The sequence below is a fragment of the Thamnophis elegans genome, chromosome 1 (genome assembly GCF_009769535.1).
Source record: "Thamnophis elegans isolate rThaEle1 chromosome 1, rThaEle1.pri, whole genome shotgun sequence".
Classification (NCBI taxonomy): Eukaryota; Metazoa; Chordata; class Lepidosauria; order Squamata; family Colubridae; genus Thamnophis; species Thamnophis elegans.
Genome location: NC_045541.1, coordinates 129,738,857 through 129,883,035, shown reverse-complemented (window position 1 = coordinate 129,883,035; position 144,179 = coordinate 129,738,857). Strand labels below are relative to the sequence as shown.

The 144,179-nt window shown below is 37.9% G+C and overlaps 1 protein-coding gene across 1 annotated transcript; it reads right to left on the bottom strand.

The window, feature by feature from the left end:
- Positions 1 to 27,822: 27,822 nt before the first annotated feature.
- On the bottom strand, positions 27,823 to 139,309 carry TTC6 (tetratricopeptide repeat domain 6). Its single transcript, XM_032213735.1, has 37 exons — positions 139,036 to 139,309; positions 138,617 to 138,621; positions 138,276 to 138,495; positions 136,721 to 136,769; positions 133,956 to 134,045; positions 131,797 to 131,880; positions 129,987 to 130,070; positions 127,490 to 127,675; positions 125,527 to 125,669; positions 122,442 to 122,651; positions 110,540 to 110,699; positions 109,780 to 109,884; positions 108,987 to 109,085; positions 104,277 to 104,342; positions 101,992 to 102,009; positions 99,603 to 100,093; positions 93,577 to 94,060; positions 92,915 to 93,044; positions 89,338 to 89,513; positions 80,098 to 80,234; positions 78,266 to 78,435; positions 72,977 to 73,097; positions 71,520 to 71,670; positions 70,146 to 70,228; positions 69,133 to 69,209; positions 68,547 to 68,707; positions 63,893 to 64,027; positions 56,498 to 56,647; positions 54,662 to 54,802; positions 54,039 to 54,152; positions 53,603 to 53,722; positions 50,219 to 50,292; positions 48,435 to 48,645; positions 44,197 to 44,349; positions 42,866 to 43,036; positions 28,967 to 29,192; positions 27,823 to 28,413 (listed from the first exon to the last, which is right to left on the bottom strand). Exons 1-37 carry the CDS (start codon positions 139,302 to 139,304, stop codon positions 28,277 to 28,279), a joined length of 5,601 nt encoding a protein of 1,866 aa, XP_032069626.1. The 5' UTR covers positions 139,305 to 139,309; the 3' UTR covers positions 27,823 to 28,276.
- Between the last annotated feature and the right edge of the window lie 4,870 nt (positions 139,310 to 144,179).

Sequence of the window (144,179 nt, the reverse complement as noted above, 5' to 3'; positions counted from 1 at the left end):
AAGAGCAGCAGTTAACTGAACAAAGGAATGAAAGGTTTTCTTCTCTATCATTCGCTCTGTGTTTCTATTTTAAATGGCATTTTAAAAGATAATTTCAAAACTTCAGCTTCCCAGAATTTGTTGTGTAGCTAGAACTAGAAAAACTGGTTTACAGGCTATCGTGCCATCTTACAAGGTTATCAAAATGGTTTTATAGAGAAATAAAGTAGTACATTTATTTTATGGAAGGTTCCCACATTCCCACAAATAAGGAAATCAAGCCATAATACAATTCTTCATTGTTCTGATAAATTATCTCAAGTCAGAACTATGTCATCCCCTCGAGATTTGGACAAATTTTGCATGGAAATTGAAAATAAATAATGCCTGATTTTTTTCCTGCCTTACATAATCCTACCCTCTACTTCCTTCCTATTTCTGGCAATAAAGACAGCCATGAGAAGGACTGAAAATCAGCAGGCAGAATGAGCCACAGCTGCGTCCTCTCTCTACTCCAGGATTTGGAAATTCCAGTCTATGGGGATGGAAAGCCAGTTACATTTTCTATGTGATTCTTTAAAGATATCAAATTTTCTCCACTTAAGAGCTGAGGTGGCGCAGTGGTTAGGGTGCAGTACTGCAGGCCACTTCAGCTGACTGTTATCTGCAGTTCAGTGGTTCAAATCTCACCGGCTCAAGGTTGACTCAGCCTTCCATCCTTTCGAGGTGGGTAAAATGAAGACCCAGACTGTGGGGGCAATGTGCTGACTCTGTAAACCGCTTAGAGAGGGCTGAAAGCCCTATGAAGCGGTATATAAGTCTAACTGCTATTGCTATTGCTAATTTCAAAGGAATTTAAGAAATATTCTCATTAGAAATGAATTGAAATTCTAATTCATATGGTTTGGCTGAATTCAATAATTATTGAATTGATAATTATTGATTTGAATTGATTTTTTAAATCAATATTTAATTAACAATGAATCACAAATCAAATATTCATAATACTTATGAATAATTAAAAGACCACATAGAACATAATGGCAAAAATATGTCCTTTCTAATTTCACATCAAAATATTGATTTCTTGCACCCTTTAGCACCAGACGTTTTACACATCATGAAAGCAACAGCATATTTTTTCCAGTTTATTCAGAAACCAAAAAAAGGACATGTATATTTTAATGAAAATGAGAGAGAAGGAATCCTTGCACTAAATCTGCAGCAATTCGACTGAATAGTCTGCAAAGCATGCACAGTTCTAATACAGCATGTATTGTATTCATGTTTGAATGCAGAGTCTGAAAAAGCTTTTCAGATAATCGCACTCCAATTCTTCAAACTATAAATATCTTCCCTCTTTTCTTCTTTATCTTTAAAGCTAACTGTTATGTTCTGATTTTGAAGGACTAGACTTTCTAAAATATTTAGAGATAGAGTTGAAAGGAGGAAGAAGAAGGGAGGAGCCCTTTAAAAAGATTATAAAATATTTGTGTTTTTAATCCTGTCTATCTTGTACTTTCCTTGCCATAGGCAATGTATAGATTTTCATTTGTTTTTCCCCATAAAACTGTAGCTTTGTCTGAATCCTGTGGATCATCTTCAAGACTACCCATAATTGTTGGAATCTCCCCAAATGTCTTTCTCTGCTGATAAGACTACCTATCAGATTGGAAAGGATAAAACTCAGAAAGTGTATCTATCAGAAGCAAGAGGACTTTCAAGGTGTTCTTTCCTGAAGGTTGACAATGAAAAACAGATGCAGCCTTCTAGATAGTTCACAGGAAACTGCAATTCTTGACTGAAGAACTATTATAGAAACCAGTCTGTATGTTAGTTTGTGCTAGCTGACATTCGTTGCTTAAAGCATTAAAGTCACTTTCAGAAGGGACTGAAGGAGATGATGGAATATGTCATGTGCTTTTTAAAAAGTACCATGTTTCTTCTTCTTAGAAAAGAGGTCTGCAGCGACAGAAATCAATTCTTTTCACAGTAGCATTAGTTGTTTTTTTCATTTTTTTATGAAGCTGGTTTTTCTTTATCTTCTTTATGAAATATCAGTGAATATTGAGATACAGAAAACACTTGTAAGAATTAAAATTTGATATTTATCCTCATTGTGGAATTATCCTTCTTGGACAATATCAGATATGTGTGTATATAATTTGTGTAGTTGGTTGTTTTCAAGTATAGATGAAGAAGGTAAAAATTGTGTTTCACTTGGTACTCCTTTAATCCATTAGAGGAAATTAAAATTTGTACAAATTAGACAATATTTAGTAGAAATAGCTTCTGATCTAGTCTGCTCTCACTTTGGTAAGAATTCTAAAGTTTGAGATTGTATGTCACCTATGTTATTTTAAAAGTTTTTTTTTAAAAAAAAATGGCTCCTCATCTCCCACGCTTTGATTTGGGGTGGATAATAAGCTTCTTATAGTTTTATTAGACAATTCTGATTCCTGGAGTTTCAGAGACATTTCCTTACCAGATTCCTCAACGCCTTTAACACAAGCACAGCTTCTAATGTACTTGAACAGTTCTTAAAAATGTATGGAGATATTCAGAGATCTGTCTTGGAAGTAACCCATGTTGAACTGTATAGCACAAACACCAGCTGTTGGCCATAGGAAATGTGTTATTATATTTTATATTATGTCATAAAATGCTATATAATAAAATGTTTTGTAACATTTGTCAAATTTCAGTTCCATGGGAATGATAAAGCCCAGGTTTTGGCACCTTCTGTAAGGTACTTTACCTTACGATACACTGCTTCGCTAATTTAATAATTGCAGACCTGAGAGTTTTAGTAACATATAGATGAAGATAGAATTAGATGTTTTTGTCTTCTTGACATGCGATGTTGTTGTTTTTTCTTCTGTTATATAGTTTTTATTGCAAAAAGTCATGTAGAATTGTCATGGAAACAGGCAGCTTTACATATCTCATATAAATATATGAACTGCCATTGAAAAAATCCTTTCTTGTGATCCTATCTGAGCATTCTTGATTTGAGCAGAAGTACCACTTCTGAATATATTAAAACTTGGAAAAAGATATGCTTTTAAACAGAATAGCATCTTATCATATTGCTTCGTACATTGAATTTTAGAAACACATACACACTTATGTTGTGCCCAGTGAGCAGTTTTTACAAGAGAGTTATATGATTTACATTGTAACCAGCTGTAATAAGCAGTTTAACTAACCTCCTTCATAAAGGTCAAGCAATGGGACAGGGGATGGAATGGGGGTGGACTCATCAGGAATTGTTCAAGATCTCATAGGTGGAGGGAAGGAAGGAGAGAGGGAGGGAGGGAGGGAGAGAGAGAAAGAGAGAGAGAAAACGCTTGGGGAAAACAAAATAGAAGAGAAAGAGGGGAAAAGAACATTTGGAGTGAGTGGATCATCATAAACATAAGACATGAGCAAGAGCTAAAGGAGGGAAAATCTGGCACCTTGGGCAAAGAAGGTACAATTGGCAGCCGATTCAACTTGGTGTGAAGAGCTGAACGTTCACCTGTAAGGAGATGCTGAGAAGCAATCTGAAGATGAGATCTCAGAAAAGATGTTGGGGCCAGAGGGAGAAAGGAAAAGCGGAGGGAAGATTTATAGTAGCAGTTGTAGGAGGTGTTGGTACAGACAATAAGCTCATTGTAGAAGGGTGCAGGAGGAAAATTATATTGCTAATTGAGTCTTCATTTATTAATGTAACATAAATTTCTTACTGTACCAGTAGATTAACTAAAAGCTGATGTGATGGAATATATGGATGATCTTGGGAAATGAAGAGAAGAGATGCTGTTTAGGAAACAACCTGACAAAAGAGAATGAATCCCCAGTGGCTTAACAGTCAGAGAAAGAAACTTACAAGAACCTGCTTGAATGGATGAAGCAGTTAAAAATGGCCGCAGGACATTTGTACTTTCAGATTTGCAATATTCTGTAAATATAACCTTACGATAAAGTAAAATTACTTCATCTAGTTTATCTGTAAAAAAAATCCTATTTAGAACTGGGATATTCTCTTGTCGTACTAACTGGCTTGGTGGGAGGAAAATGTTTTAGCAGAGGGTAGAAGGCCGACTTGACAAGGATAAATTCTTCAGATCAATGATAGAGATTATTCTTGACAAATCTCTGGAGGATTAATCTCTTGAGTCTAACACTGGTTCCAATGCTACAGATGGAGCTATAGCAACTCTGACTTGGATGGGGATAGGGGAGGAAAACAAGTTAACGCAAAACAAGATTGGGAGATTTCATTCAGAGATTTTTTTTTAATTCCCGCTTCTGTCTGGTTAGTATTAGTTGGGTTTATGCAGTTGACTAACTGTTTATGTTCACATACCACCCCATGCACTAAAGTAACCACACTGACTGGCTTCTCACAACATATTGAGCTACAAAGAATGTAACCTAGGGTTAAAACCACTTGGGAGCTTTTGTCTGATAAATAAATAAATAAATAAATAAATAAATAAATAAATAAATAAATAAATAAATAAATAAATAAATAGATTTAAAGGGGAAGATGTTGCTTTTTCTATGAGAACTCCTCAATGATCATTGAAATTGGTTGTTGCTTAATTTAGACAATAGGGGGAGAAGTACAAGCAATAAAACAAAACTGACTGTGGTCTTCTCCCTGCTCCTCCCCCCCCCCCCCGTCTCCTCCTCATCACACTCAAAGAGTGCTGATAATCAGAAGTGGTATTCAGCAGATTCTGACCATTTCTGGAGAACCGGTAGCAGAAATTTTGAGTAATTCAGAGAACCGGTAAATACCATCTCTGACTGGCCCTGCTTCCATCTATTCTCTGCCTCCCAAATCCCAACTGATCGGGAGGAAATGGGATTTCCCCTGGAGTGGGGAGGAAATGAAGATTTTACAGTATCCTTCCTCTGCCATGCCCACTAAGCCTCCTCCATCAAGTCACACAACGCCCAACAAGCCATACCCACAGAACCGATAGTAAAAAAAATTAACCCCACCACTGATGAGAATATAAGACTTGCTCCTATTTAAGTTTAGGTCCAAAATGACTCCAGGAAATATTTTTGAAATATTTTCTCTCTTTCTTTGCCTGCCTACCATTGTCACTTTAGAAAAAGCTTCATTGGCTAGCAGCCCTAAGCTGCCATAGGAAGAATTCTTTTTTATCACTAGTGTTTGCTACAGCTAAACAATCAGTTCAAATAAGAATCCTAACCTGCTCAGCTGGTTTCCTCAGGAGAAATGCCTTATGAGATACCAAGGACTTTGCTCCAGGAATGGTGAAATGCATTTTTTTCTTCTGTTCTTGAATGAAGTAGCCAATGGGTAGAGATAGATAGATAGCAGAGATAGATTATAGATGATGAGAGATTTAGCCAACACTTTGCCAATGGACCTTTTGGCATCCATGCCTGCCCAGCCTTCTTTCTTCTGCATGAATCCTGCAGCCTAAACAAGACTTTTCTGCTCTCCACAATTACACCTGCAGTTCTAATCCTCTCCTTGCCATGGAAAATGAGGAGAAGATGAAGTTCAACATACATCTATAATATAGAGCAGAGGTTTCAACTAGTTTCGTCACAGCATCGTCAAATGATGTATCGGGACTTTTTCCCCCCTTGGTAAACCAGGCATGGGCGTGGGCCAGTGGTTGGGTTTCAACATTTTTTAGAACCTATTCTGTAGGTGTGGCCTGTTTTGTGGGAGTGGCTCGACGATCATGTGACCAAGTGGGCATGGCCAACTTTGAAAATGTGATGAAACTCACTTAACAACGCTCTTAGCAACTAAAACTTTGGGTGTAATTGTGGTCATAAGTTATCTTTTTCTTTCTTGCTTTCTTTCTTTCTCTCTCTCTTTCCTTCCTTATGTCTCTCTCTCCCTTTTTCTTTCTTTCTTTTTTCTTTCATCTCTCCCACTTTCTTTTTCTTTCTTTTTTTTTCTTTCTTTCTTCCTTTCTTTCTCTTTCTCTCTCTTTCTGTCTCTCTCTGTCTGTCTGTCTCTGTGTGGCTCTTTGTCTTTCTCCCTCCCTCCCTCCCTCCCTCCTTCTGTGTCTCTCTCTGTCATTCTCTCTCTGTGTCTGTCTGTCTGTCTCTGTATCTCCTTCCTCCTCTGTGTGTCTGTGTCTGTCTGTCTCTCAATACTCACTCTCTCTTTCTGTGTGTCTCTCTGTCTGTCTGTCTGTCTCTCTCTTTCTCTCTGTGCCACTCTCTGTCTGTCTGTCTCTGTCTGTTTGTCTGTCTGTCTGTCTCACTCACACAGACACAGACACATACTGTGGTCACCTTGTTGAGTGTTCTAATCACATTTGAAACACCCAACAACTGGCCTGTATTTAAATTTTTTTGCAGCATTCTGCAGTCATAGGACCAAAATGTATGGTTAAAAATACCTGGCAGCGGCGTTTTTCCCTGGGGGGCTCTGCAGAACATCCCAAGACGGATGCCACCACATCTGCCCTCTTTGGGGATAGGTCCTCTTCAGAAGGACGAGGCCCTGCTGGACCCCTCACGTTCCTCGTCTTCCGTCCGTGGCCTCACACTATGGAAAAGATAGGCACACGCATGCCCCACACAATTACAGGCTTGGAGCAGGAAGCCTCTGCACAAGCCCAGGAGAGTGAGAACAAGTTCCAGCCATTACAAAGACTCTGGGATGAGGGACGGACTCTTCGCTATGGGACAGTAAAGCTCCATCTACCAGAGGCAGCAGGACCAAAGCCCTTCTCCCAACTGGCCCTTCCTTCCTCTGAGGTTGAGGGACCTGGCTGCTCCGCTGCCTCTGGCTTCCCTCCGAGAGTCTCCACTCTCTGGGGCTATAATTGTGCAGTGTGTGCGCACATGTTTTCCACGGGGGATCACGGATGGGCTCCTGAGTCACTCCACGCCACAGCCAGAAATCAAGGAATGCAAGGAGGACCATGGAGGCCTTATCCTTCTGAAGAGGACCTATCCCCGAAGAGGGCAGATGTGGTGGCATCAATCTTGGAATGTTCTGTGTAGCCCCCCCCCCCCAGGGAAAAATGCCATGGGGAATTGCTTTTTAACCAGGTGGCTGTCAGAGAGGGCAGCACGCAAGAGAGTGCAACCCATGTGGCTTGTTCAAACAGCAGAAGAAGGAACAGGGGGGGAGGATTCATTGGACAAGTCCATGGCCGCACGCTGCTCTCTCCTCTGACAGCCGCCTCATTTCCAATGAAGGGGGTGGGGAATCCATGCGATTTCCTCCCTCTGCGATTTCCCACCCTCCCTCTGTGTGCACACCAGTGAAAACCTCCTGGAAGGCTTCTGCTGGTGGGCGAGCAGGGGTGGCAGGCCAGGGAAGGGACCATTCCAGTACCGGGCCCCCGGAAGCCCGGTATGGGAAGGCATGTTAAATTCTTTCAACTGGTATGCGTGTATCAGACAGGACTGGCTGAAAACCACCTCTGGCGTGGTCGCAGCCAGGGTATGACACATCTAGCCCAGGGGCCACAACTGGGACAGCCTGATATAGAGTGTAGAGGGGAGACAAAGAAAGACAACTTATAGTTGTCAAAGACGTTCTTATTTGAACGTCTGGCAGGGCACCATTTCTCATTGTATTGGTAAAAAGGGCCTCCATGTTAAGTGTGCATTAAAATGTTACAGTCAGTTGAACAATGTGAATGTTGTACTCCCTTCCTGGAGTCAGTGTACCTTCAAATACACCAGCCTGAGTGAGATTCACTTGTGTACCCAGAGAGCACACCTGAATCTTCAGATGGAGTATATAACCTTGTTAAAATATAGTTTTAATATATTTTCTTTGATTTTCCATTTAAAATGACCAGCAACACATTTGAATTAATAGCAGTCTGCTTGTCCTTATTTATTCTACATGTGCCATCAGATCTGTCACTGAGAAGCCAGTGTCACATGCAGAAAGAAGATATATCCTGAGCAAGTGCAGGAAAGCATCAAGTCTCAGGGACTTAGGCTTAAAGTCCTTGAGGAAAATGGTCACATTTAATAAGCTGAACAGAAAATAAGAAAATTTCTATTAAGAAAATGCAATGTTTTAAAACACAATTCTTCTATTTTCAGGAAATGAAGGCAACTAAATAAAGACAGAAATTAGGCAATACTTTTTATTGGTATAATATTATCTTTCTTTTCGTTTCGTAGATATATAGCCCTTTATAATCTTTTTATGCATTGTTACTCTATACATAAGTTCTACAAAAATTAAAATGACAAGCAACTCTGCTCTTGGATAAAACAGTAAGTCTCCAGGATCTGATGCATTAAATTGCAGGGCACTGAAAGAAGCAAGAATTACACAAACTTCACTAAGATGTCTTCAATGCTGATGTTAGGGGGGGGGAAAGCACCTTTGGGACAACAATGACCTGGATGACTGAGAATCTCTACAGACATCTCTCCCTCAAAGTTAGGTTAACTCCATCCTTGTAAATATTCAACAAGGCCTTCAAGAGCTGGTTGTGTTATCAAACTTTGGGGTCCCAGGGAATCAGCAACATTGGCTTCCCAATTGTGGGTGATATGTAGTTGTTATATTTCTCTCTGTATGTTGAGGCTTGCATGTTTTATTTTTTTTTAATGATTTTTAATGTTTACTAATGATTGCTCATTTTTTGTAATGAATGTTTTATAATGATTGTTTTGATGATGTGATTTTATTTGATAGTTGTATATCTCTTGGAATAACGTCTGGAGAGATGGATAGCTATATAAATTGGACTAATAAATACAGTAAATACCAGGCATTTCTAGAGGTTTCTATCAGTAAAATGCAAAATCTATAGCTGATTCATGCAAAGCATTGTCCACAGGGCTTTGCATGTGAGGAATAGAAAGTACATTTTTGCTTTGAAATAGCACCCTTTGAGGCTAATGCATAAATGGCCTAAATGGCCAGAACAAATATTTTCTAGCAGATTTCAACAATGTTGTGATTGAGTTAGAAGTAAATCATCTGTCAGAAGCATCTGAGATGTTACAGTATTTCACAGGAAAGGAGATACTTTGCTGTCACAATAAGCTCATTTTCTTGTCATGCTTATTTCTTTTGCATGAATCTCAGTGTGAAATCAAACATTATTTCCTTCTGGTTGTCTACTTTAAATCCAATCACCGCTTGAGAATCTCTTGTAAAATATTCATATAGAAATGGGAATCTGTTTACACATGTTTTTTGAATGAATCTTCCTCAGTCTTGTCACTGAACATTAAATAATACATAACTTCTTAGACATAGATTACCCTCTGGATAACAAAACAAAGGAACGTTTGCCTAGTGGAAAGATCACTCGGAGAATGGATACGAGGACAGATATATTATGTACAATAAATCTAGAAGTTAAGTCTCCAAGTTTCCTAAATCCAGTTTCTAATCTATCTCTTTATATTTGTCCTAAAGCACCATAACCGGAAATTTCCAATGAATGAGAATTTTGCCAAATCTTCCAACCAAAAAAATCTTATTTAGGATTGGCATTTGTCCAGAACCCCTCCCAAATGCCACTTTTAATAAAACCTTTTTAAAGATTCCACAAGCACCATACTATCAGAATTAAGGAAGCATTTTACATTTCATAATGAAGGTGGCTCTGGACCAGAGGTGGTATTCATCAGGTTCTGACCAGTTTGGAAGAACCGGTAGCGGAAATTTTGAGTAGTTCGGAGAACCAGTAAATACCACCTCTGACTGGTCCCGCCCCACTAGTCTCTGCCTCCTGAGTCCCAGCTTATCTGGAGGAAATGGAGATTTTACAGTATGCTTCCCCTGCCATGCCCACCAAACCAAGCCCACCAAGCCATCCCACTCCCACCAAGCCATGACCACATAGCCAGTAGTAAAAAAATTTGAATCCCACCACTGATCTGGACTCCTCCCATTTGTCATGCTACTGAAAAACAGGCCTCAGGTTTGGTCTTTAGAAAACTTTTCTAAAGCTCTCTGTTGCTGGTTGACTGGTGTGCTAGCAATTGACTGGTTAGTTTATGGTTTCATGCTGTTAAAAGTTTTAAATCCAGGTTCTATCAGTGTCTAGACCCATACAGTAGCTTGGCCAATTAATACAATTTAATAGAACTCCATTCCTTGCTCCCTTGTGGAGGTCCATTACCTAAAATGTCCCTGTCCCCAAGGAAAGATGTAAATGAATGCAAGACTGAAAACATACCCCAAACTAATCAAAAGGAAAGCTATAGGCATGGATGTCTGCAAGTTGTAGCGAAAGAAAATTAGAATGGTGGCAACAATAATGCAATTAAGGTGACTGGCATGTTGAATTGTTTTCCTATACTCTGTGAGTACCCCTGGCTGTAGGAAAGAAAAGCACAAAAATTGAAACAAGGAAAAGGAATCAGAGAAGTATACAGCTGCGTTTAGCATCTATTAATCCAACAATTATTAAGACAATAATAATGTCTTTATGTGTGCACCTCTAGTTCTTGGCCCATATTCTTCAACTTAGCAATCATCCTTGTATAATATTTCAGGTGTATCTGTCACTGTGATCTTGTCCAGTGAAATAATGTTTTTGCTGCACGATTGTCACACAACTATAGAAATATTAATAATAAGAATAATTTATCACACAAATCCTCGGAGATTGTTTTTTTGCTTCCTGAAAATGTTAATTAAAATGCAGTTATCCTTGATATTCATCTCCTAAATAGTATAGCTTAGTCAATTTGTTTTGAGTTTAAATAATACTGTACTGATGAATAATAGTTTTAAAAACACAAGTATGAACAGAAAAAAGAAACAGCTTTAACCAGCTTATTCTAATGTGATCATTCATGCAACATTTGTTTGCCAATTGGAAAGTTCAGAGTGACATAGAAGCCTTAGAAGCTTTCATTTATTTATCATGTATTTATAAATGCATTCGTTTAGCAAAATACTATTTTATTTATTTATATTTTTTTTAATTTTTATGAAAAAGTAAATGAAAAGAATAGTTGTTCTATTCTCTGAGAAGGAGTTTGGACTAGGTGACTAGTATGGTTCTTTCCAACTGTAATAATTCTATAATGTTCTGAAATATTTAGTCCTAAGATTAAAGTTAAGACAGGAGATGGTCGAAAGTTGTTATGTCTTTAGGTTTCCATGCCCAGAACCTCTAGTCTCAGAGTGATCTATTCTGGCAAAGTACTCTATGTCCTTCTTTTTAGCAGGTTTCTTATGAATTAGCATGAGAGCACCAGCTGTTTAGTAGCAATTCTCTCCAATGGCCTCATGATATGCACTGTTCTTGTATTCCTCTTAACTGTACAACTGTAAAAGCCACAGAAGCACTACTTTCTAAGATCATTAAATGTTGAAAAGAAAGATATTAGTTCCTAATGCCCTGAATAGTTTCGACATGCTCTCTTCGCCTTCTCTCTCAATTACTTCAGTATCTTCTGTTTGTGCTGTTCCTCTGGCAGGAACAGTTTGTTGAGGTCTAATCACAAAACTCTGCACTTTCAAGCAGCTCTAAAGACATGACCCAGAGACCTAGCACAATGCATTAGGATTACAGGTCTACAGCTATTTACTTGGAAGCAGCTAAAGTGGTGTGTGCCCTTTTTCATTTAATTGCCCACAATGCCTCTGATATGCAGTAAAGCCTTGTAGTGAGAAATTTGGGTTGCTCTCTGCTATTGTAAGTGCTAAGTAAACCTATGTCCAGAAACCCACTGGCAGGCACCAAGTGAATGTTATAATTTTTTTTAGTATTAGAATCTTTTATTTGAGCATTTACCCTTTTATCAAGGCTCAGAAACCATGTCTCATTTTGTTTTACTTTAAGATTAGTTGACTGTCTTAGATTTCATTGTCCCAAAGGACTTTAAAGAAGTTTGCACAGGGAAGTATAGTGAGCTAAGATACACACTTTAAGGAAAGATCCAAGGATTCCCCTTAGAGAATTATTCTCAGAAGCTTTAGGAGCCCCAGCAAGGAAGAAGTTTCCTTATATGGAACGATGTGAGGGAAATGAGTGACTGAATAAGAGGTTTGTATTCTATAGGAGAAGTTAATTGCATTGTATATAAACTGTGCAAGATGGGGAGCTTTGTCAGGGTTCCAGAAGTTCCTCAAAGTTCCATTTTATTAGAAATGTCATATTGGCACATATTTCCCCAACCAAATGAAATATACTTATATAATCCCCCCTCCCATTTTCCCACAGCATTGAATGTGGCAGGCCTGAAGGCCCAATGCAAAATATGGCTTCCAGGCCTGACAGGTTTTCTGTTTCATCCACCTAACACCTTGTCATTGCTCTTAGGTAAAGAATAAAAAACTTAATTCATCCAGTTACTTGTTTGTTTGTTTTTAATCCCAGCTCAAAAACAAATTTGGTAAGGAATAAAATATTCCAACATAAGGATCACAACTATTGGCTATGCTGGACTCCCTCAAATGCTGAATGGACAATGAGCTGCAAAGTATTGTTTCAGGAAGAGATAACAGAACTGCAGAAGAAGGTAACTGTGTTCATATGACATATTCAACCATGATTAACAAGGGTTTATGCAGTTAACAAAATATTCTATGAAGCGTGGTGGCCCACTGGTTAGAATGCAGTACTGCAGGCTACTTCTGCTGACAGCCGGCTGCCTGCAATTTGGCAGATCGAATCTCACGAAGCTCAAGATTGACTCAGCCTTCCATCCTTCCAAGGTGGGTAAAACGAGGACCCAAAATTGTTGGGAGCAGTGTGCTGACTCTGTCAACTGCTTAGAGAGGGCTGGAAAGCACTGTGAAGCAGTATATAAGTCTAAGTCCTACTGCTATTGCTATTCTGGGTTTGCATGAACCTTAAGTTTGTATAATAAATACAATTTGTCACATATTGGTATCTAACTATTTTAGCATAATGTGGTAAGAAGGAGAAGGGGAAAAAGAAGAGGAAGAGGAAGGGGAGGGGAAGGAAAGAAGGAAACCCTTTAAATTGGTTTTCCTGTAGATTGGATGCTAGCTACTTCATATACTCTTGGGTTCTTGATGCTCTTTGAATTATTGTTTTCTTGCAGACAATAATTTTAAAAATTATTCAAACAAAGATTATTGTTTTCTGATACTTCATTATAGAATCAGATTAGGTAACATTATTAGTGTAAGAGGGGTCACTGGCTTGCCCTGTTAGCTTTGATAGTGGTACAGCCTCCTCCTTGACAATTCCTTGATTAAAGTTTTGTTTCTTCCTCGGTTGTTTATCGGATGCTGTTTTCTACTTTGCTGCTGGAGGGGTTTGTTCTAGGTTGTTTCTTTCCTTTCCGGACTCTTGGTTGTATTTTTAAATGGTATGTAAGTAGGATTTATTTCTACAGTGCAATCTTAGAAATGTGTTTTAGGATTATACCCAGGCAGTTCAGCTGATAAAATATAACTGCAGACATTTGAAAAAGGACACTCTTTATTTTCCTTTCTTGATGTTCTTCTTATCTCCAGAACTAGGATTCCCATTCTCTTCCAAGTGAAATACAGGCTCATATTTTGGTTCATGACACTATTATGGTTCAACCACACACACACCCATCAACTTTAATGATACTGTTAATAAGGACTCGAAAAGATAAAAACAGAAATGTCTACACACTAGATAAAAACAGAGAAATGGAAGGTGCAGTACAAGATTGAAAATGCATCTGCAGTAGCCTATGCAAGTGAAGAAAAACAAGAGAGAGGGAGAGGCTTATTTTATTTCTATGGATAAGTAATTCCATGGAAGGGTTTATAATCCTGCTAAGCAAACCAATATGTTCCAAGGAACATAAACCATATGAGCGGCTGTCCCCTTAATAGCATAACTTACTTTGTGAGCGGAAAATCTCTCTAAGACTCATGCTGAAGGACAAAAAGTCCACTCAACTGTGATTCAGAGTTGTGCAAGCTATAAACTGCTATTAATGTCAGAGGTATGTGATATATTGACATGGAAAATTGGGACCCTTGTGAAATCAGCACATTGTGACTTACGTCAAGGCTAAATTGATGGCTGTCCAAGTGATAGAATGGTAAGGGAAATTAGATTATTAAAGGCTTATAGCTCAAATATTGGCAATTGCTTCGCATAAATCTCTGAGTTGAGCACATATATCCAGGCACATATAGATATACAGAAAGCATTTCTGAGGCTACGTAACCCTCTTTCAACCTGTTTGTACGCATGCTTGCTTGGAAACAATGCGGCTGTGTTCCTTGGGTTTACTTCCATGAAGGCATTCAACCAATTAATTCAAGAGACCTGCAGCTGAACAGGAGTGTTAAATAGCAATTCCATTCTGTTTCAGTTGCAGTAGACAACAAGAATGATGGTTAAACTTTAATTCAGCATTGGACTAACATATTGGCCATATCTGAGGGCAAAATAATGTAGGAGGTACCGTGTTTCCCCGAAATTACGACATGTCCTGATAATAAGGCCATGCCATATTTTTCCTGTGGGCAAAAATATATGCCCTCCCCTGATAATAAGCCCCCTGGACAACCCCCCCCTCCAGCCAGGCAGAGTGCCACTCACCAACCTAGCGATATCCCAAAGGCGCCAAGCTGCAGGAACTGAGGGGAGGTGGGAAAATTGCTTGCAGCCTTTGGGATACCGCTAGGTTGGTGAGTGGCGCTGTGCCCAGCTGGAGCGGGCGGTTGCCAGGTGGCTGCTCGTGAGGGCAACCCCTCCTTTCCAGCTGGGTAGAGCGCCACTCACCGACCCAGTAATATCCCAAAGGCGCTAAGCCGCATGGCGCTCTGCCTGGTTCGAAAGAGAGGTTGCGCGAGTGCCTGTTCTGCCCCCAGCTCGCATGTCTCCCAGCCTAACCATGCCCTGGCCCAGCTCTCTCTGTAGGGCCAGATCACCACCACCGCCGTGCTGCTGCCACTGCCATGCTCCAAGCATAACCAGCTTCCAAACTCCGGAGATCCGCTGCTGAGTCTTCCAGCAGTGGCCGCTGTGTGAGTACGCTCTATGGTTGTGGGCTGGCTGTTGGAAGATTCTGGTGGGTAATTGTTTGCCACCTTTGGGATAGGGGGGATTGCCGGGCAGCTGCTCGTGAGCATGATCACCTCATGGCGGCTTTGTTGCACTGCTGTGACAGAGCAACACAGCTGTTTGCCCCTAAGACTGTGCCCGGCTCTTCAGGAGCCTGCTCGCAGGAGAGCAGCTACCCAGAAACCCCAAACCAATAACCCCCCCCCCCCGATAATAAGGCCCAAGCAACATTTGGGGAGGTCAAAAGAAAATAAGACCCTGTCTTATTTTCGGGGATACACGGTATTAATAGACTAAGTTGCAACCAGTGCCTTTTTTGCTTCACTTGCTCACCCATTGTACCTGCACCCTGACACAAGCGTTTCCCTCTGTGTGATGATCAGGCTAACCCTAAATTACCTTTGGGTTAGAATGCGATCTTTGAAACAATAATAGCATGAGTTTAATTAGTTGAATTGTCTTTTGATTTTACCCCTTAACAATATTGTCCTTTTGTTTTGTTATTTCCTACTAACCAGCTCCATCTTGATATAGAGGCACACTGAGAAAATTAAAATAATTAGAGGTGGACTGGACTCATTTAGAAATGTTTGGTTACTACAACGTGCAAAGAAGAAATGAAAGTGTTCTGGTTTCAATTATATTCACTCACACATAAAGTTGCTATGGAAATTAGCCGTTTACTCAAGGCCAAGGAGATATCAGTAGACAAGGAATGTAAACCAAAACAGCATTCCAAAGACGTTTGCTGGGATGATTTTGCTTTTAACAGTACATGCTAATGAATAATCAAAATATCTAGTTCAGAGGTCAGAATTTCATAAGCAGAATGCACATGAATGTCACACAAGAGCTGAACATCAGATGATTGTTTCTAAAAGGTCAGAGCTACTTCTTAAATCAAGCTAGAGATGGTTGTGTTTAATCAAAAAAAAATTCCCCTTTTCTTGAGAAGAAGACCCATATAATGTCTTTGCTCTGCTCCTCATTCTACTGGCTGAATGTGAGGACTAAGGGCCTTATCATCTGTTCAGGTACAGTGACAATGTTTTATCAGCCTCAGATGATTTTTGGCTTCATGTTTCTCAAGGCTAAATATCCACAAGTTATGATGGAGCAGCTTCTTTAAATTCTTACTTAGCATCTGAGTCTTGAGTCATAAAAGAAGGACTAAAGGAGATACAGATGTATGGCAAATAGCATAGACTTTTCTTTATTCTGTATTTTCAGCATAACAGAAATAGCCTGACAACTCTAATATCCCCTGCCTCAAGATATGGCCTTGTCATGTGTAGACTATGATTTACACAACTTTATCCCACTGTTTCTACAATGAAAAACAATACCCAGCTGTGAAACATAGAAGAGTGTTGAAAATCAAGACAATCCATCACTATGCTGGCAGTTGTGTTGGTTACTATAAGGGGTCTGTTCTGTTTAGGATTATTACTTAGGAAAGGATAAATAAAGCAGAGGTCAGGTCCTATTGTTGGGCTTCTGAAAAAACTGTGTGCAGGAAATGAAAAACAGAGAGCAAATGGAAGAATAATAAGAATGGTTGAAACTATAAGCAAGCCATTACACTCAGTTTGGGCTAAATTAGTTTTCCCCTTGTGTTGCTTTATGGGAAAAAATAAGGCAGCCTTGTAGTTTTCCTGATATTCTGTCTGATGAGGAGTAACATCCAATTATCTCTTTAATCACATGCAACTGACAATTGGAAAGAAAGTGTCAGATATCACATTTGAATTGCTGGGATGAAGAAGTAAGTAGGCACACAATTATTTTGGTCAATATAAGATGGTAGTGATTCTGAGATCCTCTGGGGTCTTGGAGGCTGATCCTCACTGCTATCAATTATATGCTGACAAAATGGTGCTCATCTACTTGCAAAGCAATTCAAATACATTGTGTCCATTTATTTACATACGTATGAATTTTAACTACAGGTATTTCTCCCCTTGATTTTTTTTTTCATTTTAACATTTGGAAAGAAAGACCTAGGTAAGTATCTGTTTTAGTTTAAATTTAACTTAGCTGTGGAATCTAGAGTGCGTGCCCAGCCTCCATTTACCCAGATTTTGGTAAATCTTGAACACTTTTGGTTGTATCTTATAGAATTTTGGCTATTAATCAGGAAAATAACGTGATTTAATCTATCACACAATTTTAATTAAAAATATTCTGCTTTTACACAATGGCAATGTACATCTTTCAGCGCCCATTTGGGTATGCTGTACACACGGGGAAAAACATATGAAAACATAGAGCTGTTGGTGATACACATCCAGTACATGAAGCAAAACTAGAATATTTGTAGAGATCTAATAGTGGCTTTGCTACCTGAATATGTCATGTACTGTCTTTGCATATGTGAATGGGACAGCTGTGCAAGAGAGTTGCAGTACATTAAAAAGAAATAGCAGGTTCAAAAGAATTTGGTTCCAGGACAAGAAAAACATGGACCATGAACCACATGTTGACCCAATAAAGGTGTTTTTGCTTCCGCTTCACATAAAACCCAAAGTGATGAAAATTTTGTAAAACCAATAAACAAGGAAGGTGAAGGTTTTTGCTCTTTGTGACAGACGTTTTCAAGAATAATTGATGCCAAGATTAAGAAAGGCATTTTGTTGGTCCATGGATCAGGTTAGGCATCAATGACATATTAATTTCATATTTCTCAAGATTCATATGTGATATAGTTATTCTGAAATTATATTTATGTTTGTTTTGAAGGGCTGTATCATAATTACTGAAAGCAAAACTTTTGAAACAAGCTCATAGTACTTCGTTTTTCTGGAGAAGGAAATGAAGAAAGTTGTTAATCCTCTATATCTTTTTTTTTTTTAAAAAAACACTTTAATTTTTTTTTCACACACAAACCCACACAAATTTTAAAGTTTTTTTTTATAGAATTTTACCATTGGAAGGGGCCATTTAGGCCCAACCATATGCTTAAAATTGCCAGCATTCAAATACTGAAAACAGATATCTTGTTCAGTCTTTGCTTGAAGACACTCAAAAATTATTCTCTAGGGAATTGATTCCATTTCAAACTTCTCTTCCTATTTTTCCTAGCATTCAACTGGAAATCACTTTCCTGTAACGAGTTTATGTTTTGATAGTCTGGGAGGATAAGTCATGGCCCAGTTCCCTCAGCTTATTTTCACATGACTCAATTCCTAGTCCCCTGATCAGAACTATTGCCCTTCTTTAAATCAATTATTTCTCTGAATCCCTCTTACTGTAGTGTAATGGCCAGAATGGGACACCATCCTCAAGGGAGCATCTGACAGAATACAGTACAGCTCTCACATTTCGGACAGTTCGCTTGACATCTTCGTCCTAAGTGAAGTGCTTTGCATTTGATTCCATTACATGTCATTCCATTGTTCCTAATAGCTTACAAATATACAGAACAACAGAAGCAATAGAATGTATAAAGTCAGAAGAGCAGATTTTTAAAGGCATTTCTGCAGTAAAAGCACTGTCAAAGCTGGCATTAAAATGCAGCAAGAAAGCTTACTGGTTTTTTTCATCTAGCAAATGTAGAAAAGATTGTCTGCCCATCAAATGAATAACAGCCTTATTAAAATCTGAAACCACTGAGTGGGTCCAAATGGATGAAGATAGTAGTCCTTTGGAAAACTGACTCAGGGCTTCAAATTACATTATAGGCTTTTTTCCTGGAGCATGAAGTAATTTGATAATCTTTGGTCCTCTGGCTACTAACATCTACCTTCCAATTGGCGGGTGTATACTTTTGATTAAAGGAGTCACCGGAACAAAATCAAGTAATCAGAGATATTCTTCTCCATGAGGCATTTGCTATTTCCATTGTATGCAGTACTAACGCTTCTACTACAGTACTGCAATGCATTGTAATTCTCAGTATGTACTTCTCAGGTGTGATTTTAGGATTTATGATCCTGAAAGTTTGTTCAGCTCCCTGGAAAGTTAAAAACTAAATGCCTCTGAGAGGCATGCAAGATTACTTTGAATTAGTAATACCCAAGGACTGTTTATGACAGGTCTAATTAGGGGGGCGGAGGTCATATTTCTAGCTAATTAGAACCAGGCCTCCAAAATGACTTTTATTCCATGGAAATAGCTATGAAGCTTAATTGAAAGAAATTATTTTTGAACATAAACATTCCAACTGTGTGATATTGAGCAATTCTGTGGAGTAAAGAGGAATGCCTAGATGAAGGGTAATCATTCTCCAAATACATTAGCCTTGTAATTTACATCTCCTTAAAGCCAAACAGAGTTCTGTCTTACCTAATGTTCATTGACTCATCTTTCTTCATTTCAGAGTACCGTATTACAGCATTTCTTCATTAGGCAAATTCAAAGTCATAAGTACGCAACTTTCTGAACTCTTCAAAGCTCTTTTGCTGAATAGGTAAATGTATTTTTATTTTTTATACTTAGCTTTGCCTTCCAGTCTCTGAATCAGTTTATAACAAGAATTGAGTTAGCTGTTGCAACTATTACTATGGACGGTGCTGGTTTTAGAAAGGAAATTGTATGTCATAATTTCACTTAACTATGAAATTCTTCAGTTAACAAGAATGCAGATCAATAGAATATTAGAATTTGAGTGCAATTGTGCAGGTTTAGTAAAGTCAGAACTCAGTAACTGTGTTCGCTACTTTTCAGTCATTTCAAAAATATCTCTAAAGTCCAGCTGGTTCAGGATACAGCTGCTGGAATTTTAAATGAGATTAATTTTTGCACTAAGTAATTTCTTTCTCCCTTGCACTAATAATATGTGTCTGCAGAGGTGTGAGGGGCTGGAGGACAAGGATTAAAGACTGAGAGGTTTATTGATCATGATTGTGTGCTCATTCTGAAGAAAACAAATAGTAGGGCAGTTATATGTTACACACACAATATATTGTGCAATTTCATCCTTCGTTTTTCAGGTTTTTTTGTGTTTCAGTACATTTCACTGCTAAAGTTATTTGAATAAAACTTGTGATAAAAAATAAATCCATATGAAAATACAAATGATATTTTTATGCACTGCTGTGATTTACAAGTGAGTGAAGATAGCAGGTGCTAGAGCACAATTGAAACCTTGCCCCCTTTTTAAGATGAAAAAGGGTGGACTTAACTGATCACCATCTTGACTTTTCAGAGCCCAACCCGCTCCTGAATATCTTTGTGTTATCAAGCAGAAACTATGAGATTCTGTGCTCTCACAGTGCTGATTATCACCTTGGAAGCATTTCCTTGCCAAATTAACTAGCCATGTTTCCAGGATTTGGGGGTTGGTGTGATTTTCACTACTATGTATTATTATATGATTATATTATACAGTGGTTTTACACTTGTAGTTGAATGAATTATGGTCTTCATTAATTAAATATTAGCTAGCAGAGAGTTCCTTTGAAAAGGTGATGTGTACATATTTCAGAACTATATAAATATATTTCCCTTTCATTCTATTTTTTTGTTATGAAATGTCATGAGAATAAAACAGGAAGAAAAAGAGAATATGCAGATTAATTGGAGCTATTTAAGAAAGTTGTGGGATTAGAATATTTTAAATAATGGTACTGCAGACTTGAAAGAAAGTTGAAACTAGATAACACCTGCCTTTCCCTGAAAATAATATTGGGTCATATTAATTTTCACTCCAAAAGACACATTAGGGCTTATTTCCAGTTAGGACTTATTTTGGGGAAAACATGATACTAAATGTGTCTGGCTGACTGACTATCTTACTGGGGCTTATCTGGGGGTAGGTCTTATATTACAAGCATCCTGAAAAATCAAGCTAGGGCTTCTTTTTGGTTGGGTCTTATTTTTGGACAAATACGCTATATAATGCATGTTACTATAAAGTCATCAAATAGTTTGAATCATCTTACTTTGTCAACATGGTTGACATCTTGGGAATGTGTACTTCTTTGTTTCAATCACTTATGAAAATGCATAGAGGCATATCAGGTTAGATTGGGTGAGATGTGTAGTATATTAAAATGCCAGTCAAATGTGAGCACACTCACAAGCATACATAGAGATTCATCTGCTGATTTGGAAAACCTTGAAAAACACTTTTCAAAAAAGAACTTCAATCCTAAATTTGTCTGCCTTCCTTCCTGCCTTCCTTTCTAAAATTACTATCTGTGCCAAATTATAAACTGTCTTAGTTCATGTTTTTATTGTTACTATAAAAATGCCATCCTTGAGTCTGAACTCTTTGTACATAAGTGTACAGCTATTTGGTGCATCAAATAATGCATCCATTATACTTCCATTAATACCTTGATTTTGCCCTCTGCTTTAAAAATCCTCTTATATCTGATTATTGACCCAGCTGTAATTTTCCTTTTTGGTGGCCTAATCACAAAGAGAATGTGCTGTATCATAGTTCTAGGAGGTTTTACAAGAAACTGAACTATATGGATTCATTTAAATTAATGTTCAGCTCTTGATCTGGAATGAAATATTCATAGTCCCTCTGGTTAATGATCTGAATCAGAAATGTACCTTTGTCAATGATGGTGTACCATTTGGTAATTTTGAAGTTATCAAAATGTTCAAAGTTAATAAAACTTTATAAAATGTTATCAAAACCATTTTTCTGATTCTTTGGGAAGAATAGATCTGGAGGGACCATCAGTATCCTATTTAATATACAATATTATAAGGATGTTCTGTGTGATGCCTGTTCATTGACACATGACATACCATAGTACTTTACTGTTGTACCTTAGGTTTTCATTTATTCTTTCTTTAACTTCATAGGGATCCCTTGGTAGAGGGGTGGGTCTTACCAGTTTGGAAATCACACTCAGTTTCTCTTCTATTACAATTATTTATACTGCAGTTTGTTTTGCTTTTTTCATATAGCTATAAATGGCTTGCCTCCCTAGCTGTAATAAGAGAAAATATTCTTTTCAACGCCATTCAAAAATAACCAATTATTGAACTTCATAAGTCACAATGTTTTTAAAAGTTGTACCTAATAACTTCCTCAGTAGTTTCAGCAGCACTTCTAGTCTTTTTTTACAGACAAACCCCCAGTATTTTTAATATTTTGAATATTTTATGGGATGTATAATAGGCTGATATAATTAATTTTCATGAAGTTAATTGATAATTCTTTGCAAATAGTAGAATGTTCTGTTTTGTTTAAAGATAATAGAAAACTAAAGTGTTAGCTCTTTTAATTGAAAATTGACATAAAACTTCAGAGGGGGAAAAACATCTTTTTTTGGAATGCTTTGCCATTATTCTAAATCCTGCTGAGTGTAGTTCTTAACACGCTTCACTTACTTGCAGTCACACTGCAAGGTTTGGAGACTATATTTAGCTTGTTTCAATAATTTCAACAAAAATACTTCAACTTACATTTTTACCTGTCATGCCTTCCCTACTTTTTATCTCGTCTTAGGATTTTCAATAACATGGAAAGAAAAGCATATATATATTTCAAATGTTCAAAGACAAATCCAGTATATATTCTCAGTTTGAACTTTTAATCCATTTGTTTAAAGAGACATCTCTTTCAAATACAATTGCTTTTTATCAGTCTTTAATCTGGCCTAGTTATTTCAATGAGTCTCAAATTGGAGGCCAATAGAGACATGAGAAATGTTAAGGAGGCAGAGACTCTGCTGGAAGTACAGGTTATACTTGAGGGAATACTTACTATGAGGCATGCTAGTTTATCTGAGCTGCCTAGCTAAGCTACAAAATCCAGATATTTAAAAGATGCTGCAAAAAAGTTGGTAATTCTAAATTATCAGTTTTTTTAAGTTAAGACAATGTTTTTTAAAAGGTCGAACAGAGCATTTCATAAACATGAAGAAATAAGCTGACAGTCATGTTGCTGCCTGTTAAGAATTCAGATATTAATGAAGACCATATAGAACAGTGTTGCATTCCCCTAAGATTTTTAAAATGTCTTTTCCATTTTTGATGAGACAGTTAACAACTGCTGTTTCAAGAATGGAGCATTAATTATTTCATTTCTTGATATCTTCTGAAATATCATGTTGCTTCTGTTCTTAACAGTTCTTAACAGAGGCCCAACAATTAATGGTGATTTTTTGATAACTTTCTAATTTAATGCTTAATAATAAATCTCAATAAATCTGTGGATAAAGGCCACTGCTTTCCTTTTTAACTTTAACCTCAATGTGTAAGGGCAGACAGAATTCAGCTAGCATTTAGTTTCCTCCCCCTTCCATACATTCTAGCTGCTTCACTTCAGAATGCCTCCCTATTGCATTAATATGTTCTTATTTATGAAAGATCCACCACAGTTGTCATTTTGCAGTTATATATCCACACAACCAAGACTGCTTGGATTTATGGTCAATTACCTTAGCTAGCAGAAAATAGAGTTGTTGATATAACCATCATTCACTTTTTGGAATCCATGTAGACTATAAATCCCTCTAGACTATATTTGTGCCAAGGTGCTTATATATCCTTTGTTTTGTAATGCATATTAAAAAGGCAGGGAGAAATAGCAAAATATATATATTTTATTATGTAAGGTGTGCAGTACAGTTATTTCTGGGTGAATATATTAGCAACAGATATGTAAGTACAAGCAAATGCAGTTATTCCACATCCTTCATTTATTACAGAAATAGAAATTCTATACTGCCATCTACTGGTAGTTATCTGGAAAATTAGGATGATGAACTGCATAAATACACTCCCACCTTACTCCTTTCTAACTAAGCAAGAAAATAAATAAATAGCTGAAGATAAATTAGTATTACAGGTAGTCCTCGACTTGTGATCATAATTGAGCCAAATTTCAGTTGCTAAGTAAGGCAATTGTTAAGTGAGTTTTGCCCCCTTTTATGACCTTTTTTGTCACAGTTGTTCAACGAATCATTGCAGTCATTAAGTGAATATGACTTCTCCATTGAGTTTGCTTATCAGAAGCCAGTTGGGAAGGTTATCATGGTGATCACATGACTCCCCTCCAGGACAGTTCAACTGTCATAATACGTTGCCAGTTGTCAAGGGCCTGAATTTTGATCATGTGACCACAATGGTGTAATGGTCATAAATCTGAGAAAGGGTCATAAGTTACTTTTTTCAATGTTGTAAGTTTGAACTGTCTCTAAATGAATAGTGATAATTGAGGACTACCTATATAGTATTTACCCATATTTCTTCAATATGCAAAAGCAACTTTGATGCGTAAGGGGTTTTTTCAGCTAAGCTACACTATTTATTCCCATTAAGGTATTTGAGGACCAAGAATGATTAGTCAGAGAATTCAGGATCAATGTTGACCATTTGTCAATAGATATACAGTATATTTAAAGCCTTCCCGATTTCAGAGATAGGTAATTTCATATATTGGATTCCCAACAATAAAATATTCTTTCAAATCATTAATAAATAAACACCAATAAGTGTTAAAATATATAAAAATATATATATGACAAACAATAAGATATATGTGGCTTGTACAAAATGGAAGGCAATGACATGTCTAAGGATGTTTCTTAAATATCCTGTTCCTTAGTTTTGATTTTATTTTACTTTACTTTGTGGCTGTCTATCTCCTATAATAATTCTAGGCAGCTCACAATATAAAAAACATGGATAAAAATAAAAGTAATCTACCCTTCCCTCCACCCAGCCAGGTCTGGACAAAACTGCCTCACAGATCAAACTCCTCTCCCCCCCCCCTCCACACACACACCTTAGTACAATGCTTGATGGAAGAGCAAGATCTTCATGGTCCTCTGGAAGACTAAAACTGTAAGGATCCCTTTTAGGACTGGAGTGGCCACTAAGAGGTATGCCTCCAAAGTCAGGTGGCAACATTTAAAGGAGGTACATTTGTGTGAATCCTCATGAAATTGCTAAAATATTATTTATTCTGTTGAAGCAAAAATTGAAAATATTTAGTGTTCTGGTCAAAGGAAACAAGGTTACCCCAGGAGCAGTGGCTGATGCCTTGTTTTGCATCCCAGGTCTGTAGAATTGATGAGATGGAGGTCCATACTGTTATAAAATATGGCAGTGATCTGGATTTAGTTACAAAATATCTGACTTATTGAAGTGCTCAGAGCAATTGTAAGACTCTAGACAGTGCTTCTTGAAACACCAAGATTTTCCCCATGTGACTGGAATAAAATTCTCAAAGTGTTTGTTTTCACCTATGACAATTTTACCCTCTGAAAGTTTTGAGGTTGAAATGTTTTGCACATCCCTAGTAAGAATGACTCGTCATCAGTTCTTTATAAACTACAAACTTCCAAGATAACTCTGTACCTGAAGGGACCCCATTAGCATGTTCTATCCCCACATATTACTGAGAGATGGCAGTAATATGTAAATATTTCTGCTTTTTCTATTATTTTAAAACTAATTTGCCCAATAATGCCTGTTCAGAATGCAAACATTGCAGACTATTTCAAAACTGATCACTCGTTCATTTAATACATAAATAATGTAGTTGTACAAGAGTCATGGCAATATGTTAATAACATTCAAGATATTGTAAGATGCAAAATTCTCCCATAGTTTTCTTAAGGCCCATGAAAGTGCTCCATGACATCATTTCACAATAAATGACAAAGTATTAAAGACCAATTTATTTTAATTGATCAAAATGAATAAAAGCATGCAAGTTACTATTTTAAATTATTTTAACTCACATTTTCCACTGCACAACAAAATACAACACTTTTTTGCATACCAATTATATTTATAGCTTGATTCCATTTACCACACTAAACTATAAGGTTATTTTCTATTGGTAAAATGCTTGAGTAAACCACAATCAAAACATATTTTATGGTTTTATATTATATTGATTAACAATATTGAAAACAAAACATGGCATAATAATAAAACATAATATAAAATAATTTTAAAAGTATGGGGTACAAGAAACCCCCAAGTGGCCTCAAAAGCTCTCAAATACAATCCTTCCATTCCCCCCATCCTCTCAGAAGCCTATCCTTCCATCCCCCCCCCAATCATACAGTTTCAACTGTCACACCCCTATTCTTCATCCCTCCCACCATCACAACTGATAAAGTTTCTTGGACGAAAAGCAAAACATTATCTTCTTCCTCCTCAAAGAAAAAACAGTCCAGTTGCCTTTTGAAAAAGCATCTTTGAGACAGCATAATGTATGATCATGCTTCTATCTTCCCTTTACTGTAGAAAAACTAATTAGCTCACATTAGAGCAATAACAATTAGAATGCCTGGAATCAGAATGACTAGTGCAATAACCTACAGCATCACCAATGGATGACACTTGTTCTCTATTTAAACACCTCAAGTTACAAAAAGTCTACTGCTTCCTGTGACAGTCTCATTGCTGAACAGCTCTTGGCATTAGGAATATTATTCTGGTGTCCAACCAAAAGCTATTTCCCTGTAATTTAAACTTACTGGTTCTTGTTCTATCTTCTAGAACAGTGATGGCGAACCTATGACACGCGTGTCAGTGCTGACACGCGTAGCCATTTGGGGTGACACGCACAGGATTTCATGCGATTCATCCTCGGCTCCTGCACGGCCGCCGAGGATGAAAGAATCTGTGCTGGAGGAACGGGGGGGGCGGACGTGTGATCTCCCCGCCCACACTCACTTACTGTATCGCCGCCGCCTTTCTGAGCGCAGGGGCTGCTGGTAAGGTGTGCATGCCGTGCACACACACGTCATCAGCGCGGCGAGGGAGGACCCGCAGGAGAGGAGTGCGGGAACAGTGCGCACCTCTCTCCAGTCAGGCCGACACAGAGAGTCTACTCCTGGTTAGTTAAAGAATTTGCCCTCCCCCTCACTTATCTCAGTTCACGACAGGGCTGTGGAGTCTGCTGCTTCCAGCTCCACGTCCTCATCAACATGCCGCTCCGGCCCGCCCCCGCTATGAATATTCATATTCTTCGCCCTCGCGTCACTAGGAATATTCATAGCAGGGGCGGGCTGGAGCGGCATGTTGATGAGGACGTGGAGCTGGAAGCAGCAGACTCCACAGCCCTGGTTCACGGCACCCCAAACAAGTTCAATAATATCAAGGGCAACATACGAAATCGACTGATGAACAAAGAAGTTACTAAGCAGGTATGTTAAATAATTTGTTTTTGGTTTATTAAATACAATTATATATTGCAATTATACATTTTTGTAGTTTAAACTATAAATTGCGCAAAATTATGTTTTGTCGAAGTGACACACAACGCGAGTTATGCTCGATTTTTTGCCGATTTTTGACACACCACGCCAAAAAGGTTGCCCATCACTGTTCTAGAACAATTCTTTTCTGCTTACTATGTGGCAACCCATCAGGTACTTGAACACAGCTATCACATCTCTACTTATCCTCTAATTCTTTTTCATTTGTTTTTCCTTCTTATTCTTCTGTAAATCCATTCTAAATTGTAAATGTCCATCCTAATATGTTGTATCCAGAATTTAATGTAATATTTGATGTGCAGACTCACCAAGGCAATATAAAAAAGAATCACTACAATTCATTATACAATTTGTAATAAATTTGGGTTTGGGGGTCAAGAATTTCTTCTGCTGCCAAAATGTCTACATCAGTACTTTCTGCCAGAAGAGAACATTTTTTCCTCACGTCTAAGGTGTTTTGTAGCAATTTCAGTAGTTTCAGAACTTGCTTTCAAATCTATCACAAGAAACAATAGATTCTTAAGCACTCTGTGAATATAAATTGCATCTCTATCCTCTTCCCTTCTAGGCTGAATTAATGTTCAAGGCTTTGTGAGGAGAAGAAAGACTTCAAATTTTCTGCAAGAAGGTGTGTTATCTAGATAGCTTGGTCAGGTTCATAAAAGCAAGTTATTAAATTATTGCATACCTCACAGCTGAGCCCCAAATTCAAATTATTTTAAACTGTGCCTGGACAAGCTTATCTATTCAGACAGAATAAGAAGAAAACCCTAGAGGATGTCTATGAAGGACTAGTCTTGGCAAACATAAAAAAGCTAGATACCTGACAGACCCATGAACCAGACTTTCCAGATATGCAGTTGGTCCAAACAAAATGCAAAATGTGAATTTATATTTTAGCTCTACAGTAACTGTATTGAGAATATTAGGATTTAAACATAGCTGTCTGTAAAAAAACAGAATATAAGTATTAATGTAATAAATAATAATAATAATAATAATACCATTCATTAACAGTATTTTGCTTTATTTAATGCTTCTTGTCAAGTTGTACAAGTAAGTACAGAAATGTACATAATATTTTAAATTGTACTCTGATAAGTACAGAACACTAGTGCAAGCTATCTATAACAGCAGAAAATGTTGTCCAGCTTTAAATAATACTATAAACATTTTAGGGTAATCTTTTCAATTGCTGCTGATTAGCTCTTGGATGCTGATAGCTTTCTTATAATCAGCAATTGCTTCTTTAATTAATCCCATTTTGCCACGAATATCAGCTCTGAGCTTATAAAGCAAGGCATCGTAAGGTTGAATTGAAAGTGCTGTAAAAGGTAACATTTTATTAGGTGATTTCTCAAGAAAACAAAGAATTATATGCTAACATTTCTACTCAAAATACTGCACACATTTCATTTTTGGAATTCTTTAAACATGAATCAATTTATTTCCCTTTGGTTGACTCAATCTAGTAATATGTGAATTCCAATGACTAAAAGTCTAAGCAAGAGGCCTAGCAGTAGCTCTAAAAAGTATGTTTGGATTTTGTAAATCTCTAAGCAGAGACAGTGAAAGGTGGTGGGGCAGGACAATAAATCATCCCATGTGCTCTGATGTATAAAGACCTGCACACTGCAATTTGTTGTAGGATGCAAGGATTTCCCATGCTGAACAGATGGCTAGTGCTGAAAGCTTGAGCAGCACTGATGATCTATTTGTCAAAATGATGGAGACCCTCATGCTAGCATAATTCACCCATCACTCCCACTAGCCCCATCAAGTGATTCGTTATGTCAAACCATCTCATTCTGGATCCTCGCAGTACCCGTTTTAAGTGATGAGTGTGTCAGGAGATGTATATATTTCAGTTATTATTACCTTTAGAAATGTCTTCCTCAGCTTGGTCATATTGCTGTAACATGTTGTAGAGATTTGCCTTGTTAAAATATACTGCTGCAGACAAAGGGGACAAGGAAATTGCCGTCTCAAAATCTGTTTTTGCTTCTTCAAAATTTCTTAAGAGCGTATTTGTAATAGCTCGATTCAGGAAAGCAGATTCATTTTGGGGATCACGTTCTATGGCCTTGTTATAATAGTCATTTGCCTATAAAATTAAATAAAATGTTTTATTTATTTGTTAGTGTTGATTTGTCAGAACAGTAATATCTTGGATAAGATATAGGTAGAATGCTGTCATTTTAACTTGATCTTCAAGAGATCTCCTATAATAGTACTGCAAACCAGGATTGTTAACTTTTTTCCACCAATTATACCATTTGTTCACTCATTTCTTCTGGAGAATTCAGATAAATAACTGTTGCATCCCCACATTTTTTGGTTTCTGATTCTAAATACATTAATTTCTACTGTAATTGAATTGTAGATGCAGAAAAACTACATTGCTGTGAACAAACCATAAAATTATTATCTCATCTCAAAAGAATTATTAGACCTATGAACAGGAATGGGCAGTTTTTGTCTAACGGAATCAATAAATAAAGGAGAATAGTTGTAGCTCAGGGTTGAAATAAGGGGTCCTTGGTGCTCTCTGAGCTTGGTTGTTTTCTTGCAGATGTGTCATTACCCAAAATAGGTATCATCTTCAGTGCTAGTAAGGAATGAAGTTTGCTCTCAATTTATATTTTAAAGGGTTGTCACTGTTGGTGGGAGTGGTTTTGGAGGTTCTTTGGTTGGGCTGTTTACTGTTAGCAGCAGGGGTGGGATTCTATTGGTTCAGACCAGTTCAAGTGAACCAGTAGCACTGCAAAGCGCATGCTCAGCAAACCTGTTATTACACCGGTTGAATCCCACCACTGGTTTACAGCAAAATGTTAGCAGGAAGTGTTAGGAATTCTTTTATTGGGGTACAGGTTGACAACCTTGTTTTCTGTACTGACATAGACAGTTAAGGTTTTAATTGTTTGACACAGATGATTCCAAGAATGATGTCAAGATAAAGTAAGGCATTTTCGTTAGGCCAAACATCAGATACATTATCAATGATAAGTGGTTTGAAGATCTGTTAGTGGAGTCAGAAAAAAATCATCTGGAAAGCATTCAAGATTGTCATTGAGAATTTTCTTGGCAACTACAGAGCTACAAACTACATTCAGCTGGTTGAGACGTTTTACAGCATACAAGACCATGAAGTGCAATACGTCACTGAAAATTCATTTTCTGCATTCATACAAAAATGCATGGGCAACTAAAAAGGTATTATATTGGTATTGCACTGCACTATCAATGTGTAAGCAAATGAAGTATATGCATTATATGAGCTGGGAATAACCAGCTCATAGGTAAACAGGCTAGTTCTCTCATCTTCCCTCCCATTACAGAAATATTAAGTAGAACATTCTTATATTATTTCTTTTTTAATTTTTTTTTAAATTTAAAACAAATACAACATCCTTCTTTACATGCTATAGAAAGTGTATTAGTTGGTTACAAAAAGACTTTCATACATCTCTTCCACAGTCAACAAACATAATTCATATTAAATATTTTAACTCAAATATTCATACATGTCACCATCATCATATCTCCATTTTCATTTGACTATAATTATTTAAGCGTCCTTCATCATAAAATATACCAAAATTTAATACATAGCCACATACTGGCCTTTCAATTACTATTTCTAAAATCTTCCACTAACACTAAATCCTTATGTCCTATTCTAGCTAAACATCCCTAATATTTAATAACAAAGTTTTCTAATCCTCCTTTTCCAAATCACTATTTAAAGTTTACATCCAGTTTCCTTATGTTATACCCATATCTATATCTACGTTGTTATTCTTATCCCTGTTTTATTTGACTATATCCTATATCATAACATTTTCCCCCTAATAATCAAAACTTTAATTGTATGTAACTTAGTTCTTTTTTATTATTATTATTATTATTATTATTATTATTATTATTATTATTATTATTGTACAATTGTATCACAGCGGCCAGTTGTTTCGCCGGATTTGGCATTGGTTACTAGTCGGGCCCCACCCAGGGGCCTAGGACGTCGTAACATATTTTCGTAATATGCGTGCAGATCCAAGCAGTGCGGCTTTTTGCATTTGCCGCAATTTATAATCAGTCTGCACGATTTTTTACAGCAGCTGAGTATGTGATCAACAGTTTCATCAGCTTCTTTGCAAAGTCTGCATTTGGCATCATCAGAGGATTTTTAGATTTTGGCCTTAATGGCATTTGTGCGGATAGCTTGTTCTTGCGCAGCCAGGATTAGTGACTCTGTTTCTTTCTTTAATGTACCTGTTGTTAACCATAACCAAGTTTGTTCACTGTCCACTTTATCTTTTATTTTTTCCAGAAATTGGCCATGCAGTGCTTTGTTCTGCCAACTCTCCATTCTTGATTTTATCACATCTTTTCTGTATTCTTGTTTCGTCTGTTGGGCCTTCAGTAGTTTTTTGTTCTTTACTTCAATTAATAGATCTTCTTGACTTTCTTTTAAATAATCAGCCAGTGCATGTTTTTCTTCTTCAACTGTTTGCTTCACTTGTAATAATCCTCTGCCACCTGATTTTCGGGGCAGGTACAGTCTATCAGTATCACCACGTGGATGTAAACTGTAGTGCATTGTCATTAGTTTCCTTGTTTTTTGGTCCAAAATGTCCAAATCAGCTTGTGTCCAGTTAACTATACCAGCTGAATATCTTATAACTGGTATTGCCCAGGTATTTATGGCCTTGATTGTATTTCTACCATTCAATTTTGATTTCAAAATTTTCCTAACTCTGTTGGTGTACTCTCGCCTGACAATAGTTTTTACTTCTCCATGCTTGATATTATCCAACTGCAGAATGCCTAAGTATTTGTAGGCTTCATTTTCGTTGCATTTAATTAGTTGGCCATTGGGCATTTCAATTCCCTCACATGCAGTGATTTTGCCTCTTTTTATGGATACAGTGGCGCATTTTTCCATGCCAAACTGCATTGAAATATCGGTGCTGAATACTTGGACTGTGTTTGTCAATGATTGGATTTCTATTTCTGACTTTCCATAGAGTTTCAAATCATCCATATATAGTAAATGCGAATTTTTTTTCAGCTTCTTTGGCTGTTTGGTAGCCTAATTTCATTTTTTTTTTTTTTTTTGAAAATATATTTTATTCATTTTTCACATTCCATTTGCAATCACTTATATACAGGGTATTTACTATAAGAAAAGAAAAAAAGCAAAAGGGAATAAAACGAACAAATAAAAAGGAAACACAACTCATCATTCACAACCCCACCTAACCCTTCCATCCTCCATACACCCCATCTACCCCCTCCAACTTTCCTTTCTCCCTCTAACACTCCCCTCCTACTTCCCTTTCCCCTCAAACCTTCCTTCTCCCCTTACTCCCCAGACACCCTCCTTACATTCCCCTTACTCCTTCCTTACTCCTCCCTCTTCTTTCCCTCTACCTCCCTCCTTGGTGTATGCCTTTATTCGAGTGTTGTTTGATCTGATAAAAGTAAAATGAACCAAGGAAAAAATAAAAAAAAATAAAAGAAAAAAAGAACCACCGTATATAAATACATTCTTGTTCTTATTAAGACTATGTTAACACCCCCCCACCCACCCACCCACAAATCCCCATCCCTAATCCTCCCGACTTCCCAGGGCCCACACCTGGCACTACCTTCTGTCTAAAATATCTTGTATACATATGGATTAAAAAATAAAAGTAATATGTCAAAAGAAAGAAAAACAGAAAAAAAAAGAAGAGAGAAAAGAAAAGAGAAAAGAAAAAAAAGAAAAAAAAAGAAACCACTCTTTGTGTTGATCTCAGCCCCCCATCTTTATCTATGCTTAAATAGTATAAATCATTCTATCTATATTTTATTCTCGTCTCTTACTTCTTTGCTATTTACCCCAACCTTCTGTAGACTCTCCCGTTCCTCTTCCTAAACCTCATGATCCCTTCCGATAAAATTTAAGCAACGTGGTTCATGCCACATATTCAAATATGACTTTACAGAAGAGTAATCAAACTTTCCCTTCTAGTAAAATTTAAACAGCGTAAATGATCTTTCTTAACCTCCTTTTCAAACAGTAATTCAAAATAATCTAGTAATTACTAATTCTTAGTAAAATTAAGCAGCGTAGATCAAATATTACTTTACACAGAAATCAATTTCTATCTTAAGATAATTCCAACCGACTTTCTCTTCTAATAGGATTTAAATAACGTAGTTCATTCCACATGCATTTTACCCTCATCCCTTACTTGTCTGATATTTACCACTATCACATTTATGCTAACATTTGTTTAAAATCTAACTCAAAGCAATTTCAACCAACTTTCCCTTCTAATAAAAGTTAAATAGCATGGATCATTCCACATATTCAAATAATACTTTCAGCAAGAGTCAGTTAACCTTCTGTTTTAAAGTAGTCCCTTCTAACAAAGTTTAAGCAACATAAATCATTCCGCATTCTTTTTACACTTATCTTAAGATAATCCCAACCGGCTTTCTGTTCTAATAAGCTTTAAACAACGTAAATCATTCCACATATATTTTACCCTCATCCCTTGCTTGTCTGATGTTTACCACTATCAAATTTATGCTAACGTTAATTTAAAATCTAGCTCAAAGTAGTTTCACCCAGCTTTCCCTTCTAATAAGAATTAGTCCGCTTTTTCTACCGGAGAGAGGTCTCAAACCCCCATTCAGTCCTCAACTTTGGCGAGTATTTTGAAATGTCTAAATTCTCGATCTCCGTTTTTCTGCTTCTCCGAGGGAGGAAGGGCTACCCCCTCCATCTTGCAGCCACATGGCCTGTCGCTTGCCTTCTCCTTCCGCTTGTCTCTCCTCTCTTCCAAGCGAATCAGGAAGTCCCGCCTTCAGAGTCCTACAATAGAAATCTTGAGCCTCCGGAACAGAGTTAAGACGAAATCTTTGATTCTCAAATGTAACCGTGATACCGGCAGGGGCCTCCCATCTGTATCGAATCTGTTGACTCCTAAGCTCCTTAGTTAAAAAGGTGTAGTCCCTTCTTGCTTTCAGCATCTGGAAAGGAATATCTTTGAAGACAATCAGGTCCTGGTCATCAACTCGGAGACTGTTATTATGAAACTTTTGCACAATCGCATTTCTAGATTCTTTTGTAAAGAAATGTATAATTATGTCCCTCGGGAGCTGTCGCTGTTCCGCTATCAATGAGTTCTGGCGATAGATTTTCCGAATCTGCCAATCAAAGTTAAGTCCCGGGCTTCCCACCGCATGGCTGAAGGCTTCAGCAAAGGTCTGTTTCAGATTCTCTTGCTCCTTTTCACGGAATCCTCTGACTCTTATTGCAAATGCCTTCCTATTAAAATTTATCATCATAAGCTGTTCTTCATTGTCTCTAATTTTTTGTTGTAAAATTTGAATATTGGTAGTCAAATTAAAATTAGCCTTCTCCAAACTTTCCAATTTGTTCTCTATTTCAGCAGAGTAATCTGACAGGGCAGACACGGCTGCAAACGTATTCGCCTTCATTTGATTAACTTTAGACTTTAAATCATCATATAGTTCCAATACAAATTCCTTAATTTCTTGTTTAAAGGCATTAAACATTTTAAGGAGATATTCCTGTGTTAAAAATTCTCCAGTAGAGGGCATAGGAGACAAAGGCTGTGGTTCCAGTAAAAATTCTTTAAATTCTTTAAACACATTTGTAGCAAGACGCTTCTTTGACCTGGGTGCCATAATAAATAAACAAGTAAGCAGCGCTTTGCTCCCCTCTATTTCCAAAGAAGAAGAGTTTATTTTGTTAAGGAGCGGTCTGCAGGAAGGTAAAACCGGCTAAGTACATCCACTATCAATCATCCACGGAGAGAAATCGCCATTTTGAAGTCCATTTAGACAAAGAAGTCTCTAAGACAAATGGTGCTGGTATTTAAGATAGTAATAAAAGCATAAATCTCACAGGGGTGGGACCCGCCCATATCAATTCTAGCTTGAAAAAACTTTGTTTTGTCCTGGGGGGGGCTAGCCTGTCTGGGGCTGCCAAAAAAAAAAGGCAGCTGAGAAGAACTGGCTGGAGATAAAAGCTCCGCCCCGGCTGGATCTAATCTCTATCCACAGCCAAAAAAAAAGAAAAAGGCTGTGGCTTACGAATAGACCCTAGCCTACAGAGCTACTCCCTGCCCCTTTCTTAGCCAAAAAGGGGTGCTATCTATGATCTTATTTAGATATACAAACCAGATCTCTGAGGAGCTCGGTGGAGCCCTCCTCGGCAACAGGCCACGCCCCCAGGAAGTCCAATTTCATTTTTTTTAAGATTACTGATAGTGGGATCATTGCGATGATGAAGAGAAGAGGTGAAAGTGAATCACCCTGGAAAATTCCTCGCTTGATATTAACCATTCCGTAGATCTCATTCCCTACTGCCAACTCAGTTCTCCATTGTTTCATCACCTTTTCAGTAAAGGATGTAATATTTTTGCTAATGCCAGTTGTTTCTAAGCATTTTATGATCCAACTATGTGGCAGTGAGTCAAATGCCTTTTTGTAATCAATCCAGACCATATTCAAGTTCGTTTTTCTGTTCTTACAATTTTCTAATATCATTTTATCAATTAGGAGCTGATCTTTTGTGCCCCTGCTCCTTCTTTTGTTGCCTTTTTGCTCTACTGGCAAGATGTTGTTTGTTTCCAAATAATCCATCATGTTATCTGCAATAATGCCTGTGAGTAATTTGAAGGTTGTTGGCAAGCATGTTATTGGTCTGTAGTTTTCAGTTGTTGTTCCTTTAGTTGCATCTTTCTGAATCAAGTATGTTTTTCCAGTTGTCAACCATTCATCAATTTGGCCCTTTTGTAAAATTTCATTCAGTTGTCTAGCCAATATTGCATGTAAACTGGTCATATATTTGAGCCAGAAACCATGTAATTGGTCCTTTCCAGGTGATGTCCAATTCTATACCTTTTTTACTTGATTTTTGACCATCTCAGTTGTTATTTCTAATACTTGCATTTGTTTGTTGCCAATGCTTTTCTCAATGTCATGTATCCACTTGGCTTCCTTATTGTAGTCCTTTGCATTTTCCCACAATTCTTTCCAGAATTCAACTGTGGCCTGTTTTTCTGGTTTTTCACTTTTGGTGTCACCATTCACATTAAGACTTTGATAAAAACGCCGTTGGTCTGATCGAAATTGCTGATTTTGTTTATATTGGATGATTCGTGCCTCATATCTTTCAATTTTTCTAGCTGTTGCTGTTATCTGCTGTTTTACAATCTCTACAGCTTCATTGATGTTTCTTGTATCCAATCTATATCTTCTGATTAGCCGATCTATGATTTTGTTGTTTTTTAAGCCATTGCTCATGCATGTTCTTTAAGTTACTAGCATCTGCCCTTAATTTTTTGATTTTTTGTTCTAAACGGATTTTCCACTTTGGCTTTGATGCTTTTTCTGTTGTGTGACTAGGTACTTTAATTTTAATGCCTAGTTCATTAGTGACTATTACAGCTGCGCTGTACATTAACTGGTTTGTTTCCAAGATGGATCCCGGTTCAATTGTTGAAAACACTGCATTAACCATTTTCATGATAGGGGCCAAAATTTTCTTAGGCACAGTTTTTAGTGATGGTAAACGTTGCCTTTTCTCATTAAGCAGAAAATGCTCCATGATCTTATCCTTCAATTCTTTTTGTTTTTGAGTTAGTTCATCAGTTGGTTCAGTGATAACTGGTTCTAGTGGTGGTGGTGTTATTTCCTCCCCGAGAGCTTCTTCTGGGAGTTCTACTATAATGTCTTTAATTGTATCTTGAATATCAGTTATTTCTGCTTGTGATATTGTTTTTTTGGTTTTGCAATTTGCCTGAATTTCCTCAAGTTCAACTTCACTAAACACTTTATTCCGTATAATAAATCGCCTTTGATCTGCTAGTCGTTGTTCACTAACATTTGAATCTGGATATTGTTCTTTCCATAATTCATACATTCGCTTTAAATAACCTCTTTTTTCTGGCTCTGAGTTGTAGTAACAGGCCATTATGGCACGGTTTTCATCTGCACTATATTTTTGTCATTTTGTTGGCTGGTCCACTTGTAGCCCACTTGTCAACGGATGCCCAGGGACCCCAACATCCACCGCAGCCCTTGTTAACCCGCGCGACGACCGATGCGGTATAAAATTTTTATTCGTTTCTTTCACCATATTGTATGGGTTGGCTGGGTTTTTTATGGGGCCAGTTGCCAACCTGACCCCAACCCTCTTCCTTTCTCATCCAGGCTTGGGACTGGCAATGGCAGAGGAGTTGTTGTTGTTGTTGTTGTTGTTGTTGTTGTTATTATACAATTGTATCACAGCGGCCAGTTGTTTCGCCGGATTTGGCATTGGTTACTAGTCGGGCCCCACCCAGGGGCCTAGGACGTCGTAACGTATTTTCGTAATATGCGTGCAGATCCAAGCAGTGTGGCTTTTTGCATTTGACTGATGGTGATTTTGTCAATTTTTAGCTGTTTTAAATGTAATTCCAGTGCTTTTGGTATAGCACCCAGTGTGCCAATTACCACTGGAATTATCACTGCTGGTTTGTGCCATAGTCGTTGAATTTCGATTTTTAAGTCCTGGTATCTTGCGATTTTTTCATGTTCCTTCTCGGCGACCCTGCTATCACCTGGTATTGCGATGTCTATGATTGTGACCTTATTTTTCTCAACCAGTGTGATGTCTGGTGTATTATGCGCCAGTATTTTGTCCGTTTGTATACGGAAATCCCACAAGATCTTGACCATCTGATTTTCGGTGACTTTTTCAGGCTGATGTTCCCACCAGTTTGTTGCTGGTTTAATATTATAATTTTTGCACAAATTCCAATGGATCATTTGTGCTACTGAATTGTGCCGCAATTTATAATCAGTCTGCGCGATTTGTTTACAGCAGCTGAGGATGTGATCAACAGTTTCATCAGCTTCTTTGCAAAGTCTGCATTTGGCATCATCAGAGGATTTTTCGATTTTGGCCTTAATGGCATTTGTGTGGATAGCTTGTTCTTGCGCAGCCAGGATTAGTGACTCTGTTTCTTTCTTTAATGTACCTGTTGTTAACCATAACCAAGTTTGTTCACTGTCCACTTTATCTTTTATTTTTTCCAGAAATTGGCCATGCAGTGCTTTGTTCTGCCAACTCTCCATTCTTGATTTTATCACATCTTTTTTGTATTCTTGTTTCGTCTGTTGGGCCTTCAGTAGATTTTTGTTCTTTACTTCGATTAATAGATGTTCTTGACTTTCTTTTAAATAATCAGCCAGTGCATGTTTTTCTTCTTCAACTGTTTGCTTCACTTGTAATAATCCTCTGCCACCTGATTTTCGGGGCAGATATAGTCTATCAGTATCACCACGTGGATGTAAACTGTAGTGCATTGTCATTAGTTTCCTGGTTTTTCGGTCCAAAAGGTCTAAATCAGCTTGTGTCCAGTTAACTATACCAGCTGTGTATCTTATAACTGGTATTGCCCAGGTATTTATGGCCTTGATTGTATTTCCACCATTCAATTTAGATTTCAAAATTTTCCTAACTCTGTTGGTGTACTCTCGACTGACAATAGTTTTTACTTCTCCATGCTTGATGTTATCTAATTGCAGAATGCCTAAGTATTTGTAGGCTTCATTTTCTTTGCATTTAATTAATTGGCCATTGGGCATTTCAATTCCCTCACATGCAGTGATTTTGCCTCTTTTTATGGATACAGTGGTGCATTTTTCCATGCCAAACTGCATTGAAATATCGGTGCTGAATACTCGGACTGTGTTTGTCAATGATTGGATTTCTATTTCTGACTTTCCATAGAGTTTCAAATCATCCATATATAGTAAATGCGAAATTTTTTCAGCTTCTTTGGCTGTTTGGTAGCCTAATTTCATTTTTTTAAATATTACTGATAGTGGGATCATTGCGATGATGAAGAGAAGAGGTGAAAGTGAATCACCCTGGAAAATTCCTCGCTTGATATTAACCATTCCGTAGATCTCATTCCCTACTGCCAACTCAGTTCTCCATTGTTTCATCGCCTTCTCAGTAAAGGATGTAATATTTTTGCTAATGCCAGTTGTTTCTAAGCATTTTATGATCCAACTATGTGGCAGTGAGTCAAATGCCTTTTTGTAATCAATCCAGACCATATTCAAGTTCGTTTTTCTGTTCTTACAATTTTCTAATATCATTTTATCAATTAAAAGCTGATCTTTTGTGCCCCTGCTCCTTCTTTTGTTGCCTTTTTGCTCTACTGGCAAGATGTTGTTTCTTTCCAAATAATCCATCAGTTGTTGTTGTTGTTGTTGTTGTTGTTGTTATTATTATTATTATTATTATTAACCTTTATGTATAATCCAAAGGGATTACTAATCTTCCTTACATGGGTACCATTCAATATTCATATCCAATTATACTCATCATAACACTACACATTGTATACATTAGTAACATTATTAGTTATTTAAGCTATATCTATTGTCAATAAATTTCACTAAGTTTAACTAGTTTTAAATTATATTCTTCCATCTATCAACCTGCATCTTTCCAATAGCAAAAGCCTCTCATATCTTCTGCCATTTGTGGTGCCAGTCCTCTAATCATCTTCTTGATCAGCTTTGTATAGACTCCTCTTAGCAACTCCTTGCTTATAAGATCTCTCATATAATCTTGATGCCCTCTTTCTGTTTCCTTACTTAGCTTATCTTTGATTGTCAGCAGTGTTATCAATGCTTTTGCTAATAGAATTTCTCTCTTTAAATCCATAAATTCTTTGCTTTTTTCTCCTTCTGTATCTTGCCCTCTGGAAGAAATTTCCTCTCCATTTAATTCCTCTTCCAGTATTCCATTCTTTCCATTTTCAGAGACAAACCAATCACCATAAATATCAGCAGGTTTAATCTCTATATATTCATTTTCCACTTTGATTTTTTGAGTTTTATCCACCCCATTTTGCATTTGATAGACATCCTCATTTTTTTCATCATATTTTGTTGTTATATGCTCTAAATCTTCCAGTTTTTTCTCTAGTCTTTCATATGTATTTGATAATTTCTGTATTTCTAAAAGTATCTTTTGCAAACTTGAGATTTCTGTTTTCTTTTGAAATTTTGCCATTCTAACAAACACAGCTGCTCTAGCTTGGAAGGTTAATAAAATTAAAACATAGATTCACAAAGAACGTTTGTTTTCACTTTTCTCTGATTAAAAATATACTTCAAAGGGACATCTGTGTGCTTCCCTTCTTATCATTCTCTGTAGTCAAGCAGTGAAACTTTGTAGTGCCAAGTCAGAACAATCAGTGGGGAAAAAAAGTGTTCCATTTTCAATACACAAACTCCAATCCACAAACCCTCCCAGCCTCCGAGCAGCCTCCGAGCAGCAGTAATACCATTGCAAATCTAATTTCTTTTGTATCTTTTTTGTATTTCAAGTTAAAAAAAGAGTCCAATCTTTAAATGAGTTAGGAAAACACCAATAGCAATGAAAGAGGAAAATTTAGTCCATAGGTTACAGAGAACAATAAAAGAAAAAATAAAAGAAAACTTCATCCATCCGTTTCAAAAGGCTTGCATAAATTCCATCCATGAAGATAGTATTTAAAAAGTAAGATAACCACTGTCCAAAACCATTCCAAATTTAATTCCGCCGCTTGATTCTTCTGTTTTCCAATTTAGATTAATTTTAAGTTTTTATAGGCAGTCTCTTTTTAAAACAGTAAAAGTTCCTCACCAGCTGGAAACACTTTCGCTTTCCAAATCCTTCCATTTTGGAGCCACCCCAACTTCATCAGCCTTGGCTGGATTTTTTGTCGCCGGCTTGAAGAACTTCCCTTGCTTCTTTCAGGGACTTTGCAATGTCCCTGAGGTCAGCAAGACATATTCTTCTTGTTCACCGACTCTTCGGGATGGTTTAGGTCCGATTGGACCACCCAGCGGCAAAAGTATTGGCTGCGGTCTCGGAGCATCGAGACCGCACGTCCATATCGTCACAATGTTGGCTCCTTCTCTCCCTTCTTATATTATTTAAATGTTAGTACACAGCCCTATGATCATCTGCCATTTTTAAAATTGAAAATATTGTATACTCTTATTTATGTACTAAATTTATATGGCTTCCCATCTTACAAAAAATATTTTGTGGCATACAACAATTAACAGATCAATACATACATAAAAACAGATAAAAATTAAAATATAAAAAAGGTACGGAAGAGAGTGAATATTAACTACAATGATGGCGATGTCTAAGAATGTTACCAGTCTCCTGGGGCACCCTAGACATTATGACATAGACAGGTCTTGAGGAGTCCTGGAATATTAACAGGGATGGAGCTAACAGTTACCTCATTTCAGAGGGGAGGATTTCCAAAAGGCAGGTGCCACACAGCAAAGAAGGCCTGCCTCCTGGGACTCACCAAGTGTAGTTCCCTAACAGAAGGCAGCATGCCTTCTCTGCCATATCTAAATGGATGGAAAGATGTAATCTGGAAGAGGTGGCCCCTCAGATACTTTTAATCATTTTGAAACCATAGATATTTTAGTCATTGGACATTTTAATATAGTGCAATATTGCTTTTAATGAATCATCCAGTGTGTAGTATAGGAATCTACCCAAGTAAATCCATGACACATATTTTTATTTATTTATCAAATATATATGGCCACCCATCTCACAATAAGTGATTCAGGCTGCTTTTACAACAAGGCTAAACAGATCCTGTTATTTAATACACACTAAACAATTATTAGGGTTGTTCGCACAGTTAGCCAGATATTTAGACTGGATTTAGCACCATCTATTGAGTCCCTCCCAAGGACCTGGAATAGATAGATGTTGTTTAATAATCTTAAAGATATCATTGCAAGATGTAAGCTATTACAAGTAAAGCTGCCTTTTGCTATCACAGTAGTAACCTTAAAAATGAGAACAAACAAAACTAAAAATGAAAAAAAAAATTATGTGAAGAGATGTTAATAATAGTGGAACTACCACAATAGTTCAGCAGTCCCCTGGAGTCCCTAAGCCTATGGCACAACTGTCATTTTAGATTTTAAATTTATTGTACTTGACAAGCAACAACTTGTTTGAAATATGTGCAAAAGTAAACTAGCATTCTCTTTACAACCCACTCAACTACTGTGCAAAAAAGGCAGACCTGTCAAACCTTTTCAGGATTACCTATAATGACTCAGCTGCCAGAAATTTAATTCATTATTACCCTTCTGAGATTTCTGCAAATTATGCATTCAAAATGTCAACATCTTTGATAGTTTTCTACATTTGAAAAATCTTATTGCTTGTTATCTATATATGGCATATTGTCAGTCCCTGGTGTGAGATAGACTCAGATAGATCTTAATTTCCTCTGAATGCCCTTTCCTCTAAAAGTAAACTAAAGTTGCAAAAGTAGGCTGTGAGGTATTCGCCACTTTACAAAGAGTAAAGAACTAATGCAAACAATTTATTGTACTGGATATATTGTAAAAAAGACCAAAAGCCGCAAAGACAAAAAAAATTCAAGTAACTTAGTTAAATTTCCTTGAATTGCTTAGTCTAGGATTACATATTTTCAAAGAATTATTTTCATTTCGTTTACTCACTGAAGGTTATTAATAGATGAGTTGACATTCAAGATTTATTATGTAATATATATTTGAATTTTTTTATTATTATTCACTAATATTTAATAAAGACAAAAATTAGCAATTTGTAGTTATAAATTTAAAAAAGCTTCCCCAAAAGAGATTTTTTAAAAAACCCACAACCATGCCAGCACAGAACCAAATACAAACCTGTGAGAACTGTTTGTTTAAAAAGTAGACATTTGCTGCATTGAAATAGGCTAAAGCATAGTTGGGGTCTTTAGTGATAGCATGCTGATAATCTTGCATAGCACAGTTTAAATATCCCATGAACTGATTAATCACACCTCGATTTGTAAGCAATTCTGCATTAGTGGTTATCTGAAATTCAAACAGATAAGGTTTTAGATTAAAATGTATAAATGATTATAAGATACAGTATATGTATAAAATACATCTTAAACTGGTAGTTGGTTTTAAGCTATGGCCCCAAATATTCCTGCCCAGGAATGATCTATTGAAGAATATTGTTCTCCCTTCTCCCATATCATAATAATGAATTAAAAACAGCAATCTGGATCTTTATTCCCAAAAGCAGGGGAGGAAGGCATTGGCTAGAAACTAAATAAAACAAAGTGGGTTTTATGGGACACTTGAATCTGTCTTTCATAATGGAGTAATAGTGCATGAGAGAGATATAAAACATGTTTCAGGGGATGCTACATTTTTTTTTAATATATTTAAAAGTTCCCATCCCTGGAAGCATATTTATTTATTAGATTTATTTATTTATTAGATTTATGTATCTCTCATAAAGTATGATTTGGGGCTTATACAAACTTATTAACAATTAAAATAACACACATATAAATAAAAATATTTACAAAAACAAGAATATGGGAGAATGAACATTTGACATCATATAGCCATCTTGTAGGCTTACCAGGGGATTGCCAAGATTGATGAAGAAGCCAGGTTTAAAGGTCTCCTAGAAGGCTGATTAGGGTGAGGCCAACTTCATTCAGGCCAAAATTCCCCATGCTAACTGGGAATTGAAGTCCGCACATCTTAAAGTTGCCAAGTTTGAAAAACCCAGCTCTAAAAAAGGAAGGGATTGGGGACATGGAGAAGCACCTATTCCCGTTTCTCTCTTTCGCATGCCTGCATTTCCCGAATACCTGAAAAGGCCTTGTGAATGAGAATAGCAATAGCACTTAGACTTATATACTGCTTCACAGTGCTTTTACAGCCTTCTCTAAGTGGTTTACAGAGTCAGCATATTATCCTCAACTATCTGGGTCCTCATTTTACCCACCTCAGAAGGATGGAAGGCTGAGTCAACCTTGAGCCGGTGAAATTTGAACTGCCGAACTTCAGCTAGCAGTCAGCTGAAGTAGCCCGCAGTACTGCACTTTAACTGCACTCTAACCACTGCACCACCTCGGCTCTTATCTTAGAATAATCCAAACTCCGAGAAAAGGTATTAATTAAAAAGAGCAGAAAATCTTCAGTCCTGCTCAGTTACAAACAAAACTATTTACCTTTAGTGCAGCGTTTGTATCTTGAAAAGCGGCAAAAACATCCCCCATCTGCAGACAGACTATAGCACGTGCATCGTAAGCATTGTGACAACTAGGATCACAATGAATGGCTGCTGAAAACTGAATCCACGCTTTCTGAAATTTTCCAAGAGCCTGAAGTAATGTAACAAAAACATTAATAAATAAAGAAAATAAAGACGATTGAAGACATTATTGGAATGTTCTTAGGAAAGCTGAAAGTTATTACTGAAGGAAGATCAAAATACCAAGTACTTGTTCCTTTGGTAATTGAGAGTTAAACTCAACTCAGGGGTGCCTAAGTATTTGGTATTTGGTATTTATTAATGCTTATAGGCCGCCCTTTTCCCTGAGGGGACTCAGGGCGGCTTACATAAAATAGGGGGGGGGTATACAGACAATAGACACAACAATACATAGAAGTAAAATAGTAAACAACATTCATTCATCATTCGGGCGGGTAATCATGAATACATTGGATATGTAATGGAATACATCATATATTTAAAGATTTGACTAGGCTTGGGTAATAGAGCCTTGGCAAAGTGAAGTAGGAAGGTTGTACGGGACTCCCACTAGGTACTTTTCAGTAGAGCTAGGCTGAGAAACTGAGCAGAAATTGTGCAAATTTCAATTCTGTGACTAGGAATAGCCTGAAAATTCTGTTAGTACATTACCCATCTCACAGTTTAATGGGATTTCTTACTCATCTCAATGAATTGCTTTCAGAATTTTGGAATTTCCCAACCTCATATCCATTTGAGTGTTGTTTTGTTTGGAATGGCTCAAGATCCATAGGACTTATGGTAACAATGCTTTATCCAAACAAGATGTGAAATCCTTCATAGCTTCCCATGACTTTGGGCAGACCATTATGTAGATAAGGCTGGATTAATAGCAACAACTAATTTTTATAAGGATCATGATCTGTTGGATAGTGTGCCAAAAAGGCAATTGGATTTATTTGGATTCCAAATGTCCTTTGAAGGGTTTTGGTCAGTATGATCAGCAACTCTGTGGATTCTATGGAATGATAAACTTACTAAGGGAATTCATATCATAATTCAAAATGTCCTCTCTGAACTGCCTCAAATATGCCCCTAATATATTGATTAACTGTGGAAGTTGAACCTGCAAGGCAGGTAGTTATACAGCAGATGGCAGGAAGATTTAACTCAAACCCAGAAAAAAGATATCAAGCCCACTTGATGGGTAAGGATTGATTGATTACTAGGTTATATGCCATCAAGTCATCTTTGATTCCTAGTGACCACATTTTTCCATTACGATAATCAATCTCTTTGATAGTTATACTATGAATATATCTGAAGTTTTTTTTTCTACATGTATTGTTTTTCAGCTTACTGAGTTGTTTCAGATTGAAGGGATGATTTGCACTGCTCCTATCATTCTGCTAGAGAACTTTGGGGAAACTGTTATAATTCAGATTTTTTTGAAAATATTTTGTTACATCCTTTTATAGGGATAAGCTACTTGGAATGGTAGGTTCCACTACATGTCCTCTTGATTTTTATCCAACTTGCTTATAGGTTTTAGTTTATTACAAATAAAAGACAATTCTAAAGGAAGGCAAAAGACCGTCCTGTTGAAAAGAGGCAATTAGAAATAACTATTTTAAATAAGTCTGAATTAGATCATTCAAAGAAGGGCAACTATAGGCCAAATTAATCTTTCAACGTTGGTTGAAAGAATCAAAATGGTGTAGGCTCTCAGTTGTAAACAGTTCTCATGAAAGCAGATATTTGGCCCATTTCAAACTGTTTAAAAGCAGACTATGAGATTGAGACTGCCTTTGCTGATCTGATGAGTGATTTTTAGAGACTTACAGAAAGCATATACAGTTAGTTGCTGTTAACTTATTATTGGTTTTCAATGTGATCAATCATAATATATTTATGGATCATCTAGAAGAATTGGGAATAACAGGACTTCTTTGCACTTCTGTTGCTCCTTGAAATAGGACTATCATATGGCATGCCTCTCTATTTCATTTTACTACTGTTTAGAGAAGCTTTGGAATTCATTACTATTAATATGTAGATGCCATACAAATATTTATTTGTAACATCGTCAGATAAAAATCTGGTTTTTTTCAGTCTTAAATCAAAAAGCCAACATATCACTCAACTTCTTCCCTCTCCAGAGTTTTCCACATATGAAACATAACCATATGTAACAATTTCAGAAGCAATAGAAAGGCAATTAAATTGGCAATGCTTTTTGAAATGCTGCAAAGTGTTTTGCAGTCATCTGTTTCAATTCACTGCAATGAAGTGGGTCTCCACTTGAATGTGCAAATTGTCTTAATAGAGTTATTTCATCAAAGCTTTTTTTTAAATGAAGCATGCCCTTCAAGGATTTGCATTGCTTTACTTTGAATTAAGTGTAAAGGATTTCTGCCTACTTAGGCATCTTCATTAACAGGGCTTAATCCTTGTATTGTTATGCTCTGTTGAGACATAGCTGACTCCTGGTGACTCTTTGGATAAAAGCTCTCCAAGCTGTCCTGCCTTTTGCCACATTATGCAGTTCTTGCAGGTGCCATTTCTGTGACTCCATTACCTCATCTCATCTGCTATCACTTGGTTATTCTACTTTCATCTATCTTGCCCAGCATGATTATTGTTTCCATCAGCCTTTCATATGTATCCAATGTATAGAAGAGTTTGCTTCATGATCTTTACTTGTAAAGAATATTTTAGCTTTATTTCTTCTCTTACTGAATAGTTCATTTTCTTGCTTGTCCAAGAATTGTGATACAAATTTCTTCAACCCTATAGCACAAAGAAGTCAACCTTCTTTATGTCTTTGTGCAGAGTCCATTCCTCACATCCATATATCGTAACAGAGAATACGCTAAGATGACCTTTCTAAATTTGTCTTACTTGAAACATCTGGGGTTTCCATCCGCTTGTCCAGACCTCTCAATGCCTTTTTGCTCTTTGCTAGTCTACTCTAAATCACTTTTGCACATTTGCCATTTTTATCAATTCTAGAGCCTAGAAAACTGTAATTTCAAGTGCTTTTGTCACCAGCTTAACTCTCAATATTGTATGAACATGATCTAAATGGATTAAAGTGTACTAAGTACTACAGTAATTCAAAATGTTATGTAGAGAAAATCACAATTATGCAAAATGTAATAGCAATATAGCAAAATTATCTGTGTGAAGGGAAACTATTGGTCTATCAGTTAATATAAAGTTGGTGAATTGCAGTTACCCATCCCTGCCCTGTAATAATGTCCCACAGCTTTACAAAGTTTTCCTGCTTTTTCCTCCTCATTTGCTTTACCTAATCAGCAGAAGAAATGTATTTTGAAAGCCAGGGTAGAAACGACGAGGCTATATAAATTGACCTCACTTAGTGACTGCACTTGGGACAACCAAATCCATTGCTAAGTGACATGGTAACTAAGTGAAATACCATGAGATGGCAATGAACTTACAATATCATTTCCATTAGGTAGATAAGGGAGACATTGTATGACCATGACAGTGACCTTTTAATGCCAGTTTCTCCATTGAGTCTGTTTATCAGAAGTCATCTGTGAACTGCACAAATGGCAATCACAAGACCATGAGATTCTGTGAGAAATATAAATGTCCACTGATTGCAAAGTGCCTCAATTCTTCAATCACATATTTGTGGGGATTTGCCATGGTCATAAATGAGAGAAATACTTATACAATTACTTTTTCAGTGTCATCATACCTTTGAACAGTTGCTTAAACAGGACGTTTTTAAGCAAGGTCTACCTGTATGTGGGAATTCTGTCCCCCCCTCCTCCCCATGCTGATAAAAGGTCCTACCACTTCTTGTTTCTGAATGAACTTCAAATAAAAATCATTCAACTTTTCACTCACATTTATTTCAAACAACATAGAAAGAGATATAATGTGAGGAATAAATATTTTTCTGTTTACTAGGGATAATTTCCAGGGAAGACATTTTTTTCTGAAGTTAAAACTGAATGTGTTCATATTTCATTAAGACCAAAAAGCATTGACTAATTTATACAGCAGAAGGTATCAACCTACTCTTATTAATTAATAAAGATCTGAGCTAACTTAATAAAATAGAGTAATAAGCAGGGAAGTCTTCTAATGAAGTCTAAATTATTCGTTGTCAAACAGCAATTATTATTTTTGTTTTGTTTTCAGAAAGACAATATGATGACACAGTTACAAATATATTACCTGCAAGCTGTATCCTAAGCAAAGTCTAGCCTTTATGGACACTGGATTGATATGTACTGCTGTCAAGAAATCCTTTAGGGCCTGTCTGGTGCCTTTGCTATGACCATATTCCAGGTATGCATTTCCTCGACCAATGTAGGCATCCAAAGAAAAGGGATTGAGTTTAAGAACTTTAGAAAATGATTCCACAGCTTCTTCATATTTCTGAAGTCTGAAATCAATGACCATTTAAATGTTAATGTTTTAACAGTGATTATGATGTTTTGAATATTGAGATGTGCATATTTGAACAAGGAAACAGCAGGGGTGCAGAAAACAGAAGTCTAGATGTAAATACAGCCACCTTCTTCCCCTATCCTTTGGCTTATTGATTATAATATTATCAAGCTCTTTTTTCAGCTCTTCTATCAGAAGGAGATGAGATCAGAATTAAGCTAATCCATAGCCTTCCTGAAAGAGGACACTTCATTAGGCTCCTCCTACGTTAAACTGGAATGTAGCTTGTTTTTTATTAGGATAAATATTCTATAAAGATGGTTTTCAAGACTTTTTCTCAATTTACCTCCTAATGTGCATCCTACCAAATGCACATTATTTTTAGATGATGATGATGGATGGATGGATGGATGGATGGATGGATGGATGGATGGATGGATGGATGGATGGATGGATGGATAGATAGATAGATAGATAGATAGATAGATAGATAGATAGATAGATAGATAGATAGATTTTAAAGATATAACCTCAAATTAACTCAGTCAATGAAATATTACGGGTTTTGTTTCCCATATTATTGTTTCAATCTAAGCTGTTGGTTTTTTTAAAAAACCTTTCAATTATTTTTATTGCTTTTTCGCTTTGTACAATCCTCAAAGTCCACTGGAACTGGGTGATTATTACAAAAATGAATGAATGAGTGAATCAGTCAATAAATCTAAGCAAGATGATATGATTTTACATGCATTTACTCATTCTATTATATTCTACATGTTCTCTGTAAACCAAACTCCTCAACCTAGTGCTTTCCATATGAACGTAAAAATAGAACATGATTAAAACATAAACCTGGCAAATTTTGTAGCAAATGAAAATGTATGTCCTTGTTCTCGTAGAAAGAAGATTCACAATAAATGAGATGGTGTTATCATTATCAAGTACTGAGAAATACAATAACATAAGTACCTTGGGGGAAAAGTACACCACTGAATTTCTTAAAATATAGCATAAAAAGATATATAAGGAACATGCTGGTTTCCTAACATACTACCCTTTATAGAATGCTGTTTCCAAATAAGTTAGAAATTGAACTAAATAGTGAAGATGGGTTAAGAAAACACATCTGGCTTCTGGGGAACAAGGGAGGTCTTTCTCTTTAATTGGACTTCCCCAGCCTAGTGACTTCCAGATATGTTTCAATGTAACAGTTATCAATCCCAGACAGCTTGATAACTACTTAGCTAATAGGAGAGTTGGAAGTGGTAAGTCAATACAACCAAGCAATAGACTGAAAGTTGCTTCATGTCTGAGCTTGCTCTGTCCTGCAGAGGAGAGAAATTGATGAAAACAGAAATTGATTGTTTGAATTATGTCTCGTGGCTTTTAGAAATGCTCATTCTAGATCAGAATTGGAGTAAGGCATTTGGATGTTGTTGCAAGAAATAAAATTCCTTGGGCCACCATTGTTGCCTTTGTCTATGTACATCTTCTACATAGAAATTATCCATAACACAAGAGAATCAAAAACATGTTCCTAAATCTTACTCAGTAGTGTTTAAGATTACCTGTGATAGCAAAGTCCAATAACATTCAATAATCCTATGTTTTTATGTTCAGTCATTGCCACTTCTGCAAAGTCCTAGAAATACAGAAAGACACTTTCGTTAAAAAGTGTTACATTAAATATACTATTTTTCAGAAGTTTAGCCATATTGTTTTTGCAGCAAAAACAATGAAATTGACAAATCTTTGTAGAGGTACCTATACTCTAAAAGCCACTACTGTATAGATGAGGGTTTTTTTTTTCATTTCTTCAAGTAATTATTGCTTTCTTTTTTCCTTTTCATTATCTAACTTTTATATTGTGAACAACCTTAAGATGTAATATGTGAGATACAGTAATATACCTCACAGAGTATAAATCAAGTAATATATACAAAACATAGTAAAATGGATATTACACACGATTCTCTAGTAAATGCATGCAATACAAGACAATAGCAGAGTTGGAAGGGACCTTGGAGGTCTTCTAGTCCAACCCCCTGCCTAGGCAGGAAACCCTATACTGTTTCAGACAAATGGCTATCCAACAACTTCTTAAAGACTTCCAGTGTTGGGTCCACCTACACCTACAGGCTCTAAAATTTAACAACAATATCTAAAAGCCCAATATATTCTTTCAACCCATTTAATACATTTTGGACAAATTAATTTTAAGCACTGATGATAATAGAAGAATTGCATACCGTATATACTCGAGTATAGGCCGAGTTTTTCAGCCCACTTTTTGGGCTGAAAAAAGCTGCCTCGGCTTATACTCGAGTCAGTGAAAAATTTGCCCAAATGGAGGAGAAAAAGGGGCGCCCCTTTTTCTCCTCCATTTCGGGACCCAGTGGAAGTTCTCTGCGCGAGGTGAAATGGCCGGCAGCAGCCTCACTCTCCTGCCGTGGCTTCCGTTTCAGTCGCGCAGAGAACTTCCACTCGCTTCCCGGGCTTGTGTTCTGATGAGGGGGAAAGAGAGGACTTTCCTTACGCCCGCATGAGAGCTGGACGTAAGGACTTTACCCCATTGATGAGGCGGGCGGCGCGGATTGTAGCAAGGACGGCCGCCAATCGCAGCCCGATTGCGCCAGGGGGTTCCGCTGGTTGAAAGAAACTCCTTCTTTGCACCAAGCGCTTTTCCCTCCCAACTAATTATAACTAATTATATTAATTAGATAGATCAGTGTTTCTCCACCTTGAAGACTTGAAAATATGTGGACTTCAACTCCCAGAATTCTGGGAGTTGAAGTCCACACACTTTCAAGTCTCCAAGGTGGAGAAACACTGAGATAGATGATCCACTGTGTTTATTTTTGGAAAAAAGCGCCTCCTGCTCTGGACTGCCGGGAACGCGATCGCATCTCTCTCTCTCTCTCTTCCCCCCACCCCCGGCTGTTCCCACCCAGGAATGTTCTGGCGGGCTAGGCGGAGGGTGCGTGTGCGTGCATGTGTGTCAAGGGTGGGGAGGCTAAGAGGGCGAGGTGAGATCCTGGCGGGGACCGCATTTCACCCGCCGAGCTTCCTTTTCCCCCGTCTTTTCCTCCGCTCGCCGACTTCCTTTCTCCCGTGGCTGACAGGTGGGTGGGTTTCCCTCCTCCTCCTCCCTGCTGGACGTGGATCTGCGGCGTGGGTGGCCGTCCTTGTTGCCCGCCGGCGGCAGGTCGCGGCAAAGAGAGGGAGAGGGAGAGAAATGCCGCCGCTCCCCGGCTCGCCTCTTTTTCCCGGGATCGCCGTGATGCTTTGAGTTTTCCTTCTGCGGAGGTGGGGTGAAAAGAAGAAGAAGTGGGGCCCTTCCCCGCTTCTTCTCGGACTACCTAAGCGTTGGGTGCGCTGTCCCCATCTGGGCAAGTAGTGCTGACTCATCAGGTGTCTGGGAACGGGTGGGGCTGAGGAGCGGCTGGGGGTGGGGGGTGTTTCACAGAGCGGCTGGGGGTGGGGGGTGTTTTACAAAGGGATGAGGTGGACTGAATTACCCCCTTGTATCTGCTGGCTGCAGCCTTCTGTGTGCAGAGTCCAGACACTGCTGACTCATCAACATGAGGTCACCCATAAGTATGCTCTGCACACACACAGACACACACACAAAAAAAGGAATGGGGGCTAACTAGGGTTAAGGGGAGGAAAGGAAAAAGGGGGACCCAAACAGATAATCTGCTGATTCATCATTTTGGGGGTAGTCAGACTTGACCTCGGATCCCCTTTCTTTCAGCTGTTTTGTCTATAAGCCCTTGTGACAGTTGCTGACCCTTAGCATTACTGTAGCACTGTGTGTATTTATAGGTAGGGAAGAGTGTGAACATGGTAAAAATGGTTTATGGGGTCATTGGGAATCCTTTGGGGAATGAATGGGAGAGCTGCTGGGATGTCCTTATACTCTGTGCACACCGATGCTGACACTCTTGTTTTGGATGGTAAAATTGTAGGTCCTGAAAACCTTAGCTTTATGGGAACACTCCTTCTGTTGCAGTGCATGTTGTCTCTTAGACCAGTGTTTTTCAACCACTGTGCCGTGGCACACTAGTGTGCCGTGACATAGTGAATAGAGAGAGAGAGGATGTGTATAATTAAGGTGACCAGACGTCCCTAGCAAGGCCGTGGGCTGGCAGTAACTGCCGCGGCCAGCTCCCTCCCCCCCCCCCCGGTCAAAGGTGTCCCTCTTTACCAATCTGAAAATCTGGTCACCTTAATCATGAGGTGAGTGAAGTATTTCATTGAATACACCGGTATTGTGTGATAATAATTTGTTATCCAGAGCAAATTTTTACAATGGCTACTGTATATTTAATGGGCACAGGCAGGCTGTATATGTTATTCAATGGGCAATGGCAGGCTGTAATTAATGGACACAGGGCAGGTTGTATATTCAATGGGCACAGGCAGGACACTGGTAGAATGTATATTATGAGCCTATGAGTTTTGAAGGATTTTAACTCTTGTGTTTTAGCTTGGTTGCTGAATGAGCTAAGGTTTTTGTACTTTTAAAGTTATTGTTGATACCATATTGTTTTTATTGACCCTCTTTTCCACTTACAGAGCTAGTTTACTGTTTTTCTTTGAAATAAATATTCAAAAACATTATTGGTATCTATTTTTATTTTTGAAATTTACCGGTAGCTGCTGCATTTCCCACCCTAGGCTTATACTCGAGTCAATAACTTTTCCAGTTTTTTGTGGTAAAATTAGGTGCCTCGGCTTATATTCGGATCGACCTATACTCGAGTATATACGGTACTTATTTATTGCAAATTATTTGTTAAGAAATCACTTTGTTGGTTAGCTACATTTCTAAATGGCAGTATTGCTTTGTTTCTTTTATCCCTTTTCCTACTAGAGATTACAAAACATTTTTCAAATAAATCCAATCTACAATGTGGAAACAAACATATCTATAATATTAGGGGAAATACCTTTAGTGCATGTTCATATTGTTTCATTTCTATAAAAACTATAGCACGATTTTTCAGCACTTTCAAGACAATGTCCTTGCTTGCCTCAAGACGAAGAACAGTCTTATAATCTATCAAACTCTAAAACAAATAAACAGAATCCACAAAGTCATCTGTGAATTGGTGAAATAAAAAGCATAAATATTTTTTGTACAATATGAAATTATTTCCAGCATTTGAGCTGATTAAAAACTGTATTCCTTTCAATGTAATAATAACAACATTATTTGTGGAGAGGAGGAGAAAAAAAAACAGTTGGAATAAGCCATAGATGTTTACAGGAGTCAAACCCTGTCCCTAGATTTGCTATAAAATGGGTAAAGCAGGAAAGCAGGTTTGGAAGTAGACATCCAGTACCATAACAACTTAATAACAAACTAGAAGAAACAACCCATACATTTTCATAGTCCTTCAATTGTTGGAACGCAATTGCTCTGTTATAATATGCCAAAATGCACATCTTATCCAATTCTATAGCTTTAGTTAAATCTTCAACAGCACGCTTGTAAGTCTATAAAAAAATGACATAATAGTTAGCAATAGCATTATTATTTATTTTATATAGAATAAGGTACCATGTTACATATTACAGTCTTTGTGAGGGGTGTGTACAAAACAGAAACAACGGAGGTGAATAAGGAAAAGGTGATGGGCTTTGCCCTCACTTTTTCTTTTCTTTTCTTAGAATCTTCAGCTGATGTACAGCAGATCCAAGCAGTCTACTTACCCACAGCCCTGATTTTTCCAGAACCTGCCTTTCTCTACCTTCTCTTGGTCTGTATGCATGTTTTTCCATCTAACAACAACCATTTTGCAATACAGAAGACATGTTTTCTTGAAACTAATTTCAATATTGGTCTATGAATCAAGATTTCACATTCTTGTGAAAGTGATTAAGATCTCATTACACAGCTACTAAGCAGCTCTGATGATCAAATATCCCTCTGTACTCATATGACAACTGTGAAGCCTTCATTTATATATCCCAAATTAAGACACCAGTAGAGTAAGCATATTTACCCTGTTGTAAAATTTCAGTACTCCTCTGTAAAGATACCCTCTTATACTTTGTCGCTCAATTTTGAGGGCTTCGGTGCAATTCATGATTGCTTTCGAGTATCTTCCTTTGCTACCGTAGTAAGCAGCACGACTTAAGTAAGCCTTAACAGGGGGGGGGAAAACAACAAACTCACTACAGAACACAAAAGGGAGGAAATATCCAGAGACTTTGATGTTGTCTTACATAGGTTTGAAATTTCAAATATTTATAAATAGGAATAAAACATTCCCTCCCTCCCTCTCTTTCTCTCCCCCCGCCCTCCCCCCTCTCTCACACACCCACACAACTTTTTCTCTCTCCTTAAATTATATATTACTTCCAATAAGACTGCTAACTGGAATACAAAAATGTCAAAGCCTACATACAATTATCATTTGTATGCTATCTCTTAATCCATAATAAATACATTACAGGCACTTCTCTCTTGTTCTGAAAGATGGGTCTTTTCCCTTAGCCCCTAAATCCCAGAAGAGTCTTCTGACTCTCCATATATCAAGTCTTCGTACTTCTGCTAGTGTAGATATGCATATTGGTTAAAAAAAATCAATGATAGTTAACAAGGCAGATTCCAAGGATATTTTTCCATGAATTGTTTTAAACCTTAGGAATATACAGTATGTACCACTGATCCCAATTTACATGTAATGACAATTTTTCCAGCAAGCCAGCAAGCAAATTATCATGATAGTTACAAATGGTAGATCATGTTACTTGAATATCTAGTTGGGAACAGACAACACTGAATTTAGGCAAGTGTAGCCTTATCCTTGGTCATACATACTTATTTCTAATTTGCTTCTTTCTCTGCAAATTATAGAGGTCAGTAATAGCCTGTTCCTAATTTTTGTATAACCTTCCCTGGTGTGCCTTATTTTGGGCATCATATCTGTAATTATAATGGTTATTCTATTGTGTACCCTAAGTAAACTTTTGTGTACCAATGTTAGCTGATTTGGGATCTTGAATTTCACATGCATATATAAGGAAGAGGGTTTGCATCATGAATCTGTATGTGTCTCTTTGCCTGTTTGAAACTCCCTTTGTGGACATCTTGACTTTTTTGCCTCCCATTGTGGACACCCTGACAGCATTTAAACAAATATATTTAAGCATTTGAAGTTTAGCTATGTATACAAAAAAACCTGAACCAAATTAATTGATGCCTGCCCCATCTAAAAGATCAGGCCACAAATAAATTCCACAGGAAGGCAGTGACTACCTTTTTTATAGAGTAAAAAAATTTTTTTGCAAGTTTGATTGTGCCCTTCTTATAACTTTGTAAATTAAGGTGTCGTCTATCTAAGACTCTTCTGCATATTTTCTGCTTGTCCTTGATGTGTTTCATAACATATCCTGCCCAGCGGTGGGTTGCTGCTGGCATTACTGTTGGTTTGATAGACTCGTGATTTGCCTGCACCACGCGCGCCTGCGCAGTTGCCTGTAAATAGGTCTGCACATGTGCAAAACATTAAAAATGTCCAAAAAAATGGGAACAGGTTTGGGGACATGGCGAGCCTGCCATCCCTACTGGTTTGGCGACCCAGTCGCAATTTCCACTACTGGTTCACCTGAACCGGTGCAAACCGATAGCAACCCACCTCTGATCCCGCCTATCTTGTCAAGACCATCTTACTCTCAACAGTTCAGCTGGATTTCAAAAAAAGTTAAATGTTCAATTTTTAGTCAGTTAATAAACAGCAATATTGTTTCAGGTGTATTTTTAAGCCTTTATTTTTAAAACTTTATTATTAAGGATTATTTTTAAATCTTCAGAAATACAAAATCACCTTTCTTACCTGAAAATGCCTTGGTATAATAGCAAGTGTTTTGTTAAAATCTAAGATGCATTTAGATTGTTGGAGCTGCATTCTGCAAAGTCCTCGCTGATAAAATGCATCTGCATATCGTGGATATACTCTGACAGCAGAAGTAAAAGCATCGCAGGCCTAAAATAATTCAACATTAGGTTTAACTGAATCATGCTTCTACAAGATAAATAAAATACCAAAACTTAAGAGAAAATTTCCTCTATTTTTCATATTTCAGTTGTAGAAAACAAATTGATATTTTAGTTCCAATCTCAATTTTTTTTAAAAAAAATAATCTTCAGACAAATCTTTAAAATATTTTAAAACTTTAAAACTGTGGTATTATATAAAAAATAACAATCAATATAATAATGTGAATATATTACTATAATAATGTATATTACTGTTTGAGTAATATACATTGAGTTGAGAATATACATCGTCCTCACTTAACGATGATCATAAATGCATGCAAGTTGAAATGCGACTGAATGGTTAGCATATGACCATGCTGTGGTGGTTGTAAGTTCAAGAACTGGTCAGAAAGCTACTTTTTCAACCCTGGCATAAATTAAACAGGTGGTTATTAACTGAGGACTACCCAGAGATATCTAAATAATATAAGTGTGTGTTGTGTGCATATATATAAAAGAAAATTATTTAAATAAGTGACATTAGTTTTTTTGCAAAATACATATAACTGTATATCAAAGTCAAATTAAAGATAAATAGATAAAGAAAGGAATAGCTACTGAACTACTAAGATTACATGATTTTCTCTTTTCCAAATTGGGGTTTACATAGTTCATAAACAATGAATTGAATCTAGACTTTATAGAATCAGATTTTTCTGGTTTTGCCTCTCCATTGATATAAAGCTATTACAAAGACTGATAATTTAATAATTGATATATTTTATTAAAACAACTTTAAAATTGAGATTATAGACATTCTTCCAGGAGTATGTTGGAAGACATTTTAATTCAGGAAGAATTTTATTCCTGTGCTGCCTTTTGACATTCCTTTCAATTATTAACATGACTTGTAAGTAAAGAAATTAGAAGAAGCTAATAATTGACAGGCACCTTGAACTGATTAAACTGCATCCTTCTCAAAGAATAGCTAACAAGACAATTCCTTTAAAGATACAGAGTTTTCCTAAACACACAAGTGAGGTGCCTAAAATCAGCCCATAACCATACATCAAGGGAAAGATCTGTGCATTCAGAAAGTTAGATAAGGACATCTGCAAACTAGGGCTACATATCCATCAAAACAAATGCTTTAAAGAGCACATTCAAACATTTCACAAAAGATCGCCTTTCCTATAAATATTACCAACCTCTGCACCCTAAATTGTAGCTACCTCAAGTAGCTCTATGCTCTCAGATAAAATAGCTTTCTTTTTAAGGAGTTGCCCAGTGTATTTCTTTAATTGAATGTTCTTCAATGTTCATTCAATGTCCAGAATGTGCTTCTAACAAATAATCACCTAACAGTTTTTTTCTATAAAATTGGAATATGTAAGAAACAAATAAAAGGAATATATAATCATTGTCTCTCACACACAATCAAGCAGATAATCTTTGAAAGGAGATTTGAGAGGAAGAAACAATGCCAATCTGTGATCCTTTTTTAATAATAATAATAATAATAATAACTCCGCCATTGCCGGTCCCAAGCCTGGATGAGAAAGGAGGAGGGTTGGGGTTAGGTTGGCATCTGGTCCCGTAAAAACAAACCCGCCAACCCATACAATATGGTGAAAAAAACAAATAAGAATTCCATACCGCATCGGTCGTCGCGCGGGTTAACAAGGGCCGCGGCGGATGTTGGGGTCCCTGGACATCCGTCGACAAGTGGGCTACAAGTGGACCAGCCAACAAAACGACAAAAATATAGTGCAGATGAAAACCGTGCCATAATGGCCTGTTACTACAACTCAGAGCCACAAAAAAGAGGTTATTTAAAGCGAATGTATGAATTATGGAAAGAACAATATCCAGATTCAAATGTTAGTGAACAACGACTAGCAGATCAAAGGCGATTTATTATACGTAATAAAGTGTTCAGTGAAATTGAACATGAGGAAATTCTGGCAAATTGCAAAACCCAAAAAACAATATCACAAGCGGAAATAACTGATATTCAAGACACAACTAAAGACATTATAGTAGAACTCCCAGAAGAAGCCCTAGGGGAGGAAATAACATCACCACCACTAGAACCAGTTATCACTGAACCAACTGATGAACTAACTCAAAAACAAAAAGAATTGAAGGATAAGATCATGGAGCATTTTCTGCTTAATGAGGAAAGGCAACGCTTACCATCACTAAAAACTGTGCCTAAGAAAATTTTGGCCCCTATCATGAAAATGATTAATGCAGTGTTTTCAACAATTGAACCGGGATCCATCTTGGAAACAAACCAGTTAATGTACAGCGCAGCTGTAATAGTCACTAATGAACTAGGCATTAAAATCAAAGTACCTAGTCACACAACAGAAAAAGCATCAAAGCCAAAGTGGAAAATCCGATTAGAACAAAAAATCAAAAAATTAAGGGCAGATGCTAGTAACTTAAAGAACATGCATGAGCAACGGCTTAAAAACAACAAAATCATAGATCGGCTAATTAGAAGATACAGATTGGATACAAGAAACATCAATGAAGCTGTAGAGATTGTAAAACAGCAGATAACAGCAACAGCTAGAAAAATTGAAAGATATGAGGCACGAATCATCCAATATAAACAAAATCAGCAATTTCGATCAGACCAACGGCGTTTTTATCAAAGTCTTAATGTGAATGGTGACACCAAAAGTGAAAAACCAGAAAAGCAGGCCACAGTTGAATTCTGGAAAGAATTGTGGGAAAATGCAAAGGACTACAACAAGGAAGCAAAGTGGATACATGACTTTGAGAAAAGCATTGGCAACAAACAAATGCAAGTATTAGAAATAACAACTGAGATGGTCAAAAATCGAGTTAAAAAGGTAAAGAATTGGACATCACCTGGAAAGGACCAATTACATGGTTTCTGGCTCAAATATCTGACCAGTTTACATGCAATATTGGCCAGGCAACTGAATGAAATTTTACAAAAGGGCCAAATTGATGAATGGTTGACAACTGGAAAAACATACTTGATTCAGAAAGATGCAACTAAAGGAACAACACCTGAAAACTACAGACCAATAACATGCTTGCCAACAACCTTCAAATTACTCACAGGCATTATTGCAGATAACATGATGGATTATTTGGAAACAAACAACATCTTGCCAGTAGAGCAAAAAGGCAACAAAAGAAGGAGCAGGGGCACAAAAGATCAGCTCCTAATTGATAAAATGATATTAGAAAATTGTAAGAACAGAAAAACGAACTTGAATATGGTCTGGATTGATTACAAAAAGGCATTTGACTCACTGCCACATAGTTGGATCATAAAATGCTTAGAAACAACTGGCATTAGCAAAAATATTACATCCTTTACTGAAAAGGCGATGAAACAATGGAGAACTGAGTTGGCAGTAGGGAATGAGATCTACGGAATGGTTAATATCAAGCGAGGAATTTTCCAGGGTGATTCACTTTCACCTCTTCTCTTCATCATCGCAATGATCCCACTATCAGTAATCTTAAAAAAAATGAAATTAGGCTACCAAACAGCCAAAGAAGCTGAAAAAATTTCGCATTTACTATATATGGATGATTTGAAACTCTATGGCAAGTCAGAAATAGAAATCCAATCATTGACAAACACAGTCCGAGTATTCAGCACTTGTGGGATTTCCATATACAAACCGACAAAATACTGGCACGTAATACACCAGACATCACACTGGTTGAGAAAAATAAGGTCACAATCATAGACATCGCAATACCAGGTGATAGCAGGGTCGCCGAGAAGGAACATGAAAAAATCGCAAGATACCAGGACTTAAAAATCGAAATTCAGCGACTATGGCACAAACCAGCAGTGATAATTCCAGTGGTAATTGGCACACTGGGTGCTATTCCAAAAGCACTGGAATTACATTTAAAACAGTTAAAAATTGACAAAATCACCATCAGTCAAATGCAAAAAGCCGCACTGCTTGGATCTGCACGGATATTAAGAAAATACGTTACGACGTCCTAGGCCCCTGGGTGGGGCCCGACTAGTAACCAATGCCAAGTCCGGCGAAACAACTGGCCGCTGTGATACAATTGTATAATAATAATAATAATAATAATAATAATAATAATAATAATAATAATAATAATAATGGTGGAAATACAATCAAGGCCATAAATACCTGGGCAATACCAGTTATAAGATACACAGCTGGCATAGTTAACTGGACACAAGCTGATTTGGACCTTTTGGACCGAAAAACCAGGAAACTAATGACAATGCACTACAGTTTACATCCACGTGGTGATACTGATAGACTATATCTGCCCCGAAAATCAGGTGGCAGAGGATTATTACAAGTGAAGCAAACAGTTGAAGAAGAAAAACATGCACTGGCTGATTATTTAAAAGACACTCAAGAACATCTATTAATCGAAGTAAAGAACAAAAATCTACTGAAGGCCCAACAGACAAAACAAGAATACAGAAAAGATGTGATAAAATCAAGAATGGAGAGTTGGCAGAACAAAGCACTGCATGGTCAATTTCTGGAAAAAACAAAAGATAAAGTGGACAGGGAACAAACTTGGTTATGGTTAAAAACAGGTACATTAAAGAAAGAAACAGAGTCACTAATCCTGGCTGCGCAAGAACAAGCTATCCGCACAAATGCCATTAAGGCCAAAATCGAAAAATCCTCTGATGACGCCAAATGCAGACTTTGCAAAGAAGCTGACGAAACTGTTGATCACATACTCAGCTGCTGTAAAAAAATTGCGCAGACTGATTATAAATTGCGGCACAATTCAGTAGCACAAATGATCCATTGGAATTTGTGCAAAAATTATAATATTAAAACAGCAACAAACTGGTGGGAACATCAGCCTGAAAAAGTCACCGAAAATCAGATGGTCAAGATCTTGTGGGATTTCCATATACAAACCGACAAAATACTGGCACGTAATACACCAGACATCACACTGGTTGAGAAAAATAAGGTCACAATCATAGACATCGCAATACCAGGTGATAGCAGGGTCGACGAGAAGGAACATGAAAAAATCGCAAGATACCAGGACTTAAAAATCGAAATTCAGCGACTATGGCACAAACCAGCAGTGATAATTCCAGTGGTAATTGGCACACTGGGTGCTATTCCAAAAGCACTGGAATTACATTTAAAACAGTTAAAAATTGACAAAATCACCATCAGTCAAATGCAAAAAGCCGCACTGCTTGGATCTGCACGGATATTAAGAAAATACGTTACGACGTCCTAGGCCCCTGGGTGGGGCCCGACTAGTAACCAATGCCAAGTCCGGCGAAACAACTGGCCGCTGTGATACAATTGTATAATAATAATAATAATAATAATAATAATAATAATAATAATAATAATGGTGGAAATACAATCAAGGCCATAAATACCTGGGCAATACCAGTTATAAGATACACAGCTGGCATAGTTAACTGGACACAAGCTGATTTGGACCTTTTGGACCGAAAAACCAGGAAACTAATGACAATGCACTACAGTTTACATCCACGTGGTGATACTGATAGACTATATCTGCCCCGAAAATCAGGTGGCAGAGGATTATTACAAGTGAAGCAAACAGTTGAAGAAGAAAAACATGCACTGGCTGATTATTTAAAAGACACTCAAGAACATCTATTAATCGAAGTAAAGAACAAAAATCTACTGAAGGCCCAACAGACAAAACAAGAATACAGAAAAGATGTGATAAAATCAAGAATGGAGAGTTGGCAGAACAAAGCACTGCATGGTCAATTTCTGGAAAAAATAAAAGATAAAGTGGACAGGGAACAAACTTGGTTATGGTTAAAAACAGGTACATTAAAGAAAGAAACAGAGTCACTAATCCTGGCTGCGCAAGAACAAGCTATCCGCACAAATGCCATTAAGGCCAAAATCGAAAAATCCTCTGATGATGCCAAATGCAGACTTTGCAAAGAAGCTGACGAAACTGTTGATCACATACTCAGCTGCTGTAAAAAAATTGCGCAGACTGATTATAAATTGCGGCACAATTCAGTAGCACAAATGATCCATTGGAATTTGTGCAAAAATTATAATATTAAAACAGCAACAAACTGGTGGGAACATCAGCCTGAAAAAGTCACAGAAAATCAGATGGTCAAGATCTTGTGGGATTTCCGTATACAAACCGACAAAATACTGGCGCATAATACACCAGACATCACACTGGTTGAGAAAAATAAGGTCACAATCATAGACATCGCAATACCAGGTGATAGCAGGGTCGCCGAGAAGGAACATGAAAAAATCGCAAGATACCAGGACTTAAAAATCGAAATTCAACGACTATGGCACAAACCAGCAGTGGTAATTCCAGTGGTAATTGGCACACTGGGTGCTATTCCAAAAGCACTGGAATTACATTTAAAACAGTTAAAAATTGACAAAATCACCATCAGTCAAATGCAAAAAGCCGCACTGCTTGGATCTGCACGCATATTACGAAAATACGTTACGACGTCCTAGGCCCCTGGGTGGGGCCCGACTAGTAACCAATGCCAAATCCGGCGAAACAACTGGCCGCTGTGATACAATTGTATAATAATAATAATTTTTTAAATGTAATTCCAGTGCTTTTGGAATAGCACCCAGTGTGTCAATTACCACTGGAATTACCACTGCTGGTTTGTGGTAATAAACCACAAATAATAATAATGACCTTTCCAGACAGATGCTTAAGGTAAATTTGTTAAGGTAACAAATAAACAAATATGCTTAAGGTGGCAAATAACAATGAAGAAGATCTTCTGAAATATGTTGAAATAAGTATCAATGATAAATTGTATAATATTTAATAGGAAGTAATAAGAGCAACCATGTAGAAAATTAAGAGTAGTATATCAATTACATTCTACTCAGGGACAAAACTAAATTTAACTTGCCAGATCAAAAGCTGGCTTCAAGAGAAGGAAATCTGCCAACTGAAGCAAATTGACAAAAGTGGGGTTAAGTGAGTTTTTCCAAATCTGAAAAACACCCTTTAAAACACGCCTTCCTTGGTTCATTAAGATATTAGAGCAAATGGTGGGAATATCAAGTTGGAAAAACAGTTCTTTAGCCAGCCTGGTCTTAATACTTCAGACTCTTAATGATCATAATTACCAGTTTGTGAATATGGGTAGGGAATGAATTGGACGCCCATGCAATTCTTGGAATGTTCTGGTTTTTATTTTGAGTCAGGTTAAAGTCAAAATGAATACCTCTAATAGAAAAACTTGCTCCATGTAGCACTCGCCCATTAAAAAATATAATTCTGCAGTCTCAAAGGTATTAGGAAGATATTTTTCAATGCCACCTAGCAGCAACAAAGCCTCATTAAAACTGGAAAGAGCATCCTGTAAAAAAAAGGTAACATATAGTTAAGTGATAGAGCCACCAGCAAGAGTCGCCTTGAATGATCTCTATCAGCTGGCGTCATTTACCCATTTGCTTTGTGTTATGTGCATGTGTGCTTTCCACTCTCCCTCTTATCTCTCTTCTCCCCTCTCCTGGGAAGGATACATGTACATATAATATACATTATTATATAATATATAATATTCCTGTTCGCCTCCCCTACTGAGCAAATTCCCAATCTCCTCATTATCCAATCAAGTATCAGTTGTTGATGGTCATTCATACTTAGGCATTCACTTGATACCATGGATTTGCTTAATGAGCAACACAAAAAATGTCATAAAATCAGTTCCATTCAGGGGGTGCCTCGACTTACAACAATAACAACTTACACTGGAAATTTGGATCCAATTATGCCCATTAAGTTGAGGACTGTCTATAACTCAAGTTAGTAATGTGAAATTTTAATTTCACTTGAGAGACCTTTTTGTAAAACTAGAAAACAATTACTATGGAATGCTCACAAGTAGATTGAACATTTAGATATAAGTTGCTATTGTATGTACATTTTACCCTCCCTCGTGCTCTGTTATAGGAAAAACTATGGCAAAGGGCTTTTGTATTAATTTTCCCAGTCAGAATGTTCCAGTTCCCATACAACTTAGTGAGCTATCTGTAGAACACAAGGGAAGCATAAAAATTGTATAGTTGAAAAAAATGTTCCTAATTACATTTTAGACTTTAGGAATACTTCTTTGAAAAAAAAGTGAATGTTGACACAGAACATTTCTGATTGCCTAATTTGCACAGTTCAAAGAAAGTATGGATTGGAAGAAGGTGGAGCTTAGCAGTGAGAAGACGGACTTTCAGGCTACTCCTGAAGCTCCTTCTATTCCGAAGCATTTGGACGGTCCCTTTTTGGACCCAAGCTGTCTCGGAGAGACAGTGAAAGGTAGGGGGAGACCCAGTGGTCCCAGAGACGTTCGCAAAGTCTCTGGGGGCCTAGAAAAAACCTCCTTTGCCAGTGACTTCCGGATTAGCAATAAGGCTAACTGAAACTGCAGACAGCTCTAAAGAAAGTCAAAAGTGTTTCCAGCTGGTAAGATTATTTTATTATTCAGAGAAAAACAGACCACCTAAAAATTCAAGCTAATTTAAATTAAAGAACAGAAGAATCTAGCGGCGATTTTGATCTTTTTACTGGTTTTTGGATGGTGGTTATCCTTCCTTTTAAATGTTTTAAATGTTATTCACATGGACAAAGGATAGATTACTCCAACATCTCCTCTGATCTTCTGCAAGCGGGCTGTAAACCAATTCACTATAATTTGGTTGTTTACAACTTGACACTTTTATTGCTTGGCTGTATTGGCTTAAGATCTGATAAGATTGCACAGCTTTCAGCCTGCTTTTATTTGCAAATACTTCAGAGTTCTCAAGAAAAAATACTAACTGCGTACAAACATGGCGTCTAGTCAAGCGTCTATTCAAATGATTTTTTCAGCACTACAGAAATTGTCTGACACACAAGATAGAATTCAGAGAAAAATTGGATTATTTGGTGTTTTTGGCAACTAAGTATGAGGAAAAAACTAAGAATGTTTTTCAAATACAAAATAAGAATTTCGGAGATAAAGAGCCTGATATTTGTGAAAATTGGTTTACTTCTGAAAGAGGAAAGAAGGGAATGTTTGAAGAGGAAACAAGCGGACTGAAAGTTTACTTCAAAAGATGGGGCGTGAGAGGAATGGGAAGCATCAAAGAACTCACAGTTTATGAAATACCATCTGCAAAACATTTGATACCACCACTGAGAATTAAAGACAAATTGATAAAGGAAATAAAGAGGGGGCGGCAACATTATATGAAAGGCATTATAGACAAAAAAGTGCAAAGATTTCTTCGTATGAACTTGGTCATAAAGATGTTTGGAGAACTGGACCCACAAAAGGCAGCAGATATAAGACTGTTCTGTTACTGGAGAGACACAGGTTGATAGATGGAAGAGTATAACTTAAAATTAGCTAAACTTAGTTAAATTCATTTGCAATAGGTATAGATGAATAAAAATTGATAATGATAGTAATGTATATAATGTTGAGTTGATATGATAAGTAACAATTGGATATGAGAAGGGAAGGCTAGAAATATATTTGGACTATATATAAAGATTATTAATAACAATAATAATTATTATAAAAATAAAATAAAACTATATACAGTTAAATCTTAACTAATAGGGGGGAAATGCTATGATATAGGATATAATTAAATAAAGAAAGGAGAATGATAATAAATTATATACATGGAGGATGAAATTTTTGGTATTAAATATTATGGATGTTTAGCTAAAACAGGATATAAGGACTTAATGTTAATGGAGGATTTTATAAATAAGTAAATGAAATGCCAGCATGTGGTTATGGATTAAATGTTTGGTATAGTTAAGGATGAAGGATGTTTAAATTACTGTAGTCAACTAAAAGTGGAGGTATGATGATGTTAATATAGTAAACATTTGAGTTAAGACATTTGAATTAATATGAATTAATGGAAGAGATGCACAAAAACTTCTTGTAACCAGCTGATATACTTTTTTATAACATATACTTGTTGTGGTGTTTTTTGTGTGTGTGTGTGTTTTTAATTGTTGTGTATATCAAATAGATAAATGCATATACAATAGAGAGATACAAAGTGTGTCTGTGGGGGGAAATATAGTTAGGATAGACTAGTAAAGGTAAGGGAATAAGAAATGATACTAAATTATATCTGGGTTGGCGGAAGTACCATCTCAAGGAAACATAAACTGAAATTTAAAATAGAAACACCAACAATAGTAGAAAAAGAAAGGGAAAAAGGGGGAGAGAATGAAAGGAAGATGGGGGAAAGAAGAAAGAGGTAAGGAGAGGAGGATGGAAAGGAGAGAAAGAGGAGGAGAGAGGGTAGAAAGGGGAAGAGGAAGAGTAGGAGTAGGAGAAAGGTACGGGAAGAAGGAAGGGGAAGGAGAGGAGGAAGGAGGAATGTAGAGAAGGGAGAAAGGAAAGGGAAAGGAAAAGAAGATGGAAGGAAGAGAAAAGGAAGGAAAGAGGGTAGGAAGGGAAAAAGGAAGAGCAGGAGTGAAGGAGAGGCAAGGGAAGAAGGAAGGGGAAGGAGAGGAAGAAGGAAGAAAGTAGAGAAGGGAGAGAGGGTGAAAAGAAAGAGGTAAGGAGAGGAGGATGGAAAGGAGAGAAAGAGGAGGAGAGAGGGTAGGAAGGGGATGAGGAAGAGCAGGAGTAGGAGAAAGGTACAGGAAGAAGGAAGGGAAAGGAGGGCAGGAAGGAAGAAAGTAGAGAAGGGAGGAAGGGTGAAAAGAAAGAGAAAATAAGGTAGTGTTATAACAGGAGGAAGGGATGGTAAACAAAGCAACCCAAACCGTATATTATAACCTATTAAATGAAATAATAAATGTATAAGAATGATAAATGCTAAAACACCTGTAACCAAATGACATGCTATATGTGATGATGGTTTTTTTTCTGTTTTGTTTTCAGTTGTTTTTTGTTTTGTTTTGTTTTTCACTGTTGTGGGTATGTGTTGTTTATGTAACAAAAAAATAAAATAATTTTTTAAAAAAAGAAAGTATGGACTGAATTTTGTCCAAGCTGAATACTGGAGTTGGCAAGTTCTAAATCCAAGCTCAAGTTCAAGTTATGCCATTTAGTGGGACTCAGAAAATATGCTTGGCGTTGTGACACTTGCCCAGTGGAAGAGTTTGGTCCCAAATGATTATTATGGTTTTGATCTATTGACCTCTGATAAGATTCTGAAGACCTGACTGCTGTTTGGGCATTGGGCTAAAGTGCTAAATGAGCCCATCTATAAAGGAAGCAGGGTAGTATATTGGTTGCTGCCTTCGGCTATTTCAATCTGTGTTGTGGGTTTGCAAGTTTGTTTTTCATTTATTTTTACATTTTCCATACTTACTTTGAGTTAGGCAGCCATGAAAGCTGAAGAAATAAATAAAAATATGTACCAGGAAATGAAAGAGAAAAGTTTATTTCCCCTTTCCTGTGACTTCTCACATAGCCAAAGGTGAAATACCACCATGGCTGCAGCAGAAAAGAAGAGGAATAGGAAACCAGCAGAAGGCGATTTAAAGGGGAATTTTTTCTTTTGATTGGATAGAGTTTGTACACACATCCTTGACTATACAGGAACAGAGCAGGGAGGAAGGGACAGGTTCCTTATTTATGTTCCAATAGAGATGATAAGCTCAATTTTTAAACTATATAAATGAAACAAACAAAAACATACCTGCTCAACAAAAGGGATGACAGCTTAATTAATAAAGCACTCTGTGTTAGCCCCCAAAACAGAAAAATAAAATATTTGGAAATACAGAATTAGAACTGCAGAAGGAAGCAAACATTAATCAAATCTCATTTTAACAAACAGTATTTCTACAAACTCATTATTTAGGGGTTTGCCTTTTTAAAAGATTTAACAAAAACTCAGGAACATGACTATTTTCTTAACCTTGAATTTTTTGGCTTTCATCTGGATTTTTCCAAGTAGACAATATATAGCAGGCTCAGGTTGGTTTCTCGTAGCTGCAATGGCACACTCAATAGCCTTGTTATAGTTTTGACAAAATGACTGTACAAGTGCTTCTTGAACAAGTGAACATCCAAGAGATCCTGTAGGAGATTTAAATAATAATAAATGTAATAGTAATAGACCAAGTTATTATTACTACAGACACTGGTATATAGACAATGAAAAGAGAAGTATTGGCTTTCATTGAGAAAGTATCAAAACAAAAAAGTATGGCATATCAATTATAACACTAACACATAGTATTGTTAAACTGTAATTGATGGATAGGTACTTGAACAGTACTTGAAGCATGTGTTGTTTATATAGCTGCCCATGATATCTCAACAAATTATAATCAGTTAAGTGGATTTACTATGTCATGGCTGGCTGAGGAATTCTGGGAATCGAAATACACAAGTCTTAAAGATGCCAGGTCTGGAGACTCCTATACTATACAAAAACAAAAACAAAGAAAAAACCATGCTTAATTTAACCAAAATTGCACAGTACTTTGAAAGAGCTATACCTTTGTCCATTTCTGCCACTTGGTGTATACAGAAACTTGCAAGTTTAAAATGCTTCATTTGTAGTAAATACTGCCCCCTGTAATAAAATATTTCAACAAATTTCTCACTATATTAGTGACTGTAATATATATAGAAATAAGAAAACATTTTAGTATTTCCAAAATTCATTTAAATCACCTTTAAGATAAAAAATACTCTATTAACTATAATTACAAAAAAAAAAAACCAAAAGCATTCACCTTTTTCCTGAGTCAGACATTAAATGACACATCAAAAATAGTTCATTTATACTTAAAGTATTTTTTTTCATTTTTTCAGAAGTGGCATATCAATTTAATAAATATATAATTGATTCTATTGATTCTAATAAATAGATCAAATTTAATTTGTTTTTAGCTTACAAAGAAATTAATTTACACAAATTAATTTTTGTCAAAAAATTCATATACCCTAAGAACTATTCAACTATACAATTATTATAGTCTGTTGTACAGAGTTTTAGACTCCATTTCTAAGAGATGCTTCATGAAATATAAATGCAGCTCTTCTCTACAATTCTTTAAAGAAGCTGGGATCACTACCAGCTCCAAACAGCAGTTACATAATCCCAACAAATGTTATGGCTGCTTTAAAGAACTGCAGAACGGGCACTGCTTTAATGCTCCTATCTGCTCAAAAACTTCTCATCTAAAAAACACTTAATTTAAATAGCATTCTTGGTTCATTATTAATATTTCTATGGCATATAATTATTGAGCACTTTTCTAAGGAGATAATAACTTTTTGAAGACCTACAATCTACTCATTGGTCTTGTAATGTTTGAGCTTCAATCAGGAAATCGCATAAAGAAAAGAAAGATGTGTTCTTATACTCCAAATGAAAAAAAATCTTGAACTTAAGACTTAATACACAGTACAATTATATGGACATTTAAAAGTGAGAAAACAAAATTAAGCAAGATGCCCAAAAGAAGGCACTTTTGCTGCTGATAATATCACAATAAACGCTTACCTTGTTAAGATTAAATAGGGTAAGTTGGGATGGAGATGAATGGCTCGATTTATGTCTTTAACTGAATTCTTTAAATCATGAACCTGTTTTTTTGTTTTAAAAAAAATACATTTTTATTTCTCAGTCATGGATGCTGTTAGGACATTAACTGCATTCTGTTTAAAACAAATGTTTCTTTTCTTTTTCAATGTTTAGGATCAAACTAGATCACACACACACCCTCCTTTTCTTTAGTGCTTTCCAGTCGGTCTTGACTCTTGCAATTGCCTAAACCAGTCCCTGCAGGGTTTTTTGGCAATGTTGTGAAAGTTATTAGCCATTGCCTCCTTCCTAGGGCTGAGAGAGAATGGCTCACCCAAGATCACTCAGCTGGTTTCATGCCTAAAGCGGGACTAGATTTCACACTCCCCCTTTCTAATCTGATATCTTCATAACTACATTAAACTGGCTTTCTTCAGTTGAGATGAAATTTTAAAATCCCTCTTCCCTAAAACTATGGCTATTCAGTTTCCCATTCTCCCTTAGTATGTAGTTGATTATACCACTGATCTGATACTGCAGTACATACAGTATGTAATCCACCACAATGTATTTTCAACAGAAGAGATTAGTAAAACAGATTATGACAAAACCTGGATTACTATGAAGGTGACACAATATTTGAATAATGGTGTCCAGAGGAGAAAAGAAAAGGTAGAAGATCTAGTTTGGATAAGGGCCCACTTTGTAGAACAAGTTCCTCAGTAAGGGATGGAGAAAATATTGGCTTTGATTATTTGCAGATACTTCATCAGCATCATTGCCTAATGACAAAACTGTCCTTCCCCTCCCACTCTAGGAAATCGTTTTCTCCAATTACTATTCCTTCTTAATTTTATTTTTGTTTGAACATAATATGTTCATATCAATCTTTTTGTCAATGGTCTAGGAAATCTTTAGTCAAATTATAAATTCAATGTAACCAGGAGGTAGCAATAAAGTTTGGAAAATGAGGAAACTACTGCAAACTCATAGGGGTTTGGCACGAGAAGCAAGAAAATAACTTGGCTGCTAGGATTCTAGTCCCCAAGTTGCAATTAGACAAAGACCAAACAGAGAAAGCAAACTAGGAGAAATTCTTAAAGATATAATGGAATATAATTGTTGAAGAATATTTGGACTCTAATACAAATTGAAAGCAGCTATCTTTTTATGAGAAAACTGAAGGCCTGTTCCATTTTAGTTATAAAATTTTAAAACTAGATGGGTTCATAAACAATTCAGAAAGACAAAAACCCTGAATCAAACATCTTTCCCTATTCCATGGTAAACAAGCAGACAAATGGCTGTTTTGGAATAAATATTTATAATTCTTAAAATATGTAAAATAGATACCTTTTGGTAAGCTTGCGCTCTGCACAAATAAGGTCTAATATCTAATGGATCAACCCGGATGGCTTCAGTGAACCGTACAATAGCATCAAAATACAGATCCGAATGCAACATCATAATCAATCCAATGTTTATATAAGGTGTTGTAAAATTCCTAATATGACAAAATTGTATAAATATTACATTTTGCAGGAAGTCATTTCATAGAATTTACTGTTTTAAGCACAGATATGTAAGTTTTACCAAACGTTTTTCTGTCACAATGCTACCTCCTTTCATTTTCACCCTTAAGAACAAGAAATTTCAATTTCAATTTCAATTTTAATGGATTTGTATGCCGCCCAATCCCGAAGGACTCCGGGTGGCTTACATAAAAACAGTTTAAGAAATATTAAAAGAATTTAAAATACCAGACAAAGCAAATTAAAAAAGACACAACATGCACTCGATCTTAATGGGGCTGAAGCTCAATCAAAGATCAGCAGTCCCAGGCCTGCCGGAACAGCCAGGTCTTAACAGACTTTCGGAAGGCCGAGAGAGTGGGGAGGGTCGGGATCTCAGGGGGTAGATCATTCCGTAGGACAGGGGCAGTTACAGAGAAGGCTCTCCCCTGAGGAGCCGCCAGACGACATTGTGTAGTCGACAGCACCCGGAGAAGGCCCACCCTGTGAGATCTTATTGGGCGCTTGGAGGTATGTTGCAGGAGGTAGTCACGGAGATATCCAGGTCCTAGGCCATTTAGGGCTTTAAAGGTGATAACCAGCACCTTGAAGCATGTTTGGAGACCAATAGGGAGCCAGTGCAGCTCACGGAGGATAGGTGTAACATGGGTGTATCTAGGTACACCCAGTATCGCTCGCGCGGCTGCATTCTGGACCAATTGTAGTCTCCAAACACTTTTCAAGGGCAGCCCCATGTAGAGGGCATTACAGTAGTCGAGTCTTGAGGTGCCGAGGGTATGAGTGACCATTTGGAGTGCCTCCCGGTCCAGATAGGGCCGCAACTGGTGCACCAGGCGAACCTGGTCACAGCAGGTGAAAAAAAATCATGTCTGCTATTTTGTAGAAAAATAAGTTTATAGTCAAATGAGTTTTATTGGAGAATGAATAACACCATTTGCAGTAGAAAATGGCAGAAATTCCTGTTGTATTAAGAGTGCTTTAATGGTAGACATGTACCTGATAAAATAGAAAAGAATACTAGGCTCATTTTATGAGGTTATCATAACAATATTTCTGTAATTTCAGGATTTATAAATAATACTATATTCGAGAGTGCTACCTCGTTGTGCACTTCTAGATTTGTAGAAAAAAAACTAACGTTTCTGACGGCTGTTTGTGAAAGATATTCAGTGCCTTAAATTATTGTGGCATGTGTTGTTTTTGCAACTGGTTTATATGACTAAATCTTACATTAAAGAGTGAGTAATTAAGAAAAGAGAGCAAGCCAGTAAAAAATACCTGTCCAAAGCAATTGCATTTTCAAAATCACAGATAGCCAGGGGCCACTGTCTCAATTCTGCATACAAGATCCCACGATGAAGGTAAGCACAAATATTGTCATATTTGTGATTGAGAAGGACTGGAAGAGAAAAAGAATATCCTAAATTTTCACCTGTTAAATGTGCCTTTAAATCCAGCTTTAATAAATTCTCTTTTAATAAATTAATCAGAAGGAAGCAATTCTTTTCTGGGATCAATTGAAGAAGGCATCATCAAGACAATGTTACATCGTATATGTGATATCACTATATAAATGTTATTTGCATTGCACAAATAACACAAATACTGCCAATTGCATCACAATGTTGTAATGTAAAGGAAGTAAAGCATAGTAGAATTTAATCTGTTGCATGAAAGATCTACTGCATTAAGGTCTGGTAAACTGAAGTTTCACTTGTATGTTTTAATAATATTCTTCAAGTTAATTTGCTCTTCATCTCCCCAAGATGGCTGCTGTGTGATAAGAGCCTTTTTCCTCTCTTGCCGATGATCTGCTATTTTTACTGCCAAAACTGGTTCTCTAGCAATGCTGCTTCCTAGATTGAAGGTGAGCACTTAGGAATGACCCAAAATGGTATTGGTATTGGTATTGGTATTGGTATTTTATTATTTGTATGCTGCCCTTCTCCGGGAGGACTCAGGGCGGCGAACAATTCAAAGGGGAAAAAAAGGGGGAACATAAAAGACAAAATACAAATAATAAAAGTCGACAACAATCGCACAACCATACATGTCAAGAGGGGAGGGAACTCATCACCCCCAGGCCTGCCGGCAAAGCCAGGTTTTGACGGCTTTTCGGAAGGCCTGGAGAGAGGTGAGGGTCCGAATCCCGTCGGGGAGTTCATTCCAGAGGGTTGGAGCTGCCACAGAGAAGGCCCTCCCCCTGGTAATAGCCAGGTGGCATTGGCTTGTAGATGGCACCCGGAGGAGGCCAACCCTGTGAGATCTAATGGGTCTGTGGGAGGTAATTGGCAGCAGGCGGTCTCTCAAGTACCCAGATCCGATACCATGAAGGGCTTTATAAGTTACGACTAGCACCTTGAAGCATATCCGGAGACTGATCGGTAACCAGTGCAGCTCGCGGAGGATAGGTGTAATGTGGGTGTACCGAGGTGCACCCACGATCGCTCGTGCGGCTGCGTTCTGGACGAGTTGAAGTCTCCGAATACTCTTCAAATGATTTTTGGATGGTGGTGAACCTACCTGGATGTATTGTGAATGTATTGTTTCACTGTGCTTTTGTCTTGACCAGCAGATTGAATGCTGATTTATTTCAACCCCTACTGGATTCTAGCTATTCTTTTATTCCCCCTTTGATTTATGTTGTTGTTTTGTATAACTTTCACGTTCCCTGTAAAGAAACATGTGTTTTTGGATGATGAAGTGCTTTCATTTGACTTACATTAATATTGGACTTTACAGGGTTTTTTTTTACATTTTTTGTATTTGCAAAACATTTGCAGAGTTTTTTTTTATTTTTCTTTTAATCTTAGATTTAAATATCCAGAAAATACCTTTCCTGTTTCCTCCTATTCAGCGCTCTTTGTTCTCTGATCAGGTTGCTCAGAGCAACAATGTATCAGATTATAGACAAGTAATAGTTACTGAAATTTGAGAAAAGACTTTCTGGTAACATGCAACTTTTAGTTGAAAGTTTTCTAAATAGTTTGATGAGGTGATAATGGCTGTGAAAAATATGCAAAGGCCTGTAATTTTAGATGTTACACAAGAGGACTCTGATGTGAGAGTTTCAGACCAAAGAAATATGGACCCCACAGATGGAAAACTAACTCAGCAATCACATATGTCTCCTGGAAGCTAAAGCCTATATTCTTTCACAATACTAGTAACTTGATTGAAGGGAGAAATGACCAATTGTTTTTGCCCGGGGGACTAAGGGAGATTGGAGAATGGACTTATTACACTTAACTGGAAATCACTCTGGACTCTGTTCAGAAGATAGACCTCCTGTGGAGACTGAATTTATTATACTTAATTAGTCAAAATTTGCTAAGATATGTCATTAAGTAACAAACAATATTTACTCTTAATTTTTGGGATGATTTGGGATAGATAAGACGCTATAGCAAATTTTCTATAAGTTGATTACAATAACAATTGATTAACAGGGGGGGGTTTGAAATTTTAACTTTGTCTTTTTTATTATTATTGTTCTTCCTGTTAACTGTTTTCTCATTAATATGATATATAGATGACAAGTCAATAATTTGCAAATAGATTTATTGGTTTAGATATTGGAGGGGCTCTTTCGCAAGGGGTGCAAACCAATATTAGTAATGTATTAATCACTATTCAATTGGGGAGGATAATGTATATATATATATAACTAAGGTATGTAGGAAGCACACCACAACAGCAATGGAGGATTTTAACTACCCTGATATCAACTGGGAAACAAACTCTGCATCAAGTGGAAGATCCAACAGGTTCCTAACGAACCTAGCAAACAACTTTGTTTCCCAAAAAGTAGAGAAGGAAACAAGGGGATCGGCCATATTAGACTTAATTATCACTAAGAGAGAGGAAATGATAGAAAGTGTTGAAGCCACAGGAATCCTGGGGGCAAGTGACCATACAATATTGGAATTCAACATTATGCAAATACAAGTAGTAGAACAAAGTCAAACTAGAGTCTTGGATTTTAAGAGAGCTAATTTCAATAAACTTAGAGAGAGCATGGGAAGAATTCCATGGATGAGAATCCTCAAGGGGAAAACAACTCAAGAAGCTTGGGAAATTTTGAAAAATGAGATTACAAAAGCTCAGTCTACAGTCCAACCTATCAAAAACAGCACCACAAAAATCAGATTAGGAACACAAATTGAAATAGGGAAGAAAATGGCAAGTGAGCACCTGTCTACCCTAGACAAGTTCAAATCACCAGGACCAGACAGATTACACCCCAGGGTTCTGAAGGAACTGGCAGATGAGATCTCAGAACCACTGAACTATATCTTTCAGAGATCCTGGAGCACCAGGGAACTGCCAGAGGACTGGAAAAGAGCTGATGTGGTCCCCATCTTCAAAAAAGGAAAAAAATAGATCCAGGAAACTATAGACCTAGCCTGACCTCAATACCAGGAAAGATTCTGGAAAAGATAATCAAGCAACGAATTAGCGAACACCTACAAGAAAACAAAGGAATAGCCAAAAGGCAACATGGGTTTGTCAAAAACAGATCATGCCAGACTAATCTTATTGCATTCTTTGACAAAGTGACAAAATTAGTACATCAGCAGACTGCCGTCGATATTGTTTACTTGGACTTCAGTAAGGCATTTGATAAGGTAGACCATAACCTACTACTAGATAAAGTAGAAGAATGTGGATTGGACAGATGGATTTGTAACTGGCTGACCAAACACACTCAATGTGTAGTCCTCAATGGAACTGCATCTACATGGAGGGAAGTGTGCAGTGGTGTACCCCAAGGCTCTGTTTTAGGCCCAGTACTCTTCAACATCTTCATCAATGATTTGGATGAGGGAATAAATGGGGAACTCATCAAATTTGCAGATGACACCAAGCTGGCAGGAATAGCCAACACTCCAGAAGACAGGCTTAAGATACAGAAGGATCTTGACAAACTTGAACATTGGCACCATCTAATCAAATGAAATTCAATGGTGAAAAGAATAAGGTTCTATATTTAGGCAAGAAAAACAAAATGCAAAGGTACAGTATAGGTGGTACCTTGCTCAATAGTAGTAACTGTGAGAGGGATCTTGGAGTCCTAGTGGACAACCATTTAAATAGCAGTTAGACTTATATACCGCTTCATAGGGCTTTCTGCCCTCTCTAAGCGGTTTACAGAGTCAGCATATCGCCCCCAACAACAATCCGGGTCCTCATTTTACCCACCTTGGAAGGATGGAAGGCTGAGTCAACCCTGAGCCGGTGAGATTTGAACAGCCGAACTGCAGAACTTCAGTCAGCTGAAGTAGCCTGCAGTACAGCACTCTAACCACTGCGCCACCTCGGCTCTAAATATGAGCCAGCAGTGTGCAGCTGCCGCCAAAAAAGCCAACACAGTTCTAGGCTACATAAAAAGAGGGACAGAATCAAGATCACGTGAATACCACTTTATAATGCCTTGGTAAGGCCACACTTGGAATACTGCATTCAGTTTTGGTCACCATGATGTAGAAAAGATGTGGAGACTCTAGAAAGAGTGCAGAGAAGAGCAACAAAGATGATTAGGGGCCTGGACACTAAAAGATATGAAGAACGGCTGCGGAACTGGGTATGCCTAGTTTAATGAAAAGAAGGTCTAGGGGAGTCATGATAGCAGTGTTCCAATATCTCAGGGGTTGCCACATAGAAGAGGGAGTCAAACTATTCTCCAAGGCACCTGAGGGTAGAACAAGAAGCAATGGGTGGAAACTAATCAAGGAGAGAAGCAACTTAGAACTGAGGAGAAATTTCCTGACAATTAGAACAATTAATCAGTAGAATAGCTTGCCTCCAGAAGTTGTGAATGCCCCAACACTGGAAGTTTTTCAGAAGATGTTGGATAGCCATCTGTCTGAAACAGTATAGGGTTTCCTGCCTAGGCAGGGAGTTGGACTAGAAGACCTCCAAGGTCCTTTCCAACTCTGCTATTGTATTGTATTGTATATGTTGGGTTTTTTTTTTTAAAAAAATCTTTATTGTTTTGTGTTTTTCATTTTTTTAACTTTTGTATTTTAACTTCCCTTTGAATAAAATAAAATAGATTTAAAAAGTTAATTTGCTCTTCATTGATTTGATAGAGTTTCAAATTTTTATAACCTTAAATTTGAAGAGTGATGAGGGGAGGGAGGGAGAGACTGGCCCAAGTCATGCAGCTGGCTTTGCCTTAGGCTGGACTGGAACTCACCAAATTGGCCCTCATGTCAACTGTTAAAATATCACTTTAACTGGCTCTCATATAAAAAGTGTATACCAATTCAGTATATATTTCAGACAAACTGCATAGAAAATGATACATGTTAGTATTCCTTTCTTCTAAATAAATAATATATGGAATCTTGTGGAGAAACAGACAACTATTACGAATAATTAGATAGACAAGATATAGATAATTAGCAGTTCTGTAATTTCACTTCAAAATTGTATATAAAAGCAAAAATATACTTTTCAAAATGCACACAATATTTTTCTCACAATTATAGAAAACAAATTCATTGCAACAATTTTTTTTCATAAATGCAATTCATAGTTTCATGAAAATTAAAGTAATAATACCAGAAACACTTAAGTCCTGCAGAGACTGTTTCGGATCAATTTTCCTCAAAATGCAACCTCTGTAATAGAATGCAATCCAGTTACGGGGATTCAAATGAATTGCAGCAGCTAAATCTTCAGCTGCATTTTTATATTGTTCTTGCTTAATGTATATTCTTCCTCTGTAGGTTCTGGAAAGAAAGTTGCATCATTATTTCCAAGTCATTATACTTAAAACTTTAAAAAGACAGCAGAATTATAACAAGTATCTGATCTGAACAAAACAACTATGCATTTCTGTAAGAATTATTTTTTTAAATATAAATATAAATTATATTGTTTATATATTTAAATATTTATATGTATTTATATTTTAATTAAATATAATTTTAATATGTTTTTATTTGTTATATGTATTTGTTAAATTCATTTGCCACCGATGTCATCTTGGGGTCACTCTACACAGCTTACAACAATAAAAAGGAAGAAATGAAAACAGTGTAAGTAGAACAGGAGTAAAATAATAGGACAATAAAATAAACAATGAAAAATAGCATGAGAATAGCTCAATATTATAACAAAAAGATGGATGTGTGGAAAGCAGAGAGCAATGAGGATAGGTGTCGTTTGCTATCAATGCAGCAACCAGTGTGGAATTTCCCCATCTAGTCCCCGGGCCACCTGGCACAGCCAGGTCTTCAGCTCCTGCAGAAGGATGGAAAGGTGGGGAAGTTCTTTCCTTGGAAGGTAAGATATAATCTAAAGAGCTAGAAAGAACATTCCCTGAAACCTCTGGAGGGCCTCCGGGGGGGAGGCTCTTTTTGCCCTCCCCAGGCTCCTATAAAGCCTCTGGAGCCTGGGCAAGGCGAAAAAATGTCTTTAAAAAAGGATGGACTCAGGTGGCCAGCACACGCATGCGAGCTGGCCAGCTGACAGGGCAGCGCCTCACGTGCCCTCACAAATGGCCCTGCGTGCCACCTGTGCCACGCGTGCCATAGGTTCGCTATCACTGGGCTAGAACCATGCCTGTACCATATTCTCATTTGGGAACTGTTACCTTATTTCAAATATTTCAGCAAATGCATTGTTTCTGAAATGGTAAATTTTCTTAGCAAATTATTTAGTAGTGCCATGCTTATGGGTTGCTGAATTAAGATTCAACTGTTTTCAGGCTTCCATCTTGGTAAGAATACCTTCATTTTCCTTACATCGAAGATTTATGAAGGAGTTAGATTATTTTCCCCTCAATTAGGACTATTCTCAACCACTTCTTTTAATGATCAAGAGGAATATTCAATAGATCTTCTTAAGCGTTCATTTTGTGGGTAACACAGCTCCTTCTCCATTGAATAAAGTAGTACAGGACAAGATTAATTTATTTTGGGAGTCAAAATAGATGAAAACTTCAGAGGATTGAAATTGAATCTTAGATGATTGAGAAGCATTCTCTGAACTTTGTTATCTCATTTACTTATTTATTTTTCATTAAGGGAGAGTGCAAGCTTATTGTTGGTAATCCAACAACTTCACTGAAGTCCACAATCCTACTATGTTTTGAGGTTTTTATATATGTTTATAGCTTAAAAATAACTAAATGTATCTGCCACAAGACAAACTTCATCTTTGTTTTATATCATTTATACAGGATATACTGTAAGCCCTTCACTAACCTGCTAGTCTAATAAAAATGTCTTTAAACCTAGTTTACAGGTCCTTAAGCTTGCAGAGATGAAGGGGAGAGAGTAATTGTGGATGCTTACAAATAATGAAATAGGACATTATATATTAGATATCTGTAGTTTAGTTTAGAAATCAACTACAAAAATTTCAAATAAAATATAATTTGTGCTTACCTTGCCTCTGCATGTTTTGGATCTTTTTTAATCACCATTGTAAAATCATGCATAGCTATACTCCAATTTGATTTGTTAAAATAATATATTCCATGTTTCATACGTGCATCAATTCTTTGGGGATCATAGTAAAGGCACTACATTGATTTTAGAAATACATACAACACTTGATAAAGTTTACCTTATTTTAATATTTATCAGAATTCTAAACAATGCAAATAACAGTCATTTTAAAAGGTAATAAATCATTGCTTTTCATGGATTAGCTTCTAGGTTTTTGATTTGTTTTCTGCCTGAAATAGCAGAGGCGTTGATGTTGTTCATATTTTCTTGCCAGTAAATTCCTTTGTGTATTGGGACTTTTTACTTCTGAACATAAACATATAAAATTGCATTATAACAATATTGCAATGCTGACATTTACAGTGCTTTTGAATAATTTGTTCAAAATATAACAAGTTTGGATAAGCTCCAGCCTCAGCAGACATCTGTGCAATTGCCTGCAGGTGCTAAACTACCCCTTGTGGTCTCCAGCAGGTGATGGCAGCCTATTGCTCATTTGATTGTTCAGCAGCTGAGGAGCGCTATTGCAAGGAGGAAACTCCAAAACCAATTGATCAAGGAGTTACTTGGGAGAACAGGGTCTCTCTGCTGAGTTCCTGAAAGTTACTGGAAGAAAAGTGGAAGCTACAGTGCTTCCCTCACCATCAGAAGTACTCTCAGCTAGCTTTTCACTATCTCACCAGGGGAGAATCTGGAAGGACATCACTGGATTGATTTCCAAGCTGTTATCCCTGAGGACGTGGACAAGGCCATGGGAGCTGTAAGTGCCTCCACATGTGTACTGGACCCGTGCCCCTCCTGGCTGGTCGCTAACAGCAGGGAGGTGACACGGGGCTGGATCCAGGCAGTTGTTACCACCTCCCTTCGGGAGGGGTTCTTTCCCCCCGCTCTAAAGGCGGCGATGGTGAGACCCCTTCTGAATAAGCCATCTTTGGATCCAGCCATCTTAAACAACTATCGTCCAGTCTCCAACCTCCCCTTCGTGGGGAAGGTTGTTGAGAAAGTGGTAGCCTTTCAGCTCCGGCGGTCCTTGGAGGAAACCGATTATCTAGATCCCTTCCAGTCGGGATTTAGGCCTGGCTACAGCACGGAAACCGCTTTGGCGCAGTGGTTAAATGCAGCACTGCAGGCTACTGCTAGATCAGTAGGTCAGCGGTTCAAATCTCACCGGCTCAGGGTTGACTCAGCCTTCCATCCTTCCGAGGTGGGTAAAATGAGGACCCAGATTGTTGGGGGCAATATGCTGACTCTCTGTAAACCGCTTAGAGAGGCCTGAAAGGCCTATGAAGCGGTATATAAGTCTACTGCTATTGCTATTGCTATCTCTGGAGAGCCAGGGATGGAGGTTATGCCTCCGTCCTAGTGCTCCTTGACCTCTCAGCGGCCTTCGATACCATCGACCATGGTATCCTTCTGCGACGACTGCGGGAGGTGGGGGTGGGAGGCACCGTCCTACGGTGGTTCTCCTCTTACCTCTCGGACAGGTCGCAGTCGGTGTTGGTCGGAGGGCAGAGATCGACCCCTAGGCCCCTGAATTATGGGGTGCCGCAGGGTTCGGTCCTGTCCCCCCTCCTGTTTAATATCTACATGAAGCCGCTGGGTGAGATCATTCGACGGCACGGGATAAAATACCATCAGTATGCGGACGATACGCAGCTGTATCTGTCCGCCCCGTGCCAACTCAGTGAAGTGGTTGACGTGATGTGCCAGTGCCTCGAGGCTGTTAAGGACTGGATGGGGCTTAACAAGCTTGTACTCAATCCAGATAAGACCGAGTGGCTGGTGTGTTTCCCTCCTACTAATTGGCCAAGTGTTCCATCTCTCAGGCTGGGGGGTCAAACAGTACGCCCCTCAGACAGGGTTCGCAACTTGGGAGTCCTCCTGGACCCTCAGCTGACTTTTGAACACCACTTGTCGGCTGTGACCAGGGGGGCATTTGCCCAGGTTCGCCTGGTGCACCAGTCGCATCCCTACCTGAACTGGGAGGCCCTCACAACAGTTACTCGCGCCCTTGTGACCTCTAGACTGGACTACTGCAACATGCTCTACATGGGGCAGCCCTTGAAGAGTATTCGGAGACTTCAGCTTGTCCAGAATGCAGCCGCGCGAGCGATCGTGGGTGTACCTCGGTTCACCCACATAACACCTATCCTCCGCGAGCTGCACTGGCTGCCTATTGGTCTCCGGATACGCTTCAAGGCGCTAGTCGTCACTTATAAAGCCCTTCATGGTATTGGATCTGGGTACTTGAGAGACCGCCTGCTGCCAATTACCTCCACTAGACCGATTAGATCCCACAGATTAGGCCTCCTCCGAATTCCATCCGCCGGCCAGTGTCGACTGGCGACTACTCGGAGGAGAGCCTTCTCTGTGGCTGCTCCGACCCTCTGGAACGAACTCCCCATGGAGATTCGAACCCTCATCACCCTCCAGGCCTTCCGCAAGGCCCTTAAAACCTGGCTGTTCCGACAGGCCTGGGGCTAAAGAGCTGTTGCCCCCATCTCAAATGGTATGACTGTTGTATGTTTTAAATTATGCATTGCTATGCTTTGGTTTTTTTTTAATCTTTTTGTCTGTATTCCCCTTCCCTGGTTGAGTTGTGAGCTGCCCTGAGTCCCCTTCGGGGGAAAAGGGCAGCATATAAATGTAATAAACTGAACTGAACTGAACTGATATAGGAATAGGAACCCAGCCATCTAAAGCAGGTTTGCTGATATGAAGGAAACTTCACTGTTTCCTCTTTTATGACAGGAAAACTGATAAAAGTAGATGGAGGCCTAGATTTTACTCATGGGAGTTGTGGATTAATGGCTTCATCTGCCTATGCAGCTCCTCCCCCAATCTATATGGCCGAACCTCTACAGGGTAGAGCTGAGGAATTTGCCGTTTCTGTTGGATAAAATCGCTCGGATTCGGACGGACCTGGACTCCACTTGGACGATACCAGCCGAGGTGCCGGGGGAAGGTCCTGATCGGATTTTATGGAGCGAGTTTCAACTTGTCGCTCCTGAGGAAGTGGACAAGGCCATGGGAGCGGGGAGCACCTCTACCTGTTTACTGGATCCGTGTCCCTCCTGGCTGGTTTCGGCCAGCAGGGAGGTGATGCATGGCTGGCTCCAGGGGATTATTAACACCTCTCTTCAGGAGGGATCCTTCCTGCATCCCCTAAAGCAGTGGTCCCCAACCCCCGGTCCGCGGACCAGTGCCGGGCCGTGGAGTACCTGGCACCGGGCCGCGCAGCGGCCGGGGGCCATGATCGCTGCAGCGGCCGGGGGCCATATTTGCAACTTTGTAGTCCTCATGAACGCGCCCTTTCTCTGCCCCCCCCGCCGCCCCAGATGTGCGGGGCTGGGGGGGCGAGGGGAGGCCCGATCTCCCCCCCCCGCCCTCTTGCTCTGCTCGCCCCGTGAGGGAAGGGGCGGCGGCGGCGGCCTCGGCCTCGGCCCGAACTTGGGATGCTGCTGGCGGAGGCTGCCTGGGAGACGAAACTTTGTCCGCGGACTCACCCGGCCCGCCTGCCCCGTGGAATGACGAGGGGGGGCAGGAGGGGGCGGCGGCGCTGCATTTTCCTCCCAAGGAGAAACTAAGGTTGCGGGGGGAGGGGCGCAGCGCGGCCGTTTCGGGGGAACTTGGGGAGCTTTGCCGTTCCGAGAGGCGCTTCGCGCGCAGCCCCACCCAGGTGGGAGATGTTTTCCTCCGCCGAGGCGGGGAGGGGGGCTTTACGTAAGACTCGCGGCGCAGCTCTGCCCCCCCTCCTGGAGTGTCACCTGCCTCCCGCCCCTCCCCCCCGCTGCTCCGCCGCAGCGCTTTTTGTGTCAGGCCGGCGGGGCTCTCTCCAAGTAATTCGGGGCCCAACCCATTCAGCGGGGCACACGCTTGACCTCGTATTTCTCTCGGAGCAGTGGATTTGTGATCTTGGTCTGAGGGGGAACGACATCATACCCCTGTCGTGGTCAGACCACTGCCTACTGAGGCTCGACTTCCGGAGACCAAACCCCCACTGTAGGGAGGAGGAACCGACCAGGTGGTTCCGCCCCAGGCGACTTATGGAACCGTTAAGGTTCCAGACGGAGCTTGGGGTTATTCCTGACACTTTCGCCCACAGTCCGGTAGAGACTCTGGTTGCTGCGTGGCACTCGGCAGCATCGGAGGCCCTCGACCGGATTGCGCCACTACGGCCCCTCCGAGGCAGCGGATCCCGGAGACCTCCTTGGTTCACCGAGGAACTGCGGGAGATGAAGCGCCGGAGGAGATGCCTAGAGCACCGTTGGAGGTCCGATAAGTCCGAATCGAGCCGAGCAATGGTAACCACCTGCACCAAGGAATACACCAGGGCAATTAGGGCAGCGAAAAGATCTTACATAGCCACCTTGGTTGCGTCCGCTGAGTCCCGCCCAGCCGCCCTGTTTAGGATAACCCGCTCCCTACTGAATAAAAGGGAAGCGGGGGAACCCTTGCAGGGCAGAGCTGAGGATTATGCCCAATTCTTAGCGGACAAAATTGCTCGGTTTCGGTCGGACTTGGACTCCACCCCCGCAGTTCCAGCCGAGGCACAGGAGGATCAAGTAGAACATCTCTGGGTTGAGTTTCAGGACGTTGCCCCCGGGGATGTGGACAAGGCCATGAGGGCTGTAAGTACCTCCACCTGTGTACTGGATCCGTGTCCCTCATGGCTGGTTACTACCAGCAGTGAGGTGACACGAGGCTGGATCCAGGCGGTTGTTACCGCCTCTCTTCGGGAGGGGAACTTCCCCGCCGCACTGAAAGCGGCGGTGGTGAGACCCCTCCTGAAGAAACCATCTCTGGATCCAGCTGTTCTTAATAACTATCGCCCAGTATCCAACCTTCCCTTCCTGGGGAAGGTTGTTGAGAAGGTGGTGGCCTTCCAGCTCCAACGGTCCTTGGAGGAAGCAAACTATCTAGACCCCTTCCAGTCAGGCTTCAGACCCGGTTACAGCACAGAAACCGCTTTGGTCGCATTGACCGATGATCTCTGGAGAGCCAGAGATGGAGGACATTCCTCCATCCTGGTCCTCCTTGACCTCTCAGCGGCTTTCGATACCATCGACCATGGTATCCTTCTGCGACGACTGCGGGAGGTGGGAATGGGAGGCACCGTCTTGCGGTGGTTCTCCTCCTACCTCTCGGACAGGTCGCAGTCGGTGTTAGTGGGGGGGCAGAGATCGTCCCCTAGGCCCCTAACTTATGGGGTGCCTCAGGGCTCGGTCTTATCCCCCCTACTATTCAACATCTACATGAAACCGCTGGGAGAGATCATCCGCAGGCACGGGATCAGATACCATCAATATGCGGACGATACTCAATTGTATTTGTCCGCCCCGTGCCAACTCAATGAAGCGGCAGACGTGATGAACCGAGGCCTTGAAGCCGTTATGGACTGGATGAGGGTTAACAAGCTTGTGCTCAACCCAGAAAAGACCGAGTGGCTGTTGTGTTTCCCTCCCAAAGATTCGATCAATATTCCATCACTCAGGCTGGGGGGTCAAATTTTATACCCCTCAGAGAGGGTTCGCAACTTGGGAGTCCTCCTGGATCCACAGCTATCGTTTGACCACCACTTGACGGCTGTGACCAGGGGGGCTTTCGCCCAGGTTCGCCTGGTGCGCCAGTTGCGACCCTACCTGAATCGGGAGGCTCTCACAACAGTCACCCGGGCCCTTGTGACCTCTAGGCTGGAATACTGCAATGTGCTCTACATGGGGCTGCCCTTGAAGAGCATCCGGCGACTTCAGCTAGTACAGAACGCGGCCGCGCGAGTGATTGTGGGTGCACCTCGGTTCACCCACATAACACCTATCCTCCGCGAGCTGCGCTGGCTACCTGTCGATCTCCGGATGCGCTTCAAGGTGCTACTAGTCACCCATAAAGCCCTACATGGTAGTGGATCTGGATACTTGAGAGACCGCCTTCTGCCAATTACCTCCCTGCGACCAATAAGATCACATAGATTAGGCCTCCTCCGTATTCCATCGGCCAGCCAGTGTCGGCTGGCAACTACAAGAAGGAGGGCCTTCTCAGTAGTAGCCCCGACCCTTTGGAACGAGCTCCCCGTGGAGATTCGTACCCTCTCCACCGTCCAGGCCTTCCGCACAGCCCTTAAGAACTGGCTAGCCCGTCAGGCCTGGGGACAAGGATAGTTGCCCCTCCCGAATGATGAATGTATGTTGCTGACTATTTTACCATATGTTTCTTTGTCAATGTTTGTTTTCCCCTCCCCTGATTTTGTGTGAGCCGCCCTGAGTCCCCTCAGGGAAAAGGGCGGCATACAAATATTAATAAAATCTCAAAATCTCAAAATCTCTCGGGGGCCCTTCGGCCGCAGCCCGCCTTCTCCCCCTCTTCCCTTCATGGAGCGCGGCGCGGAGGCCCACCCCCTCGGAAGCAGCCGGGCTCCGCCGCGCCAGCCGCCCGCCCGCCCGAAGTAGGACACAGGGCCATCTTTTCCCCCCGCCGAACTGCAGCGAGGAAAAAGGGCTGCCCGAGCGAGCGGATCGCGGGGTCGGTTCCCCCTCCCTTCCCCCGACGGCCAAGGAGGAGGAGGCGGGGCGGCCTCGTGGGCTGTCGGCCTTGGCGTGAAGGAAGCCCCCCCCCGCCCTGCGGAACGCGCGCCCAGGATGGCCGCCTTCCCACCCGCCGGTCCGGAAGGCCGAGGGAGGCTCGTCTGACTGGTCCGCGGCGATAAAAAGGTTGGGGACCACTGCCCTAAAGGATGCGGTGGTGAGACCCCTCCTCAAGAAACCTTCCCTGGATCCAGCCATTTTGAACAACTATCGCCCAGTCTCCAACCTCCCATTCGTGGGGAAGGTTGTTGAGAAGGTGGTGGCCTTTCAACTCCGACGGACCTTGGATGAAACAGATTATCTGGATCCCTTTCAGTCGGGTTTCAGGTCTGGTTACGGCACCGAAACTGCTTTGGTCGCGCTGACTGATGATCTCTGGCAGGCCAGGGATAGAGGTCATTCCTCTATCCTAGTGCTTCTTGACCTCTCAGTGGCCTTCGATACCATCGACCATGGTATCCTTCTGAGACGGTTACGGGAGGTGGGAGTGGGAGGCACCGTCCTAAGGTGGTTCTCCTCCTACCTCTCGGACAGGTTGCAGTCGATGTTGGTTGGGGGACAGAGATCGACCCCTAAGCCCCTCAAATATGGGGTGCCGCAGGGTTCGGTCCTGTCACCCCTCCTGTTCAATATCTACATGAAGCCGCTGGGTGACATCATAAGCCGGCACAGGATTAAATATCATCAATATGTGGACGATACACAATTGTATCTGTCTGCTCCGTGCCAACTCAGTGAAGCAGTTGAAGTGATGTGCCAGTGCCTGGAGGCTGTCAGGGTCTGGATGGGAGCGAACAAGCTTGCACTTAATCCAGACAAGACCAAGTGGCTATTGATGCTGCCTCCCAAGGATGGTCCGGACATTCCACCTCTTAGCCTCGGGGGTGAAATTATTCACCCCTCGGAGAGGGCTCGCAATCTGGGTGTCCTCCTGGATACACAGCTGACGTTAGAACACCATTTGTCGGCTGTGACCAGGGGGGCCTTTTCCCAGGTTCGCCTGGTGCACCAGTTGAGGCCCTATCTGGACCGGGAGGCACTTCGAATGGTCACCCACGCCCTCGTCACCTCAAGACTGGATTACTGTAACGCACTCTACATGGGGCTGCCCTTGAAGAGTGTCCGAAGACTACAGCTGGTCCAGAATGCAGCCGCGCGAGCGATAATGGGTACCGAGGTACACTCATGTTACACCTATCCTCCGCGAGCTGCACTGGCTTCCCATTGGTCTCCGGACCCGCTTCAAGGTGCTAGTCGTTACTTTTAAAGCCCTACATGGTATTGGACCTGGCTACCTGAGAGACTGCCTCCTGCCATTTACCTCCCAACGACCAATAAGATCATACAGGTTGGGCCTCCTCTGGGTGCCGTCGACCGGACAATGCCGGCTGGCGGCTCCCCGAGGGAGGGCTTTCTCTGTAGCTGCATCGGCCTTGGGGAACAAGCTACCTGCAGAGATCCGGACCCTCACCACTCTCCCGGCCTTCCGTAAAGCGACCAAGACCTGGCTCTTCCGGCAGGCCTGGGGCTGTTGATTAATTTCCAGCCCCACTTGATGGAATGGATGTTGTATTGATTTTAATTTTGTATTTTTAAATATTTTAAGTACTTTTACTTGTGAGCCGCCCAGAGTCCCTAGGGAGTGGGCGGCATACAAATCCTATTAAAGTTTAAAGTTTATACATACACTTAAGTACAGCCTCTTTGAGTTTTATGATTTTACTTATCAGAACATAGTAAAAATATTCTGGTCCTTAGCAGTTCTTAAAAGGAGGTATGAAGAACAACAATACATGGTTTCTCCATTTTTGCTTACTTTTTGTAAAAGAAATGAAGACATTGTTTAATATATATCATGTGTTGTTTATCTGAGGTGACATTTACCAACTTTTAAGAACTGCTAAAGACGAGATGATTTTTACTATGTTCTGATACATAAAACCATATAAGTCAAAGTGGGTGCACTTATTTTTTTACATGACTATACATGGATGGAGCCCTTGGGTTTAATATATATCAGGGTTCATGTTGACACCACCCCCCAAAAGATTGATAAAACTATTGTTGTTGCTGTTGTTTTTTGTAACATTATGAGAGTAGTATTTATTATTTTCATATAATCAATGCTTGGGGATTAAGGAACATCTGAAACTAACTAATTATCCATTTGTTTTATTCATTTATTAAAATTTTAAAACTTGCAGACATAGACAGGTTGAAGATTATCCAACTTTGGCTTTGTTTAGAAACATAGAAAGCCGATGGCAGAAAAAGACCCAGTGGTCCACTGAGTTGGCCCTTTGAATTTTTTGTTTGTTTTTGTATTCTTTTTAATTTATTTATTTGTTATTTTTAATTATTTTTATTTTATTACTATTTTAATTTTATAATTATTTATTTTCTTTAAACAACAGACCATCATGTTTTCATACAAACTACATTAAAATTAACCTGGGTTTCAGAGGTATTATAACCACTGTTGAAATTTTTAAAAAAATATTGCTCTTTTAATTAATTCTTTTGGTTTATAGATTTAGTCAAACAATTCTTTAAGAGCTGGTCAATATATAATGCAATTAAAAATAATAATGCATACCTTTGAATAATCTTCCATTGCCAGTAATAACTCACCCTCTTCTTCATGGACTTCACCTCTCTTGAAATATACTTCAGGATCTGTGGGTCTGTATCTCAGTGCCAAACTAAAATTATACTTTGTCAAGTGATTATTTCCCTGTTTTCTATATATCTCAGCTCTCGACAAATAAGCATCTACAGGTTCAAAATAAGAGAAAAATATCTTAAATATTAGTGGAATTTAATACCATTCATGTGCACTTTTTAAAAATAATTTCAGTTTAATGTAATTAACCTTAAATTTTCACAGGAAATTGGATGATTTATTTATTAGATTTTTAACCCTACCTTTATTACCTTGTAAGTAGCTCAAGGCAGTGAACATACCTAATACTTCTTCCTCCTCCTATTTCCCCCACCACAACAATCCTGTGAGGTGTGTTGGGCTGAGAGTGGGTGAGGGGCCATTAACAGTCACTGATGTTAGGGGTCAACTTGGCTTTGTTCGTTCTGCCAAATGTATAGACCTAGATAATACAATAGTACAATAATACAATAATACAATAGCAGAGTTGAAAGGGACCTTGAAGGTCTTCTTGTCCAACCCCCTGCCTAGGCAGGAAACCCTATACCGTTTCAGACAGATGGCTATCCAACGTCTTCTACAGTGTTGGGGCTTTCACAACTTCTGGAGGCAAACTGTTCCACTGATTGATTGTTCTAACTGTCAGGAAATTTCTCCTCATATCTATCTATCTATCTATCTATCTATCATCTATCTATCTATCTATCTATCTATCTATCTATCTATCTATCTATCTATCTATCTATCTTTAGATGCAGCCCAAGACAATTCTTCATTCAGTGCAGCCAAGGCAAGTGTGTGCATCTTCAGGCTGGTGTTTTTGGTTTAAAGGGGGTCAGAGCTTTCGTCCTTCTATAAATCTTGGTGGGGGGGTGTGGAGTGCTGTCGTTTCAGTAAGTGGATTGATTGGCTGTATCATGATTGGTAGATTGGTGCTGATTGGTACTGGCTGTGTGTCCGTTGTTGTTTTGTGTTGTAACGGGCTAGGTGGGGCTCGTTTGTTTACCAGGGCTGGTTTCCATATGTCTGGCAGGCAGGAGGCATTGTCACGTTTATTCATGTTGTAGGGGGTGTTTCTCTATTTCGATAGCCTCCATAATTATTCTCTTGTTCAGGTGTTCAGTTTTGGAGATTAACCTGATTCCTTCAAAATTAATTTCATGTCCTGTAGCTTTAAGATGCTGGAAAAGGAAGGTTTTTTTTTTCTTACTGTGTTCTTGTGTTCTGCGATGCGTGCATTTATTCTCCTGTTTGTTTGTCCTATGTATGTTGCAGGGCAGATTTTGCATGGTATTTTTTTTTTTTATCAAAATACGTTTATTTCCATTTCCATTTCATTTCATACAATCACATATATACTGTGCATGACCGGGGCATATAACATTGAATAATAAACACAGCCCTCGCTTTCATAGACCCTACCCCCCAAAATACAAACCCAATATGCCACCTTGACCCACCATATACCCTCTTTCACCCCCTCCAACTTACATCCTTCCTTCCAACATTCCGCTCTACTACCTACTTCCCCTCCCCCTCTATCGCTCCTCTCTCCCAATACATTCCCTCCCTTCCTTCTCCTCCTGCCTCCAATCCTCTCTCCCACCCTCGCTACCCCTCTTTCTTCTTTCACTCTACTCCTCCCTTCGGTGTATTTCTATTGTCTATCAATATATTCAGCTTGTCCTATCTTTACACTACCATTAAAAAGCCACAGTATACAAGTGCAATCATGTGCTTTGAGATCTAAGACATATTATATTTCCCCCCTCCCCCCCTCCCCCTAAAACCGCACCTCCCTTCCCTCCCCCCGACTTCCCAGAGCCCCTACACGGTATAGCTTTTTAACAAACATAGTCTAAGGTATCTTAAAAACAAAGCAGAAGAAAAGGATCGAAAGGATCTCTGCGTTGGACTCAGCTTCTTACTGTTACCCAAACTTTAAACAGTTTAAGTTATTACTAATCTTAAGCATATGCTATCTGGAATTTCTTAGTCCCATATTTGCTTTGTGTATAGTCAATCCATTTTTTCCAGTCTCGTTTATATCTCTCGTTTGAGTGATCTTTAAGATATGCTGAGATTTTTGCCATCTCGGCTAAGTTTATAACTTTCAAAGTCCATTCTTGAGTTGTAGGTACATCTTCCTTCTTCCAGTATTGCGCCACCAACAGTCTTGCTGCAGTTATTAAGTACAGAACCAAATTAAGTCTCTAATTTTGCATGGTATTTCGTAGACTCCTTGATTTTCTAGCTGGATCTTGTCTTTGGGGTTTCTTGAGATGTTGGCTATTTTTTGGTGAGTTCTGAAGGCTTTCTTGATATTGTGCTTGTGGAGAATTTTGCTGATTTTATCTGTGGTGCCTTTGATGTAAGGGAGGAGGGGAATACTGTTGTCCTGTTCTGTGTCTCGGTTTTTGGGGGGAGTCTCCCTTTGGATTAGGTTGATAATTGTTTTTCTTTGGAATCGATTTGAGATTAATACGTTTGAGAGATCTCTTCACTGATGGGAGAAGCTTTTATTTTGGATTTGGTGTTTTGTGTTTAGAGGTTTGTAAGCAGGGTCTTGGAGTAGGTTGGATAGTTTGGCTTGGTAGTCAGACGTGTTCATCATCATTGTGGCGTTACTTTTGTCTTCTGGGAGAATGATTATGTTGTTGTCTTTCTTCAGGTTGGTGAGTGCTTCTTGTTCCTCTTGATGTAAGTTCACATACACACAAACAGATGTAGCCTAAGACAATTCTTCATTCAGTGCAGCCAAGGCAAGCCAATAGGCTGGACACCCATTTTGTGTGTGTGTGTGTATTTTATATTTGTGTCTGTATGTAAGTATGTATGTATGTATGTATGTATGTATGTATGTATGTATATGTTGCATATGTGTGTGTATTTTCGTAGATTTTCACGGGTACAGGTATGCAGGTCTTGGCGTATTCTGGCCTTTTCCCGTGTAAAATTGAGAGTATCTTGGCGACATTTCGATGAGAACCTCGTCGAAACGTCGCCAAGATACTCTCAATCTTACACAGGAAAAGACCCAAACACGCCAAAACCTGCATGCATGCATGCATGCATACATACATACATACATACATATATATATATAAACGTATGTATGTATGTATGTATGTGTATATGTGTGGGGGGGTGTATGTGTATATATATATATATATGTATGTGTGTATGTATGTATGTATGTATATGTATAATATATATATATATATACACGCACACACACATACACAGATGTAGCCCTAGACAATTCTTCATTCAGTTCAGCCAAGTGGGCCAAGTGCAGTCAAGCAAAAAGTTAGCAACCTATTATCTAAATTATCATTGTTATCATGTTCATGATCATGCCTAGAAAACAATTCACAAATATCTGACTAACCAAATTGTTAAACAGTAGTCTATCTAATTCAATAATTATATATAGTATGATATACATTATGTGTATTACACTATATGCAACCTATTTTGGTAGTGACGACAGGATTTCAATAACACTTACCTGTATAGTTTACGTTACATTTAATTATAAAATTCAAATCTTCTAGAGCTGGAATAATTTTGTTTTGGTAAACAAATATTAAGTGTCTGTGCCAATAGGCATTAGCCAGAAATGGTTCCAAATGTATTGCCTACAAAGATAATAACATAATTAATCAATATGATTACTTTATTTCTGCACTATTTCTACAGTTCAATACTGTAGAAGAAAATATTATAAATATTGAACTGATGAGAAATATTATTTAAATATTATTAGTTCCACATAGGGGAAAATCAGTTTGTGTTTGTATTCTTATCATATGGTGTCCTTTATATTTCTTCATCTAATTGCTCATTACCTTTTTTCATGCAAATTACCACACATTTATTCCATGACATAAATTCTCTGGCACAGAGCTCTAGTTTTGTGTTTTCTTGCTTATATCTCTTGTCAACCTCCTTTCTAATGATTGTATGTGTACACATATATACATATGTGCACATGAAAGCAAATACATGTGGAAACACTATGACATTATCTGCTAAATAGTTTAGAATACAAAAATGTTAAAAACTGGAAGGTTTTCTTTTGAAAAGTGAAGAGGAAGAAGCAACCATGGAAATCTTTAGCTATACAATAAGTTAAATAAAATTTATGAGCAAAATATGTTTTAAACAAACTTTTTCTAAGTCATCCAAAGCTGACTGCATTTTTCCAATCTTTCTGTATATTGCTCCACGACGACAATAGTTAAACGCTGTAGCGCATCCTTTATTTATCTCTTGAGTTATTCTCTCAATCTCCTGCTCACACTGTTCAAGTTCTTCTTTTTTGCCATCAAATAGAAAAGGATTCACATAGTTTGGTAATTCTCTTTCTTTCGTAGCATCCTCAATTTCCTGTGTCAAAAGATGTTTGCCTAACATCTGTTTATCTTCATCAGATTTGTTTTTGGAAACAAACCGCTCCTCAAACCATTTATTCCACACTAGCCTGGCCCAAAGATAATCAGAATCTTCAGATCCTTTACCCTGTTTTTGGGCAAATGTTTCAAAGTTTAACAAATAAGGGAGGCTGGGGTTTCTATAAAGTTGAATTGCTCGAGATACTTTAATAGAGTATTTTTTATGCATATGAAGATTCTGAAGAATCAGAGACGTAGACCTAAAAAGGAGAAGCAAAATTACGATCAATGTGTAACTGAGGTAATGATTACTGAAATAAATATTATAAACTGCAAAATTTAATAGCTTGTAATTTATGTATTTATCACTTTATACCACTTCAACCTAAAAACAGATTTAAGATGCCACAGGACTACCCAGATTAAGTACATAATATTAAAGTTATGGTAAGAAAATTTCTAATGGAAACACAAGTAGAATTATCCATTAGTATGGAAGTACCGTATATACTCGAGTATAGGCCGACCCGAATATAAGCCGAGGCACCTAATTTTACGACAAAAAACTGGAAAAGTTATTGACTCGAGTATAAGCCTAGGGTGGGAAATGCAGCAGCTACCGGTAAATTTCAAAAATAAAAATAGATACCAATAATGTTTTTGAATATTTATTTCAAAGAAAAACAGTAAACTAGCGGTGTATTCAATGAAATACTTCACTCACCTCATGATGCTGATGTCCCGCTGTGATGATGATGTCCCGTGCAGCCGCGGGAGCGATGTCCCGCCTCCTATGACACACGGCACAGTGATTCCTATCATTGGATCACTGTACCAGAGGAGGTGGGACATCGCTATGTGGCTGCTTGCCATAACAAGGAGGAGGTGGGACATCGTTGCAGAGCGGCAGGAGGGGGAGGAAGGGGAATCGTAAGACAGCCCTGCATTACATTAGAACGTGAGGAGGGGGGATGGTGCGGTGCGCGCTGCGCGGCAAACTGACACAGAGGGAGGGGAAACTCACAGGGGCACTGGGCCATTCACGAGTGTCACCCAGCGGCATGGCCCCGCCCCTTTTTCTCCTCCATTTCGGGCAAATTTTTCACTGACTCGAGTATAAGCCGAGGCGGCTTTTTTCAGCCCAAAAAGAGGGCTGAAAAACTAGGCTTATACTCGAGTATATACAGTATATAACTTTGTAATCATGTAGAATAATATACATATACCCCACAAATAAATAATTGATTTGATGTAGATAATTCAATCTATTTTGCAAGTTCAAAGGGAAACTCGAAATAGTATCTCCCTCAGTGAACTAGGATGATTCTTTAAAATAAAAGATTCATTTTACCCCTACAAAGACAATCCCATATAGCTTGAACAGCACTTTCATTTTTGCACATATGTTTTCATTCAAACTTCCCTTTCATAGCAGCAGGGTCCTGAATTAATTTCCTATGCTTAGATAACTTGTCTGCTGTATATAATGCCAGTTCAGGTGAAGTGACAGATGCCCCTGAGTTAGGCATTAATGGTGAGGATCTCTATTGAGAAAGAAGCATGAAAGAAAAATCTTATTTTGATCAATGGAAGTATTCCTTGAACGAGGGCATAACCAGAGCAAGAACTATCTAGTATACATGCCCACAAATAGACAATGTAACATCACATGAGCCAGTGACAGAGAATATCATCTATTCTGACTGATGCTAGAGAGATTTATGTGCAAGCACCTCACATTTACAGAATTGCAGCAGCAGTTAACAAAGTGCATATCATTGCTCCTACAGACTGGATAAACTGAAAGGAAGAGATGGTCTCATTCAGAGGTCAAGAAATTGTTGGAATAGAAATCTTGTACTATGTAGCCAGATCAGTCAATGATGTAATAAGCAGTTAAAACCCAGCTGGCTGGATATTAAGGGAAATGATAGCCTAGAGAAAAAGGAACAAAATAATATGCAGTGCACATTTAAAGAAAATTCCCAGGGATGTGGAAAGGCCAACATTTGTGCATGGATGCATCAGTCACAGTATAAAATGAAGAAAAAGTGTGAAGGTATAATATAGATAGCAATAGCACTTAGACTTAGTGCATATACTGCTCCACAGTGCTTTACAGACCCCTCTGAGGAGTTTACAGAGTCAGCATATTGCCCTCTACAATCTGGGTCCTCATTTTATCCATCGTGGAAGGATGGAAGGATGAGTCAACCTTGAGCCTGGTGAGGTTCAATCTGCCAAATTGCAGGCAGCCAACTGTCAGAAGTATTCTCCAGTACTGCATTTTAACCATTGCGCCACTACAGCTCATAACTTCAGATATATGAAGTTATCCATTCTACAAATCATCTACAAATTTATAGTTATGAGCTAATCCCTTTCTGCAATAAGGGAAGAATGGAAATTAATTCTGAAGAATTTTGAAATGAAAGTGGTTCAAATAATTGTTCAAACAACAAAGGTCCAATAGGTCTGTGGGCATCATCTTAAGGATGACAAAGTTCCTCAAAAAGAAGCTGGCAGTCCTCTGGAGGTGTGTTTGCAATCCCCCTTTTTTTAGAAGGAAAGAAACCTATCAATAGAATTCTGGATTTCTAGAACCAATAAGATGGGTTGGTGTGGATTTAACTAAAAAGTTTATGAATAGTAACAATAATTATTTACAGAAAGTCAAATCATTAAGTTATGGAAGAGCCCTACACCATAGAACCATGCCCTGAGTGGGGGACTTCCAAGATCAAAGGTGCTACTAGGAGTTTTGAGGTTAATGTCTACAGCTATGCTGTGCTGAGTGTGTTGGTGGTATCAGTGTCTGGCTAGTGACCCCAAGTATACTTTTGGTATGCCTTCTGCTTGAAATAGAGAAGGCAACATCTGAGTGAAATCTTGGACAGGAGGAAGAGGAGATAAAATACAGTTGTGCAGCTCACATTTGTACATTGCTTTATGACACTTTAGAAACATTTTATTTCTGTTGCTGAATAAACCATTTTCATACAAAAGAAAGTCCTCAGTCCTAGACTTAGTCCAAGAATGAGTCACATACAGTATTGTCAGACACAGCAATCCAGAGCAATGGACAACACCATTACTCTGTTTTTATATTAAGAACTATATTTAATACCTGTGCAAATCATGCTGCTTCTCACAGAAAAACAAACTGAATTGCTTATCTTTTATCTTCTACAAAATGGGATAATAATTCTCCTCCAAAAGATGCCAGTCAATGTGCTGTTAATCATTAATTAATGCAGTTACCAAAATCTTAATACCTATTCTAGCGAAAAAATTATGTCTTTTTTTCAGATATTATTCACTCATCTCAATGTAGCTTTCCACAATTGAGACAAGCTTCGGATAATGTGCTTAATCTGCTAACAAATACACAAAAGAATTAAAACTTCACAGAATTAATTTCATTATATGCTGAGAAGGCCTTTGCCAAGTTCATCTTAATTTTTTAAAATAGAATTCCCTACATATTTTCTTAGATGGATATCAATATATTAGTTTTCAACTACTGCTAGACATTAAAAAATCACATGATTTCTAAGTTAGTTGAAATGTAACGTGGTCTTTGACAAATTACCTCAGTAGATGCAACCTGATGGAGATAAAGGAATTTTGAGAAAAGGGACATGCCAGTTTAGAACTAATGGGAAATCTACTTCAAAGAAATGTTCTGCAAAAGAGAAACAATCCTAAAATAGGAGAAAAAAAACCTGCCCTGAAGTTAATCTAAAACATGGGTGGCAGAATTCTAAAACAATATGGAAGGTAAGTGTGTGTGTGTGTGTGTGTGTGTGTATACACACTCACCATCTTCAGGCTGGTGTTTTCGGCTTTGTGCTTGTGCGAGTAAGGCGTGGTCAGAGCTGTTGTCTTTCTATAAATCTTGGTGGGGGTGTGTGGAGTGCTGGCTTTGTTGCTGTAAGTGGGTTGATTGGCAGTGTAGTTGCAGGATTACACAGCCAATCAACCCACTTACAGCAACAAAACCAGGACTCCACACACCACCACCAAGATTTATAGAAAGACGACAGTTCCAACCACACCTTACTCGCACAAGCACAAAGCCGAAAACACCAGCCTGAAGATGGCGAGTGGGACCTCGCCGAAACGTTGCCAAGACAATCTTAATCTTACACAGGAAAAGACCCAAATACAACAAGACCAGCATACCTACACCAGTGAATGTATGTATGTATGTATGTGTGCCTCACTGTATATTAGGGTGTTCCAAGCAATATGATCCACTGATCAGAACTATGAAAAGCCTGGTGCTGAGAAATCCAATGATTTGTTCTAAAAAGCAGCCCAGCATTGCACTAGTGGTATTGGAAAAAGACTGCAGAAATAGAGTGGATGTGAGATGGCCATATGCAAAGTTAACGATCTTGAAACGGCCCAAAAGAAGATCATAGTTTTTTCTACTCCAATGATTAAGATGATTGTTTAATGAGAATTCACCATGAATTTTCTCTGGCAAGATCAACTATCACACCTCGAGAAAAGCCAGTAGGAACTGGTAGTATAAAAGTAAGGTTCATCTATAGCAGTGATAGCTAACCTTTTTCTAAAGGGGTACCAAAATTGTGCGTGCTTGTGTTATCGTGTGTGCATGCGTGCCCACCCACCTGCGCATGCACACATCCCACCCACCTGGGCATGCGCACATGACCCACTCTCACGCATGCACACCTGACACCCCCATACGGGAAGGGGAGTTTTTGCCCTCCTCAGGCTCTGGAGGCTTTCCTAAAGCCTGGAGAGGGTGAAAACGGCCATTTTTGCCCTCCCCGGGCTTCAGGAAAGCCTCCACAGGCTGGAGAGGGCGAAAAACGGCCCAACAGCCCATTGGCCAAAAATCAGCTGGCCGGAGCTGAGGGCTGCCGTGGTGGCAAATATGGCTCCACGTGCCACCTGTGGCATGCATGCCATAGGATTGCCCTCATGGATCTATAGCAAGACTTGCAGTAGCAGAGTTGGAGGTGACCAGCATGGAGAGAAATCTGAAGCTGCCTGAGCCAAAATTGGGCACTTTTTTCTTCTCTTTTCCTGTAGTTGCAATCAAGTAGCCAGGTCTTTTGAAATCATACTGAGTTATTTTCCTCAGGGCTGATCCTGGCACAAGCAGAGATGTGAATATCCTCTGCAAACAATGGAGAATCTGTCTGATCACTCAAAGAAATGAGCATCTGCCGGAAACATACTAAGGAGACTTGGAGGAAAATAAGATGTCTACACATAGTTTATTATTTTCTCCCAAATGGTAGCTTGTAAAAAAGAAGAGCTATCACAAACCTAGCAATGCTTCTAAATATTTAGTTCCTTCATTGTGGCAAAATAAAGCTCAGTTTATATCAATAGGAAGGACATATTTGCTATTGCAATACTAGTGCTTGTGAAATGAGGATTATTTAACCCCCCCCCAAAAAAAAGACGGCCTGCAACAGAAAGAATAGGTGCCTTTAGAAATAGCTTTAAGAAAATGTTTTTTTCAGCTGATTTCACTGTCACCCCCTCACATTGGTTCCAAACTTGTGCATTAAGACTAACAAAGCTGAGGATCTGGATCTTAGTAACTTTTAGGGGAGCAAATGGAGTTTGCAGCTCCATAGCAATTAATACCACCTTGCTCCAGCCCAGAAATATTATCAGTAGTAATTATTTTCATATGGATAACCTTCATACATCTTCCCCAATCCAAACATATTTAACCAACAGATCTGTGACTTAAATCTGTCCTGTCCAACTGTCTAAATAAATATATAATAAAATTGTTATTAAATGTACAACCTTTTAAGAATTTTTGGAGGTTCATTTAATTTTTGAAATATACTATCCAATACTTTGGGAGTAATACTTTTCCCTAATTTCAATGATCTTCTTTTTTTCTTTGGAAAAATGATGTACTTAATTCCAGCTTTTCGACATTCATCAGCAAGAGCAGTCTGATCTATTTGACCTGGAGCAGGCACTGGTTCAAAAAGATTTCCTTTAGGCATTTTTAGTGGACTTCCTGTAAGTGTTTCAGGACCTTTCTCTGGATTTATAGGTGCTTTTGAAGGGTGAAAACTAATTCCTGAAAGGTTAGCAGGAAAACTATGCTTTTTTAGAGTAGGTTCAGCTTCTGGTACTGCAGCAGTAGGTTTTGTTAAAGGAACATGCTTGCTCATGATATCAAGCTCTTCCATAGCAGTATTGAAATTTGCAGAAAACTTTATAAGTGTTTTGTCTCTGTATGAAGACAACTCTGGTGCACTATTTGTCCTTTTAAGCGAATGTCCCTGCAAGAAAATAAATTTTACTTTATGGACATCATTTTGGAAAACCTATTGATATGTAATACAATTAAAATACTCTTTAACCAAATTTCCATGTGAATGTTACTGTTGGCCACACTAGTGAATCTGAGTATTATGATAATAGCATTGTATATCTAGATGTAGTATACATTTGCCTTCACTGAAAACATTGCAGTGGCCAAACCGAAAAGCCTTGATCAACAAACACAACTCAATGGGTATTGATAAAACAATGATGCTGTATGAGATGAAACATATGACAATTCATATTCCTGAACTAACAGAATTGTGGGAGTTACAGACCATTTAGAAGGCCTTGTTTTTAAATGTTTCATCTACATAAATTTACTACAGAAATTCCTTGCAGGATGAACTGGATCAGGAATGAGTTATTATAGGTAGTCCTTGAGTTACTAATGTAATAGAACCTGCCCATTCCATTCATAACCTGATAATTCATAGGAGTGAATTGCGTAACTTGAACATGATCACTCCCTCCTTTTGCCCAAGCATTCGCTAATCGAATGCACGGCTTCAATATCTTAGGGTGGGGAAGGCCATGGGGGGGGCATAGCAATGGAACAGGCCACCTGCTTCAGACCACCCAAGACCTCCCCTGATTCACTGAGATATCCCATTCTCCCTTCCCTGGGGTCCTCACAATTGCTCTCCACCCCCCATCCTGCTGCGCCAGGTCACTTGCCTTGTGAAGATCTGTCTGCTCACCAGCCTCTTTGTTTCTTTGCATGCTCCCAGCGAGCGATTGAGAGCAGGATGAGCATGCCCTGCTTGGCTTCTCTGACTCACCAAGGCTGCCTGCCACTTCTGGAGTGACAGACAGTCTCGGTGACTCTCCTCCAAAGGCTTCAAGCTTCCCATTGGCCTGCAAACATTTTTTGTGCACAGACTGGAAGCTTCTGGTTGTCCTAATCTCGCAAGACTTCAGGCACCCATTCACTGCAAAAAGTGGATAGGAGTCTGAAATTGCAAGAGATCATGGCTCATAGAAGCTTTCAGCCTCTGACCAAAAAGTGTTTATGCGCCTATGGGGTGCCACTTCAAAGAACTCTGCTTCTTTGGGCTTGAGGCGGCCTTTGCTGAAGAGAATGCAGCCCCCAGACGAAGCACACATCATGCTGGAGCTTCATTTTCACCAGGAAAGGCTTTTCTTCAAGGCCTCTGGCAAAGAGAACAGAGCCCCCGGAGTGATGCACAGTTCCTCCCGGCCTTTGTTCTTGGCAGCAAAGGCTTTTTGCAAAATGGCATATGAAGGAAAAGATTCAATGTCTCAGGCCTTCCCTACATTTGCAAAGCTTTTTTCTGCAGATCTTGTGCATTTGCATCAGATCACCAGAGATCAGTAGCATGAGATCACGTGCTGCTGATCCTGTGTGATCTTGCAGTACTTTAGGCCTCCATTCTCTGTGTACTCACTGAAGGCTTGAAGCACTGAAACAGGCCAAGAAAGTGAAGGCTCTCTAGATCTTCACAGAATGAGTAGCCACAGGCCTAGTGCCTATAAAGACTCAGCATAGAAGTGGGGATTGACAGGATGAAGGCTGTAGAGTCTCTGTGGTCATTCATAAGGACGAACATCTGCCATGAGCTGCAACATTTGTAATTTCGGGACTTGTTCGTAAACATTAGGGGGCGCTTATCACGTAACTACTCATGTTCTGATAAGTATAATTGGATATGGAATTTCAAAATATTCATCTCTTTTCATATTTTTATTTCAGATAATCTGTTATTTTGGTAATAAGCTTCATAGAAAATTATTGCACTATCATACATACTAATGTTAGGTGATTTGAATAAAACATAGAAATCCAACATACTTATTTGCTAGAGGAGTCACTCTTCTATAGCACACTACTTACACATGCAATGTCTTCATCCTATAACACAAAATAGTTATCAAACAATATAGAGAATAAATATAATTTTAAATAATTAAACAATTCTGATTTTACAGAGTCTAAAGATAATTTTACACGCTCATAAGTTGTTTGCTAAGAGATTATTAATAATTCAGAGACATTTATTTTACTAGTGCAGAAATAAAAATCTTCAACATGCACAGATGATATTAGTTAACAACAGAATGGAGATCTTAATACTTAGGATTAAAAAAAAACTACCATACAACAAATACTTTGATGCATGGAGCATGTTTCTCTATGAAAGTACAAGCAGAAAACAATGGTTTTCATATAAAACATATAAAAAAATAAGAAAAAAGCCAAAGAAACTATCAGTCCACTGCAGAAGATTGTAGACGATGGCAAGGAAGTGACAAGCAGCATGGAGAAAGCAGAGTTGCTTTAATTCTTTCTTTCATCTTTGTTCACATAAAAAAGAAAAAATAGCTCAACCTACCAAAGACAGAACCGTAAAACTGGGAATTCAAATTAAAATAGGCAAGAAAATGATAAGAGATCCAGGAAACTACAGAACAATTAGCTTGACATTAATATCTGGGAGACCCTGGAAAAGATAATCAACCAACAGAACTCCAAACACTGTAGAAACAAACAAAGTTATAACCAGAAATCTGACTGACAAATGACACTCATGTAATGCCACATCTATATGGAGAGAAGTAAGCAGTGGAGTACTCCAAGGTTCGGTTTTAAGCCCAATACTCCTCATAAATGATTTAGGTGAGGGATAGAAGAGGAGCTCATCTAATTTGCAGATGACACCAGGTCAGGAATAGCCAACACCCCAGAAGATAAGCTAAATATCCAGAGGGATCTTGACAAATTTGAAAGCTGGGCTCTATCTAACAAAATGAAATTCAGTGTAGAAAAAAGTAAACTTTTGCACGAAAGCAACAAAAAAAAAAGATACAGATTAGGTGGAACTTTGCTCAATAGCAGTAACTGCAAGAGGGATCTTGGAAATCTAGTGGACAATCATTTAAATATTCTACAGCAAGGTGTTGTAGCTACCAATAAGCCAATGAAATCCTAGGCTTCATTAAGAGGGATAAAATGAAGATCGCATGAAGAATTCGTATCACTTTATAAGGCCTTGGTAAGACCACACTTGGAATACTGCTTTCAATTTTGGTCACCACATGAAAAACATTTTGAGACTCTGGAAGGCATGCAGAGGAGAGCATCAAAGATGATTAGGGGGCTGGAGGTGAAAACATATGAAGAACAGTTGCAGAAATTGGGTATGGCCAGTCTAATGAAAAGAAGGACTAGGAGCGACGTAATTGCAGTGTTCCAATATTTGAGGGTCTGCCACAAAGAAGAAGGTGTCAACCTACGGTATTTTCCAAAGCACGAGAAGGAAAGACAATAAGCAATAGATGGAAGCTAATCAAGGAGAAAAGCAACCTGCAATTAAGGAGAAATTTCCAGACAGAACAATAAGACAGTGGAATGAGTTGCCTTCAGAAGTTGTGGGTGCTCCATCATTGGAGCCTTTTAAAAAGAAACTGGACAGTCATTGTCTGAAATAGTATAGGGTCTCCTACTTGAACAGGGGGTTGGATTAAAAGACCTCCAAGGTCCCTTCCAACTCAGTTATTCTATGCTTGTCTCTTTCTGCTGGGAGAAAGGCATTTTACACTTGAATCTCACTATCTAAGATGAGGAGCTTTTCTCCCCTTCTGGTATCATCAGACATAGAGGCAAGAAATCATCCACCATCCAGCCTTGACCTGAATGTAATACTAATGAAAAAACAAAGACAAAAACAAAAAACATATGGCCTTTCAATCTGTTCTGAAACAACAACAAACAGATGTTATGCTACTACCCTTCATTGGGAAAAATAAACTGCCTTCTTCTGAATAATCTGTTAAGTGTAACCGTTCTCTTGATTCAATTTTATTCTGTGAGTGTTTCAACTTTAAATATCATAGCCACATCAATATCATCTCATGATTGGGAATAGTATGTAAATTTCTGATAATTACTATATTGGTCAGGTTTTTCTTCTTTGAATACTAAATAATTGTATCTTTTCACAAATCGACTTTCCAATATTTACAGTTACCAAAAAGGAAATTGTATTTTAAGTATGATTACTCTTACTTGTTCACAATGCTGCAATTTAATTTTAGTATAGTTTACTATTAAGAGTATATAATCAAACCACAGATAAAATCATATCATGAAACATACTTCAAATTTTAAAATAACGATACCTTTACAGTAGTTTCAGGAAGCACAAGTTGTGGAAAGGAACTATGTCTTCTATTTGCACTAATATTCTACAATAAAAACAAAATTGATATTTTTACAATAATAAGATTTTTAAAATAGCAATAGCAATAATAGCAATAGCAGTAGACTTATATACCGCTTCATAGGCCTTTCAGGCCTCTCTAAGCGGTTTACAGAGAGTCAGCATATTGCCCCCAACAATCTGGGTCCTCATTTTACCCACCTCGGAAGGATGGAAGGCTGAGTCAACCCTGAGCCGGTGAGATTTGAACCGCTGAACTGCTGATCTAGCAGTAGCCTGCAGTGCTGCATTTAACCACTGTGCCACCTTGGCTCTATACTAAAAGCTTAGTATAGTTTTTATCTGAAAAATGGTTTTAGATTCTGATTCTGTAAGCAATCTATATGAATTTTATGATGAGCTTGGTTAATTATAAGTACACTATATTGCCAAAACTATTCACTCACCCATCCAAATAATCAGAATCAGGTGTTCCAATCACTTCCATGGCCATAGGTGTATAAAATCAAGTACCTAGGCATGCGGACTGTTTTTACAAACATTTGTGAAAGAATGGGTCGCTCTCAGGAGCTCAGTGAATTCCAGCGTGGAACTGTGATAGGATGCCACCTGTGCAACAAATCCACTCGTGAAATTTCCTCGCTCCTAAATAATCCACAGTCAACTGTCAGCTGTATTATAAGAAAGTGGAAGAGTTTGGGAACGACAGCAACTCAGCCACGAAGTGGTAGGCCACGTAAACTCGTCCAACATCAGTGTGTGACCTCACAAATGCGCTGCTGGAAGAATGGTCAAAAATTCCCATAAACACACTCCTGAACCTTGTGCACAGTCTTCCCAGAAGAGTTAAAGCTGTTATAGCTGCAAAAGGTGGACCGATGTCATTTTGAACCCTATGGATTAGGAATAGGATGTCACTTACAGTAAGTTCATATGCAAGTAAAGGCAGGTGAGCGAATACTTTTGGCAATATAGTGTATTTAAATCAGGAAAATTGGTGTTAACATTTATTATTAAACTTAGCAAATATTGATGGAAGAAATCAAAGGACATACTTTTTCATAGATGAAGTATTTCCAACAATTGGTTACCCAAGAGGAATTATAGTCCACATCAACCTAACTATCCTTCAAGAAACAAAGGCTGTAAAATATAGGACAATTTAGGATTTTTTTTTCTTTTTATTACCATAATAGTAGCCTCCCATAAATGAAGATGAGATACATCCTTCTGGAATGAATTATTTTTTTATAGTGGCATATCAAAAATAAATATATTAAAAATCCAAGACTGAATATGAATAGTTTGATTTGTAGCAGATAGAAGTTGGATATTGTCCCATGATTAGATATTGTATTATATAAAATAGTTTATATGTGACAACACACAGGAAGAGTTTGAAATATGTGGCTGTCTGGCATTCTTATTACTAACTCCTTATACTAAACTAAATGTACTTGTATCCTTAATTAGAACAACAATGCAAAATTGCTACTGACGTCATTGCTCATGGATGTTTGTGCCTACAGATGAACATGTTGCTGTCCTCGTGTGTCCCACAAGTTGCAAACACACTAGAACAGGGCTGTCAAAACTCCCGGCTTGCAGGCCAGATGCATCACGCGCTGGCCGCACCCACGCCCGGTTTAGCAAAGGGGAAAAAATCCCAATACATCACATGACGACACTGTGACACTCCTGCACAAAAAGCAGCAATGCCTATAGGTTGCCTGACTTTGTACAGGAATTGAGAGACAACCTGCTCATCACTAGGGGGAGCTATGCAACCGTAAATTGTTAAGGAGTAGGCTGGAATCAACCACCTCAGGCTGAACTAAAAAAATATTTGCAAAGTAAATCCTGAAGGAATCATGAGACCATCAAGGGCAGCTGGCCGAGTCACCAGATCTGATCACAAAAGCTAAAAGCAGAGGAAAAGGTCCTCTCAGACAGGTGCTTCAATGTGCATTGCAGCAACCCATAGTTCAAGGACTTATAACACCTGTAGCTACAGTAAAGCACACAGAGAAACAAAACAATAGTATGAATTAAGTTATTCTTAACATCAGTAGCTAGGTAGGTTACGTTTGGCTCCAGTAAAAAGACTAGATTATTTTTATAGGTTCACAGCCCTTCCACATGTTCCTATTAAGATAAGCAATGTTGTGCCATACGTGGCACGACAAAACCGCGCTCGTCAAAATAGCGGTGATAAAATCGCGTCACTAAAGCCACGACGTCATCACCACGCGTCATCACCGCCGCGACAACAGCGCGGCGACAGAAGGGCGCTTTAAAACAGCGCGGCGGCAGAAAGCCAATTTAAATTAAGGTAAGGGTTAGGATTAGGTTTAGGGTTAGGTTTAGGGTTAGGTTTAGGGTTAGGTTTAGGGTTAGGTTTAGGGTTAGGTTTAGGGTTAGGTTTAGGGTTAGGTTTAGGGTTAGGTTTAGGGTTAGGTTTAGGGTTAGGTTTAGGGTTAGGTTTAGGGTTAGGGTTAGGGTTAGGTTTAGGGTTAGGTTTAGGGTTAGGGTTAGGTTTAGGGTGAGGGTTAGGTTTAGGGTTAGGTTTAGGGTTAGGTTTAGGGTTAGGTTTAGGGTTAGGTTTAGGGTTAGGTTTAGGGTTAGGTTTAGGGTTAGGTTAGGCTGAGTGCTTCGGAAGGCGCTGATTTGCCCTCCACCCTTATGTCAGCGCGGTAAGGTCGCATTTGCTTTAGCGATTCGGACGGTGCGGATTAGCACTTGCGCTTATGTCTCCGCGGATAAGGGCTTCGCGGTATTGTGGTGGAACCGTGCCATACCCCTCACACATTATATAGTGTTGCTGATTGCCATATATTGATACTATTACTTTGTAACTTTTCTGTTCTCTTAAGATCTGCCAGGTGAAATAAGTAGCAATAGCCAGTAAACAAAATAGCAGCTTGCAAACTATTTGTCAAACTGAGCCAAATCAAGGAAACAAGAATTATACAAATATCTTCAATGATAGTTTTGTGGTAAATATGGAACTGTGGGAACTGCAAGATGAATTTTTAATCTTAATTTATAGTGAATTTATTAAAATGGAATCTCTTTGGAGGATTTTAAATGTGTCTTCCTACATTTCTTGCCATCTTAGCTGAATTGCTATTTAGAAAATAAGCTGTCAACAGACTTACGATGTGTCTTTAAGTGTTTCTGCCTAATCTCCCTTCCACTGTTTTTCCAGGCCCCACCACAGTCATTTAGACTAATGTTTAGAGCTAGAACTCACTTCTACTTAAATGCATATAGAATATGTGGATGCTTAGTTTGGGAATATAAAGAGAAAGAATTTGGCACTCCTGTTCAATTCACTTTTACATCAATCAATTGAGCCAAAATATGCAAGACTATGCATTGAAAATCAAGTGGGTAGGGAGCATCATACCCCAAATGAATTTAGTTGCATCATCAATAACATTTTAGAATTTAAAATATTTTCTTTTCAGTCTAACGGTGATTTTAGTTTTCATCATTGTTCCTTGGAATGCACCCATTTCAGCTAGATGTGGAGTCCCTTTTCTATGGCTTTTGAGATTTGCTGAAGATGTATATGTTTTCCTGATATTGGAAACTGCACAATTTTTAATCAGATTCTTTTAAAATTATATTGTATTGTGTTTTATATTTCATCCTGTTTCATTTTGTACACCACATAGAGATTATTTTAAAAAATTGTCTAGAAGAATTTCAAAATCCATAAAAGATTTTTGAGAGATAGAGAAAGGTAAATTATGGGAGCTCAGTAACAGCTAAATTGAAAAAAACTAAAATTAATGAAAGAATGAAGGTACCTAAGGATTGTTAGTGAGAACAGTAGGCAACAATGTTATGAGGAAACACAGAAGCAAAGTATCCCCAAAAGATAGTACAGGTAATCCTTGACTTACAACAATTTGTTTAGTGACTATTCAAACTTACAACAGTACTGAAAAATGTGACTTGTGACCGCTTTTCACAGATATGATTTTGCAAATCCCCATGGTCACATGATCAAAATTCAGATGCTTGGTAACTGACTCATAGATATGATGATTGCAGTGTCCTGAATCATATGATCTCCTTTTACAACCTTCTAACAAGTAAAATCAAAGGGGCAGCCAAATTCATTTAAAAATCGGGTTACTAACTTATCAAATGCAGTGATTCACTTAACAACTGTGTCAAGAAAGGTCATAAAAGGGGGCAAAATTCACGTAACAAATGTTTCATTTGACAACAGAAATTTCAGACTCAATCATGATCGTAAGTCAAGGACTACCTATAATTTTCCACCTTTGGATTTGCCTTCATGTTTTGTCAAGGCAGCACAAAGGATGGTAACTATTAGACAGAATAATGCTCACCTCTAATTTTTGTGTAAAGCACACACAAAAATTAATGATCTAAAATAATTTTACTGAGACTATATTGTTCTAAATACCGAAAAGGAAAAACGCCTCCATTGATTATGGCTTGGTTTCTACGATGGACCCAGGAGAAGAACTTTTAGGAATTCCTTCATCAGAATTAAATTTTCTGTACTTGTGTGAACTGCATTTCTGATTAGTTCTGATTATCCTCACAAAACTTGATGTTATAAAAGCTGGATGAGATTCTTTAAAAGGTTTAAAAACACTTCCATGATTCCTATAACTACAATACATACAGAAAAAAAAGAGTCAAAGTCATCTTCGCCTTCTCCCTTTTCTTTCTCTTGAAGATCAATGGAAAAATCTTCATAAATAACCCCATGAACCAAATTGCTCTGGAAAAAAATTAAAGAAAATGTGTTTTTCTAAGCTGGAACAATAAATATTGTAGATAAGCTTACTTTGGCTTCATACTTCACCATAAACAAGAAAACAAATATATAAATAAATAAAACTGGAAAATCTAGCTGTATATACGTCTCAAGGAGATGTCACCGCTTAATCTTTAAGTTATACAAATACTGAAAATCTAGAAAAGTAAAATATTTAGGAGCATAGTACTCATAGAAAATATGTCTATGATCATGGCATGATACATATAATTATTAAAAGGAAATTTTGTAATAAATTCTGTATTATTGCAGAACAATATACAGTAGAACCTATGGTCATGAATGCTTCTGACCATGACCAAATCAGATTCTGACCAAAAAAAATCATTATTATTTTTTTTTGTGGCTGATTTCCCCTTCCGTGTCCTTTTTTTCTGTAAGCAAATTTCCAAAATTAGGTTCAGGTCATGACCAAATTAGTTTCGGACAAAGTTATAGAACGAATGATGGTCGTGACCAAAGGTTCTACTGGATCATTTTTTAAAATTAAAGTAAATATTTAATTGTTCTGTAATTTACATATTTAATATACTGATCGTGATACAGAAAAAACTTTCTCTACATAGCTGCATGTTTAGGAAAACACAAACCTGATGCTAAATTTCATATGGTCTTCAAATATGGTCAGAAAGTTTACCTCATACTTGGAAAACAAGATTTCCTTCATAACAGAAAGAGGAGCAGAAAATTTATGGGGAGCTGGAGTCCAAAACATTTTAAGAGATCCAGGCTGAAGTTTCATCTTAAAAAAAATTGAAAACTGATTTAATATGATATATTATTAAGCATTTATTCTAAACATGTTGCTTAAATGAACAGCAGATATATTGTATGTTATGCACATTTTGCTGTTTTCAAATAATGCAATGTGCTACTACAGACTGCTGGAGGGCATTAAAAAAACCCTTCCATCTAAAGTATTGATATCACCTTCCCACCAGGTAACTTTGAGTGTGAACTCAAGACTGTCTATCCCTTTCAGAGAGCTTTTAGAAGAGTGTTGTGTTTGATGTTTCAAATGTATGATTTAAGCTAAAGTAAACCCTTATACTTTCTAATAAAGTAAAAGTCATTGGCTTCTTTAAAACTGCATATTTCCCAATGTATCTGTTAAGTGGCAATAGCCACATATTGTTGTTTGCCACAAGATAGGGAAATACTTTCAGATAATTTTATCAAAGACAGACCCCTTATTTTTAATTAACTTCATCCCAGAATAATGACAAAAAAGAAAAGATATACCTTCTATATTAATGTAAGACTCACATATTTTTACAAGCAACTTTATATGTTTGCTTTTGCGAGATTTAAAGAAAACCAATATCAGTTATTCAAAAATGGGATTTCTTAAAAATACCTAAAAGCTTATAAATTACTACAAGTATGAATGGTCATACCGTTTTTCCTAATAATTTCAATTGAGGCTTTTCAACATAGAACTCAGCTATTCTTTGCCACTCAGGCATACTTCTTGGTGTCTTTGGAGGTAAAACTTGAATTCCATCTTCTTGACTGCTTTGGCATACCTCAGAAATGGAAAGTCCTTCATTATAAATCCTGAAATAAAGTATATTTTGCAGAAGCATATATATTTCAAAACAGACACAACACAAAGAATCCTCCTTCTTTACATACTGTAGAAAGTGTATCAGTTGGTTACAAAAGACTTTCATGCATCTCTTCCACAGTCATCAACCATAATTCATATTAACTCAAGTATTTTAACTCAGATATATTTATACATATTACCATCATCATACCTCCATTTTCCTTTGACTATAATTGTTTAAACGTCCTTCATCATAAAATATACCAAGATTTAAAACATAACCACATACTGGCATTTCATTTGCAATTTCTAATATCCTCCAATAACACTGAAACCTTATGGCCTATTCTGGCTAAACATCCATAATATTGAGTAACAAAAATTTCTAATCCTCCTTTCCAAATCACTGTTTACAATTTTACATCCAATTTCCTTATGTTGTACCCCTGCATATATGTATATGTTATCATTATCCCTCCTTTGTTTGACTGTATCCTTTATCATAACATTTTCCCCCCTAATAATCAAAACTTAACTAGGTTAGGTTTAGGTTTATTGGATTTATATACCGCCCTTCTCCCAAGGACTCAGGGTGGCGTACAACATTAAAAAAAACAAACACAAAAGTTTAAAAAAATTAAATAGAATATCCAAAAAACAAACCCAATTTAGCTTAACAATAACATTTTTAAAAGAAATTTGATTAAAATTAACAATAATCAATCATTTGTTTTGTTTTGTTCAGGCCAGGCTGGCTTGCTGGAAAAGCCAACTTTTTAGGTCGCGTCAAAAGGACCGGAGGTTGGGGATTATACGAAGCTCTGGGGGCAGCTCATTCCAGAGGGAAAGCGCTCCCACAGAGAAAGCTCTCCCCCTGGGGGTCACTAGCCAACACTCTCTGGCTGACGACACCCTGAGGAGGCCAACTCTGTGGGATAGCACTGGATGGTGGGAGGCTACCGGTGACAGTAGGTGGTCTCGCAGGTATCCTGGGCCTAAGCCATGGAGCGCTTTGAAGGTCATAATTAGTACCTTGAATCGCACCCGGAAGACAACTGGCAACCAGTGCAGGCTGCCTAAAAGGGGTGCAACATGGGAGCACCTAGGGAGCACCTAGGTGCTCCCATGATAACCCACACAGCTGCATTCTGGACCAATTGAAGCCTCCTGGTACTCTTCAAGGGCAGCCCCATGTAGAGAGCGTTACAGTAGTCTAACTAAAATTTAACTTAGTTCTTTTTTATTAACCTTTATATATAACCAAAAAATTTCTAATCTTCCTTTCATAGGTACCATTCAATATTCATATCCAATTATTACTCATCATAGCAATACATATGTATACATTATTATCATTATCAATTATTTATTTAACTATATCTATTGTCACTAAATTTCACTAAGTTTAACTAGTTTTAGATTATACACTTTCATCTATCAACCTGTATCTTTCCAGTAGCAAAACAATCTCATGTCTTCTGCCATTTGTGGTATCAGTCCTCTAATCATCTCCTTAATCAAATTTGTATGGACTCCTCTTTGCAACTCATTGCTTATTAGGTCTCTCATGTAATTTTGATGCCCTTCTTCTGTTTCCTTGACCAGCTTATCTTTAATTGTCAGTGGTGTTTTCAATGTTATTGATAATAAAATGTCTCTCTTTAAATCCATAAATTCTTTTATTTTTTCTTCTTCTGTATCTTCCATCTGGGGTAGAGTTCCCCTCCATTTAATTCCTCTTTCCGTATTCCACTCTTTCCATTTCCAAACACAAACCAATCACCATAGATATCAGCGGATTTAATTTCTTTGTGGTCATTTTCTCTTCGGTTTTTAGGACTTTAACCTCCACTTTTTCCACTTGGTAAACATCTCCAACTTCTTCATCATATTTTACTGTTAGATGCTCTAGATTTTGCAACTTCTTCTCCATCCTCCAAATGTATGTGATAATTTCTGAATTTCTAACAATATCTTTTGCAAACTTAAAATTTCTTTCTGCTATTGAGATTGTGCCATTATCTCCAGCTGACAAACACTGCTGCTCTGGCTTGGAAGGTTTTTACAAGATTAAGCATAAATTCACAATAAGGTCTTATTTTCACTTTTCTCTGGTTAAAGATATACTTCAAAGGAACATCTGTATGCTTTTCTTCTTATCATTCTCTATAGACAAAACAGTGAGACCTTGAAATGCCAAGCCAGAATAATTAGTGAGGAAAGTAAAAGTGTTTTGTTTCCAATACACAAACCTCCAGCCTCCGAGTAGCAGTGTCGTCTTTCCCTCTGTTGTTACAATTTTCTTTGTTGCCTTTTGTATCTTTTTAATTCCAAGTTTTAAAAAAGTCAAATTCTTGAATGAAATAGAGAAAAGGGAAAAACATATGCAGTAATGAAGGAGAATTTTAGTCCATAGGTTGCAACAAATAATAATAATAAAGATAGAAGAAGAAAACTTAATCCATTCGTTTTAAAAGGCTTGCATAAATTCCATCCATGAAAATAGCATTTAAAAAGTAAGATAACCCACTGTCCAAAACCATTCAAAGCTTAATTCCGCCGCTTAGTTCTTCTATTCTCAAATTTAAATTAACTTCAAGTTTTCTATAGGCAGTCTCTTTTAAAACGGTAAAAAATCCTCCCCAGCTGAAAACACTTTCTCTTTCTGTATCCTTCTGTTTCAGAGCCGCCCCAACTTCATCAGCCTAGGGGCTGTGCTTTTGTCGCCAGCTAGAAGAACTTCTCCTGGTCCGCTTGGACCACCCAGCGATATAAAGTATCGGCGGCTATCTCAGAGCAATGAGATCGCACGTCGTCTCGTCGTGACATTGGCTCCTCCTCTCCAGCTGTTGGGTTATTTATAATGCCCACCATACAACATTCATTCAGGGTCCCTCTTCCCCAGCCAAATTAGAGCATGTACATTAGTGGATATAAGTAAAGATTTGTCAAGTTTTCTTCTAAATATGAGTTAATAAGTAACACTGAGAAATGACTCTTCTGTCAATATAAGGCAAAATTTCAGCCACTGACTAAAGCTGTACTATATAGGATACCCCAGCTATGTTATTAATTTATTCCTTTTGCATAACTCAATTTCAGGAAAAAAATCAAGCAAACAATATCTTAGCTGGAGTTACCACAACTGTGATTTTAGAACAGTTTGACAATGTAGATGAGAGTCAACTACCACGTAAATCTGAAGCTCCTATAGCTGTTAGATGCTCTAGAGCCTCAAACTTTCTCTGACAATAGTGCATATTTCTTCCATCTATGGCACTGTAATCTCTTTGTATTTGCCATCCATCTTGTCCATTGCCTTTCTCTTGTACTTCTCCTCAATTACACCAAATGTAATAGTTATTTCCAGTCTATCATCTGCTTATGTCACATGCCCAAAGCATGTGAGTTTCTCCTTGTTGTCATCACTTCAAGGAAACAGTTTTTGTTTGACTCAATATTGATTAGTTCTTACAATCTGTGTTTTTCTTAATTCACTCTTTCTCCACTTATTACCACCAGAAAGAAATATCCTTATTCTTCTTCACTTGTCCAGGTTTGTCCTTTTATTTCTCCCCTCAAGAAAATAAAAAAATTAACACCTTCATTTTTTTTTCATTTTTTCACCATTAAGATCACTAAGTATGCTATATTTAACGTTAACTGTTTCCCCCCATTTTTGTTTTCATGAAATACATCTTCTAAGTCTTTGTTTCCAATTAATAAAGTGTTGTCTTCTGCATAGCTCAAATTGTTAGTGTTTTAGCCTATTTTGATTCCAGATATCATCATTTTCAATTCTGTTGTTCAATATTATTTGATACTGCAGGGATAAATCGCATTGTGATCATCCTTTCCTTTACCCAGTTTCTCCAAATTCATTTCTTACATTCAAGCCATGAAAAGAGGGGTTTTGCAATGCACAGGAATTGATACAAATCACAACAGCACTCATACTTTTTTCTAGGCTTGTGTGGCTGCTATATAAAATGTCTCAGCCAGCAAATAGAACTTCTCTGAGTCATTTTTTCTCAGTGTAAAATGAAGATATAAGATACCAGCCATGTTATTCTCAAATGTATTATTCTAATTTTCTTTAACTAAGAAAGTGAAGTGAAAGCGAAGAGGTATAGTGAACAAATTCTAAATAACAATGGTATTTCCCTTACATTAGAAACCAGCATACAGAATTGGACAAGATGTCTTTAAAACATATTTAAAACAGAAGAGAAAGCTGGAGTACAGCTGGACGAAGTTGAAGAAATCCTCTAATTGAATGCAAGTAAAAATGCATATTCAAGATGACATCATGGAGATCAGTGTTCCATTAGCCTTAAATGAGATGATGGTGCACCTCTCCTCAAGAAGCTGTCACTGGATCCAGGAATCCTGAACAACTGTAGCTCAGTCTCCATTAAGAACACTGAGATGGTGGTTGAATAGCAGTACAGAGGATCCTGGAGGAAACAGATTATCTGAACTCGTTTCAGCCAGGGTACAATTTGAAGACAGCATTTTTTGGGCTTGTCAATAACCTTTGCTGGAGCTATCCTCCAGCTCCTCGTCTCTCAGCAGTTTCTGATACTGTCAATCACAGTATATTAAGACTGGCTTTGGGGTTTCAGGGTGAGGGATATTTTGTTACAGAGGTTATTTCTCTAAAGTTGATTCCAGTCAGTTTATAACATTGTTATATATAACATATAAGGCCTGAATGCAAAATCAATATGTGAAGCAAGAGTGACTGGCTTGAGGACAAGGGAAAACCTGCAAAAGTCATGGCTGGATGGAGTTGATGATTCCCTCAAACTGAAAAGCAGTGTATGAAGACATATGAGGACATGTTTATGAAGAAATGTATGTACAGATAGTCCTCAACTTACATAATGGAGCCCAAATTTTTTGTTGCTAAGTAAGACATTTCTTATGTGAATTTTGCCTCATTTTATGACCTTTCTTTTCACAGTTGCTAAGTGAATCTGGCTTCCCCATTGACTTTGTCAAAAGGCCACAAACATTGCTCACATGACCCTGCAACTGTCATAAATATGAATCAATTTGCCAAACTTCTGAATTTTGATCTTGTGAACTTGGGAATGCTGCAACATGAAAATCGGTCATAGGTCACTTTTTTCAGTGCCATTGTAACTTCAAAAAGTCACTAAATGAACTGTTGTAAACCGAGGAATACTTGTACAGACATAGTGGAAAGGGGGATGTTTTGCAAGAATAATAAAGTATGATACAATAATATATAAAATAGATTTAGTTAGATTTGTTTTTTATTTAGCTTACATTTAATTTCTTTTGCTCATTATTTCTCATTCCTTTCCTCTGCCTTATATAACATTTAACTTGATGACTTCCTTGGCATGCATATATTATCCGCACCTCATTTGGACATTACAACAGTGACCTCTACTGGTAATCCATTAGCTCTGTTACCAAAGAAAGGATGATAAAATTCCCTATTTCGGTAACTAAAACAACAATAATAGTATGGCAAAATAGAATTCTTACACAAGATGGTTATACTCAAATCAATTCAGAGTATGTCACTTCTGTAACTCTGGTCATCATTTATCTCTAGTATTATTGTTTAATAATAACTGCAATTAGTATTTCCCCAGAAAAGAAGATGCAAAAGCCTATTCAGTGTTTCTCAACCTTGGCCATCTGTGTCGACTTCAACTCCCAGAATTCCCCAGCCAGCAAAGCTTTGAACATTCCATGCAGGCAATATCAGGGATATAATAGTAAGCAAACTAACAAACTGCTCTGCTAGTAAGAGTTGTTGAAAAACTATAGAATAATAGAGTTGGAAGATGCCATTTACCTATAGAGTCTACCCCAGATTAGTGAAGGACCCAAATGAAATGGCTATCTACTGCACCCTCTATCTCAGTGTTTCTCAACCTTGGTGACTTTAAGTCCTGTGGACTTCAACTCCCAGAATCCCCCAGCCAACAGCTAGGGAATTCTGGGAGTTGAAGTCCACAGAACTTAAAGTCGCCAAGGTTGAGAAACACTGCTCTATCTGAACACATTCAATGAAAGGAAGCTCACCACTTCTCTGCGTAATTGATAAAAAAATATTCTTTAACCCTTTTAAAAATAAGTCTCAGGGGCAGCTTCTTGTTAGTCTGTGTTTCAAAACAAAAATCCTTCAGAACTTTAACAGTTTTCTTGTGTATCAATAAAAAAGTTATTTTTTGTTAATTGCTTCTAAAAAAAAGTCCTTCAAATTCTTAGAAGAGATGAGGGATTATCTTAGAAGAAGAAAAAATATCCAGATCAATTTCCTGGTTTAATATTTCTTCATCTCTTAGAAAATGAGTCATCCATCAGATCCATTTGTATTATATTTAAGTCACTTTAAAATTGATTTTATAGGCATTCATTGCAACTCATTCCTCAAAACATGTTCTACCAATTTTTTCAAGCATTTGATCCATTTTGTTCCAAAACTTGGCTGGAAGGTATTCAAAAGTTTGCACTAGGGATTTCTGCTCCATTTTCTTTATTTTCTGGGTCTATCTTCCTATTCCCCACCATTCAAACAGAACTGAAGAAGCTTCTTGGATCAGAAGTGAAATGTTTTCAAGTAAAAAAAGCAAGAAAGTCCAGTTGCCTTTTGAAAAGCACCTTTGAGATTCTGGCTCTATTTCTCAGTCTTCACAATCTCCCTATCATTAAAAAAATGTGACTGCAATCAACATTTCCTCATGAGAAAAGATCTTCCAAATAATTCAAAACAATCCAAAGCCCTCTTCTCCCTTAATTTGTTATTAACTTTCTAAAAGCTTTATATTAAGCACCTTTCACTGAATAGTCCAAAAAATAATATATTTTTAAAACTTTTGAAATCAAATTTATACCGTCATCTTTTATGAAGGCAGAAACTCACCCAATAAATGCAAGAAAACCTGGCTAATCTTAATTTCTCCAATATGGAAAAAAAATCCAAAAAGTAATCAAGATATTAGCTTTGGTCAAGCAGTCTGTAAAGTCTGGTTTGTAAGTGTGGGTTGATGCATACCTACTCTCAGCCACCCTACTCATAAACTGACCATAAAAAGAGAAGTTTCCACAGTCTACTCATGAGGAGTCACTGTTTGGAGTCACATGGATGACCTCAATGATCTCTCCTTTGTTCTGGGGTGATTATGCCTGCTTCAATCCAGCATCAAGCGGTAATTCCCTTCTCAAAACCTGTCCTGCTAGCCAACAAAAGCCAGCAAGATATCAGCTCACCATCGGGTTTTCAGGAATGTCCTAAACTGTTATATCCAATGATTTGAAAACTAGATTTCTGATGATGCAGTCTAAAATTGGATTTGCCTTTTTTACATACACATCTATTTAAGAAATGAGTCCAATTCAGTGCTGACTCATATTCAATTTGTAATCGCTCACTCTTTTTCACAAATATCCAGCCAGATATCTTTTATGTTGTATCTCTACACTTAATTTTTTGCTTCTTACAATCTTTGTACTATTGTACTTTGTACTCCCCTGTGTTAAATTTCATTGTTACTTTCAGTCCATTTCTTTAACTTTTAAAATTTATTTGGATTTTATTTGAATTTAATTCTGTGTAAATCTTTCAAGTATATATTTGAAAATCTTCACCTCATGACACAATTAAATATCAATACCTAATATTGCCTATGGCAAATATTTACCTGGCTACATTACCAATTTGTGTGTTTGTGGTAATGAAGAAGTGTGGGCAGAAATCTACCATAATAGAACAGCCTGACCTTGAGAAGTGACTTCAAAATCTGTCCTTTCTTTTCATGGATTAAATTTGGGATTCCTAATTATTTCTTTCTGCCTATGTATACATTTCTTAAAAGCTGAAATACAGGAAGCCATTCAAATATTCAAAGAGTAGTTGATATCATGGATTGAATAAAGGAAATAAATTAATGTTTAAACCTGATGAGAAAGGTGTTCCTGGTCAAAAAGCAGATCAAAATTCACTACATGTCTAGACAGTACTTTTGGAGAATAAAAGGATATACATCTCATAAATATATTCTTTCCTAACTTACTTCAATTGTATAATGCCACTTGGTCTATCTTGCCACCACCTCAGTCTCTGCTCTGTAAGTACCGTAACACATTAGATTCTCAGGAATTTCACAGGAATACTGAAGTATTTGGGGGGGCAGGGCAAGGGGAAAAGGAAAGGAAAGGTAGTAATAATGATGTGCACCCTAACATGATCCAAAACCTGTGATCTACAGGTGAAACTCGAAAAATTAGAATATCATGCAAAAGTTCATTTATTTCAGTAAAGCAACTTAAAAGGTGAAACTAATATATGAGATAGACTCATTATATGCAAAGCAAGATAGTTCAACCATGATTTGTCATAATTGTGATGATTATGGCTTACAGCTCATGAAAACCCCAAATCCACAATCTCAAAAAATTAGATTATTACATGCAATCAATAAAACAAGGATTGTATATAGAACAATATCGGACCTCTGAAAAGTATAAGCATGCATATGTACTCAGTACTTGGTTTGGGCCCCTTTTGCAGCAATTACTACCTCAATGCGGCGTGGCGTGGAAGCTATCAGCCTATGGCACTGCTGAGGAGTTATGGAAGACCAGGATGCTTCAATAGTGGCCTTCAGCTCTTCTGCATTGTTCGGTCTCATGTCTCTCATCTTTCTCTTGGCAATGCTTCATAGATTCTCTGTAGGGTTCAGGTCAGGCGAGTTTGCTGGCTAATCAAGCACAGTAATCCCATGGTCATTGAACCAGGTTTTGGTGCTTTTGGCAATGTGGGCAGGTGCCAAGTCCTGCTTGAAAATGAAGTCAGCATCCTCATAAAGCTCATCTGCAGAAGGAAGCATGAAGTGCTCCAAAATCTCCTGGTAGATGGCTGCATTGACCCTGGACTTAATGAAGCACAGTGGACCAACAACAGCAGATGACATGGCTCCCCAAATCAACACAGACTGTGGAAACTTCACATTGGACTTCAAGCATCTTGCAGTGTGTGCCTCTCCATTCTTCCTCCCTATTCTGGGTCCTTGGTTTCCAAATGAGATGCAAAAGTTGCTCTCATCAGAAAAGAGGACTTTGGACCACTGAGCAACAGACCAGGTCTGTTTTTCTTTAGCTCAGGTAAGACGCTTCTGATGTTGTTTGTTGTTCAGGAGCGGCTTGACAAGAAGAATACGACATTTGAAGCCCATGTCCAGGATCCATCTGTGTGCGGTGGCTCTTGATGCACTGACTCCAGCCTCAGTCCACTCCTTGTGAAAGTCTCCAACACTTTTGAATGGCCTTTTCCTGACAATCCACTCCAGGCTGCGGTCATCCCTGCTGCTTGTGCACCTTTTTATCCCACACTTTTCCCTTCCACATAACTTTCTATTAATGTGCTTTGATACATCACTTTGGGAACATCCAACTTATTTTGCAATTACCTTTTGAGGCTTTCCCTCCTTATGGAGGGTGTCAATGATAGTTTTCTGCACAACTGTCAGGTCAGCAGTCTTTTCCATGATTGTGATTCCTACTGAGACTTAGAGACCATTTAAAGGCTCAGGTACCCTTTGCAAGTGTTATGGCTTAATTAGCTGATTAGAGTGGGACACTTTGAGCCTAGAATATTGCACCTTTTCACAATATTCTAATTTTCTGAGATTGTGGATTTGGGGTTTTCATGAGTTGTAAGCCATAATCATCACAATTATGACAAATCACAGCTTGAACTATCTTGCTTTGCATGTAATGAGTCTATCTCACCTTTTAAGGTGTTTCACCTTTTAAGTTTCATTACTGAAATAAATGAACTTTTGCACGATATTCTAGTTTTTCGAGTTTCACCTGTAACTACATGCATCTGATATCAAGATGGATGTACAAAACTCAGGGGTTTAAATCATGACTCAATGCATATTTTCTCACATTTTCCCCCAACATTGTAGTTCTAATGGACATTTTTGAGTCTGCTGCAAGCAAAAAAAGAAAATGCAACATGTGGTCTTGTTTAACACTTTACAAATGTACTACAAATCCACCCAGCACTTCAATTCCAAAATATACTTTGACTTCCTTAAAGAAAAGCAGGAGAATATGACAATATTAAGACTAGCATAAATTGGTTTTAGTCACCATCCTACTGTTTGCAAAATGGCCATAAACAATGATAGACTTCAGCTGAATACATATCAACTGGATTACTGCCTGTATTGTGTATAAATGCAGATGTGTAAAAGTATGAAAAACTCCCACTCCAAACTCACAACACTGTTTGCATAGAAACTACCACAAAACTATTCCAGTCAGAGCTGTAACAAAAGTCTGAATTGCTGAATTATTTACATAACATAACACTCATTTCTTCTGTGTGTCATACATTATTAAGACTGTTCATTCATTTGCTCCTCAAAAAATGAAAGGCAGGAAAAAGATTGTAACAAAATCAGAGAGAGAAATTACTGTATTTTTTTCCATATTTTAGACACTCTTAAGATACAAACTCTTTTTAATGAAAGTTGGAAATCTGTGATTCCAGTTGATCCAAGTGGTGGCAATATTATTTTGCCCTCTCTTGTGGAGCAAATCAAGTTCACCTTGATTTAAAATAATTCAAAATTCCTGGAATATTAACAAAAATGTTGACTTCACACTGAACATATACTAATTTAGATGCCAGGTAGGCTTGCCCATGGGAAAGCATCCGTGCCACCATTTAGAAAGGTTTCATGTGTTGGTGCCCTTTATGCTTGGGAATAAAGTAGCACTCCTGAAATGCAAATTGATCAGATGCTAGTGATCAGCAATTTGCATTAATAGGCAGCAGGATGTATATTGCACATTAAAGGAGCAGTGATGGCCCACCCATTTTCCCCCAAAGATCCAAAAGATTTCTGCCATTTAAAAAAAAATTGGGAATTGAATTTTAAGCCATAGAGAGAGGGAGAGGGAGAGGGAAAGGGAAGGGGGGAGAGGAGGAGAGAGAAGAAGAAAGAGGCTAGATACTGTAAACAGATAAATTAGAAAAAGGAATGGCGTTTCATCAGAAACTTAAATCCTCAAAACATCTTTTCCAAAAGTCTGGGCTAGCAATCCTAAAAGTGCATTTTATGAAATAGGTCTCCTATGGCACATTAATAAGATTCTTTGATGATGAAAGCCCTACATCTGTGTAAACTTGAATAGTGCAATTAGTATAAACATCTATGGAGATTCTCAGTCATCCAGGTCATGATTTTCTCAAAGTTGCTTTTTCAAGATGCAACTAGACTTTCTTATTTTCCTTCCACTTCTTGGATAGAAAGTGAAAACATTTCACTTCTCATCCAAAAAGCTTCTCCAGCTCTGACAGGATTTATATTCCTTGCTGACAGCTGGTAATTTGCATCCTTTTAGAGTCACTGAGGTCACTTGGAGGTTTATCTGTGTCCTCAGGGTTACCTGAGTAGTGCAAACCCCATTTGGATGGATGAATGGGCAGATAGACATTTCCACATCTTGCTTCACAGGAGTCATATTGAATAAGATTAAATATTAAAATAAGAGATACTATGCAAATTGTATATTTAATTATGCAATTGTTGAAATTAATGATAGTTTGGTCAATTCTGATTTCATTCACCCTTTATACGGGTAAATGAAATCAGAATTATCAGGATACAAGTTATAGGGGAGAAATCACTTATTATGTAGCTGTATTATTCTGATAAATATAAGCATTTCACAATGTACTAAATGCTTACCTTTCTCTGAATTTTTTTTCCTCAAATGCAGCAGTTTCTGGGAATAGTTCTTCAGAATTATGGCAGTCAAAATTAATAGGTGGTAATGAAATACCATGACCACTTTTGTCTAGAGTATGATGGACTCTAGAAACTAGCTGCAGATTTCTAGGCAACACAAATCCAGGAGAAGTGGTACATAGAAGATGAATAAGTGGGTAATCCACATCTCTGGGGGGAAAATAAAGATCATATCAACAGCTTATGTAAGTATATATTGACTATAAAGCAACTCTTCAACAATTAACATCTTAAATATATTTACTTTAAAAAAAAGTCTCTTAAGACTCACTCAAGTTAAGTATACGTAAGAGAACAACCATAATTATACTCTTCATTAGAATAATCTTTCTGCACAAAACCAGAAAGACATATTTTATGTATCCACAAATCCCTAACAGATCCACTAGATTAACAATCAACCCCTTCATAAACAGCAGAGCAATATGGATACAATAGTATACTACCCATATATAATGAATGCTTCAATATTTCTTGGGTCACATCCATCAATTTTAAAGAATAAAATAAATAATTGTATTTATAAGGTGTGCTTCTCTCTCTCTCTCCCTTCCTCCCTCCCTTCCTCCCTCCCTCCTTCACACTGTATGCATATACATACACACAGTATAAACCCCATTGCAGCTCTATATAAATCTTTGTCATAACAAAATAAAACAGAATCTGGCATGTTTTGGGAACAAAGATGACTAGCTTTCCTTATTCTATAAGGATAATCACATTTGGGTTTGTTATGACAAGACTGAAAACCTCCTGATATATCACAATGAACCAGTAATGAATGAAAATGAAAAAGATAGATTGCTAAATAATAGATGAGTTTTCTTAATTGAGAAACTATTCAGTGAAAGTGTTTGATGAACTATGAAACAAAGAGTATGAATCGCAATAAAACCAGCTTTACTTTCTAATCTTTATGTTTTGTCTTAACTTGAGAACTACTCTGTACGTTTACAAAATATTTGTACAAGTGACTGGAATAAACATTAACATTAATGTCTAGCACATTCTGTTAGTATTTTTACATTTATCTAACTAGTTTCAGTGTCCAACATGATCTCCAAAAGCAGATTAATTTAGCAAACAAAATAGAAATACTCATAGCAAAACCTAAAATATTTAAAGCACATTATAGGCAAAGGTGTGTGTTTTTACAACACATACTCTCCTTAAGCAGTCTATTTATCATCCTTTGAAAGAAGAGACAAGAAAAACAATACTATGTGTGTGGCCTACATTAACCTCACTCAATAGGTCTTTTTCCACAAATTCATGCTTTTTCTGCACTGCTGATAATTTGACAGTGACTTTTTATTAAAGTAAAATACTCATTGTCTGCTGTCATTATTTGTTTTAATATATAATCTTGCCAACCGAATGCATTTAAAGCAATGCAGATAAGCAATGGCATGCAGAAGGTCACCTAAATGCCATTTGACTGTTTCATAAACTTTGGCATTCTTTTTCTCTCAGTCCACCCTCCGTTACTTAACTGAAAGTCATACCATTTACAAACTTCAAACCTGTCTATAAAAATCCTCTCTTCCGTGTCAAAAAAAAACCTTTCAGAGCTTGAAACACCTTTTTCTGCATCCATAAAATACTGAAACAGTAATTCAGGATACTCCACAATAAGATATTATATGGCAAAAAGTAGAGAGTAAAACTAATGAAAGCTCAAGATCAGGCAAATCCTATCAGTTTAATATCAAACCATATTTAGTAAGATGCATTTCTTATATTGAAAAAGAACTTATTTACAAGCAATGATGTTGTGTGTCAGCCAATATTTCTACCACAGCTATTATGAGTACATTACCCTGTTTCCCTGAAAATAAGACCTCCCCAGATAATAAGCCCAATCAGGCTATTGAGCACATGCACTAAATAAGCCCTCCCTGAAAATATTGCTACACAGCAGCAGCCATGAGGTGACCATGCTCACTACCTCCTGCACCTCAAAAATAATAAAATCTCCCCCAAAATAAGGCCAAGTGCTTATTTCAGGGGTCAAAAGAAAATAAGACCCTGTCTTACTTTTGGGGAAACATGGTAGCTTGCCTTAGTCAAATTCTTGTTAACAGAATAACAGAAGAAAGGAACCTTGGAGGCCTTCTAGTCCAACCCACTGCTTAGGCAGGAAACCCTACATCACTTCTGACAAATGGTTATCCAATCTCTTCTTAAAAACTTCTAGTGTTGCAGCATTCACAACTTCTGGAGGCAAGTTGTTCCACTGATTAATTGTTCTAATTGTCAGGAAATTTCTCCTTAGTTGCTTCTCTCCTTGATTAGTTTCCACCCATTGCTTCTTGTTCTGCCATCAAGTGCTTTGGATAATAGATTGACTCCCTCTTCTCTGTGGCAGCCCCTGAAATATTGGAACATTGCTATCATGTCTCCCCTAGTCCTTCTTTTCATTAAACTAGACATACCCAATTCGTGCATATGTTTAGCCTCCAGTCCCCTAATCATCATTGTTCTTCTTCTCTGCACTTTTCTAGAGTCTCCACATCTTTTTTACGTCGTGGCGACCAAAACTAGATGCAGTATTCCAAGTGTAGCCTTACCAAGGCATTATAAAGTGGTATTAACACTTCATGTGATCTTGATTCTATCCCTCTGTTTATGCAGCCTAGAACTGTGCCGGCCTTTTTGGCAGCTGCTGCCCACTACTAGCTTACATTTAAATGGTTCTCCACTAGGACTCCATTATTCTTCTCACAGTTATTACTATTGAGCAAGGTACCACATATACTATACCTGTGCATTTTGTTTTTCTTGCCTAAATGTAGAACCTTACTTTTTTCATTGAATTTCATTTTGTTAGATAGCGCCCAATGTTCAAGTCTGTCAAGATCCTTCTGTATCTTAAGCCTATCTTTTTTTTCTTTTAAAACATCATTGTAGATCTATAATCAGCCATACATTTTTGTTCATAAGTGATTTGTATCAATCTGAAGCTTATGCAAAATAAAATCATATTATTAATTAGTAACATTACATAAAGAAATCTTAATCTCACTTGATCTTTGTAGTCCATGTAGAAAGGAGAGATACTGGTTGTTGATACTGAAGGTCTTCTACCTTTTTGTGAGTTTGAACTGGTCTAGTCTTTGGAAATGCTTTTCCTTGTATTATCAAGTCCTTGCCTGAAGATGCAAAGTCCTATCAGAAGACAATAATAAAATCAAGTTGTTTAAGAATGTGATGAAAATCTTGCGTAAAATAAATTCTTAAGATTTTCATCTGACGTTGTTGGGTCTGCCTTTTTGTAGACTAAAAATAGTAAAAACTGGTTTATATACACACAAAGATAGATTTCAAATTGAAGCAGGCTTTAATTTAACCATAGACATACAAACTAAGATTTTATATTTCACCTTAGAAAATTAATTGTTTACTAGGAATAAACATAATTATAATTATGTAACAATTATATCATTTAATTATACAATTAAAATAATTGTACATTAAGCATTCAGAGAATTGGAGACTTGGAACCTACATTGAAGCTACTGATTCTAACATCTTGCTTTATGAAAAAGAACCACAAGAGCATCTGTCCTCTGCTTGAAGATATTTAGTAAAGATATTTGGCAGATAAGCGGTTCTACCATTGAACTGTTCTTAATATTAAAGAAAAAATTATCTAAAAAGACAGCTGGTCTTCTGCATCTTCTGACTGCCCTATACAATCAGGCCATGCTCCAGGTCTCATTCAGGTCCATGTGTTATCTGATGGGACATGAGCCACGGAGGTTCAGTGATTAGAATGCAGTACTGCAGGCTCCTTCTGATTGCCAGCTATGCAATTTGCAGTTCAAATCTCACCAGGCTCAAGGTTAACCCGGCCTTCCATCCTCCTGAGGTGGGTTAAAATGAGGACCCCAAATTGTTGGACACAATATGCTGACTCTGTAAACTGCTTGGAGAGGGCTGTAAAGCACTGTAAAGTGATATATGTCTAAGTGCTATTGCTACTGCTATTCTCTATCACCTGGAACACCATCCCCCCTGTCTGGTCTCTACTCTATGCAAGAGCTTTGAAAGCATGGCTTTCCGCAGGCTATGAAATGAGTAAGTGGTAGGTCTAGATGTCTCATTATCTTAATGATTGCTTTCTTCTAGAATTTGGGTTTCTTAATTGTATGATAATTGTTATTGTTGTACATGCTCAGAATTGTTGTAGACGGCCCATACATTTTAAAATAAAAATAACTAATTTCCTAACTTCAACTACAATCTGCCTTCCTATAACATAAATCCATGATTTCATCCCATCTTCTCTAGGGGTTAAAGAACATCTCAATTGTCTGTGTGTCAACCCCAGTAATGCACACAGTACTTGAGATTGAATCTATCAGGCAGTATAAAATAGATGCTTCTGTGATATCGCCTAAAATTGCTTTTGCCTTTTTACAACCATATCACCTTCCTAACTCATAATGTTCAATCAGGAAGAAACATCTTCAATTCTGCAAACTTTACCAGCTTTTAAGGGGCCATTTATAATTTCAACAGCATGTAATTGTGTTTTCTAGCTATATAGTTTAATTTTTTTTACCAAATCCTTCACTAAAGGCTCCTAAATAATGGGATAAGAGATCAGCTCTTCTAAGAGAAAAGGAAACTGAAATGAGAAACTATTCCAGAGCCTCCCTAGGCTCCTTTTAGTTTGCTTAATCCCTTTGGCAATATATTCCAGGGTCTGAGAAGCCAGGTTCTCCTGCCCCTTCTAGAAAGGCAAAGCCATGGAAAGACAAAAATATTTCACATACTGCTAGTAAGCACTCCCAATGTTTGCTATGCACCAGAATTCCCCATGAATAGACTATTTTTCCCTTCACTCAGGGACATAGTGGATGCTTACTCAGACTTCCTGAATCATTCTTGGTCCTCGGTGTCATACTGTGGGTTAAGCCATAGTGTATGGACCAAGCAGGGCCTTCAATGATTCAACAGGAAATAAAAATGATTGTTCTTACTTCTGATTTTTCTTCAGTAGAGACATCCAGCAAATTTTTAGACTTTTCAGCAATTGATTCTAATGACACTTCAGCCTCTGAAAATAAATCATATTCACTTCCATGTATGCTTTGTTGATCTGGCGAAACTGTTTTAACAGTATAATCTGATTCGTTTGTAGCAGTTTGAATTACTATATCTGGAACCTGAGGGAGAATGTTGGGCAAGATATTAGTTTTATTCCAGTGAAATTTACAAACTGTTTTTAATTGAGCTAATTTTTTAACAATCCAAATGCAACTCTACAATGAAGTCAATTAGTAAGAACTATAAAGATATGCCTTAAAATTGGAACATCTTATGGCTTTCAGATAAATTATTTCAAAAGCTAAAATTGGTACTCTTGTAACTTGCGTTGGGAAAGCATAGACCTGGTACTATTATCTGAAATCCAACCATGGCAATTGGTCATAAGATAATTGTAGCTTAATGGTAACATAAATGTAATTCCTATCAGTTTTTATTCCAACGTCTTCTCTTTTATCTATTGAGCAATTAAATCATGCCATCAAGATGCCTCTATTGGTTATTAATGTCACCACACTCATAATTCCTCTAGACTGGCACATGCTCTGCAGTCATTTTCTAAAACAATTTTTGATCCCCATCTGAAACATATACAATATTTCCTGATTAAACCTAGATCGTGTTCAATATCTGATCATTATCTTGTAGGTATTTACAATTTTGAAGTTGTCTCCTCTATAATAATCTTTTTGCACCTCAGTCAAAATGATGCTAGAGTTCTAATCAACCTTCACTCTCTTCCGTACATTGTTGCTTAAGAATAAACTTTTAATTTGTGAAATTATGAGTTGTTAAAGAAAGAAAGTTTAAAGACCCTTCAAAGATATTTTTTTCATAGAATAATTGTGTTTCAACCAAATATGATCCAAAAGCTGATCCTGCAGCACCTAGGCAGCTTGGCTAATTTTGGAAAGCTACCATATTTTTCAGATTACAAAACACATCTGACTATAAGATGCACCTAAATTTAGAAGAGGAAAACAACAAAAGAAAGGATTTTGGGCTCTGTGCGCCTCATTTTCAACCCTTTTCCAACCTTTTTTCTACCCATTTTCAAGGCTCTTATTTGGGCCTGTTTTTGAGGCTTTTGGCCCATTTTTAGGCTTTTTTTCTTGGATCATTTTGAGGTTTTTCTTGGCCCATTTTCAAGGCTTTGTCCAACATATTTTTGAGGCTTTTGGTCCATTTTTTGGGAAAAACAGGCTGTAAAAGCCTCTCAAACATGGACTGAAAAAAAGCCTCCAAAACGGACCAAGAAAAGCCCAAAACAATGGGCCAAAAAAGCCTCCAAAAGTGCCAAAAAAGGGCCTGAAAAAGGGGCATGTGGAGGCAAAAAAATGGCCAGTGGGTAGGCGGGGCTTCAGCAATATTTGGTCGATAAGATGCACAGCCATTTTTACCCCTTTGGGACTGTGTCTTATAGTCCAAAAATATGGTAAGTAGGCTAGACTTGGTTGGGATAGGAAACAAGATGGAAATCATACTCAGTAGGCTAGACAGAAAAGTCAAGAAAAATATTTGGGAATCAAACAGGGACAAACAACTCCCATATTGTTTTCAGAAAACTATATTTGCATATCCATGAAATTGCAGGAGTTAAGCCCAACTTGAAGAACTTCCCTTATTGCAGTTTGTTTTTTACTCACACTTTGGGCCAATTAAAGAAAATGTGTATGGAGAATTACATAGCGGGGGAAATATTTTGTGAGGTTTGGGGAAAACTAAAAATAATTTGAGAAATTGCTAGCATGTAAGCAATGGCATATACTTTCCTTACAACAGTACTACATGGGTGTCCTGATTTACACTGGATCATCCACAGGGACTCCATCTTAAAAGCACTCATGCTGTGAAATTCATACACTCACTAAAATGCATGCAAATACAGGCAGTATTGCATATCTACTTTGGCCAGTATTCCACAATTGTGTCACATGTATTGATTGGAGAGATGAAGCAATGGACAATTTCTAAAAATACAATAACAGAAACCCTGGGCTGCCAAAGTGACTATTCATGTTTTTAATTCATCTGTATGGGGAACACTCAGTCACTGTACTCAGTATAAACGAAAAATGTCTCCACATGTCTAGTCTATACAGGATATTTTTTTCATAAAATGTCTGAGGTCTCCAATCAATAAGTCTTTAGTTTGCCAACCAATGCAGAGACTATTTGAAGACCTATCTTCTCTCATTATTTACAAACTATTGATATATTTCCTCATTCTGTTCTAAACTCCCATAGTCCTGGTTTTTGCCCTAACTTTCCCTCCCTCCTCCCTGTGTCTATTGAAGGAAAATTCTGGCTACTGGGGGAAAACCTGAAATCACATGAAGGGAAAACACTTATGTTATAAAGTAAGTTACCCAACAAAGCAGCTTGAAAGAAAAAATCAGCAACAGCAAAATGAGAATAAGATGAATTAACCTCAATTCTAGCAATGTATTCTCTCACTTCAGAGGGTTGCACCTGTGGACTGTAGGACTTTAACTGGGAGCTTTCAGGTATCTCCTGAAAAATTGTAATACAGGACAAAACTACCTTTTTACAAGAATAAGCCATCATAATACAATCCAATATCCAATAAATCAAAACTGAAAACTCTACATATTCTTGATGATAACTGAAGATAGAATCCTAAATAAATTGGCAGCTGTTACAAAAGATAGCAATGAATTATGGATAAACTCTAAACAATAACATTTATTTCCTGTCCCTGATGCATTTGAGGATGCCAAGAAACAGGTGAAGCTCAACAGTGTGTGTTTGTGTGTGTGTGTGTGTGTGTGTGTGTGTGTGTGAGAGAGAGAGAGAGAGAGAGAGAGAGAGGGAGAGAGGGGGGGGAGAGAGAAATACATGTTTACCAGAGATGCTCAGCTATGATTACTGTATGGTGATTAGATAATTAAAATAATTAGATTAAATAATAATTAAGATAATTAAATTCAAATTTGTGATTAATTTGATGTCTGATGTTTTCATTCATAATCACAACTATTTAAGGATAAGACGTTAAAAACAAAAGATAAAAGAACCATAGACACTTTTTCCAATAAGGAAATTGCAAATGTATAAATAGCAATGTACTAAAAAAAAGCTTTTTTTCATTTTTCAGTAGATCCAAATTTTGAACTTGCTGTTTACAGACAATACTTATACCCTATACCCTAATGCAGGGAGTTTTGAGCAGTGGTTTCTACACTGTTGTCTTAAATTACTACACCAAACTGAATTTTGCTTTCGGTTATTTTTAACTGTCTGGCACTACTCTGAATGTGTTATTTATATGAAATATTAATACAATCCATAAAACAGATAAATCAATAAAACCAAATTAAATAAACAAATTAAAGCTTACAATTTAAACATGTACCACTTACAGCAAAGCAGTGAAAGGACAAAAAGCACTAAGTTGGGGGTCAGAGGCCCCAGACAGTGACTTAACAACCATATTAACAGGAAACTATAACATTCACCTACAAAAAAAAACCTTACAAACAGCAGGATCAGAATCAAGAGAAAGACAGAGAAATGTGAAGATACATATTCTTATGTATTTCACCTCATCAGCAACTTCCTCTTCTTGCTGTACTTTTAAATTTTAACTATAACAGAAGAATGTAGAAATGTGCTATGCACATAAAATGTTATGCATTGTCATTTCATTTCCAGGGGTTTCTAAAAGAATATTCTGAAAACTGCCACTAATAAAAATAAAGATAATTATACTTTATAGCAACTTTGTTGCTGCAACTTTACATAAGTCACTTTTCATCTAAATAATTCAATGAAATTAATGAAATTTTTAAGACAGTGAGGAAAGAAAGCAGAATCTATTTCAGATGAGGAATTTTTAAAAAAAATTATTCTCAAACATGTAAAACACACAATTTTATTAACGGATACATAGAAGAATATCAAAAACAGGCTTCATTATGGAAGTTCTCTGTAAATCTGACAGAACTTATAACTTTACAATAAATAACAAACTGGCACCTTTCAAATGTTTTGGGCTTCAACTCAGGCCAGCCTAAATCAGGCTGTAATCATTTTAATCCAAAATATGAGATGGAACCAAGACAAAAGCCTTGCTAAAACTAAGCCATTCAGCAACTCAGAACCAGTAAATGGACCAATTTCTTATTCATATATATTTTTGTATAAAAAATATTCCACTCAGGTATTCAGAAGTTAAGAAATAGGTGTCTTTCTTTGAAAGAAGCTCCAATATACCTACTTGCTCTGAATCTTCTGGTATCTGTTTTATACCTTGGTATACAGATGGAGATACAAATCGATCCTTTCTAATGTGAGATGACTTCTTCAAATTAAAAAAATAAAAATAAATTAGTACTAGTATAAGTATCTTACATTTCAATATGTTTTAGTCAGAGGTGGTATTCAGCCAGTTCTGACAGGTTCTGGAGAACTAGTAGTGGAAATTTTGAGTAGTTCAGAGAATTGGCAAAGAGGCTGGCCCCACCCCCACTGCCTCCCAACTGATCTTTTGTCACCCTGAACAGGAGAACAGAACTGGAAAGCAGGTTAGTGGGGTGGGGAGGGAATGGGGAATTTGCAGTAACCTTCCTCTGCCATGCCCACAAAACCACACCCACAAAGCAATGCCACACCTACCAAGCCATGCCCACAGAACCAATAGTAAAAATTTTGAATCTCGCCACTGGTTTCAGTCCTATAAAAGGGATGTAGGTATTATTTATTACATGTACACCCTGCCACAATGCTGCAGGGCTCTCAGCAATTTTCAGGAAAAGAAAAACCTCTACAACATTTACAGTTGGATTAAAATAATAGAGTACAAGGAGTACAAGACGCACCTTTTTCCCTCAAAAAGAGGCTGAAAATCTGGGTGCATCTTATACACTGAATACAGCATTTTTTGCCTCCTGAAATCCCGCCCCCTTCACCAAAATGGCCGTGCGTAGCTTTTAGGAGACCTCCTGGAGGCTGTGGGGGGGGGGTTGAGCAAAAAGAGGCTATAAGCCTCCTAATGGCTATCCATTTTTTGACAGAAAACGGGCCCATTTTTTGCTCATCCCCCCCCCCAAGAGCATTCTACAAGCCTCCTAAGGGCTATTCATGCCATTTGGGGGGGGGGGGCAGGCCCGTTTTCATGAAAAACAGGGCATTTTTGAGAGGTTTGCAGAGTACAAAAGCTTTTTTTTAATTTGCCTCTTCAAAACCTTGGTGTGTCTTATACCCGGTGTGTCTTATACTCTGAAAAATATGGTACAAAAGAACTCTGTTTTCAGTTGCTTCCAGAAGGCATCTGAGTCTATTCCAGTGAACTGGCACTGCTACAGAAAAATAGCACCTCTAAGCCTCTCAGAAGTGAGGAAAACGATTAGCAGGTTTTCCTAGCAAAATCAAATAGATCAGGTAAATTCCAGTAGGCAAGTGCAATCCTGAAAAGAACTTAATGCCAAACCATTAAAGTTTTTATAGATTAATGCCAGCACTTTAAATCTCCTTGAAAGTTTATAGGAAGCCAATGAAGGGCCTATAGCATAGATGATGTACATTCCCACTGGCAAGTGCCAAACATTTTGAATCATTTAAATTTTGGAGTGGTCTTTAAAGATGCACAATGGATTGTGACAAAGGCACGTGTCACTGAGCTATGTGATGTAACACCTGAAGCTGAGCAAAGGACCCCTGGCCCACCTTTCCCCTAGCAGAAGCCATAACTTTGAATCTGTACCTTCAATGATATATACTGAATCCCCAACTCTTACTTATAGCTGCCCAAGTCCAAATAAAAAAGTTCAATCCACTAGCTAAAGCACTAGCATCACAGGATGTCCCTCTCAAACCACATCTAATTAGTTGAGACTTCACAATTCAAGGTCTTGAATTACTTGGTGCAAAGCCTCTTGTAAATTTCGTGATACTGGAATGTCCCATGATCTGCTTCCTACTTATAGGCAGCTCTTAGTCCTGACTTTCCCACCTTCTGTCTGCTCACTGCAATGTCAATCCAGCCATTGTGGCATCCTCCATCACAGAAGATTTCCCCTCTTAGAAAAACTCAAGTCCTTTGACATGTACATATAATAAATGTTACATAATATAGTATTTTATTATAGATACATGCATTTAGAAATACTAACGCTGGTTAGGAATGAATATAATCACTCACTCTATAGAATTGGAGCTCTTTACTATGGCACTTATATTTCAGAAATCTCTGAAATTTCCAGAGAAGTCAAGGTAACTGCAAATTGGGGAGAAGGAATTCATCTTACCATTCCATGTTGAAATGAATGAACAATTCATAAAAACTAAATATACTGATGCAGGTTCTATTACGGCACTCCTTATATCACTATCAGAGGAAAACTTATAATCTTTCTACAATATCATGTTGAACCTTACCAATTTCATACTGTCACTTTCCACTGTTGCCATTCGTACAGCTGATAATTCCAGTTCGTTTGGCTGCATTTCTTTTTTGATAGTTGCCTGCTTTAGTTTAAAAGAAAATCATACAAATATTAGAAAGCACAAATTCATGTATTATATTTAAACTGCACTTGAGGCAGTTGCTAATATAAATATTATGAAAATTTTAAAATTACTTATAATATGAAATACAATATAGTCATAAAACTGCAGGATTTCCTTAATTGGCAATGTATAGTAAGCAAATAATAAATAAATGATTTAGAAATGATTCTCACAGTTTTGTTCTTCCTAAATACTAATTTTCTCGTTCTTTCATCACCATCAAGCAGCCATAATTTTCAATTTATTTGTTATATGGACACTTAAATAGACATAAATCATGAATTTGAAACAATAAGCTCTTAGTAAGTACTAAGCAATCGTTATTCTCAGTCATTCTTGAGTTTCCAAAGGATGCAATCACTTTTCTAAACTTATTTCTCTAATTCCCACCAATTATTCATGATTTCTAATAACATCTTCTACTAGATCACATTCATTGTTGGGCAAGAAAAACTAATTTTAAGTAGGAAAGCTCATGAAACCAAAGAATGTCGTTTAATTAATACTTAAACCAAAGTTAGTTCATCATAGAGCCGAGGTGGCGCAGTGGTTAGAGTGCAGTACTGCAGGCACTTCAGCTGACTGTTAGCTGCAGTTCGGCGGTTCAAATCTCACCAGCTCAAGGTTGACTCAGCCTTCCATCCTTCCAAGGTGGGTAAAATGAGGACCCAGACTGTGGGGCAATATGCTGACTCTGTAAACCACTTACAGAGGGCTGAAAGCCCTATGAAGCGGTATATAGTCTAACTGCTATTGCTATAAGAAAAGGAATGAAATTGATACATACATTACAAACAGCACAAATAATAGTTAATGGGAAATTGGCAAAACTCCGTGGAATACAAAAAGAGGTATGTCAAGGATGCCCAATTTTGCCACTACAGTAAATTTTTGTTATTGAAGTTTTGAATAGAGACAGACCACAAGATGAAAGAAGAACTATGGTGAAACTTAAATGAGAAGTGCATTAATTAAGGACATTTGTGGATGATATGTTTTAATTTTGGAAAATCCTATAGAAAAAATTAGATATATTAATGGAAAAGTTGAAGGAATTTGGTACATTGCTGGATTTAAAATTAAACAAGGAAAAAACAAAGATGTTAACAAAAAATATAAGAATGGAAAAAACTGGTTTTCAGAATAAAAAAGTAAACTACGTGGACACTTATAATAACAAATCTAAAAGTATATCATTTTAAAATAATTATGTCAAGATGTGAAATGAAATTAAACACTTAATAAGATGAGAAAAGTTACAATTATCATGGTTTGTAAGAATTTCCATAGTGAAATAATATACTATCAAGGATGATTTTTTTAAAATAATACCTACGGTATTTTGAAAAAGGATGCACTTTTAAGCAATGATAAACAGATATATCTAGATTTATATCTAGAGTGGAGATAAATCAACAAGTATAAAATTCAGCAAGATGCAAAGAAAAGAGGAAGATTAGGATTGCCAGATTTCAAACTGCATTTTGCAGCCTTTTTGAATGAAAGAGTGGATGTTGCTGAGAAACAATGGAACATTAGAGTTAGAAAAACAAACCTAAAGTTTGGTAGGCATGGCTTCTATAGTACAATAAAGTTAAAGTTAATATAGATTTTAAAAATCATTATGTGCAAAGTGCCATATTAAGGATATGGAATAAATACAAGCCCCCAAATACCTTTACTGATTTGGTTTGAGCAAATCAGCTGATACTGGTACAGCTGTACCAGTATCAATCCACCCAAAATATAAAACCAATTTCAGATATCAGTCTCAGAAAGAACAGAGCATTTGCAGCAGTATCTCTGTATCTGTATAATTCCTTCTTCCAGTACAATAATAATACAGGTAGTCCTCGACCTACAACCACAATTGAGCCCAAAGTTTTGTTGCTAAGTGAAACATTTGTTAAGTGAATTTTGCCCCATTTTATAACTTTTCGTGCCACAGTTGTTAAGTGAATCACTGCAGTTGTTAATGACGTGATTGTTAAAATGAATCTGGCTTCTCCATTGACTTTGCTTGTAAGGTCACAAAAGGTTATCACATGACCCCTGGACACTGTAACAATCATACTTATGAGTCAGTTGCCAAGCATCTGAATTTTGATCATGTGACTATGGGAATGCTGCAACAGTCATAAGTAACGTTTTTCAGTGTCATTATAACTTTGTAATTTTGAACAGTCACTAAATGAACTGTAAGTTGAGAACTACCTGTAAAGTCTAAACATATGATTGACTATGCCATGAACCATACTATTTAAAAAAAAAAACCAGGGAAGGACAAAGGAAGGAAAGAAGAGAGGAGAGAAGGAAGAAAGGGAGGAGGGAGGAAAGGAGAAAGGGGAAAGGAGGGAGGGAGAAGAGAGGCGGGGAGGGAGAGACAAAGGAAAAGGGAAACGGAGAGGGATGATCCACTCACCAGTCTGCCTGGAAGTGAAGAGAGAGAGGGGAAGGAAGGAAGGAAAGAAGGAACAAAGAAGGGATGGAAGGTGGGAAGGAGAATTTCTGATGTTCATTGCTACAAGGAAATCCAATGCCGAAGCTGACAGAAAGATTGAAGTTACTCCCATGCCCATTGATTTTTTGCCCAACCATAGTTATTTTGTTTCCCTTTTTAGATAGGGAAATACCTTTGAAACTATGATCCAATGGACCATGGGTTGACTAGTCTTTATCACACTATTTAATAATCAGTTCAACAATTCAAGAACATCTCTATTAAAAATGGATTGGTCATTGTCAATAAATTGTCACCATCTTTACTTTCTGCTGTTCATTCTTCTATGACCTCACCATCTACAATTCTCCTAGACAGCTAAGTGGGAATAGACATCCACATAAATAAGTCATCAAAGATCTCCATGAATCTAAAGAAATGAAAACACATCTCAAAGCTTAAACCATAATATATTTGTTAGATTATAAGATGCAACCAAAAAATTAATTTTTAAAACTGCCGATTTGATTGATCATAGAGCAATACAATGAAGTTGTAAGTAAAGTAAACACATTGTACATGTGTTCATATATCACACAGAACTATAATTTGATTTGGTTTTAATTTAGCATTCATTATCTTTTGTTTGTATTTACCATATTTTTCGGAGTATAAGACCCTCCAAAGTATAAGACACACTTAGCTTTTGGGAAGGAAAACAAATGGAAAAAAATCTGCCTCTCCCTCCCAGCAATTTGCCTCTTTGCACCAATAGTAAACAGTACAGAAGATACACAGTTTGTGGTGTTACATTTCAGACTTTACTTGTACAGATGCTGTTAAAATTGATGTGGCTTTCTGGAAGTATACATTATTCTCTGCTATTTAAAAGAAGATACAATAGCACTGGACCTATTAATATCAAGCATTTATTTGAAAAAGTTTCTTCATTTTGTTGTCTAGAACAATAATAAAGCAGTCTTTAAAAAATATGTCTAATAATTTGAACATTCTACAGACATTTATAGTTATTGACTTACCTCCTTGCAGCAAACAGCCTGTTTCAGTTTAGCCTGATTAGAAGAAAAAGAATCTGTCTCTGCCTCCTTCCAGCAAACACTGGAAGGAGGCAAGCACTGGGATCCCGATCATCAGCTGTTTCAGGTTGCAGGGATTGCCATAGTCTTTTGCTGCCTCCACAAGCCCCATTTTCTCCATTTGCTGCAAGGGAGGCAGAGGCCAAAGGGTGGGGGCCGGTGAGTGGGTGGGCTACTTTCGGTTTATAAGACGCACCCAAATTTTCATCCTCTTTTAGGGGGGGGAACTGTGTCTTATACTCTGAAAAATATGGTATTTTAGTATATTTTGATTTGAAAAAATAATACTTTGCATACATAGATCACCAACCTATTCATACATCTCTTTAAGAATCCTTACAAAGGAGAATCCATTTAACTGTGATCAATGTTACTTTTAACTAACAACTACCAGAAAGGAAGTAATAGCAAATGTTATTAATATATTTAGTTTTCAAAATGTTATAATACATTATTTTTGAAGCCTCAAAAGTGCTTTTCTCAAGGAAAAAAACACTTTTTTCTTGGTTTTCCTTTGAAAACATTGTCAAGAAAAAAATCAAGGAATCTAGTTGCCTTTGGAAAAAAGCAGCTTTGGGACAACAGACAGTATTTTTAAAGGTAGATAATCTTACTAACCCAAGCTTCTTTAACTCATTCTAGTTTACTTACTTGAATGTGATGAGATAATCTTGGCCAAGAATACTCTCCAAAAGTTCTTTGATCTTTAGGTCTGACGCAGTTGGAACTGTAGACTTTAAAGATTCGATTATTTCATCAATAGATCGTGAAATAATTCCAGAAGGCAACTTTGAAACGGATAAGTGTGCCTTGCTGAATGAAGATTTCAAACGTGATTTTGAAATACCTATTCTACTTTCAGATGTGGTTTCTTCCAGATATGAAGAAATTTAATACTAGATGAAGTACTGGTTTTTGTACTGTAAGATCTTTCTAAGTGACTGGGATATTTGATTCTGAGGTTTCTTTAGGAATGCTCGTAGATTTTTCACTTACACTGGAAATTATAGAACAGGAATCATCAAAGTCTGCAGTGTTGGTCCCTACTGTGGGAAGGATTATATGTTGAGATAATATTTTTTGTTCATTGTTTAACATTAGCAATGCTATATTTTGACTGATCTTTAAACTGTAATTTTGCACAAGGCACCTTTGGAGATTTTGGTTTCAGTGCTCCTGGTTTTTTCAATATGGTCATCTGCTTGGTGGTTCCTACGAAAGAGGCTATTAATACTGGCAATTTTTCACCTTCATCTTCTGGGCTCTCACTTTTATGTTCTGAAACGGCTTTTCCGGTATGAAAAGCCTTTTTTTTACCATCAGTATGATTCTGCTTCTTAGAAGATTTCTTTGACTGACTTGCAGTATCTTCAGTCTTGATTGTTTCTTCTTCATCACAAGAAATCCTTACTTTTTTTCTGGATTTAGAAGTATCCCACTCAGAAAAAAGTTGTTTGATTTCAGTACATAGAAACTTCTAGTTTTAGAAGGTTTCTGAAATGACTGACCTGATGGTGTATCTTCCTGTAAAGCTTTGTTTATATTTCCATGGTCAGAAGCATATTCTTGTTTAAATTTCAAAAAACCCTGCCTAGTTTCTTTGCATATATTTTCACGCTCCTTAACTATCTTCAATTCTTCCAAATAGTTTAATCCAAAATGTTCATGTTTTCTAGCCATTCTTAAAGTCTGTGGAAATAAACATAAAATTTTGCTAACAGAAAATTGAACAGGAATATCTAAACAATGTGGAAAGGTTCTACTTTAACTTAGTAAATTAAGATACTTGTGTGAATTTATTAGCCTCTCTACAAATGACTTTAGATATCTTGGACACCATACTAAGATGAAAACCAAATAATCAGAAATATAATGATCATAGTGTGACATCTGACATTATATCATTCAATTTTCTCCTTTCCCAAATGTTATCTGGTATACATACGTCAATTAAACTATATCATTGACTAATAGGTGTATATAATACTTAATCCAATTCTACATACAGGTAGTCCTCTACTTATGACTGAGCCCAAAATTTATGTTGCTAAGTGACACCGTTGTTAAATAATTTTGCCCCATTTTACAATCTTTCTTGCCACATTGTTAAATGAATCACTGCAGTTATTAAGTTAGTAACTTAATAACTGGGGATGCTATGATTGTTATAATGTGAAAAATGACCATAAATGACTTTTTTCAGAGCCATTGTCACTTCAAATGATCACTAAATGAACTGTTGTAAGTGGAGAACTACCTATATATGGTCATTTGCAGGCCTCCCCTTCAATTTAGAGAAGATTTGCTACCAACCTCATTTGACCAAATAGATGTCACTAGGTTAGTTAGTGAACTGCAGACCTGCAGTTCAATTCTACACTTTTTCAATTTTTCTGCTCATCAGGATGGTCCACACAGTTCAGCAGATCTCATCCTAGGTACGCTCTGCTCCGCTAGATCTGCAGCTGTAACAGCATCTGCTTTTCAATTTGAATAACAGTACATAACAATATTACAAATAAACATAATATCCCTCCCTCCCATCCTAAGAATGTATTTTGTTCCTCGGGAAAGTGAGAGGATTCTTCTGTCCTAGGAGCTTACTGCAGCTTTTACAAATGCTTGTATCAAAAAAGAACATTTCTACTTTTTAAAGTCTGCTGCCCAATTAACAGGGAGAAACTTTGTTTTACACCAGCCCACCTTCAAACAGTTCCTAACTGTTCAATGGTTATTAAACAAGACAGTTCTAAATCACATGATAATCTTCCCCCATACCCACAAAAGCTGCGTGTTTGGCTTTTTCAGGCAGAAAAATGTCCACTTGTTTTTTTAATGGAGAGGACAAGGGATTCCTGATGAGGTGCGGGGGGGGGGGATGCGAGACACACACACACACACACACGGAGGGAGGGAGAGGAAGTCAGACACACAGACAGACCACAGATAAACACACATACACATACACAGAAGGAGGCAGACAGAGACACGCAAAGACACAGACACAAACAGGCGCTAACGCACACACACACGCAGAGCTCCGTCTCTCAAGGCAAAGGCTCTCACCTCCCCGGCAGACGCGGCCACTCAGCCACCGCGCGACGGAGACGCAACCGGAGCGGTTTCTGCGGGGCTCGTGCCGCTCTACGCACTTCGCGCAGCCAACCGCGGCTCCTGGGACGTGGCCTTCCTCAGGGGAGGAGGGACGCGCGCGGTCCCCTAGCAACGGCCTGAGCCACGGGGTCCGGAGAGGAGAGGATTGGCAGGCGGCAAAAAAGAAGAAAGAAAAAGAGGGAGGAGGGAGGAGGAGAAGAAAGAAGAAAGAAAAGAAGAAAGAAGAAAGAAGAAAAAGAAGAAAGAAAGAAAGAAAGAAGAAAGAAAGAAAGAAAGAAAGAAGAAAGAAAAAGAAAGAAAGTGGGTTATCCGCCGCAAGTGGCAGCACCTAGACGACCTTGCCCATCTCCGAAGCTAAGCAAAGTTGGTCCGGGTTAAAAACTGGAGGGGAGACCGCTGGAAAAATCTGAGGCTCTTGGGTGGGCTCATCATCCTCTCGGAAGAAAGCAGTAGCAAACGACTTATTCAACACTTGCAAAAAACTGCATGGGTGCAATTTCCTCTCCTACCAGTACAGCCCGCCCATCTTGCAGGATTCTTTTATTTTACATTGAGTATGATGAGATAAAAGCCCCCCACCCACAAGGAGGAGAGAAAAGGCATCTGCCTCCATTGGCAGTTTATGCATCTGGGGCTAGAGACTGATAGAGTGAGTGGGACTACATCTCTGGAGTGCACAAGCACTAATGGCAGGAGGGAGAACCTAAAGTGCTTTGATTTAGCCAACCTGGCTTTGATGCTGGTTTTTCTGTTTTAATGATCTTCTCACTTACCTCATAAGTATAATCTTTATTGTCATTGTACTTAAATACAAAAAAATGGTTGTATAAAACAGATAGGTGAAAAAATGCAGTCTGGTTTGCACAAAATTATTTTTTGTTCTATATTCCCTATGTAACCAAAATAGGTAATCATCAACTAACAACCCTTTGTTTAATGACCATTCAAAGTTACAATGGCACTATAGAAAGTGACTTTTCACACTTACTAGCATTGCAGCATCTTCATGGTCACGTGATTAAAATTTGGATACTTGGCAACTGGCAGGTATTTATGACTGTTGTAGTGTCCCTGGGTCATGTGAACCCTTTTTGCAACCGTCTGACAAGCTAATGGGTAAGCCAGATTGACTTAATGACCGTGTTACTAATTTAACAACTGCAGTGATTCATTTAACAACTGTGGCATGAAGGTCATAAAATGGGACAAAAGTCACTTAACAGCTGGACTCAATTGTTGTTTGTAAGTGGAGGACTACCAGTATCATGTTGTTAACTGAGAGAAATGTATCAAAAAGTATTCCTGGTGCTATTATTTATTATGATAATTAGTAAAAGAGGATACAACAATGATAACATTCTGAAAGATCACTGACTAACTAGTGAATGTTAGATAGGCTCTGTGATGCAATAAAGAGTAAGAATCTGAACATCAAAGCTTCAAAAACCCTTGGTTTTAACAGGAAAAGTACATCAAATGATTGCAAGTTATGCATACATAGGGGTAAACAGAGTATGGAAATAAGTTTGATATTAAAAATGGGAAAATGGAAACTAAAATGTTAATTTGCACAAAGCCTGGAACCATAGGTAATACGTGGTAGCATGTGCCTGTATGTGGAAGAACTCTGTGGAAAGAAGTAAAAAAGCTGTATATAAGAATGTGTTTCTGACCAATTTGTTTTATGAAAATGAAAGCCAGATATGCCAGAACAAAAAACAGAAATAAGGTGAATTATGTAAAACCTACACACAGCCTGTGATGAAAACCTAATTAAAGTCTTAGATGCACTAAAGAAAATGCTTGCTGCCCAATGTGCTCTGCACAGGACATGATGATGATGCAGTCAAGCACAGAATACTTTATTGACCCTTTGGTACCATGATCATGTTGAGGTGAAACAGAATAGACTAGAAATCATTATCATGATCATCATTATCACTAATATCAACATGCTACTAATAAGATATATTAAATAGTGCAAAAAATTAAATGGCTTATGTAGAAAATCTTGCCTCTAAGCATCACCATAAAATCTTTCCCCGCCCTTTCAAACTTTTGTTGCTTTGATTTTGTTTTTGCATTTTTTAAAGAAAGCATCCAGTTTAAATCTAATTCACCATCACAGGAAAAAAAAACTAAATTCATCATGGAAAAAAAAACAGAAACCAATCCAGTTATGCAGAACCAAATTACTATTTTTAAACCATATGTCATCTTAAATCCTTTTATTATCAGTCCTATCACGAGTCCAGAAACAATGCTAACGTATTTTTGATGCAGCTATAAAGAAAATCAATTAATCAACTTGCCTTTCCCGAATGAAATTATTGATTCATTTAATTCTTCTTAGATTTGCTGTAATTCTTGGCTACTCCATGTAATTTGAAAGTCAAAGTGCCCATCTTCTTGGAGAAACAAAAACTAGAAAGTAGTAAAATTAAGAGTCAATATGAAATCTGTTTGATTATGTGTCTATTCTGTCTCATCTGAAAGTAGAATCATAAAAGGAGAAAGGACAGTTTTCATTTAATTTAATACATTTTTTCCCTTTCATCTCTAAAAGTAAAGGTTCCCCTTGCACAGATATGCTAGTCGTTCCCGACTCTAAGGTGCGGTGTTCATCTCTGTTTCAGAGCTGAAGAGCCAGTGCTGTCCGAAGACGTCTCTGTGGTCATGTAGCCAACATGATTAAATGCCAAAGGTGCACGGAACGCTGTTACCTTCCCACCAAAGGTGGTTCCTATTTTTCTACTTGCATTTTTACATGCTTTCGAACTGCTAGGTTGAAAAAGATGGGACAAGTAATGGAAGCTCACTCCATTACATGCAGCGCTAGTAGCTTATCGACAAGCTCAGCATCTTAGCCACTGAGCCACCACATCCTTCTCTTTCATCTCTAGGAAATTTTAATATCAGAGACCAACATGTAGAACCATAGTTCCAAACAGTAATCAGATTTGGAATTTGGAAAAAAAAATGGAGACTAAGAGAGATTACTAAAAAAGTAGCGAGGAAGTGGGAATTTCATTTTGCCATTGCAAATGCCCAAATATAAACAAAAATAAAATTGGATGCCTTAAGTACAGTATTCAAAAAGAGAGGAAAGTTATTGTAGTTATCTACCTGGATAACTTTCTTAAGCTATATGCAGCTGTATAAGATTTCTAATATTTGTATTCTTAATTCAATTTAAAATCACTTATTCTGCCATCAAGTACTGCCCTCTACAGTTCAACTGTTTGTTCTGTACTTATTTTCAATTTCCTGCAAAAGTACACTTTTATTAAGGCTAGTTGTGTATGCAAACCTTTATAAATCTTCCTGCTGCTGCATTTCTAGCTCTTTCTGCTTTCTATCCTACTCATGGGAATCACTGGGAGAAAGTCTGATAGTAATTAAGGTAACAGTGGGATAAGAATCATACATACCAATGGGATT

Coding starts and splice junctions, on each gene's coding strand:
- TTC6 (XM_032213735.1), bottom strand. CDS start 139,304: ATGGCTAGAAAACATGAACATTTTGGATTAAACTATTTGGAAGAATTG. Junction 134,046..136,720: donor ATTGGATCATAGTTTCAAAG/GTATTTCCCTAT, acceptor TTTAAACTAAAG/CAGGCAACTATCAAAAAAGA. Junction 109,086..109,779: donor TCTTGTTTTCCAAGTATGAG/GTAAACTTTCTG, acceptor ATTTTTTTCCAG/AGCAATTTGGTTCATGGGGT.